The sequence below is a fragment of the Sminthopsis crassicaudata genome, chromosome 6, assembly GCF_048593235.1.
Source record: "Sminthopsis crassicaudata isolate SCR6 chromosome 6, ASM4859323v1, whole genome shotgun sequence".
Classification (NCBI taxonomy): Eukaryota; Metazoa; Chordata; class Mammalia; order Dasyuromorphia; family Dasyuridae; genus Sminthopsis; species Sminthopsis crassicaudata.
In genome coordinates, this window is record NC_133622.1 from 14,517,671 (window position 1) to 14,661,849 (window position 144,179).

The window sequence follows — 144,179 nt, forward strand, 5'->3', positions numbered from 1 at the left end:
TACTTTATGCCACATTAATTTTCCCCACCTATACTAAATTATCATTCCCTCCTTTTCCCCCAAAAATCCATAATATTTTCATGTTCATGTCTTTTCATGCTTAAAATCTCTCCTCCCCAGTGAATTCCTGCCTATTCTTTACAGTATATATGAAGCCCTTTCTGCTAAACTGTCAGCAATAATCTTCCCCCTCAACCTTATTACATACCTCTGCTATTCATGTATCTTGTCTTATTACAGTTATCTATATTTCTTCTTAACACCTTAGTAGATATAAACCCTTAGTTTCAAGCACAGTGTTCCTGTATACTGTAGGTGCCTAATAAGTGCTTGTGTAATGAATGAATGAATTAAATCAGATCCTGAGGTCCCAGAAGGAAAAAGTCAAAGGAAATGTGACTATTGTAGTAAATACAAACTTATTATCAGAAAACTCACTTTACTATATTGTTTTTGTTGTTGTTTTTTTGTTGTTTTTGTTTTTGTTTTTGTTTTTTTTACTGAAACCTACTTATAAGGGGGGTATTTTTCATTTCCATTCCACCTTAGAGAGCCCCACAATGAACATCCCATCCATTCCTCCAACTTCAAACATGAGTCCTATCCCACATCTCTTTCTGGAGTTCCAGACTCACAAGTCCAATCACCTATAAGAAATCTCTATCATTCTAAGCTCAAAGCCAGAGCTTATCCTATTTTCTCTAAGCCAGCTCCTCCCTCTGACACTTCTTTTTGTCAATAGGACCCCTATTGATTTAGTTTCTTATGCTCCAAACTTTAATGTTATTTTTGATCCCAATTTTCTTCCCAATTCAAGATGGTTACAAAGTCCTGTTGATTCTCCCTTCATAGCTTAATTCAAATATCTTCCCTATCTCTAGCCTATTTATATATCTTTAGTTACCTTCCTTCAAGACTTTAGCCTCAGACTAGTCTTCTTTCTCTCTTAGGTTTATTTTTTTTATTTTTTTATTTTTTTTGCATTGAGAAAATAACTTCTAGGAAATAGAAAAGTCCAGGTGAGAGGAAGAAGCCACAGGGCTGGAGGGTATGAGAAGTCTGGGGGTGAAGTAAATTTCCAAGATGAAAAGATTTCTGTAGCATTGTAGAGAAAGTCTAGAGGGTCAGAAGTACAGATTTCCCAACATGCTCCTCCTCCAGTATGCACCAAAATTTAGTCCATAGCTGAGTCAAGATAGACAAGTCAATGTCAGACAAGGAGGCAAAGTTTTCCACCAGTAACAGGGAGAGCAGAAAGCTGCAATCTTTCCTCTACATTTTTCCCCCACTCTCCCTTGGATCACACACAGATCACAGTGATTTTATATGGGTGTCTTCCTTCTGTACCCCCTCAACCCCCACAAAAAGAATAGATTCTTGAGAACAGGACCTATATTGTAGCTTTCTGCAATCCCCATTGCCTTAGTACAGTGCCTCATAACATTAAGGCTTAATAAATGTTTGTAGAATGAATGAATTTATGAATCAATGACTAATTAAATGAATGAATGGATCAACCTTAATGAATTGTGTGCCAACTTGAGAGCTGAGCCTTTCTTTAAAACATTCAGGAACCAGATTGTCTGGTCATTAGAGAGGGTAGAAACAAGCTGATATCTAAACATGTAGATTCCAGAATTTTCATTTTCATTCATTCATTCATTTGTTTGTTCGTTCACTCAGTAAAGACCTATTAAGGATCTAATATCTGCAATCACACGCTCTATGTGTTGAGCATATAAGGAAAAATATTTACGAGAATTCCTGTCTTCCAAGATCTTATAATTTATGTTTTTTCCCCAACATTAAAACATATACATGTGTGTATATGTGAACTCACAGCATCCCAGGGGAATATTGAGGGAGAAAAGACAGGAGCTCAGAAGCACCAGAAAGCTTATAATAGGTAAGGTGATAAACACAAAGCATTCTGAAATAAGTATGACATAATATCAGAACAGATAATTCTTTTTGACTTTTTCTCTTTTTGGAAAGTCAACAAAAGAAATGCTTTGCCCAGGTGGAAGGTTCAAGGATGGCAGAAAGAGTCTGTCCAAATCCACTGAACAAAATGCCACCTAAGCAGATCCCAGAGTCCTTGTTACCAGATAATCATAATGACTGAGACTTTCAGTCCCCAAATAGCTATAGAGTGAAAAGAGTTTTTGGTTTCTAGCCAATCTCCAGAGTACAGACACCACCTGAATGTGAAAAAATGAGTCACAAGTTATTAGAAAGGATTCTGATACCCCTTACCATGACTGGCAGTCAGAGTTTATTAGCAAGAAGTCAAGGGCAGATCTGCGCCAAAGTCATGGCAATATTGCCCATCAAGGCTGCCTACCACGGTTTCCTTGTATAGCTTTGCAGCCCCATTATCTGTAATGAAATGGCCGTGGATGGGGCCCTAGAAGGGAATGGGAACACTTACCAGGCGTGCCAGCTGCTCTGTGATGTTCTGAGCAGCCTGGGGTTCTGGGAAATGGCCTACCTGAAGCACAACAATATTTTCTGCCATGAGCTCTGTGGATTCTTGGTGGTCCACATGGTAGGGCCAGAAGTATCATTGCCGGGGTGAATTGTTCACTATATGCTGATGCTAAGCATATGCTTAGCAGCTCATTTGCATAGTGGTTTCCCCCTGCCTCTGCTTTCCCTCCACCTGTCTTTTAATAAAAGGTTAGGCCTGAGGTACAAAGTCTTTGAAAAGAACAGATTCTCAGAAAACATAGAGATCCACAAATACATAGACGTCTGAGCAAGAACCCAAAGGAGAATAAGAATAGAGAAGGAGAGTGATGCTGTGATAAAGATAAAGAAGGAAAAAGTGACAGAGAGACAGTGAGAGAGAAACAGAGAGATGGGAAATGGAGAAAAATGGGCGGACAGAGAGAAACAGACAGAGAAAGGGGGGGAGAGGGAAGGAAAGAGATCATAACAAAGTGAATAGTAAACCAGCCTCAGAGTCTGGGGGACCACTAGGTTTAATCCTCACTTCTCACATACTGGATACATTATCTTGGCCAAGTCATTTAATTTTGCAATGACTGAGACAGTTCCTTAAGATTAGAAGGGAGGGAAGGAAGGAGGGAGGAAGAAAAGAGGGAGGGACGGAAGGAGGAAGGGAAGAAGGAAGGAAGGAAGGAAGGAGGGAGGGAGAGGGGGGAGAGAGAGAGGAAGAGAGGGGATGAGGGTGGGGAGGAGGGAGGGAGAGGCAAAGAGGAGGGAAGGAAGAAGGAGGGAGGGAGGAAGGAAAGAAAAAGAAGAAGGAAAGGAGAAAAGGGAGGACAGAAAGAAAGAAGGAAGGAAATCAGCATTTTAAATGTCCACTATGTTTCCAAACTCTGTTCTGGATACAAATCTGGTCTTAGACTCTTCCTAGCCATGTAACTCTGGGCAATTCACTGAAACAACCAAGCAACAAAAGCAACAGCAACAACAACAGCATCCTCCTCCTCCTCCTCATCAACAATAACAACAATGTACCAGGCACTGTGCCATTTGATTTTCTCAACACTTCGGGAATATAAGTACTATTATTACCCCTATATTACAGTTGAGGAACCTTAGGCTGACTGAGACAAAACGACTTGCTCAGTCCCCCAGCTAATAAATATCGGATTGGATTTGAATTCCTCCCTAACTAGTCCCATGTCACAACTATCTCATAGATATCTTGAGCAGATTTCCCAAGATCATCTCAAATCCACTAAGTACAAAATGGACCTTATGGATTTCCCTGTAAACGGCCCTCCCTCTAAACCTGCATATTGCTGTTGAGAGCATCACCATCATCCCAGGTTGGAGGCATTTTCAACAAATCTCTCCCATTCACTCCACACACCTAATCTTTTACCAAATTTTGCCATCTTTACTTTCCCAGCATATCTCACATAAATCCCATTCTCTAGTCAAACAGTATGACCTTAGAGTCCTTCTCACCTTATGCCTGAACTATGATAATGGATTTCTGCTTGGTTTTTTGCTCCAGTCCATCCTCCACTCAGCTGTCCATGTAATTTTCCTATAGCTCAGGTCCGAGCTACTCCCTCCTCAATTAACTCCAATAGCTCCCTATTACTTTCAGGATCAATTATAAAATGTTCTGTTTGGCATTTAAAGCTACTTTAATTTGATCAAAATTTTAATTTAATTTTGATTGATTTTAAATTTAATTTTGATCAAAATAACAACACTTCAAGACATTGTATCTGTGACCTGGTCTCAAAGCAGAAGAAAATCTTTAAAACTATAAAGATAAAATCAGGTTTAATTACAGAATTCAAGAAAAAAAAAAGCATGTATCAGGGAGCAGGAGATGTGTATACAGTTAGCTCCTTTCTCAGAAAAAAAAAGCAGTTAGTTTATTTATGTTATTAATATGATACCCTAGAGTATATAAACTAATTAAAATTTATTTCAATTATTAATCAAGCCTAGAATTAAAGGTACTTAATAAATTAATTTGAAAGTCTCTAGTTCAAGCCACCATGAAAAACACCAAAGTCAAGGAAAGGACGGTCCAATACACAAAGCCAGTAGCAAAGACATGAAATCCCATGGTCAGGGTGTAATATTCTAGATCCATGACCAGATTCTGCTACAACACCTGGATTTTCATTCCATGTCTGTCACTGACTAGCTCTGTGGTCTTCAGAAAATCATTTAACCTCTCTAAGTCTTGGCTCACTCACTCATCTATAATATCAGAGTATGGAACTAAGCGATCAGACTAAATTAGCAGATAGGTAATGCAGTGTATAACCCTATTGTATGAACATAGAGTCAAGCGGAAAGCACAAATACTCCTTCACACCCCAAAATTGGGGAAATCATTGAAGCATTCTCAGCCTCAGTTTTCTCATCTTTAAAATGTGGATAATAATAGGAGCTACCTTAGAGGACTCTTGTGAGGATCACATGTAAAGTACTTTGTAAATCTGCAGTCACTGTATAAATACTAGTTATTATCATTATCAAATGCTCTTTTGGGTTCTTTCTAGCTCTGACTTTCTTTAATTCATCGATCAGGAAGGGCACTCTAAAACTGCCTATTCTGGGCACTGCCAAGAATATGATTCTGGATGGCAGAACCAATCTGTATAAGCGGCCCTCAAGAAGTGGAATCCAGTAAGGTCTGTGGAAAGAGTCTAAGAATTGCTAAGAAGAGAGATTCCTGAAGAGCAAGATATCTGAAAGCAAGTGATGATTGACAGTACGCTGGACTACTGGGACATGGATTTCTAAAAAATGTCCAAATGGGAAGGAAAAGCAAGAGATAATTCTGAGAGGTTCAAGCTGATCACAACTCTTTTCAATTCTTCTTCCCAGCAGAAATTCTTTGGTTCTTTGTTACTGTCATTTGTCCTTCATTTTGAAGAGGACCAATGACATCATAGGTGATGGCTTGACTTTCATGTGATTTGGATTTGAGTGAGACAGAATTGCTCTAAGTTGTCATCTTTTTTTATTTTTATTTTTATTTTATTTATTTATTTATTTTTTGAGACTGGGGTTAAGTGACTTGCCCAGGGTCACACAGCTAGGAAGTGTTAAGTGTTTGAGACCAGATTTGAACTTGGGTCTTCCTGAATTCAGGGCTGGTGCTTTATCCACTGCACCACCTAGCTGCCCCCTATTGTCATTTTCTTAAGTCACTAAACATCTGAGTCACTAAAACCCAATGGCAAAAAATGTTTGTGGCAACCCTTTGTGTAGGAGCAAGAGACTGGAAACTGAGTGGTTGCCCAACAGTCAGATAATGGCTGAATGGGTTATGGTTTATGAATGTTATGGAATATTATTGTTCTATAAGAAACAATCAGCAGGGTGATTTCAGAACGGCCTGGAGAGACTTATAGGAACTGATGCTGAGTGAAATGAGCAGAACCAGGAGATCATTATACACGGCAACAACAATATTATATGATGATTAATTCTGATGGACGTGACTCTTCTCAACAATGAGATGATTCAGGCCACTTCCAATAGACTTGTGATGGAGAGAGTCATCTACACAGAGTGAGAGGACTGGGAACTGAGTGTGGATCACAACATAGCATGTTCACTCTTTTTGTTGTTATTTTTTGCTTGCATTTTATTTTTCTTTCTCATTTTTTTCCTTTCTGATCTGATTTTTCTTGTGCAGCAAAATAATTGTATAAATACGTATGCATATATTGGATTTAACATATATTTTACTATATTTACCATAAATTGGATTATTTGCTATTTAGGGGAGGAGGTGAGGAGAAGGGGGGATTAAACACAAGATTTTGTAAGTGGTGAAAAATTATCAATGTATATCTCTTGATAAAACTTTAATTAAAAAAAAAATCCAAAGGCAAGACAAAGTCAAGAGAATGAAGGATGGCCAGGATTCAGTGGATGACCTTGGCGTTTTCAATGACTAACCAAGCTCCATAGGCTCCACATCACCTGCTTCCAAAAACGTCATGGCAATTGGAACAAATCAATCTCATTTGCCCATTTTCTTGAAAGTCTTCACATAATTGAAGTGCACATGCCCCCTGATTTGCTGATGGGTTTGAGATTTGTTGGTTACCTTCAACCTGGTTTAGTCTTTCTGCCCAAACAGCTTAGGAGAGTGTGAATGCTTTGTATGCTATGGTTTCCTGGAGACACAGATGAGAGTTGGGTGCCAGGTAGAGACACCAAAGGTGGATGAGAAAACCTAGAAAGGGTGCAGCAAGCCCTCCCACCAGAGGTCCCTCTCTCAATATCCCATATGGCACTTAGCTTCCTTAAGCAGTGGCTGATGGAATGCATGGTAGACTGAATCAGACTGATAAAAACAACTTTGTTTGAGTGAAAGAGAGCGGTAAGTAAGATTTTTGCAAGAACATACACTTAGGGAAATATCTAGCTCAGTACAAACATGAAGATATATCAGAAATGACTGCTATAAAATGAGGTTTGAATTTTTAACAGTAACTCTAAAGATATAGTCACACAAGCATTCCCACAAAGAGGTGTAATTAGACTACAAATCAATAGCCATGTTTGGTAACTGTCACCAGATACCATCCGACCAGAAAGAGAAAAGACAGTTGCTACTTATTTTCTCTCTGCCAGAGAATAAAGGAGATAATGATAATAATAATAATAATAATAATAATAATAATAATAATAAACATTTATTATCTTATTATATGGTAGACATTATGCTAAGTACTCTACAATTTTTATTTCATTTCATCCCCGCAACAATCATAGGGAGTAGGGGCTATTAATATCCCCATTTTACAGATGGGAAAACTGAAGCAAAAATGACTTGCCCCAATGACTAACCCTAAATCACAAGATCCAAACCTTCGAGGCCCAACACTCAATTGTATCATCCAGTTGCCTCTGAAGCAGGAAGGAGAATGACTTAACATGGCTTCCAGGAAAGAAATAAGGGAGAGAGAAAAGAAGAACAGATAATTGGTGCACTCTTGCCTCCTTTCATTCACTCTTCCATGATCTCCAACTCATTGGGTCAAACGTCATTACCTCCTTCCTTGCTGTAGTTCCCATAGTACCTTGTGTCTTACAGGTCCTATGTCACATGTGACTATCAGTGAAAGCTCTCCCTTTATTTAAGGGGCAGTTTTGAATTAGGAAATCCCTTCCCTATTATCAGCAGAATGTTGATTCTTCAGTCTAGTCACACAACTTACTGTGGCTCCACGTTCTGAAACCTATTATTCTGGTTAAGATTCAAGTGTGAAGAGGAATGTGTTATTATCTTGGTCTTTTCCCTTGATTCTGAATAACTAGATAGCAGAGAATTATCAACTGAAAATTGCAATTTTGCCAAGAATCACTCTCTAGGCTATATGACCCTTTATATATCAAGACACAGTTGTGTCAGTATACATCACAAAATAATCCAAGACCCTGAGAATAAAGATGACTTGACTAAATTTCATTAATTAGCTCATGTCTATCAGTGATCAGCAAATTAATGAATTATACTTATTTGAGTTTTTTCTCCACTTAATGGTTTCTTTGACTAATAGCATTAGTGCCTTAAAGCATATCAAAGAGCTCATATTTTTTAATTAACAGAGGAGTTAATATCAGCACAATCTATCACTTTTACAATCAATAAGCCAACCAACAAGCATTTATTAATCACCTACTATGAGTCAAGCTGTCTGTCAGGGCCCTGAGATATAAATACTAGTGAGACAATCCTTACCTTCAATGAGCACGGATTCCCTAAGCTTCGCTTTAATTTATTAGCATTTCATGAAGACATCAGAAATCAGTTAGATACTATTAATTTAGAAACTTAATTATAATTGTAGCCACAATTCCTTAATATGCTGATAATTAACAAATTAGCCAGTTTGTGGACTTTATTCAGGATGGTAAATGTCCATAACAAAATTAGATAGCAAAAAAGCCAGAAAGGTAGTGTCTTTATTTCCTTAACTTTGCAGTTATTCTCTCATCCTCTGGTCATTCTACATTATTGTAGCTACAAACTGGAGGTCTCTGAAGAGTACAGGAGCAATATACAGATTGAGCCATACAAAGATATGTTCTATTCCAATAGATTTTATTCAAGTCCATTCTCTAGCCCACAGGATCGAGGGTCAGCGCCCAAAGATTTAGCTTATTCTACTGCAAATAAGTCAAGTATGCATCATTAACATTTATAATACCCTTTCATTTCTGGGTGGCATAACCTTAGCTCACAATATGTTTTATCATTCTGAAGTTTAACTTATAGGTTTACACCAATTTACCTCCTCAGCAAAACCGTATTCCTCTACTCCAACACACACCAATCTCTACCTTCCTTATATCCCAATAAATCTTGGTCTTCATTCACCTTTTAAATTATACACTCTTGAGTTTAGCCCTTAAATAAATGATTCCATTCCTTCAGGTACTTTTCCTGCAATTATGTAACACTTTTACTAGAGGGCACTAGTATGAGAGTTGGATAGTCTAAACTGAGAATTGCAGGCTTTCTTTGAGGTTGAAGTTTTCTTTGGCAAGTCTCCCATTGTACTTTTGATTTTTTTTTAATCACCATACAGTTTTAGCAAAATGATTACAATATTCAAAACTAAATGCAAACTTTCATTATTAGCAGAGTTTACATTTAGTTTTGAATATTGTAGTTTTACTACTAGTTGAATAGTTTTACTCCTAGTAGAACTAAAAATGTACAACTTCTATTCATCTTTAAAAAATATTTTTTAAACCCCCAAGTACAAATTGGTATATTTCTTTCAAAATGTTAACTGTTATTATCAAAACTCAATTTAACGGATCTTATTGTATCCTCAGATTTTGATTAGAATGCTTCTTTCAGACAAATCCTGAAATCATTTTGCAGTTAAGTTCCTCCTGGGATTTCAGATGCTGTAACTTCTGACAATTGCCAACTATAAATATTTCAGAATAAGGAATTACTCCTCTAATTATTACTCTTAACAGAATAAAACTGAAAAAAAATTCCCACAGGTATTTGCCTTCTTAAAACTTTTTTTTTCTGTTTCATATATGAAAAAATGAGAGAAAGACAGAAAGACAGACAGATGGAGAGAGAGAGACAGAGACACAGAGAAAGAAAGAGACAGAAAGAAACATAGAGACAGAGAAAGAAACAGAGACAGAGAGACACACAGAGAGACAGAAGACAGAGACAAAGACAGCGAAATAGAGAGACAGAGAAATACTCTCCTGAGATTCAAGTTTTTCCATCAAGTGATTTTCAACTTTGTTCTTCAAAAGTAAATAACTAAAACAACCATGCTTCCATTTATTCAAGAAACATTGATTAAGCACTTCTTATGCACAAGCTTCTGGGGATACAAAAACAAAATAAAGCAATCTCTATCATGAACTGTATTAGAATGAAAAGCACTAGAATTATTAGGATGATGATCATATCAAACTCTTTATTTTCAGAGGCAGCTGAAGGTCATAAAAGATGGATAGACAGACAGACAGATAGTTAGGCAGGCAGATAGATAGGTAGATAGATAGATAGATAGATAGATAGATAGATAGATAGATAGATAGACAGACAGATAGAAGGATAGATAGATAGACAGATGAATAAATAAGTAGATAGATTCAAATATACATACTAGCATGCATGCATACATAAAGTAGATCAACATTTCCATAATGATAATGACAAATTAGATACATACACACATACCTACACATTTGCCTGGATTTTGTTTTTGTTACTGTTGAGTCATTTCAGTCATCAGAATGATGCAGGTGAAAAAATTAAAACTAAAAATAATTCTACTGCCTTCAAATAATTCATTTGTTCATCTAATGATGCAATTCAACTATATTCTGACTCTCGTGCTAACTGGATGTAATCTAAATATACTACCATTAATAATATCATCCCTATGACTATTAAATCAATGTAACTTTTGTAGACTGTCTCTTACCCAAATCCAAATGCAGATCTAATACTTAACAAAACTTCACGACAATCTTTAGTTGCTTGAAACAATCATTTCATATATATATATATATATATATATATATATATATATATATATATATATATATATATATATATATATATATATATATATATATACACACACTTTTTCATGTATTGTTCCATGTTCACGGCAGGGGTTTATACAATGGGTGATATTTTGTTGCTTCTGTTCAATCAATTCAATTATTTCTGACTCTATTGCTCCATTTGGGATTTTCTTACCAAAGATATTGGAGTGATTTGTCATTTTCTTCTTCAACTCATTTTACAGATGAGTAAACTGAGACAAATAGGATTAAGTGATTTGCTCAGGGCTGCATAGATGTTAAGTATCTGAGGCTAAATTTGAACTTAGTTCTTTCTGACTCACTGCACCACTTAACTGCTTTGCTGACATAACTTTGATGAAATAACTTTTCTTATATCACTGATATTATCTATGACTTCTATATATATATATATATATATATTATATAAAATTTGTATATAATTATATGTAATACATCTATATATACATGTATATATTACATATATTTATATACCTATATTATATATTACATATAATTAATAATATATAATTACATGTGATTATATATATATTTATATAATATATATGTATATAATTACATATAATTATATATATATTATATATGTAATATAATTACATATAATTATATGTAATATATGTATATATACATGTATATATTGCATGTATTTATATACATATATTATATATTACATATAATTATATCTGTAATATCTATACACGTGTATATCACATATATACATGTATGTCTGTTTGTGTATATATATATATATATATATAGCCATATACACATATGTGTGTGATCTCCCCAATTAGATTTCAGGCTTCTTCAAGATAGGATCCAGATACTTTTGTTGACAACGATATATTATGGAGGAATATAGCAGTGCTTATATATTAAATTTTTATTTGCAATCTGGGAATCCTATTTTGCCTATGAAATCCTTCCTCTATGATAAAACATATTAGTAGTTCAAACTGCTGCAGGATTCCGAGTTCAGAATCAGAAAGGAAGTGTTTAGAAAGTCATAGTAGGTCCATGTCCAATAACCTTCCAGGTGAAAGAAGACAAATAAGTTTGTGAGCCTGAGAAGATAGGATGGTTCATAGGTAGTTTTTCATAAGATTGAAATTCATTGGGTATAAAAGGATGTTGGAGATAATTTAATTTCAACGCTTTCAGGGCACAAATGTGGAAGGAAGCACAGAAAAATAACTAGCTAAAGTGACATAGTAAATAGCAGAATTAAGATTCAAACTCACTTTCTCTGATACCAAGTCAAATGCTCCTTCCAGTGTAGTACACTTCATTATTTTTCACTTTTCCCCAAAACTTGGGAGGTGATAGAGTGGAGTGGGAAGGTAGAGAAAAAGCAAAGATACCAAGGAAATAGAAGAAAAAATAACTGCTGGAGGCAGCTAGGTGGCACAGTGGATACAGCACCAGCCTTGAATTCAGGAGGACCCGAGTTCAAATCTGGTCTCAGACACTTAACACTTCCTAGCTGTGTGACCCTGGGCAAGTCACTTAACCCCAGCCTCAAAAGAAAAAAAAAAAAACTGCTTATAGAAGGGAGGTATCTTCCTTGCACATTACCAGGTTTGGATCACAAATGTAGAGTTCAATTAGATGCTGGTTAGTGGGGAGCAGAGGAGAGGAATGACTGGGGATGTATCAGAAAGGTGTGACTTGAACAGAGTTTTGAAGGAAAACAAGCGATCCTAAGAGGCAAAGGATGAGATTGCTCTGAGTTGGTATTGATGCTAGTTAGTGGAATTAGAGCCATAGTCCTGAAATGGATAGCAATAAAAACAAAGGATTACAAGCGTAGGTCCAAGTGGCCCGGGTCCCAGAGCAATGGAATGACACATCGGATAATAGAACTAGAGCCGAATGAGACCTTTACCACAGGACTAAGCCAAATAATACTTTTCTTCTTTCAGTAACTCCCTGATAGAATGATCTAGTCATAATTAAGCTTCTGTAATAGTATACACATTCACACACATTTGGGAAATACCTTCTTATATCTTCATATTAGATTGACTATTATTACCGACTCTAGAGATTTCCAGTTTGCCAATTTATTCTTATCTGCAAAATAACTAGCAGATTCCCCCTTACTCTCTTGGGGACACAGTTAGAGCTTTTCTTGTCCTAGAGAAAACTACCTGCTGGCTTGTTCCATAGGAAGTAAACTTTTTTTTTTCTTGGAATGAATATTTTTGGTTTTTAATTTTTTTTGAAATTCACTTTAAAAGATGAATTAGCTGGAGGCCAGAAAATTTCCCCACAGCTGCCAAATAGTTATACGACAAGGAAAAAAAATAATTGTCTGGCCTATTTTTATTGTCAGTAAATTCTGATGTTGTCATTGAGGAAATATTGACATTCTTGTGTTATTCATCTATTCCCGGAGTACTTTTTTAGGGAGCTCGTGGTTTCCCCTTAATATCTCTTCCAAGGTTAGTTATGTTCCTGGCTGCTGTGATGTAGAAGAGGACCCAAGGCTGTGAAGTGATGTTCCTGTTGGTTTTGAAACCTATTCCCTGGGGCATTTATGCCCGTTTGAAGTGGCCAGTTTTGCTGCTGCTGTGGAAGCTCAGCTCTGACTCCTCTTCACCAATGCATTTCGTTTTCAGAACTGCCCATCATGGTGGCTGAAAGCTAGGAGGGCACATGAAGGCAAGCAGACTTCAAGAAGCAATGTCAGGACACAGGGAGAAGACAAACTGACTTTCTCTAGTCTTGATCGAAGAGGACATGAAAGGGAAAAGGTCTGGAGGCAACAAAAAACACTTGTCATCCAATGTTCGACCTACACAGGTCTAGAAACTGGTCCAGGTCAGCTTCTACCCTGCTATTTTCTGGGCCAGAACTAAAGGCCTGGAATTGAATCCTGACTTTAATCAAGTCAACTAATTTCTCTTAGTCTTAATTTCTTCTCTGTAAAATGGATAAGATCATTGATTTTTAGAGATCAGAAGCTTGCTTCATTATACACGGTACAGCCAAGCTGCCTTCTTGCTTTAATTGTAAAAAAAAAACAAAACCAAAAAACAAAAAACAAACAAACAAAAAACCTCCATTTCTAAACTTTTGCATTCATTGTCCCCCTCACTTTTTCAACACACTTCTCCTAACTTTGTCTTTTAAAATCTCTCATTTCCTTCTAAACTCAGCTCCTCTTGCTTTTTACATGAAGCCTTTCCCGATCCCTTCCCAATTGCTACTGCTAAACCCTCATTACATTGAATAGTGTGTGTATGTGTGTGTGTGTGTATTTTCCCTCTCCTTATATAATATAAGCTTCTAGAAACCAAAAATCATTTTCCTTCCTTCCTCCCCCCCTCTCTCCCTTCCTTCCTCCCCTCTTCCTTCCTTCCTTCTCTCCCTCTATCTTTCCTTCCTTCTCTCCCTCTATCTTTCCTTCCTTCCTTCCTTCCTTCCTTCCTTTTTCTTTCTTTCTTTTCTTTCTTCTTCTTTCTTTCTTTCTTTCTTTCTTTCTTTCTTTCTTTCTTTCTTTCTTTCTTTCTTTCTTTCTTTCTTTCTTTCTTTCTTTCTTTCTTCCTTCCTTCCTTCCTTCCTTCCTTCCTTCCTTCCTTCCTTCCTTCCTTCCTTCCTTCCTTCCTTCCTTCCTTCCTTCCTTCCTTCTTTCTTTCTTTCTTTCTTTCTTTCTTTCTTTCTTTCTTTCTTTCTTTCTTTCTTTCTTTCTTTCTTTCTTTCTTTCTTTCTTTCTTTCTTTCTTTCTTTCTTTCTTTCTTTCTTTCTACCTTCCTTCCTTCCTTTCCTTTTTTCTTTCTTTCCTTTTTTCTCTTTCTTTCTTTCTTTCTTTCTTTCTTTCTTTCTTTCTTTCTTTCTTTCTTCCTACCTTTCCTTTTTTCTTTCCTTTTTTCTTTCTTTCCTTTTTTCTTTCTTTCCTTTCTTTCTTTCTTTCTTTCTTTCTTTCTTTCTTTCTTTCTTTCTTTCTTTCTTTCTTTCTTTCTTTCTTTCTTTCTTTCTTCCTTCCTTCCTTCCTTCCTTCCTTCCTTTCTTTTTTCTTTCTTCCTTCCTTTCTTTCTTTTTTCTTTCTTTCTTTTTTCTTTCTTTGTTTCTTTGTTTCTTTCTTTCTTCCTTCCTTCCTTCCTTCCTTCCTTCCTTCCTTCCTTCCTTCCTTCTTCCTTCCTTCCTCCCTCCCTTCCTTCTTTTCCTCCTTCACTTCCTTTCTTCATTCCTTCCTCCCTTCCTTCTCTCCTTCCTTACCTCCTCCTTTCCTTCCTTCCTTCCTTCCTTCCTTCCTTCCTTCCTTCCTTCCTTCCTTCCTTCCTTCCTTCCTTCCTTCCTTCCTTCCTTCCTTCCTTTATTAGACTTAGAGGGAAGGAAAGTCAGGAAAGATTTCATATAAGAAATAGTATGTGAATTAGACTGGATAGGAATTTTATAAAAGGGAGTTGAGGACATACTTGATAATCTCTTTTTAAAAATGAACGGGACATGGTCTCTAAAATACTTTCTAGCTTTAATCCTATCATAATCTATCCCCATGAGTTATATATTTCCTAATAATTAGGACTATTCCAAGAGGGAATGGACAAGCATTGGCAGGAGACATATATCTCCTTAGAAGTTTTCAGTTGGAGGCCAGGGCATCATGGGCAGAGGACGGAGGAAAGAGATTTTCTTCTCAGACTTGCATTGCACACATTCCAACTCCGAGTCTGTTTGCCAGCACAGCAAGTAAAGCTGATAGGGCAAAGTATCCAAAATCCACCCTCACATAATAAGTGGCAGGAGGTGTTGTATCTATTTACTGAGGGAGGTGAGGATTTGATCATTCAGTCTGAGGTCCGAATGACATGAGAAGAAGATGAAATCAGTCATAGTCACCATTTTCATTTCCCATTATTTGTCACCTGCTCTGCTGCATCACTGTGAGCATTCACTCAGGAAGGAAGGGGAGGAGGATGACGGCAATGATGACAACAATGATGAAATGGCAATAGTAACAACCAACATTAGTTTAAAAATTGCTTTAATGTCCTGAACTGGGGATTCCAAGAGCCCTTAGACATGGGGGTTGGACTTTTGTTCAATTCAGCACCCCCATGGTAACAGGACTCTTAATCGTGACCTGCTATAGACAAGGGAACTTTTTTGTTATCATAAGCTTTTTTGCAGTCTGGGAAAGTTAATGGATTCTTTCTCAGAATAGTTTTTTAAAATCAGAATTGAAGAAAGGCTAAATTTCAGATAGAATTTAGTAGGGAAGAAAAGTACCAATTAGCCTTTCCACATTTCAGAGCTTAAGGGTGCACTTCCCCCATGATCTGTAAAATCCATGTATATTTCTGGTGCTCCCCTCATGCCAGAAAAAAAGTCAGATTTTTTTCTTTCTTTTTCTGTCATGGAGTGTTTACAGTACTCACTCGTAAAATTTAGGTTAAGTATTTGGTCATAGACTCTGTGTTACATGCTGGCCTTCTTATATAGTTTGCTTTTTCTGCAAAATCCCCAAAAATTTCCATTTAATTTTTTTTATCTACCTGGGATAAATCAAAACCAGAGAAAGTAGCAGTGAGGAAAGTCATGATGGAGAAAGTCGCAATATGGAAGCAAGAACTGTGCTTTTCCCCCCATCCATATTCACAGAAATAATGTCCCTCAGGTTAAAAATCTAGAATACATACTGATATTCTCTTATCATTTCATTTTTCAAGTATTTCCTTAACACCTATTAGGTAGTGTATATGAGATATTTCTAGTCATTGAGTAACTTGCATAATTGGTGAGGAGATGATTATGATGCAAACAAAATTATGGATATCCACAATAATATAAACTATGATGGTTCAAAAATCTCAGCTTACCACCTGGTGCCACAGTTGTATAAGATGCTGGACGATTCAGAAAAGTGAAGAATAATCGAGGGGATGTGGGAAAAGTAGGATGCTAATGCATTGCTGGTGAAGTAAACCGATCCAACCATTCTGGAGAGCAATTGCCCAAAGCCCTATAAAATTATGCATACCTTTTGATCCAGACGGGGCCACTACTGAGTCTATATTCCAAATAAATAATGGAAAAAATGGGGGGAAGAGATCCACATATGCAAAAAATGTTTGCAGCAACTCTTTGTGGTGGCAAGGAATTGGAAATTGAGACAATGGCTGCATTAGTATATGAATGTAATGGAATAGTATTATGTTGTAAGAAATGATGAGCTGGTGGATTTCAGAAAAACCCTGATGTGACTATGAACTGATGCTAAGTGAAATGAGCATAACCAGGAAAACATTGTACACAGTAATAGCAACTTTGAGTCATGAGTAACTATGATGCTGATAGACTAGCGCTTTTCATCAATACAGTGATCCAAGGCAATTCCAGTAAACTTGTGATGGAAAATGCCATCCACATCCAGAGAAAGAACTATGGGGACTGAATACAGATCAAAACATTTCATTTTTTGTTCATTTTTTTTTCTTTTTCATGATTTTTTCCTTTTGTTCTGATTTTTTTTCAGGACATGATTAATGTGGAATATATTTAAAATGACTTTACATATATAACCTATATCACATTAGTTGCTATTTTAGGGAGAGGGGAAGGAGTAGAAGGGAAAAAAATTGGGGCCTCAAAATCTTTCAAAAATGAATATTGAAAGCTCTTTTACATATAATTGGAAAAATAAAATATGTTAAGTTTTGGGGGGTAGAATTATTATCCCCTAAATTATCTTTATATATAATTGGAAAAATAAAACATAAAAATAAAACTATCTTTACATATAATTAGAAAAATGTGTCTACCGCGTTAGGACCCTGGATGCCTTAGAATCAGCCGGAGTCTGGATCAGCAAAAGTCTTTATTCTAGGACTTTAGCAATAAAAGTGAAGAGAGCAGACTCATAGGATCTTTGCCACCTCATGGCCTCCTCTCTCTTGCAGAAGTGACCCTGGCTAGTCGCCCAGCACCTCTTAGTCCCTCCCACATTTCTCTGTATACACCAAACAATTGGGCCAGCACAGGATAGTGGGAAGGGCCATTTTCCAAGCATATTCTTATATTGTCCAATCAGTAATTAGCCTCAAGTGCTTGATTATCTTACCCCAGTGCATTGATTCAAGAGTTTCAGCCCTTTACAGAAAAATAAAATAGATTAAGTTGGGGAGTAGAATTATTATCCCCTAAACTATCTTTATATATAATTGGAAAAATAAAATATATTAAATTGGGGGGGGATAGAATTATCTCCTAAGTTATAAAATAAAAGGTTCACATTTAGGTTGAAGGGTAATAGGATCAAAGGTTAAATAGATGACAGATAAAGGTCTTTGAATTTTACAAATGATCATTTAGATTTAAAGTTGTAGGTATTAGAGAGCCGTTGTAGCATGTGAGCAAGGATATGAAATAAGAAAATAAACCTTTCTGAAAAAAGCAAATCCTGTTTGTCATTATTATTTACATTGGTGGTATAAATAATTACCATTTGAAATGTTAATAAAATAGCATGAATAAATTAATAATTAATAATGATAACAATAATAGTCAGAATTTATATAGTACCTACTCTGTGCCAGGAGGCATTGTGCTCAATGCTTTATAAATACTCTATAATTTAATTTTTATAATAACTGTGCAAAGCAGGTGTTCATTCTTATTCTCATTTTACATTTGAGGAAATTGAGGCAAATAGAAGTTAAGCGATCTGACCGAGGTCACACGACTAATAATTGCCTGAAGAAGGATTTGAAGGCTTTGCGTTTGATATTTATCTTGTACTTTCTCAAAATAAAATCCAGCCAACAAAATAAGGAAATGACTAAATGCAAACAACAGTCCTCACATTGTACAGACCTTCAGAGTTTGTCCCTCCCCAGCTCCAGATCTGTGATCTGATAATCCTAATAAGATAGCCCTGCTCTTTCCCGTTACCAAAATCAATGTGCCCTTCATTGGTGACCGTTTGCATCCATAGAGTGTGATTTAAAGGCAGAGACATTAAGATTGTCTCTGGACATAATGCGACAGAATTCATTCCATTCCCTGGTGAGTGAAATTCCCTCATGCCACAGGGAAGACATTACTCTCAGGGCTCACACAGCGGGCTGGCTTTTTGGCAGGTTTCAGATTTCCCCTACAATCACCTAACAACAATCTTAATCTCCGAAATTAGACTATCCCTGGGACACAGGCGAGAAGCATTTGCTCTGAAAAAGGGAAGCATCATTTGAGCAAATGATCTGATTTATCCTTTAGTTGCCCAGAGTTAAGGCATTGCAGTACAGAAGCTGATTTAAGAAGCGCTGCCCACCCCGCCCAAAGCACCAACTTCTGATATGGAGCCACACAGAATTCAGCATCCTTCACATCATTCCAGGACCGTCTCTCCCACATCCCAGCATTGTCACAAAGGGCCTGTCGGGTTCAAATCATGATGGAAGGTATCCTTAGGGAATAGGATTTAGAGTCCAAACTTCAGGAGCAAAGTCAGAGGTCATCTCGGTGATGGAGCCCAAGTATAGGAGGGAGAAGGTGTCCTAGAGAAGCAGCTTAGAGATGTTATAAGGGGGAATTGGTTGCTGATTTATTGCATTTTCTCTTCATGCTGCTTGTCCCTCTCATCCCCAATCCCAGGGTTATTTGGGAGCCCTAGAAAGCTGTAGAGATGGGGTATATTTTTGTCTCTCCTCAAAAATAGCTTTGCTGTCAAAATGCATTTCCCCTGATACTTTGGGCTACTATCTAGCTTTCAACCAATCAATCATAAGCATTTAAGTATTTGCTAAATAGCAGACACTGTGCTAGGTACTGGGAGTACAAAGGCAGAACTGCTCAAGGAGCCTACATTCTATGAGGGGAAAAAACATGGGGGGAGGGAGAGACACAGAGAGAGGAGGATAGATAAATAGATAGATAGGTAAACAGATGAGAGAGAAAGAGAGAGAGAATAAAAAAGAGAGAGAGAAAAAGAAAGAATAAAAGAGAGAGAGAGATAGATAGATAGAGAGAGAGAGAGAGAGAGAGAGAGAGAGAGAGAGAGAGAGAGAAAGAGAGAGAGAGAGAGTGTGTGTGTATAGAGAAGACAGAAGAGAGAGATGGGGCATATAAATGATGAGGCACTAATTGGTCTAGAAGAGAGAAAGCACAAATAAAGTTGTTCTAGTAGATGTACATAGGATGTATTTTTAAATTTAACGTGCATTTACATTTTGTCCATCATTTTCTTAAGTTCGAACTACCAACAAAGCCAAAATCAAGCCCTGATTTGTAGCATTTTTCAATAAATTCTCCTACTGAAAATGAAAGAGATGCCTCAGGTTTGAGCTGGCTCTAACTTATCCCTGAGTGGAGAAGGAGGCACCTGAGGTTTGAAGGAAACTAGACATTTGAATAGATGGAAACCAGGAAGAAAACAATCCCAGGTTTGGGGGAATTCAGACTATGGGATGGTAGAGGGGGAAGAGAAATAGAATCCCTCAAAATATCCCAGCATCCTTTCCTCACTTTCTTTTCTCCTTTCAACAGGAAAGACCTAGCCTATAGGAGTCAATGCTCTCTATTGGTGTCAAAGATTCAGGAATGACGCAATATAAATCCATTGAAGAGTCTCCTACGATAGGGCAAGAAGGCATCCTCTTATTTCCATTAAATGTCTTAGGCTGCCTTTTGGTTTGCACTATCCCATGATGGATGCCTGTGTAAAGTTAAACTGCAGACCATTTATGAGATGCATGCTGTTTTCCTACTTTTTTATACAGCAGCATCCTGCTTGCAATGAAACAAGCTTATTGGCTTTTATATGGTTATAAAACCCCATGTAGGACTAATGTACAAAAGTCTCTTGTATTTCTGTATTCCTTCCACAAAACCTTGTTTTCTCACCCCTGCCCACTTCCCTTTCCTCTTTGAGGTGAAGACTTTGAATTCATTCGCTGCATTCCATGTTGCTCTAGAATTTCTCTTCACTTAATCAAATGAGACGATGCGTGTAAAGTGTTTTGGAAAACTTAAAACTCTCTGTGTCATTACTGTTCTTGTTACTCTTATTCTCTACATCATCATTAGCCGAGGACCTTGGGATCCTCTTGTATCCCCATAGGGAACCACACTGCTAAAGAGAGAAGGCTGTAGCATTTATATTTCCAAAGACCTAGAAACTAAGGGAGTATCCAACTACTGGATAATGGCTGGATAAATTAAGGTATACAACTGCAATGGAATCGTTTTGAGCTATAAGAAATAGTAAAAGGGATGGTTTCAGAGAAACTGGTGACTATTTATGACAACTGATGCAGTCAGGTCAGCAGAACTAGGAAATAATTTTTATTAAAGTTTTTTTTTATTTCTGAAACCTATTCATAGATAAGTTTCAACATCCACCTTTGCAAAATCTTGTGTCCTGAATTTTCCCCTACCTTCCCCACATCTCACCCCCAGATGGCAAGCAATCCAATATATGTTAAACATGGTGAATTCTTCTACACAAATTTCCACAAATTTATGCTAAACACACACAAAAAAATCACAAAGGAAAATAATGAGAAAGAAAACCAAATGCAAGCAAACAACAAGAAAAAGAGTGCAAATACTACCTTGTGATCTCCACTCAGTCTCTCTCTGGATGCAGATGTCTCTCTAGGAGAACAACTTATGTAACAACAAACAACTTTGGAAGACTCACACACTCTAAGCGTTGCGGTGACAACCTCAACTCCAAAGAAGCAATCAGGAAGTCTGCTGACTGTTGTTTATTAAGTATCTTGTACATCTCCAGTCCTGCCCTTAAGTGCTAAGGTTACAAAAAAAAAAAAAAAAAGACAAGGGACAATTCTTCCTTTCAAGGAGTGTTCCAATGGTGAAGCTGATATACCAACAACTCTGGAAAAACAAGCTGGGCTTTCCAACCTGAGAGACATCCATAATGCTAAGAAGATTCAGCCTGGCAGTTCTCTAACATCCCATTCTGTCACAACACCTTAGCACTTTCAAAAGTACAAAAGAAGTTCAAAAACAAAATCAGTTTAGCACTTTCAAAAATACAAAAGTACCAATCTTCTACTGGTCAGGCTGCTTGCCATATCTGCCTCCCCAATTCTGATTACTGGAGTTCCTGGCTCTACTGGAGGCTCAGAGCAAAGATCCAATGCATAACCTTCCTGATCCCCTTTCACTTATTGTTAGTTCTCCCCCTGCCCAAAATTATATTTATATTGACATATGGGTTTACATGTTGAATCCCTACCCATACCACCTTTAGCAGAATGTAAGCATTTTGAAGTTAGAGACAAAGAGATGGCCCAGTGGTTTGTACTTGCTAGCTGTGTGACCTAAGAAATGCATTTTAACTTCTACCTGACTCATTTTCCTCAACTGTAAAATGAGGATCATAATAGGACCTATCTCACAGAGTGATTATGAGGATCATCTGACATAATAATTTTTTACACAGTGTCAGGCACATCATAACTCCTTAATAAATAGTTGCCCCCGTACCTGTAGAGTCTACCCCTGTACCTGACACATAATAGATGCTTAATGCATGTTGAATACAATTGAGTTCAATCTCTCATAGACTTCATCCCCAAGTTAGAGACTCATCTCTTTCTCTGTGCCATAGCCTATTACCCTGCTGCCACATTAGGGAATTTACTTTCTTAATAATGTGCATGGCTGTCACATTTCCCTGATGTCTATTTGTTTATGGAATAAGCCCAAATAAACATTCTGATGTATTACATACCATGATTATTAACATTAGTCAAACATTCTAGAAGACTTCTCAGAGTCTAAGTTAATCCATAGTTAATCATGACCTTGAAATGAAATTCATGGCACTGGTGCTATTTTTCCAACTAAACCCCCATACTAGTCCTTGCTCCTTGATGTCAGAATGCTATAGTAAGCTCAAAAATCTATACGGCTTGCCTTACTGATAACTAAAAGAGTTGTAATTTAAAGATCCAGTCAGCCCCATGTTATTATACTACATGAGACTCATGATGGCAAGCCAGGTGGTTAATATTCTGCAGACTAACGAAACACATCGTACATCAAATACAAGGCTCAAGTCATGGGGATGTGTACATGCAGGATAAACTCTATGGAGTGCCCCTGGGTCCTAGTAAATGAACACTGCTCTGGGTGTTTTCAGCAATGTCGCCCATTGTAATCTTGGGGAACAGCAGGATGCTCTTTCTTCCAGGTCACCAAATATCTCAGCCATAAGAATACATACCAGTGTCCCCAAAGCACTTGAATTTCATTCCCTGTTAAAGGGAATCATTAAGAAGATACCATGGAAGAGAAGAAGACATGGATTTAGGAAGAAAGTGAATTCTGATTCTACTTTAGAAACTTATTAGCTTTAGATACACCGGACAAGTCATAATCTTTGTCCACCAAGGTTTCCTCAATTATAAAATTGTGATGATAATACTACTCACCCCTCATCCCAGGGTTATTATTGGGAGGAACTGAGATACTTATAAATACTTATAAAGCACTTCGCAAACCTTCATGTGCCATATACACGGGTTAAATTGGAATAATTATCATCCCAGAGTGGGATGAATATCATCAGCTTAGGAATCATAAAACACAACCTCTCATTACAATTTTGTCAATAGCCAGCTATGGCTGTTTTGGGGAAGTCACTTCACTTATTCTCCACTTTTTTCATTTGTAAAATGGAGAGGATTGGACTGAGTGGCCTCAAAGATTTCATCTAGCTCTGAAACTCCATAACTCTTTCATTTCCATTGACCTGCATCTTGGGGAAAGCATTTGTTTGGACTCCACTATCAACAATCTGCTCAAACTGGTTCAGAATATACTACCCCAAGTCCCCATAGACCAACTCATTTTATTTAAGAGAAGGATATTGAAAACCAACAATTTCATTCTCCCCTTTGGGACTATGAGTCCCCATGGATGACCAAGAACTGATAGAGAAAACCGGCTTTCATGCACCCCCAGAATCTTCATTTGTGTCAGACCACGGGATAATAATCTCCCAGCTGTTGGCAGCTTAATATTGCTGTCAGCAGAAGAGTTTTGTTATATACCCATTCAGAATCTATAAAATGAGAGGGCTGGACAAAATGATCTCTAGGGTCCTTTCCATCTTTAGCATCCTCTGATTTATCATATATGATAAGTTCAAGTAACAAAATTCTTATGAAGGAACAAATTCAGAGACCTTGAAGTTGCATTATTATAGCTACACAGCTGCTGACTTTACCTCCATCAAACAAAAGCCATATTCCTTTTCTCACCTAGAGAATATCTGCTATATCCAGGAACAAAAGAAATACTTCTTTCTTTATCCTGAATATATTTGATGTTGTCTCTTTGCCAATATATAATAATAATAGCTGAAATTGATACAGCCTTTTAAGGTTTGCAAAGAGCTTTATGATACTAATTAGCTTTATCCTCACAACAGCCTCAGAAGATAGAAACTATTATCATCCTATTTGCCAGTTGAGGAAACTGAGGCAGAAATTTAAGATTGGATTTGAAGCTAGACCTTCTTGACTCCAGGTCTAGCACTCTATCCAATATATTTTAATATTCCAGTGGATTTTTAAAAATCTCAACAGAGACCCAGCATTGCTGTTATTGGGATTATATCCCAAAGAAATACTAAAGAGTGGAAAGGGACCTGTATGTGCCAAAATGTTTGTGGCAGCTCTTTTTGTTGTAGCTAGAAACTGGAAGATGAATGGATGTCCATCAATTGGAGAATGGTTGGGTAAATTGTGGTATATGAAGGTTATGGAATATTATTGCTCTGTAAGAAATGACCAGCAGGAGGAATACAGAGAGGCCTGGAGAGACTTAAATCAACTGTTGCTGAGTGAAATGAGCAGAACCAGAAGATCACTGTACACTTCAACAACAATGCTGTATGAGGATGTATTCTGATGGAAGTGGAAATCTTCAACATGAAGAAGATCCAACTCACTTCCAGCTGATCAATGATGGACAGAAACAACTACACCCAGAGAAGGAACACTGGGAAGCGAATGTAAATTGTTAGCACTACTGTCTATCTACCCAGGTTACTTATACCTTCGGAAGCTAATAATTAATGTACAACAAGAAAAAGGTATTTACACACATATATTGTATCTGGGGTTTATTGTAACACATGTAAAATATATGGGATTACCTGCAATTGGGGGGAGGGAGTGGAGGGAGGGAGGGGATAATATGGAAAAATGAATTAAAAAAAAATCTCAACAGAGAGGATGCTTTGGATCACCAACTTACAAATTTTAGTCCCAACCTCGCCGCACCTTCTCATTCTGTTAAATTCAGTCATGTCTTTCTGAAAAGACACTATTTTGGCCTTACTGGTTATGAAGAATATCTTCCTCTGCTTCTTTTGGTTCTTCATGGACATTTTGTAATATGGGAGTCATCTCTTTATTATCCTCCATTCTCCCTGGTGATGATTTTTTCTTCAGCAGAGGACCATCATTAACATATATATATATATATATATACATATATATGTATATATATATATGTATATATATATATGTATATATACACATATATATATACATACACACACACACATATATATATATATATATATGTATAGAAATAGATGCAGATATATTGACTATGTCTTTCCCTTTTCTGCTGGATCACTAGAATCTTCAGAGATGAAATCCCATCCTTATCCCTTACTACCTGTCTGACCAAAAGCAAATCATTTAACCAATCTGTGGTTCCGTTTCTTCATCTGTAAAATGAGAGGGCTGGAGAATATAGTTTCTATCACCACTTGTAGCAATCTGACATCCCTAGGAAAATATTAGCATTTAAATGATGGACTTTTTTATTGCAGTGAGATACTAAGATAATTGGAATCATTGTACGATTTTTCAAATGAAACACTGCCTAATCTCCTCCTCCTATTCAGTTCTGACCTGGGTGATTTTTTTTAATCTGTTAAATGTATTCAAGATATATCAATACTAGCTACTTATGGGTGGGTGGATAGATGGAGAAAAGATAGATAGATAGGTAGATAGATAGATAGAAGCAGACAGGCAGATTAATTCAGTGGGCTCATACTACTAGTAGTCTAATATTACCAAATGACATTTATTTATTATTTTAAGAGTAGGAAAGTGCTTTACATAGATGATCTCATTAATCAGTACTGTGAAGCTTGTACTTTTAGTCTAGTTACAACCTGCTTAAAAATTTGAAAAACAACAACAACAACTAAGATTTGGAGATGTTAATTTGCTCACCCAAGGTCACACGGTAAATTTGAAGGCAGAACCAAACCTAGGATGACTCTATATACAGTTATTGATGCCTGATTGTAGATGAAATGTGTTAACTCTAAATTGATGTGACTTTAAAATGGAAGGATCCAATGAGATCATGTCCCACCCCCTCATTCAACAAATGAGGAGACTGAAGCTCATGGAGATTGAGTGGTTTGCCCATGAACACAGAGGCATTTGGTGAGGTGTGACATTAGGCCTTTCCACTCCAAATTCAGTGCTTTCCCCACACCCTCCCCATCCTGCCTTCTCCACGGCAAATTTTAATCTTGGCCATATACGTGTTCTTCATTTACTTTATTTTTTTTTTTCAATATGGATGGCAAAATCAATCTCAAGTCAAATAAAAATACAAAGCAATATATGATTAAGTTCCAAATGAATGGTACAGGGGAAAAATCCAATTGACATACCAAAAAGTCAGAGAATCAAAAAATCTCAGAGTTGGGAAGTTCCTCAGAGGGCTAAGCAAGGTGTGCACAAGAAGTCTCTATTCTCTATAAAACATACCTGACACATTACAATCCAGTTTTCCCTGAAATTGTCTCTACTCAGGGGTTTCTAGTCATTGCTTTCTGCGATGGCCAAGTCTACTTTGAAGTTGCTCTAGCTGTCAGGAAAATTTTCCTCCATTAAATTCATCTGCCCTTTTGCATTTTCCACCCATTGCTTAGAGCTCTTCCTTAGGATTTTAATTATTAGTATTTTTTTAAGGAAATGGGATTGTCCAGGGTCACACAGCTTGGAAATGTTAAGCATCAGAGGCCAGCTTTGAATTCACGTTCTCCTGACTATAGAGCCAGAGCTCATTCCATTGTACCATCTAGCTGCCCCCTTCTCTCAGGTTTTAAGCATCACAAATTCTCCTTCCCCAAGGACTCTTTAAATACTTGAAAACAAGGACCTGTTCTTCTTAGGTCTTCTTTTTTCCTAGGTAATATCATGTGATAAAATTCTGGGATTCTTCATCAAGTTGGTCACCTTTTTCTCGATAGTCTCCCACTTCTCAATATCCTTCCTAAAGATGGAACCCAGAATCAAAGAGAAGGAAAGGAAAGAAGAAGCATTTAAGAAAAAGAAGCCTCCTGTGTACCAGGCACTATGCTAAGCATTTTGCAAATGTTCTTTTATTCAGTATTCACAGCACCCTATGATGTAGGTGCCTTTATGATTCACTATTTTGCCATTGGGTAAACTGGGGCAAACAGCAGTTAAGTTACTTTTTCAGGGCACACAGATATTAAGTATCCGAGGCTAGATTTAAACTCAATTTTTTCCTGACTCCAGACTCGGTTCTCTATCCATTTGCCACCTAGCTGTCCTTTCTCCTCTCCATTGAAAACAAAAATAAAATAACAGCACAAGAGTTCTCCTTTCATATCATCCCATCTACCCCAAACTATGGTCCTATCTTTTATTATATATTTCCCCTTTTCCATGAATAAATCAAAAAGAGGGGAAAATCACTATCCCCTAGACAGTCAGGTACAGCTTTATGGGAGAAGTAGGGTTTGAGTCAGACTGAAAATGACAGATAGATTTTGGATTGGTGGAAAAGACTCAAAGATGACTGAAATTTTGAGCCCAAGTGACAGAGAGTATGATGGTACTGCTGATAAAGAGATGGAAGCCGGAAAGTGGAAATCGTTTCAGTGCAGGGATGATGAATTCATTTTGAAACATGTCAGTTTGATGGAACATTTAAGTGGAAGTATTTGGTGGGTAGTTGTAGATACGCAATTGGAACTCTGAAGAGAGGTTAGATGGGGACCTAGGAGAAGTTAAATGTTTAACAACTGGCTCTCTGGGGAAGGGGAGAGTGAATGTATTTATAAAGCTCTTTTCAGTTTAATCTCTATTATTAATATTTTCTCCAGCACTTTCTGGAGTCTAGACAATGAATAAAAACAAGTCCTAGTATATAGCATTTTCCAAAAGATGAAGACTAAATACAGTGAAATTTTAATGGTAGATACAAGCTGGTTGGAGCTGACTCCAGCACACATTTTAGGATCATTTCTATAAATATTAGATTTAATGAATTTTTCAAGACATACAGGATAGAACGAGAAGGGCTAATGCTAAGGATTAAACCCTAGGGGACACCCATAGTTATGGAAAGAAAGAATAGAAAATGAATGGGCAGTGAAGTCAAAAGAGAATAAGAAGGGCATAGTTTCCCAAGGGTTCAAGGAGGGAGAGTTTCAAGAAGCAGCTGTTGTCCTGTAAGTTATGTGCTGCATTAAGGGTTAGATGAGGAGAGAGGGGAGAAGGATGAGGATGAGGATGATAGCATTAAGGTTTGCATTTGCTTTTTATATTGTTTGCAAAATGTCATCTTATTTGATTCTCACAACCCTGGGAGATAGAGGCTATTACTATCCTTGTTTTATAGATAAAGAAATTGAGGCACAAAGAAGTGAAGTGGCTAGCCAAACATCACACAACTAGAAAGTGTTTGAGGGGTGGATTTTAACTCACATCTTTCTGACTCTAACACTCTGTCCCCCGTAGCATCCAACTGCTAGTTATAAAGAATAAACATAAGGAATAAGAAAGGCCTTTGTAGTCTCAATAAAGCGATGAGAACTGAAACTAATATTCCAGAACCTAGGAATGAATATGAGCTTCAGAAATCTGAAAAAGGATGAAAAGAACCAGTCTGAGAGACAGAGATAAGCAAATGGTTTACTTTTCAAGATGGGGAGGGCTGGGCATGTTTGTAGACAAAGAGGAAGGAGTCAGTGGGTAGAAAGAGATTGAAGATGCTAAATGGAGGGGATGGATTTGAAGGAGTAAGGTTGGGAGAGGGAGATGGTCAAGAGTATGGGTGACTGACTCAGTCTTGGAAAAGAGGGTCAACATGTTCTCCTCTCTAGAATCATACAAGATTCAAACCAAAATGGATTCCCTTTGTGATTATGGAGAGGGTTATTTTAGGACATATTAGTTCTATTTCCACATATACCTGGAAAGGATATCTTCTAAAACCTTGTTACTTTAAATCCAGCTTATTTCAAAGCCTTAAGCTGAAAAGGCTGCTTGATATTCAGGTGTGGGATTTTAGTGTGTGTGTGTGTGTGTGTGTGTGTGTGTGTGTGTGTGTGTGTGTGCAATAGCAATGTCATCTGATATGATTCCATCTTCTGATTGGGCTCAACAATCTCCAAAACGCATTAGCGCCAGTGACGCCATATGTATTCTCTCAGTCAAGTGATCTTGTCTTTTAATGAATGTAAGAAGTGCCATACTAAAGATGATCAGCAGTCTGGCCTGGCCTCCTTATCCCAGACTATTTCATTGCAAACACTTATGAAGTCTAAAGAGTTGATGATTTTACAAAGAACTTTCCCCCAAATTTCTTCCCTCACATTAGGCACCTGGAGGATAAAGCACCAGCCTTGGAGGAAGGAATAATAATAGCTAAACTTCATCTATTTTGCCTTAGCATTTGCAAAGTGCTTTACATGTGTTATTTAATTTTATCCTCACAACAGCCCTCAGAGGTAGGCTGATATTATTATCCCCTTTTTATTAATAAGGAAAGTGAGACAGAGAGAATAGGAAACTTACTGGGGTGTGACACAGCATTTAAACATGGATTTTCTAGACTCTGGGTCATTTCATGGCATCAGGGGAATTTAATCTGAGGGTCTATGAATTTGGACCAGGGGAAAATTAAACCTTCATTTTCCCTAACTTGATTTACTTAATAATCTAATGTATTTTATTTTATGCACTCAGCATATTATTTTGTGGAATCATTAGCCTTTAAGAGGGGGTCCACAATGCCAAAAATAAAATAAAATAAAATAAGTGGTTGAGAAACTCTACTGTCTCTGAATTTGAAGTTCGTACCTGACACTTGACAGATAAGTACCAGAGACAAGTCTTTGAACAAAGTCTGATTTTCAATTATGGAAAGGGGATAATAATTCTGTTTGAGTTTTTTACCCTTTCTGTGACATGGATAATATTGGCAATCTAGTGAAGATCATGGTCCGTTTTTCAGATTATTGTTTTTAAATGCATAAAATTAAATACACTGAATTATAAGAGCAATCACTATTGAAATATAGTCATCAAAATTTTTTTTTAAGTTCACTGACCATAAGTTAAGATCTTCTGCTATGGTGCTAACCCTAGAGGGTTTTATGAGGCTCAAATGGTGTAATTTAGGTCCATACCTCCCCTACTTTGAGGTACTGCATAAGTGCCTATTGTTATTTTGACTAATAAATTGGAAATAGCTTAACTGATAATACAATGATAAAAGATACAGTTAGATAATTAAACTGCCCATCTTCATTAGTGACATTCATTCTACTGGTCTCTCTTTCTGAAGGGAAAGGCTTTTTTCATAGCATCCCAGGAGCCTTTGAACTTCTTTAAAACAAATCCCCGAAACAAGTCGTGAAGTCTCATTGACTCAGCTCAGATTCCTTCCTTTAGCCTTCATCGTCTATAAATTCTTAATCTTTCACCAATGCCCTGCTCCCTGAACCAATGGTGTCTAGTTGCTTTTGACCATCGGGGACTCCTCGTATAATAGCATCTAAAAACCTATTGATTTGCATTGGCTTTCCATTGATTATCAAAAAACATATTTTTATCTTGTATTCAATTCTTTCTACAATCTGACATCAACTTGCCTTTTCAGCCTTATCTCGCACTAGTTCCCTTCATATACTCTATAATTCAATCAAATGTTCTTCTCCACTCTCACCTTTTCCTCTTCAAGGTCATTCTCGTGCCATTTCCCATATCAAAAAATGGAGTACTCTTATATTGACCAATTGACCCTCCCTGCCTTTAAGGTCCAACTCAGGTGACGCATAGGATTATGGAATTTAGAAATGGAAACAATTTTCTAAACTTTTTTATTCTACGGAGGTGGAAACTGAGGTATAGAGGAGTAATGTGGTTTCCTCAAGGAAAGGTTCAGAAATGGGATTGTGGACTGATATCAACTGATTTAGATAGATAAAAGACAGAGAGAGAGAGAGAGAGAGAGAGAGAGAGAGAGAGAGAGAGAGAGAGAGAGAGAGAGAGAGAGAGAAATAGATACATAGATAGATACATAGATATAAACACTTCTTTACCTTCAGCAGGAGGCAGCTTCCCTCTAATTTACACTCACTATCACTCTTTCTGCATAGGGAAGAGTAAGTCTAATCCCTTTTTCCAGATGACAATCCTACAAATACTAAAAGATAACTTTCTTGACTTCCTTAAGTCTTGTCACATTCTACCCCTTCACAGCCCCTCAATGGGTGACCCTTGTGAGTTGTAGCTGAAAAAAAAAAATCCATCATCCAGAGGCCAATGTTCTCATAATGAAAATAATCAGACTCAGTTACCTTAATGGTCTTCAGGCAGCAGATATATTGTCTATCTAAGCTATTAAATAGGATGATTTTTTCCTGGGACAAAAATAGTTGGGGGAGGGAGAAAAGACTATCAGAAGTTCTGGCGGTACAGGGGATAGTGTAATTAGGGGTACAGTGGACATTTTGACCACTGATTCAATCACACCAGGGACAGTGTGGTTGAAGGGAAACAGATACGGCAAAAGAGAATCATGGTAAGGAGACCCCACGGTGAGATGGGGTCAGCTGCATGGTCCATTGTCCTGCATCAAGAATGTCAGAATAGTTGGCCCTTGGAGCAATACCTCACTAAGCCCTTGCAAGATGTCCCTTTGCACTTCAGGCCCAATACTCTCCAAAGGCTTTCTAAGTTAATAAGTCCCACAACACCTTGCACTTTATCAGCATAGCCTTCAAGAACCCAGGATGACCTCAGTACTCTGGTCAGGTCCCATAATAGGCCTTGAGCAGACATGAATCTACCTTATAGAAGTAATAATAATAATTCACAATAATATAGTGCCTCTCAGTTTACAAAGCACTTTTCTTGAAATAAGCTTGTGAGGTTAGTAATGCAAGAATTATTATCCCCATTTTACAGTACTCTCTTTAGCCAAGGTCACCTGCTAGCGAGTGGCTGAGCCAGGGTCTGAAGCCTATCCTTGCCTACAGTCCAAACCTCTTGCTTTTATATCACACCTCCTCCAGTTCAATCTTCTAAGCGACGGAACACTAAACACTGGTATCGGGAAGTATGACTACCTTCCACAATTGGGCAGGCCCTCCTTGGCCCAAAGCAGAAAATTGTGTATCATGCGCTCACTACAATGGCCTTCAGTTCACAGGATAAACATTTGACAGTAAGAAACTCGTTTTCTTTTTATGTTTTCAAATAATTTACTTTAACAAAGAGTGCTGTGTTCACTCCAATCCCAACCCTGGATCCAGTGGGGAACCATTCAGTTTTCTCATCTATCATATGAACTCACCAGATATTAAAAGGGACCTGAAAAGTTAGAAGCTGACTCTGTGCCATGGGCCACATGCCCAAATATGACTTCAGTCTCTAATCAGCTGAAGCATCCAAAAGTCTGAGATGGGAGAAAAGGCACTTTATAATATAAAGTGGAATAATATTATAATTAAAACTACAGGGAGATCTGAACAAGGAATAGAGCAGCAACAGATTTGTTTGTGGAGCCTGGTCTTCATCAGTCACCGGGCGTCCACAGAAACAAGCCCCATTCCCATTATAATTCAGCTGTTTAGTCTTATTGCAAGATGAGTTATATCAAGAAGTTGGAGGAGGAAATAGTTCACATCCAGAGGAACTGGTTCAGAATACGAATGAAAAATTTCAAAGCTATCAATATATAATCTCTGAAAGTGAGATTTCAGGGCTAAAAATTAGAAAGTGATGAGATGAAAAAGCAAATTATAAACGCATTCCGACAATGTAAGAATAATGAATCCGTGAGAGAATTGGAGGGACAGCTAACTGCTGGGAGAATTAACCCCTCCTTTGCTTGGCTGAACAAATGGGCCAAAGACAAAGAAATAAAGTATTCAGCCGACACAGAGGGAGGCCAGGTCCCCTGGCCTGGGAACACAAACGTTGGTAAATAGACACACTGGGGTAGCGTTAAATATACATTGTAAATGTAAAGTGAAAGAAGAAAATAAATAACTAAAACCACAATTTCCAAACTAAGAGAAATGGAAAATGGAACATCATAAAAGCTATACAAGCAAAGTGGAAAATCAATCAAATTCAATGCTGCACATTTCCCTGTTCACTTCTGAGCACCTAGCACTCTCTCATCTGGAAAGCACCAGGTGTATGGTGCGTGGGTTATAAATCTTTCACGTCCACAGAAATATGATCCATCATTAGAGGCTTTGAAAAATATCACTTGGCTTCACTAATTTTGGTTTTTATTTCCTTGAGAGCCTAGGTATTGACCAACATTCCAGTTTATTCCTATTAATGCTCAGAATCTGGGAGGGGGAGGCATCTGGGTAGGCAGGCACCCTTGGCAAAGCTATTACCTTTGTGCCCGTGCCATGGAGGACATTTGGGCAAGCCTTCAAGGTTGTCACACCTCCGCTGACCTGATGGAACTTTCTTCCTAGATAAAGAAGCATAGAATAAAGGAAAGACCACCCAGTATCTGAAGTCGAAACATCTGGCCTTGGTTCCCAATCCCAGTTCCTATTTGCTGTATTTCTATGAGCTAATCTGAAGTCTATTCCCTCTTATCTAGAATAAGGGGATTTATAACCAGGGCATCTACCATAGGATACTGTGAGACTCAGTTGATATAATATACATAAAGCATTTTGTAAACATTAAAAGAACATAAATGGCCACCAGCGGAATCATGGGAGTAAAAGAGAGTCCTTTTACCCCAATTATACATAATAATTTTATCATTTCATTCATTGGAATGCTAAAGATGTTGTGAAAGAATGCAGATTAAAAACTAAGGGCATAGCAAAAATCCAATGGAATTTTCTAAATGTCATTCAGATGAGAGAGTAGGATCAGGGGATTCAAATCTGAGAAAAAGAAAAGCAATTCAAAAGACAGAATTTAAAATTTCCAAGGTCAATATTCAACAAAATAGCTGGCTAGACATTTTCTTTCAGTCCTCACTACTAATAATAATAATGAGGAGGAAGAGGAGAAGAAGGAATAGGAAGAGAAGAAGAGGGGCAGACAATGAAAATGATATGTACATCGCAGATAAAATAATTACAGCTGAATTCACAAAACAAAAAAACCCAACGATGTAACATGCTAATGAATTAATATTGTGGTGTATTAATGTTTAAGGTACTCATTTAGCTCCTCTATCCCCCCTCCCCATATTCCATATTCTTTCAAGGTGCATACACTGATCCCTAGGTTTGTACCTAGGACCTGTGCAGGTATTCCCTTTTTGCTTCAGAGATTCTACTGTGGCATGGCACTCGCTGCCCATCCCTTATCGCATGGCAACAAGCAATTTACCTTGACTGACCAAGCACATAAGGGGTCACTAGAAGCATCTGAGATGACAAAGTTGGTCTTCCTTCTTTCTGAAATGGCTCCTAGATTAGGGGATTCCAAGCCTAAAACTTGCCCTAGAACACCCAAAACACTTTCCTACAATTTTTCAAAAAGTGGTAAAGTGGATCCAGCCCAGTCAGAGGACATAAAAAGGCAAGAAGAAAAAATTACTAAATGGAACCAATATGAGGGACTCCACCAGGCCTGAAAGGAAAAAAAAAAACTGAAATGCAAGTGGTACCAGTTCTGGATTCCCCATAAATTACTTAAGAGACTGGTATAAAGAAGATATCTAGGTGGGACATTAGATAAAGGATTGGTCTGGAGTCAAAAATACCTAAATTGAAAATAAACCTCAGGCAATTATTAGCTATGTATCCCTCATTTAAGTATTGTCTGCCTCTGTTTCCTCAACTATAAAATGGAGTCAGAATAGCACCTCCATCAGATAATTGTTGTGAGGACTAACTGAGAAAATATTTGTAAAGCATTTAATGTGGTGCCTTGAATACAATAAAAATTAAATAAAAGCTCATTACCTTCTTTTTTTCCCTTTCACCTAATGTGGGAAGAAAGTGAGGAAGCTTTGCAGTCTAGTCCCAAGATATACCTCCCATCAAAAGAAGAAAGAGTCAGAAAATAAGTAACAAGGAGGTAAAAAAAAATCTAAAGTGACCAAAGATCTCAAGAAGGAGAAAAGCCAATTGAAACTTGGCAGAATAATTAATAGAATACTAAAATTGGGAGCATCTAGACAGTACAGTAGATAGATTGCTGCATTTGGAGTCAAAAAATGAATCCTTCTGAATTCAAATCTGCCCTCAGACGTTTACTAGCTATTACTAGACTCTAGGTAAGTTGTTTAGCTCTTTTTGCCTCAGTTTTCTGATATGTAAAAATGATCTAGAGAAGATAATGGCAAATCACTCAAATATATTTGCTAAGAAAGCCCTAAATAAGGTCACAGAGTCAGACACTACTGAACCAACAGAACAACAAAAGTTAGAAAGAAGAAAGAATACTAAAATATTGGGGAGATTATATACTTCTCTAAAAAATATGACAAAGCAAAGGAAATTGAGCCAATTCCTGATGAAACAGAAAATCCTGTGAAATCCCAAGAGAACAAGAAATAATTAGATGTTCCAGACTGGTTCAGAAGATCAATGAAAAAGTTAGAAGACAACAGATGTAAGAATTGATGACTTATAACAGCAGAAATAATATATAGAGTAGAATAAAATGAATCCCTGGAGATGTCTCTCCAAAAAAATAAAAGGGAGAACAACATATTTGGAACAAAAATATAATGAAGTGAATAAAAATCTGAAAGAACAGAAGCAAAAGGCAAAAACCCTAAAAGAATACATGATCTCTATTCAAGCAAAAACCATTAATCTTGAAGACAGAATGTGCAGAGACAATTTAAAGATCACAAGTCTCCCAAAATAACATGACAAATTGAAAAATCTGAACACTGTGATGCAGGAAATAATGTAAGAAAACTCCCTAGAAATTCTGAATACAGAAAACAAGTGGCAATTGAAAGAATCCACAGTCAACTTTAAGAAAAGCCAAAAACAAAACAAAAACTCATGCTTCAAAGTCCAAGGCATATAATGATTAAACTTAACAATTCCAGCAAGAAACTTCAAATTCTACAAACATTTAAATTAAAAAACAAACTTCCCATAACAAATGAAAGGAAATCTAACTAAAACAAGACTATTCTGTACCCACAAGAAATCATAGAAAAGAATGGCATTGCATAATCAGAAAAGCAAAAGAACTTAAGGGAAAACTTGTATGTTTAAGAAAGAGCATGAAAAATACTTGAAACATTCTTGTGGGGGAATAAACAGACTTGAGAAGAATACCTGACCTATAAATATTTCAAACAAAAATAATACAGAGCAGATGATACAATTCTAAGGAAAATAAGTTATGAAATAAATTGCCCAATCTCTGGAGATTTTTTGAAAGAAAGAGACAGATTGATCTTTTGACTAAAAATAAAAAGGAACTATTTAGATTTTTTAAGTATATTAGAAGATAAAAATGAAAATAAGATTTGTTTAAAAATCTAAGAAGTTATGGCAGTAAAGAAGGCATAAAATGTCATAGACTAAAAGCCCACTAGTGAATCAGTGTATTTTGCATAATGACAATGAAATATAGCAGATATAAAGGGAAGGGTAGGTGGATAAAACGTTTTTAAATACATTAGTGAACAACAAAGGAAAGAAAACTCCTTTAGTTTTCTGCAAGAAAAAAGGCAATGGGAAATGGTAAATATGGAATGAGGGATATAAACAGGGGAAGCAAAAGGGTAAGAACTTAATCAATGGAGTAAAGAGTCCCAATAAAAAGAACACTCAAGAGGTATATGTCTGTACTGAGAAACTTTCCAATGGATCTAATATAGAAAGAGTAGGTATGCAGACTGGCACCTAGATGGTGCAGTGAATAGAATACTGAGCCTAAAGTCAAAAAGGCTCATCTTCTTCCTGAGTTCAAATCTATCTTTAGGCTCTTACTAGTTATATAACCCTGGGCAAGTCACTTAACCCTATTTGCCTCAGTTCCTCATCTGTACAATGAACTGGAAGACAAAATGGCAAACCACTTCAGTATCTGGTATCATTAATATCTAGTAATGGGGTTACAGAGTCAAAAATGACTAAACAACAAAAAAGTATATAACTAGACCACTTTCTTTAAGACAAATTTATTCGTCCATTGATAATAGTGGAAATAGGCAACAACACTCAGAAGGTAAGAGAACAAGTAGGCAGAAATGAGATCTCATGATAAATGGAAAAGAAAATGATCAATGGAGAAAGAGCAGAGAGTGGAAATGTGCTCAGAATTAAAATGCAAAGTAACTTTATTATTGGTTATGATTATATCTTCATTATTTCCTTCATGAATTTATACTTCAAAGATTGAGGCAAAACAGAAAATTAAAAAAAGTGATGGATAAGATATAAAAGGCAATATTTTAGAAATAGGTTAGAAGATAGAGTTTAGCCTCAGTATTTTGGAAGCTTCAATTCCAAACATATTAAAGAAGGAAATAAAGATAAAAATTATCAAAGAATAAAAAAAATTAGGAGAGAGGAAAAATACAGAAATAATAGGGCAATGTATGGAAAAAGAAAAAAAAGTAACTACAAATACAAATTGAAGGGAATGTGAGGAAAAGGGATTTTTAAACCAAAACTGAGAGGAGAAAAACAGGGAAATAATTCAATAAACAACAACAATAGCAACAAAAAAAAAAAAAGAAAGAAAGAAAGAAAAGAAAAGAAGAGAAGAGAAAAGAAAAAGAAGTCATGGTACTAATTTAAACTACAAACAAGTTAGGCAAACAGTTGAAAAAGTAGTCAGTGGAAGAAGGAAGTATGTGCATGAAAGTGCCCCCACACACTCATGTGTGAATAGTAGGTATAGATATACATACATTAATACATCACACACACACACACACACACACACACACACACACACACACAGACATACACATTTTAGAACATAATTATAATGACAAGTCCTAACTTAGAGCAAGAAGGAGATCAAAACAAAAATTTCCAATAAAAAATAAATACCAGAAACACAGATAGATACAGTCCAAAATGTATCTCTCGTAATTTTAAATGTGAATGAATTCAACAATCCAATAAAATGGAAGAGAGTGACAGATTGGATAAGATATCAAAACACCACAATATATTCCTTGAAGTTTTATATTTTGAGTGGCAGTGGAGCAGATAGGATGCTAGACCTACCATTAGGACAACCTGGTTTTAAACCTAGCTTCAGGTATTTCTAGCTATGTAACACTGGGTGAGATACTTAGCTTTTGTCTACCTCAATATCCTCATCTGTAGAATAAGGATAATAATAGAACCCTTTTCCCAGGAATTTTATCAGGATGGAATGAGATATTTGTATAATACTTCACTGAATTTATAGTGCTGTGTAAATCCAAGAGTAATGTCAATATAAAACTTATGTGCTCCAAAGACATAGTAATCCAAAATCATAAAAGAAAAATTAGCAAAATTACAAAAACATCCTAGATAATAACAAAATAATATTGAGATACTGTTTCCCCTATAAGTAGATAAAGAAAAGAAAAGGATAAACCATAGGAAATTATAGAATTGAAGAAATTATCCAAGAATTTAAAGCTTTTAAAAAAATACTTAGGGTGACTTCTTAATAGGACCTCTGAACAATACACATATTTCTTATCATCGAGTATCATCTTTTATAAAAAGTGATTTGTGTTAGGGGGGATAATTTGCAAATATATGTTGAAGCATAGAAAATCCAAGTACATTCTTCATAGACTATAAAACATTAAAAATCATAATCAATTTAGGTTGCTAATGGAGACTTAATAATAAGATCTTAAATCGCAAGTAAGTCAAAGAACAAATTATAAAAACAATTAATAATTGTATGAGATAAATTATAATGAAAAGACAACATGCCAAGATTTTTAGTATGCAGTAAAATTGTCTTCATGCAGAAATACACATACAAATACATATGTGTATTTATGTATACATGTATAAGTATACACATATATTTTTAAATGCTTTAAGAAAATAGAAAAGAGAAAGTAAATGAATTTTATATATACATTTTTAAAACATAGCTCACAAATAAAGTAGCCCAAAACAATTTAGCACAAAAGTTTCAATTTGAAAAATTAGAAAAATCAATTAATTGAAAACCAAAGACTTGTTAACTACTAAAACTTTTAAAAGCCAATATTTTTCATAGACCAACAAAATTGTAAACCTTAAGCCCACATGATTAAAAATAAAGTATTTGAAAATCAAATTTAAAAATATATGAACAAAGTGAAATCACATCAAAACCAGAAGAAATAGAATTATCAGAATCTATCTACTGTGTTCAGCAAAATGCCAACAAGATGAAAACCCACAAAAAAAAAAGATTACTTTCAAATGAATAAAATGTCCAGACTAACTAACTGACAAACCAAGATCCCTAGACTCAGCAAATTGTCAGAAGTAGAGGCAGCTAGGTGGTGCAGTGGATAGAGCACCAGCCTTGAAGTCAGGAAGACCTGTGTTCAAATCTAGTATCAGATACTTAACCCTTCCTAGCTGTGTGACCCTGGGCAAGTCACCTCAATTGCATCAGCAAAGAAAAAAAAAAAATTGTCAAAGGTATCTGTAGTCCATGTTGGAGGAGATCTAATAAGACAGATGTTGGGGAAGCTGTGTATGGTATAACCATTCTGGCAAGTACTTTAGAATTATGCAAATAAAATGATTAACATATGCAAGCCCTTTAAGAAGACATTGATAAAAATAAATAAAATCTCCATATTCAACAAAATATTTGTAGCCATATTCTTTTGGTGGCAAAAAGGACTAGAACAAAAGAAAATGTCCATAGGTTAAAGAGTAATTAAACCAATTGTAGTGCATAGATATTATTGGATATTGTTATTGTGGCCCATACAAAGAACAATGTTGCTCAGTTGTTTCAGAGTTGTGCAACTCTTCATGATTCGTTTTGGGAGGTTTTCTTGCCAAAGATATTAGTGATTTGACATTTTCTTGTGCAGCTCATTTTATAGATGATGAGCGGAGTTTAACATGGAATTAAATGATTTGACTAGGGTCACACAACTAGGAAGAATCTGAGGCTGGTTTTGAAAATGAATCTTCCTGGCACCCAGAAATTCTGGAAGTTCAGAACTCCTTCCATTGTACTACTTAGTTTTCCTTACAAAGAAATATGGAAAGCGTTAAATGATTGCTACAAAGTAAACAGAGCCAAGAAAACAATATACATATTTATAATAATGTATTTATGGTATTTATTTATCTATGAATTTATGTAATACATTTAGGTTTATAAAATGCTTTGTAATTATTATCTCCTTTAATCTTCACATCAACCTGGAAAGATACCATTATTATGATTCCTATTTTACAGATGGAAAAACTGAGGCAAAGAGCAATTAAATAACTTGCCTAGGACTGACTACACACCTAGTAAATATTTGAGGTTGGATTTGAATTCCTGTCCTGGCAGTCCATCCTTAGCAACAGCAACAATCATTACTAAAAAAAAGCCTCAATAATTCAAAATTTTATGTGGTAAAATACAGAGAAAAGACATTTGAGCCAAAACTTCCCATATATTCTTTTTGCAGAGGTGAGAGTTCCCAACTGTGGCACATTTATATGATGCTTTATGATTATTTTGTTGAACTTTATGTTGCTGAATATCTTTTCCTTTTTTAAAAGAAAATTTTTCTAATAATAGATAGATGACTCTGGAAGAACAAAGGAAAGGAGAGATATAGGGGAAAATGTGAAAAACAAAAAAAAATTATGAATAAATAAAATTTACCTCTAAATTGCCCAAGGCTTCTTTATCCAGGTGGTTGGGATGGGTGGCTCAAATTTGTCACAAAATATAGCTAAAGGTGCATCCCGAGGCACTCAATTTATAGGTCTGGAATGGCTTCTTTGGGTCTACAGAGAGAAAGATGAAAAAAAAAATCCTGAATCTGTCACAGTATGAAATAATAGGTAGAAAGCATTGGATTGGAAGTCAATTTCCTGGCTTCAAACCCTAGTTCTATGACCTAGCTAATTTAGGGTAAATCACATTCCCTATTTTCTTTATCTGTAAAATGAATGAATACGGCAAGATGGCTTCTGAGATACTCTTCTTCTCTGGACCATGGATGGTTCTTTCACTTTTAGATCCTATGATCCTCTCCTGAAAGTACTGAGCATCCTCAGACTGGGCGTCTTTCTGGTACCCATAGAATTAGGTTGGATACCTTTTCCAAGGCATCCCACAGAGCCCCAGTTGGAGGTCAGCTGGTTGACTAGTTCAATAATTCCCCAGTCTCCTCTCCTTTGGACCATCATAACTTTGGGAGAGCAGGGTCAAAAATCGGGCTAGTTAGACACGGTTTGGATGAAGAAGGACACAAAAGTATGCCACAGTTGTGGTGGCCAGGGAGCACTTGAGCATGTGCAAAGGAATGTATGCCTTCAGGGTGACTGTTTTTCTGCATCTCCTAAATAGGCTTACCCAAATGAGGGCTCTCAAAGAGCCCTGTTCATTTTTATGATTGAAGGTACTCAGATAAATAGCTCCCATTCCACAAGGTCAGTGATTGATGGAGTTCATTTTATAAAATGATAATGCTTAAATGAAAAGATCTCCATGCCAGAAACTAACACACTTCCTTCCCAACTCCATCCTGCATCGCTGCCCTCCCCGCCACCACCATCACCACCAATATAAAAACAGTAATAGATTATATTCAAAACATCTATATGATTTCAACATGAAGCCTCCAAAAATGATTCCTTCTACTGTAAGCACTGACCTTAGAGCCATGAATAACAAAGAGCTAACATTTAGCTAAGTTTTGGGGTTTGCAATAATTCAACATTCCTTCATTTTTGCCTTATATCTACATCTTGATAGACTTATTATCTCAATTCTACAGATAAGTAAACTGAGCTTGGAGAGATGAATTACACTTAATCTTATATGGCATCCAGGTGGGGTCAAAAGGAGATTTAATCCAATTCCTCCAGATTTCAGATTCAGCTCTTTTTTTTCTATGATAACAGGCTTCCAATGGCCTCACAGTGCTCATTATGGGCCTTCCCTTCCATTCATCATTTCCAAATTCCACAATAAGAGTTCTCCAGTTTGTTTTGGAAACTGGAACTTTGGCTTTAACATATGTCACGGGGAAATAGAAGGTGGAGGAGGGGAGAAAATTTTTTGTCCACATTGATGGAACTAACTATCTCTGCTTTGCTCCATGCTGTATGAATATCACCTGAGGAGTGGCTCTGGCTTGCTGGATCCAGGCCTGGGAAATTATGGAGTTCAGCCCAAAAAGAAATCAACATCTTTACAAAATCTAGACGACTGCCAGATCAAACCAGCTTGTTTTTGCCCCGCTTCTCACTTCTAACTTTTCTCAATCAATCAATTAATCAATCAACAAAGATGTATTGGTCTCTCCTTATGTGCAAGGCAGGAGGCTAGGTGCTGGGAGGAATGCAAAGCAGATTGTAAACTTCTCCCTGCCAAGAAGGAACTCTTGATTTTGCTAGAGCATAAGACCCAAATATATGCAAAGATAAGCCTTCATTTCCTGAATGGTTTATTCATCATCTGACAAACATTTATTAAACGCTTACTTTGTACCAGGTCCAATGCTTGGTAAATACTAAATTGCAAGGGCATATTATAGATGCTGTAGGAAAAATAAGAAGGGGATATTGAACCTCTTCAAGGATCCTGAAGTTACTTGGATAAACAGCTCCTATTACCCACAGTCTGTTTTTAATGGACTTTATGTTATAAATTGATAATGTTTAAATGAAAAGATTCCTGTTCCAAAAAATAGCAAACTTTTTTTTCTCCTCCATCATTGCATCACCCCTCATACTCTTCCTACCCCTTTATCTATATGCTTTATGATTCTCAGCTACATAGTATACTTTTATTTTCCTAAAATATCATCATCATCATCATCATTGTTATCATCATCTTTTAAAGCACTAAAACAACAGTAATAATTTATATATATATATATGTATATATATATATATACATATATATATAAACTTCCAAAGTACTTTACATCAATTTTCAGATTATTTACTCAATTGAATTTTAACTTTATTTTCCTATAATATCATCATCATCATCATCATCTTTTAAACACTAAAACAACAGTAATAATTATATACATTTATATAGTACTTCCTAAGTACAAAGTACTCTATATCAATTTTCAGATTATTCATCCAATTGAATTTTAACATGTACATATATATGTACACACATATATATATATATATATATATATATATATATATATATATATATATATATCCTATGAACTCTGAATATGGCTATTTAGAAGGTGATCCCCTTTTCCAATCCAAATAAGTTCATTATGCCATTTTTGTAATATCAGGGAGCACTTGAATAAAACTACTCCTTGGTGTAAGTTAGGACAGCCAGCTCACTTTCAAGACATGATACAGATTTGCCTCTTCCACTAGGGTACAAGCTTCTAGAAGAGATCCCAGAATTATGTATGGATTGTGTTTTATGTACTTCTGCTTCCAAATACCTCAAGCCTCTTTTCCTTCTCTAAGTAGTTGCAGAGAGTCTAGCATACTAAGAGTTAGAAGAATGGCTTTAGAGAGTAGCAACAAGTTAAAATAAAGCAGTTGGATATCATCAAATTTAAGCTTCTCATAAACAGTTGGTCATAGCAGTTAAGCCACAAGCAAACTCTCAAAAAACAAGAAAAAGATTGTTGATTTTTCCTTAAACAAATATGGACAATAAGGTTCTTTAGTGACTTCAAGCAATGTGTTATGTTGGTGATTTTATCAGTATTCTGTTATATGTAAAACAATATGCAACTAGCAGTATATGTGATATGTTACACATATAGACCAATGCTTGGCACATAGTAGGTATTTAATAAATGGTTATTGATTGACCAGAGGTTCTGAACCTTTTTTGGTGTTGGATGCCTTTGACAGTTTGGTGAAACCTATAGTCCTTCTCTCAGGATAATATTTTTAAAATAAATCAAATAAAAGATGTAATTACAGAGGTAACCAATTATATTAAAATAATTACCTTTTTTTTAAAAAAGTGCAGCCACCTTAGGTGATAAATTAAAATTATAGCTTGGTTTCTATTTTATAAAAATAAATATCAAGTCATCCAATGATGATCAGCATATGAAATCAAATAATGATAGGTAGCATTTATACAAAGTCTTTAATAACTGTTATATCACGTGATCCAGTGACTAGATGTTATATCTCCATTTTGCATATGAAGAAACTGAGATAGAACAAGATTAAGTGATTTGTCCATTCATATAATTAATAGGTGCCTTAGACTGGATCTGAATTCTGATCTCTCTGAGTCCCTATTCTGGTACAAGTCAATATGGTACCCGTGATATCTTTGCTCTTCTTTGAAAATGAAAAGGCAACAACAACAGTGATCTACTATGCCATCTAAGGAAGCCAGGGACATAGACCACACAGGAGCATACTGTTTTCCTTGGGTATATTCCTGCAGCATGATGGCACTCTTCCTTAAAATTGCTAAACCCGATTATCCACTTCTGATGATTCATGGGAGTTCTGAAGGGAAGGAGGAGATGTGTTGGGAAATTATATTACTAGAAGGTAAGGAAAAGTATTTCTAAGGATTATGAAACCCTGGGGCAAAAGAGACTTTGGGTACATAGATGATGGTTTTATGTCTATTACCAATTGAAGGTAAGAACTTCAAAAAAAGAAAAGCAGATTTTGAAAGCTGATCAGACTGGTAAGAATATGTCTGAGATGGGGATTGTGATTTCTGGACCATGGCTTAATATACAAGAATGATGGGCTCCTGGCCAGGGATGATGTGCACCTAATGAGGGCCAGTAAAAATATATTTGCCTGAAGTCTTGCAAATTCAATCAAGAAGATGGGGGAGGTAGAAAAATGCCCACATAAATATGACAAGCCTTGTAGCATTAGAGAATAGCAAGTTCTAAATAGGAAAAAGGATAGCTGAAGATAGGGCCTGAAATTCATAGCAGATAAATTCCCCCGAGAAGGGACAACAATAAACCTAAATGACTGCAGATGTCTATAAACAAATTCACAAAGCAGAGCTAATAAGTAAGTAAAACTAGAGGGGCTAACATGAGGAGGCAAATTTGACCTACTGCGTAGGACTCACAGCTGGAATATGACTCTGGAGTTTATCTTTGGGAACTTGGGGATGAGGGAAGGAATAGAACAGTTAGAAGGAAAGTACAGTAGCATCGTATATTAAACATGGAAAAGTTTTACATGATTGCACATATATAAAGTATATTGGATTGCTTACATATTTCAGAGTGGGAAGGAAGGGAGGAAGGAAGAGAAAAATAAAATTTGTATCTCAATTTAAAAAAATTTAAAAAGTGTTTTAACATGTAATTAGGGAAAATAAAATATTAAAATTATATATTTAGAGCATATATTCATGTGAGGCAATCAAACAAGCATTCTGTAGAACATTTTGCTCTCAGGGAAGGAGAGGAAAAATTTTTTATCATTATTGGAGTATATAACATACCAGCTAGACAGAAAGCAAGGACAGATAAAGAGCCTAGGAAAAGATCATAAATTTATGATAGAAGTATAATAGCAGAAACCACAACAGATCATATGATAAATTTATAATTTGCCTTAATAGTAGCTTAGTCCTTTAAAAATGGAAAGCAACAGAGAGAACTGCTCATTGGAATGTCATTCTGAAGAAATAGTGAAAACTAATGAAGTAGACATGCTAAGAACCCTAGGACCAGCAAACACTACTTCAGGGCAGGAGGTAGCACAGTGGATAGAGTGCTGGTCTGGTAATGGGAAGGTCTAAATCTATCTCAGACACTTACTAGCTGTGTGACCAGGGGCAAATCACTTAACTCTGTTTACCTCAGTTTCCTGATCTGCAAAATGAGCTAGAGAAGGAAAAGACAAACTGAATATCTTTGCCAAAACAAAAAACAAAAAACAAAAAACAAACAAACAAACAAACAAACAAACAAAAAAATAAAACAGGGTCACAAAAAATCAGACATGACTGAGCAGCGACATAAAATATTACTCCATGGAGCTCATGATTGAAAGTTAGGGAATAATCTTATGATTCCTATTTGTATGGGCAGTGCCCTCCTTCTACCACACAGGTCAGAATTTTTCCGTTACTTAGTGTTTGGAGGAGTTGCCTTGAGCATTAAGAGATTAATAGACTCACTTAGGTTACACAGCCAGTAGGTGTCAGTGGGGAGACTTGAACCTGAGATTCTTTGACTAACAGGTCAATTCATCCATCTGTCATCTCATGCTGCATGTCCTCATGATAAAGAAAGAAAGGAAATCCAGGGTATTCTGACCTAGAGTTTACATTGTATGAGGACAGATTTCAAATCATTTATAGGAATATTATTTTATGTTGTTCAAGGGATTCAGTCCAAGATGGATGATGGAAGCTCTTAAGAATGGAATTCAAAAGAGACAGATGAGGAGGGAAAAGGCAAAATGAATACAAACCAATATGGATAAACCATTTCATATCATAAATGTGTATAATAATTGATAGATACAAAGACAAGTAACTAAGGCTAAATATGAATGCCACCTTCCCATTTCTCTGCCAATGTTCTAAGATTACTAAATGACTTCACAGGATAGTAAAAAGAAAGAAGATTTTTTAGTGTTTTCTTTCTAATTGAGGGACAAAAGGAGAATCAAATAAATTCTGCTTGGGGGTTCACATGATAAATAAATAAATAAATATATATACACACATATACATATATATGTATATATATATGTATTTGTATATATATACATATATATGTGTATATATATATGTATGTATGTATGTAAAATAGAACAATTTGGATAGTGCTTCTCCCCTTTCTAAGAAAAACTATATTTAGACTGGGAAAGGCAGAATAATAACATTGAGCATTGGTTGGATAGCCAAGATAAATAGGCAGCATCTAGCTACCTTCAATATATTTACATTACCATTTCTAGTTGAAATAAATCCCTAGTTACTAAAAGAAATGGCAAGTCATTTCTCCATTCTGATATTCAGTAAATGATAGATAGTGGAGAAAGTGTCACAGCACTGGAGAAGAAAAAAATATTATCCCAGTCTTTATGAGATAGAAAACAGTATAGTTTGTACACCATAGGGTAGTTAGCTTAATTTCTTCTCCTGGCAAAATTCAAAAACATTTTTAAATGGCTGATTTCTTGAGCACTTAGGAAACAGTAAGGATTAAAATCCAACATGATTTTACTAAGAATTATGCCATTTTAACCTTATTTTCCTTTTGGCAGGGTTATTCTGGAAATATAAGAACCTTATATTTTAACAAAGCATTTTTACTGTCTCTCACATTATTCTTATGTGCAAGGTAGAAAGATAAGAAACAAATGTGATTAGTTCCAGTTAGCATTGGCTGAGTAAAACCAAATTGGTGGGGAGGTTTGATATTAAGTTGGAAGAGGATTTTTAATGGGATGACCCATAGATTTATCCTCAATCTTATGCTATGCAACATTTTTACCAATGCTATGGATAAAGGCATAAAATGCATCATTACTGAATAATAAATATGTATATGACATGAAGATTGGAGATAGCATGAAATTTAAGGGTGCGAATATAAAGTTGGAGGTCAAATTTGAGTTCCAAAAAACAACTTGGCAAGTATAAAGTAGGGGATATGTGGTTAGAAAATAGTTTCTGTGAAAAATATCTGAGAGTTTTAAAGGCTAAAGTTCCACTGTGAATGAATGGGGTAACTGGGCATCCTAAAATTCAGTGCTAACCCAGTAACATTCCATCCTAAAAAATTAATTCTAACGCAGACAGTATTGAGGAGCAGAGTGTTCAGAATGAGGAAGGGAATAATTCCACTCGACTTTGCCTTAATTGGACTACATCTAGAGTATTATTCCCTAGGGTTCCAAATAACATTACCTATGCTTTGAAAGAGATATCTATGTTTCATTTTGGTCTCAGAAATCCACAGAGAAATCTCATGTAGCTGATTTAAATCTATCATTACTATTAATTCAGCAGCACCGTGTCATAATGTTCCCTGCATTTTCTTCCCAAGGCTTGTTGGTGGCCAAGCAGCATTGTTTGTAATGTATGGCTGAGAGGTATTAACATTATCTCTGCATCCACACTATTTCACCCTAGCCCAGTCAAAGAATAAATATTGCCAAAATCTGATAGAATATCAGCATCCATGGGCAACAGAAGTGAGATTCACATAGGATTTAGCAGAACCTGATGGTAATTATCAGAATTGGACATCATAATCTAGGAGCTTTTGACTTTAAACCTTAAAGGAGAAAATGAAAATTAGAAGGAAAAATAACTGTGCTGTTTCTGGCAAGATTCAAGATGTAAAGGACAAAAAAAGATTTTCTCAACTTTTTTATAAATCTGGGATTTGAAAGTAGAAGATATCTACTGAACTTTGCTTTTCCCAATGTGAGGAAATGTGGGTAATTGGGAAAGAACCCTTTCATCTGGTTGGATGAGGGAAAGCATCATGAAGAAGTTGATCTGAGCCCTGAAGAAGGAGGGTTTTGAAAGTCCCAAGTAATGCTCATTCAATGGAATTCCTCCTTGCATAGGGGTGAGAAGTTGTACTTTGACTTAAGGAAACTGGTAGCTGTCCAGCTTGGCTGAAACATAGTGTGCAAGATCAGAAGTGACGAACAAAGTATTTTGAATATTGACTTTAGAGGATCTTAAAGACCAAACTAGGGAAATGTTAGCTAAGCACGCAGGGAAAAAACATAAGTGGATAGAGGATGAAGAATATGATCTGTATTTCAATAGTCCACTGAGTTAGTTCATTAGTACCAACTGTTGGACAGCCTTTATGATGAACCGCAAAGAGGTATAGAACTAAAGAGGAGATGGGGCTGAATCACATATGAGAAGTTAAACAGTGCTTTCAGTATTTCTGATCTGCTCATCGCCACAAAACTACAGCTTTAGAACATCATTATTCTCTTAGTGATGCTATATGATTGCGAATTATGGAACATCAGGATCTCAGGAGAATCAAAGATACGTTATCCAAAGGGGAAAAGACACATGACAAGCATAAGTAGGCAACAGCATATTGCCAATGATTATTTTGAGCACAAATGATAACATAAAAGACATCATCAAGGATTCATATAACTGGAAAAGGTTATAGGCTGGTAATGATATGAAAATAGAGGATAACAGATGGACAACTTAAGTTTTAATTACATTGGTATCCATGTAATATTAAAAGAGAAAGAGGAAGACCTCAGTGCATTTGGTGGATTCTTTATGTGGGAATTATAGGAGAAGGCAAACAAGAATGACCCAGAAAGACGAGAAAGCATTCCTGGCCTGGGATATTCACTGTTTAAACCTGTGATCACAGTGATAAAATCATGGACCTAGCAAAATATCTATTTATCAAACTACATGTAAATGTCCTTGAGGCTGTCTTCCATTTGACTTCTTATACTCGTCATCATTAATATGCTACCGTTGCCTTACACCCACCATGCAAGTTTCCATTGCCCTTTGGGTACCTTGTAGTTTTGATTCTTCTGAGATCATAATGTAGCATGACTCATGTTTTTATAGCACCACAGTGGGAATATTGATATTTAAAATTATAAACTTTTGTGGCAACACTAGCTTAGGATGATTAAAGTTTTGTGCAATTCCCCAAATGTGAATTGCCCCAATCTGTTCCTACCATTTAATTCTGAATCTAGATTATTATCATTATGTTGCATATATCCAGGAAAAAAGCACCAGAATCAGTCACACTTACTACTTATTGATGGCTACTTACCGGCTCTGTCATCCTGGATAGGTTCTGCAAACTCTTTGAGCTTCCACTTCAATAGTAAAATGAGGTCGATACCTACAATATATATATGACACAGGCCTGTGGTAAAGATATCTAAGATGAATTGCACACCTTTAAGCATATATAAATGTCAGTTCTTGGTGACTTGACTAATCAATTGCTTATTGAAATCTGAATGTTATATTTTTTAAATTAAATTTGTTTTTATTTTATTTTCCCCAGTAACATGTAAAAAAATGTGTTTTTTAAACTCTGAGTTCCAACTTTTTTCCCTTTCTCTCTTCCCACCATCTCACTCCTCACTGAGAGATCAAACAATTGGATACAGGTTGCAGTCACGCAAAATACTTCCATGATATTTATGTTCTGAAAGAAAATGTATATTAAAAAAAACAAGAAAAATCAAGAAAGTTAAAAAAGTATATTCCCATCTGTATTCAGACATCATTGGTTCTTTTTCTTTGTATGGTTAGCATTTTTCACCATAAGTCATTCAGAGTTGTTTAAACCATTATATTGCTGAAAATAGCCAAGTCATTGAACGTTAAAGAGGAATTCTTAACTTCTTTGTGTCATGGATTCTTTTGACAATCCATGTAATGTTTTTCCAGAGTAATATTTTTAAACTTACAAAGTACAAAGGAAATAAATTACATGGAAATGTAGTTACCAGGAAGAAATTAATTTGTCATTACTTTGACATTGATAAGGAAACCAAGTCAAACAATTTTCCTAAAAATCTCACATCTAAGTAGGAATTCTGGAGCCTAAGGCCAGATCTTCTAATTTCAAGTGCAGTGTTCTTTGGGTCCTTGCTAAAGAAGTTACTTCTGAAGTACAAAAGCAATCCTTCCTCCCATGTCACTTCTGAATCACCCTGTTCCCCAGCACAAAAGGGATGGGAATGAGTCATCATTCTCTCATCAGCTACTGTGACAAAGGGACACACAGGTGCTGAAACATTTGAAAGAATTATAAAGTAAAGAAACAAAGCAAAGAGGTATCAACTTCATTCTCAAGAACTGGGGGCTGGCACTGCCAAGAGCAAAGGAGAGCTCTTCTAAAACCAATTCCAAAACCAATTTTATGTTCTTTAAAAATCTCAATATATTACAGTAATTAAACTGCTTCATGACCTCATCAAAGTTCTGTAAGGCTTAATTAATGTTTGTAAAGCTTTTCACTATCTTCCATCAAGAGGGATTGGGAAAATATAAAGAATCATTATTATTATCGCTGATACCATCTTAAGCAGTTTCCTTTGCTTAAATCTGCTGATTAAATCCCAAATATGACCAAGCAGAAACTGAGTCTAGCTTTGTTCCTGCAATGCAGTTCAGGAAATTCAGCTTTTCTTTCTTTCTGGAAACCTGTGTGAACTATGCTGCAATGTTATTAGGGCTGACTAAGAATCTGCTTGTCCAGGGGGAAAGTCCTTTAGAAGGAAGAAGTCAAAGGCACCCCAATTAGTCTCATTATTCTGTCACAGTGCTACTTCTAGATCAAGTGACATGATTAAAGAGGATGATGGGAAAATCCCACCTCTGATCAAAATCTTGTCCTTATTGCCCCTTCTGGTGCTTGAAATTCTATTCTCAGAGATGGAGTTCACAATTGATTTGTTCCTTCTTGAAGCTTTCTCTGAATACTTCATTCCACAATGAGCCCTCCCTCCTTTCATCTCATTACATTATGGACTGTATCACTCATTTGGCATTCAGCATATATCTTCTAATGTCTCATTTTTTCTTTTGTATTTTTACTTCATTCTTTTATTGTTCTCTCTCTCTTAACTTTTCTCCCAACTAATTAGAGTTCCTCAAGAAATATTATTACTTTGTATTTCCTTGGAACAGAACGCAACACTAGGCTCATTAACTGAAAAATATACAACTTTTGATGGATTGAGTGAAACACACTATGCCTTCATTTTTTCTCTAGTTTTCTAGTTTTATAAAGCCCCTTTATAAATATATAATATATAAATATATAAATTATAAAATATATAAATAATATATAAATTATAAAATGCCCCTTTGAAAACAATACCACTTAGCTCACAACTGAATCTCTGGGAATTATTCTAGGTTCTCATTGAAAATGGACAAAAAATAGATACCTCACTAGAGAAAATTTACCCCCCAAAATGCAAAAGTCTATAGAAAGTAGATAAAGGATTGATTGGGTCATATTTTAGAGATTTTTCCAAGGCTGACCTGGGCTGTACTTTTTAGGTTAACTATTTATAAGAAGAGGTGTCAGCATGGACCCAGGAAACAGATGGCTTAGTCAATACTGAGGCCAGGGGAAAGTAGCAACACCAGAACATTTAAACTACATTAGGTTCCCATTGTGATATTATCTGGGGTAGTTATTATTAAGATATTCAAATAGGGAGAAAAGCTCGTACTAGTTGTGAGTAAACTTAGGAAGTCTGGCTGAGTATTGGACTATTAGAGGGGGTCTGGGTAGTTTATGAGTAAGACAGAGGTGAGTGGCTTGGGTACATTGTTTGAGTTTCCAGAGTAGGAATTTCTGTGATATTTGTGTACATGTGCAGCTATGTGGCTATGTCTACATCTGTGTCTATGTCTATGACTATGTCTAAGTCTGTAACTATTTACTAAATAGTAGGGAAACCATTAAAGCAAAAGTTGTGAGTTTCTATGTCCTTTTCCTCGATATCTAATGTTTTGGGACAGTGCTTGGTACTTCCCCAAGAGACTAATTTTCCACTAATATCTAAATTTATAAAAAGAAGGCCTTTCAGAGATAACCTCAGGCTCATTTCTGATAAGTATGTGTTCTAATATTTTATCACATCACTTTAAGTGAATGCTTGAATAATCATTCTGGTGTAATCCCTCCCATTAAACAGTGAACTCTTTGTGAGGGAGAGAACTGGTTTTGTTTTGTTGTTTTGTGTGTTTGATTTTTATTGCTTTTTTTTTTAATCCCTAGCACTTACCATTGGGCTTAGCACATAGTAGGTGCAAAAAAAAAAGATACTTGTTGACTTAACTTGACCTTGAGATTAATAAGAGAAAGGAATGTTCTCATTTATCAACTTTTAGAGAATTTCTCTCTGCTTTATCAAAGTTGAATGTCCCCATGTGTTCTCTTTCTGTGTTCTTCCCAGGAGAACTTCAGGGAAGCTTGAGGAGATTCAGAGCGAGGATTCAGTGGATTCCCAAATCCAGCAGATTCACAAGTCTAAAGGAAAAGCCTTCTCATGGACTTCCGGGAGATTCACATCTAGGATTGAATTCTGGGAAACCCACAATCCCACACTCTCAGAAGCTGAGTCTGATTCCCACAATCTAGGAGATTCAGAGTCAAGATTTCATTCCCACATCTACCTTTGTGCTGGATGAAGGCTTTGGATTCAGAGGGAGCTAGAGACTGAAGCTGACTGGACACATTCTGACAGGAAAAGATTCAAGACTTTGAAGGACACAATATGGGATCTAGACTTTAAGTCCTGGCTGCATTTTGGGGGTTACTGGTACTGGAACTAAAACTAAGGCTGGATCCAGAAGCTCCCCAAGAGATCTGCCCCCAGAGAATGATTCACAATCTAGAAAAAAGAGAATATCACATTTTTTTGATGATCTGAGAGCTGAAAGAGGTCACCTTTTGAACAGAAACCCATTCCCAATAAATGATCATCCATCCTCTCCTTGAAAATTTCTAGCAAACTCATTGCCTCCCAAGTCAACCTTTTGTCCTTAAAATCAATGAAAAATCTCTTAGCAACATCTATTCATTGTTTCAAGATCTCCTTTCTGGAGCCAGACAGAGCAAGGCAAATGTTCCTTCCATATGACAACTCTGCAAATATTTGGAGACAACTCTCATGATGACCCCTTCAAAACTGTAAGTCTGTTTCTTTAGACCACTTTACCCCAATTGCTTTAACTAATCATTGTATAAAATGATTTCTGGTTTTCTAGTGTTGAACAGCTTATTCAGGACACGCCTTACCTTTCTTCAATTCTGTGTAAATTTTCATTTTTAGCATCTGCAATTTGAGGTTCTGAATTCTGCATAGTTGGCAAAACATTGGTCACTATCCCAACAGCAATGGGATGATTTTGGATGATTCTCCATGATTTTGAGGGAGCTGTAATGATCTTTTTGTGTTTGCTTATGTAAAAAGAGTGAACTCACAAAAAAAAAAAAAAAAAAAAAAAAAAAAAAAAACTTGACTTCTCTGGCATATTTTATTGTCAATTTGATTCTCTCAGCTATTAATTCAATTTAACAGAAGCCATCTTGGTTTCTTTGCTCTGGAAACAACATTTAAGAAAAAGAATTTGTTTTCTTGGGTCAAAGTGAGTCACAGATATGCTAAATTTCACAGACTCTCATGGAAGGTTATATGCTACAAAGGTAAACTCATAAATATTCTTCCAAAGATATAGTTGTCCAAATCAACCCAATATTATTGATGGATTCTCACTAAGGCAAAATTAAAAAAAAGACTTTTGTCTGATTATAATAAAATTTGTGCTTCTATTAGTGCATTCTAAATTCGTTAGCTTTTTTTTGTCTGTTCATAAGCAATGAGCTTTCCTCTTAAAAATGGTTTTGTTGATTTTTTTCACCATCTCTGTCCCTTTTCAGCTCAACTTTCCAATATTCCTATATGGCCTTATCCTCTATCTGACTACCATAAAGAAGGATATTGGAATTTATCTCCAATAAATAAAGACATGATCTATTCCACATAAAAGTTGACTGACCATCCTCCTTACCCTCAGTCACCCTTCTTATACTTATGCAGTTAATTTTTTTAAAAGGCTAAGTTTAGGACTTTACATTTATCTTTATTAAATTTCATCTTGCTAGATTTAGCCCATCATTCTATCATAGTGAATTCTTTGGGGATCCTAATTCTGTCAGCCAACATATTAGCTATCCTTCTCAGCTTTATGTCAAAGGCATATTTAATAACCATGTTCTCCATGCCTCCATCCAAGTTATAGATGAAACTGCTGACAGATAAAAATGTGGACAGGTGTCCTATGTTGACACATTGCATTATGGGAACCTACAGAATGCCTTTCAGAGTTTAACACTACTGTAAAACTTAGTTTCCTTATCTGTAAAACATAGAAAGTAATACTTGCACTATCTGTCTCAGTGTTTGGGAGAGTGATACACTTTAAGAAGTTTAGAGTTATATGTACATTTGAGTTATTGTATTTTTATTACTGTCAACATGATTATTGGGCAGGTCTGGTTTTGAAAGTTAATATTCTCTTTTTGAATTAGCTTCAGGAGAACATCTACTTAATGGTAAAGGTTTTCTAACTAGTAAAATTTTGTTGGAAGAAAGCATGGGTGAAAGACGCATTAACATTTATTCCCAAATGTTCTCCTTGCCTGAGAAATTAGCGGGACCCAAGAATAAAGGATTCAGCCTGAGGAAAGGATCTTGTTTAGTCATTGTATAAAATGATTTCTCATTTTCTAGAGTTAAACAGCTTATTCAGGACACGCCTTACCTTTCTTCAATTCTATGTAAATTTTCATTTTTAGCATCTGCAATTTGAGGTTCTGAATTCTGCATAGTTGACAACACATTGGTCACTATCCCAACAGCAATGGGATGATTTTGGATGATTCTCCATGATTTTGAGGGAACTATAGTGATCCTTTTGTGATCAATAAAGAAGGAAAGGCTGAGAAGTGGCAGATGAGAGTGCTAGGATTGACACTGGTCCTAAAAAGCTATGTGGTTTGGTATAATCCATCTCACCAACTTCTCAAAGCCTTTGGGTTTTTTTGTTTGTTTGTTTGTTTGATTGCTTCTCATCAAATAAGGACAATATTACCAATCCAACTATTTCTCCCCTCCATGTTTTCCACTTTTCACTTTAGGAATAGTAAAAAAATAGATAATAACATTGTTTTAGGAAAGGGAACGTCAATTGACTGCTATTGGACTTTATTTACCATCCCTGAGACTCTCTTGGACAAACTCCCTTTCCTGGCATCCTTCCCTCTAAGTGTTACTTTTCTCTAGTAAAGAGAACCTTTTTGAGGGTAAAGACTCTTCCCCTTTGGGGTGTGCATATCTGGTGCGCATCACAGGGTCTGGCACCAGGTAGCCACTTACTATATTTCATATCTCTTAGAATTCTTTACCCTAATATTTGAAAATGATGTGGGGGAGTTTTGAATGCTTTACAAAGATTGTATCCTTCCTTGTTGCTATAAGTATGCAGTAAATGGAAATCATAGAACCTAGACCTTCAAAGTCCATTTGGGGAAGAGTTACTTCACAAACTAGTCCTGGGATCCCAGGCTTCATTAATATAGAGGGCACAGGAGTCTACTGAAAGTCTCTCAGAGTGCCAGAGGTGGTTCATTGTAGAGGTCATTCCCAAGATTTGGGGTCAGGACCCTTATAGACTCATTCTAACTTATCTGTTCTCCTCCTGGACAGTTCCTGGGTACCTCTCTGCCTAGTTTATATATATCCTAGCTAGAAAGGGTCTGGCAGGCTGTCTCTCGTGTGAGATAGCGGCTACAAGGTAACTCCTTTTTATATTTGTAGCAATTTAAAGTGACTCTGATTATGAAGGCTGGCTCTTAGCAGTTTCTTCATTGCTGGGAGAGGAGACCCAAAGGCCCAATCCATTTTACATCAGGCAGGGCAGGAAAAACCCATCTGGGCAAACCATTTAGTGAAATCTGGTTTATAGCAGCTGTTGTACATACTAGAGTCTCCATATTTTTTCTGGCCTTGTTGTATTTTTATGTGTATTTGTAAAAACTTCTCATCTGCTGTTTCTTGTGTGCCCATGAATATATTTATTCCCCCTTTCACAAATCTCACTTTCATCTGGGATTGTTCATAGAAAGATGCAGGCCTTTTTTTAAGCATCAGTATAACCCAAATCTCCATCCCCTTTTGGAAAACAGGTGCATTGCTGGGGTTGAACTCTTCTTCCTGGGTAAATTCTGTGTATTTAAGGTCGTGTATTTCCCCTAAATATAGCTTATTAATATTGTTTCAAGGGAAGCTGACTTTCTAAAGAGATTCATAGTCATAGTTCTCTCTAAAGTCTCTAAGACCCTCAGAAAATAGGAAAAATCTAAATTCAACCATGGGCCTAATTGGTGAGTCCCCACCTTCTCTTCCTAAAATACCTCTAAACTCAAAATGAAGATCAAGACAAAAACTGGCCATTCCAAGCCTTATATGAAGTTGCCTTCTAGGATTTAATTCTGGTCTCTATAGAGTAACCAGAACTATCAGCCATAATCACATTTTTCTTTGCATAAGCCTTACTTGAGTCCCAAGGGTGCTGCTCAAGAAAGTATGTCCCATTTCTGATATATTCAATCAATCAACTTGCATTTACTATTATATGCTAGTTGTTATACTCAGAACCAGAGACACAAAAATAAACACAAGGGGCTTCCATTCTGAGAGAGATGGAGGTTTATCATCATAGAAAAGGGACTGCTTGCGTACCATCACTCTTTGAATTCCAGAGTAGAGTTCAGTGTTATTTCATGCTCATGTTAGCATCTCTTGGTTCGATTTCCTTCTTTTTGCCAACTTCTACATTGATCTTTATTTTTCAATGGTACTTCATAAATTAACCCAACATCCCCCAACTTCATTGTAAGGGAGTTAATAATATAAAAACAATTCTGATGGAAGTGGATATCTTCAACATAAAGAAGATCCAACTCACTTCCAGTTGATCAATGATGGACAGAAACAACTACACCCAGAGAAGGAACACTGGGAAGTGAATGTAAATTGCTAGCACTACTGTCTATCTACCCAGGTTACTTATACCTTTGGAATCTAATACTTAACATGCAACAAGAAAATTGGATTTACACACATATATTGTATCTAGGTTATACTGTAACACATGTAAAATGTATGGGATTGCCTGTCATCAAGGGGAGGGAGTAGAGGGAGGGAGGGGATAATTTGGAAAAAATTAATATAAGAGATAATGTTATAAAAATTACTCATGAATATATACTGTCAAAAATTATAAATAAAATTTTAAAAAAATAATATAAAAACAAACATAAGTGCACAAATAAATGTCCAACAGCTTATTTGAAGCATCAGAATAGAGAGAGAAAGAGATGTATCCAAACTGCATGAAAAGGTAAGATTGACAAGACTAGGAATAGATTAGATATAGGGAGTAAAAGAGAGTGGGAAGGGGTAGTTGGATGGTGATGCCCTCAAAAGTAACAAAGAATTCCGGAAACAGGGATGATGGGGGAAGGAATAATGACTTCATTTTTGGAATATAGGATTTGAGGTTTCTATAGGACATGGACATCTAATTTAAGATGAAATAGACAGCTGGAGATAAGTCTGGAAGTTAGGAAAGAGCTGGATAAGTAAATCTGAAAATCACCAGCATCCAGATGATCATTGAATCAATAGGAGCTGATGAGATCACTAAGTAAAATAGTATAGAAGGAGAAGAAATGAGAGCTCAGGACATATTCTTAGAGGACATCCCTATTTTTCAGCAGTGACCTGGCTGAAAAACCAGGAAAGGACATTGAGGAATACAGTCAGAGAGGTAGATGGAGAGCCAGGAGAGAGTCAATGTCATAGAAACCTAGAGATAAGAGGCTCTCAAGGAGAAGAGGGAATCAACTGTGTCAGAGGTTACAGTTGACAATAAAGAGATCTATCAGTCTATCATTGTCAAGTGAGAAGACAAGGAAAAATTCAGAGACTGTTGTCTAGGGTGAAATGTTTCCTGACCTCTTGACATGGAGTTTATTACTATGTTTTATGTGTCTTGTGCCTGAAGATCTGCACCAATCTCCACAATCAGAGATCTTCCCAAGGAAACTTATATCATGGAGGATCCCAAATGTAAACAAACAAAAAGTCCGCCAGGTAACCAGTTTCTCTGCCTCCTTCTCTCCCTCCAGCTGTTTTACCTCCTAGAAGCACAAAAAATTCTGTGGCATGGTGAATTCCAGTTTTAGAACGTCAGCCCAACAGCTGTGGCCAGTTCAGTTATTTTAGACAAGCTCAAAAGGGGAAAGGGGCTGGTGCTACCATCAAACATCAGAGATGCTTATGTAGCACAGTGTTGGATACAGAGTCAAGAAGGATTGAGTGTGAATCTGCTGCCTGAAGTTACTAGCTATATCACCCTGAGCAAGTCACTTCCTGACTTTCAGCTTCACATGTATCATGGAGATAATAATAACACCTACCTCCCAGGGTTGTGGGGATCAAATGAAATAACTTATATACAGAATTTTGCAAACCTTAAAAGTGTCATACAAATGCTACATGATGATGATGGCGATGATGATTCTTGTTGTTATTATTATTTATCATTAATTTTTTTCCAATTCTGTAATTTGATTTTTTCACCCCTCTGATTTTGCATTACCATTTTTTTCAGAATTGGAATGAAAGATAAAAACAAATTAGCAACTTTTCCAGAATTCAGATAAAAATCGGTTTAACTCACATTTCTTAGATACCATTAAGTAGCCTGGCAATCAGAACTGGTTGCACACATATACACATGTGCGTGCACACATACAACACACACACACACACACACACACACACAGAGCACTAAAAGATACCAGACATTATATACCCTTCCTTATTTGAAAGGCCCTTTAGGATTTTGTGAATGTTGGTCATAGAGTGATTATGAACAAATTCTGACTTTCAAAGTTTCAAGTTTTAGGGGAATTGAATAAACAAAAGCATACAATATCAGGATTACTGAAAGTACAGCACATCTGTCTGCAGGATCTCCCTTCTCAAGGTCACACAGAAGCAGGAAACCTGATATTTTAGTGCTGGGCTTGGATTCAAAAAAAAGGTCTAATGCTCAACTTCCATTTCTGAGATTTCCCAACTGTGGGGCCATGAACAAAGCACTCAAACTGCTCCAAGCTCCACTTTCCTCACCACTTTCATGATGGATATATAGGGGAAGCACTGAATTTGGAGTTAAAGAAATTTGAATTTTAATCTGGCTTCTGGCTGTCTGACCAGCACAAGTCACTTAATCTGTTTGACTCAGTTTACTCCTCTGTAAAACCAAAATACTAATGGCACCTTTTTTTTGTTTGTTTTTTGTTTTTTGTTTTTGTTTTTGTTTTTACAAAGCACTTAGTACAATGCCTGGCACATAATAGATGTTATATAAATGCTTTTTCCTTTCCTTTTCCCCCTTCATCTCTGAAATGGGAATGACAATGTCTAGTACTTTCTGGGATTCCTTTGAGCTCTCAGAAGAGATCATGTATAGAAAGTGTTTTGCAAACCGTAAGCACTATGTGCTATGTAAATGTCAGCTCTTATTTTGTACACATCAATATTTCATAATATGTTGCTGAACCACTCAACAAACCACTTGTGTGCCTGTGCCCTTTAGGATGATATCATGGGCATCCAGAACCTGTTAGTAGCCTGTCTCCAGGGCTCATAAAGCAGACTAGGAGGCTGGGTTTCTCAGAAGGCTAGAATGGAGTGACAGGAGTACCAGTACTGAGGTCCTGGAGTCCAGCCAGCCTGCCTTCATTAAAGCAGTCCTTGCAGCAATGTCACTGGGTAGGTGTGGAGGATGGATGGTGGCAGGCTATACGAGCAGCTACTCTGCGGTGAATTGATGTAGGGTGAACAAAAACAGGACAGGGACAAAATCACCTGAAGAACATGTGAAGTATCATCTCGGGGCAATGGGATAAAGCTAGGGAATGCTGGAACAGGCAGCATGGAGGCACTCCACAAGCCATGGGCCATCTGGGAAGAGGATCGATTAATCTATCTCCAGAGCTTCAAATGAAGACCACTTTTACAAATGGTGACCTCAAGAAAGTTCAAACCCAAGAACACTTTACACACACATGCAGAACAGGAGATAATGCTTTTTAGGTCAGGCTTTTCAGCTCAAATCATACGAGAAAATGAGAGCATCTCTAAAGACAGAGACAACACATTTGCAAATGGTGCAAAAATAGAATGAAACATTACAAAGAACATTGTATTCATAGCATCCAAATGAGGATGTGGATCCCTTTCAACTCCTTCACTTAGTAACTTGGATAAGTCACTTAATGTCTATGAATCTTAACTTCCTCTCAGCAAAGCGAAGATTTACAAAGTTGTTGTCCAGATCAAAGGAAATTAAGAAAGTGAAAGCTTGTGAGTTTGGAATACTGCTCAAAGACATAGAGAGTTATAATTATTATTAATGGAACCCCACGAGCTTGTTATTACATGGAAATGTCATTGTAATGTGGTTCTATGGCTATATCTCAGCATAGAGTTCCTTTTCCTATCTTATCTCCACTACCGTCACCACCATCACCTCTGTTTGCCCCTCTTCCTAATTTTTCTTCTTCTAGTGAAGGTTGTTCTCAGCCGCACAGGTTCAAAATCTCACCGTTTTTAGATGGTTTCTCCTCAATACTTGACATCCAATCAAAAAGTCCTGATGATTTTGCACTTTGTACAACTCCACCTCACTAAAATCCCATCTACACAATACTGCCCCATAATTACCCATAATCTCATTGGTCCTTTGTGAAAACAAAGAATGGACAACAATTGTTAGAAAGTCCAAAATGTGTCTCTTTGTAATTCCTACTCATTGCTCTGGTTCTGCCCTCTCTGGCCAGTTCTCCAGTCTGTATCACGTCTTCTCCTTCTTTCCACTCATACTACCACCATTTTAATTGAGTTCTTGACTGAACAATTGTAATAACCTCCTAATGAGTATCTCCCCCTAATATATTTTTCATATAATCTTCCTGAGGCAGTAATTTAACCATATCCTGCCCCTTCCTTATTTCCCATCAATATTTTCAGTCACTCCATCCCTGAATCACAATCTGATTGTAAATATTAATAGAAATCTCTGTAATGATCTTGTCAAACTCATGTACAAAAGGCGTCCCTTATATAACATAGCCAACAGTCTATTTGAAGGTCTCCAAGCAAAGTAATCCACCATCTCTCTGGGAGCCCATTTCATTTATAAACAGCTATCTTGGAACTAATGGCTCTAGAGGAGAAAATGAGTTTGAGGACTTGTATACTCACTAAAAATCCACTAAAAATGCCTCACTAAAATCCAATTCACCCACTAGTCAAGATACTGCCCTAAGTTTCATCGATCCTCTGAAAACAAAGGCTGAGCAACAATTGTTAGAAAGTTGTTCCTGAAATCAGTCTAAATGTATCTCTCTGTGATTCCTCCTTATTTCTCTGGTTCTGCCCTATCCGACCAATTCCTACAAATACTTGAAAACAGCTATCTGGTCCCCAGTAGGTATTATCTTCTACAAGCTAAACACTCCAGTTCCTTCAGCTAATCCTCAGGTGACATGGACTCAAGGTCCTTCACTCCCTGGTTATGATCTCCTGCACACTTTTCAATTCAGTGATGTGCTTTTCTGACCCAGAAGTGAATATAATATTTCAGATAAGGCCTAACAAGGGCAAAATGCAACACAGTTCTTACCCCTTTATTCTTAGCAACTATTCCTCTCTTCAATTTATCCCAGGCTCCAAGCAGCTTTGTTGGCCAACTTATCACACTGCTGATTTATGTTGAGCTTGCAGTCCATTGGAACCCTCAGATTGTTTTTAGAACAACTGCTGTGTCACCACGTCTCCTCCATCTTGAATATGTGAGGTTGATTATTTTGAATAAAACCTTCAGTTTTCATCTCTATTGAATTTTATCTTATTATATTCAGCCCAAGGCTCTAGGATGTCAGGAACCTTTTGGATCCCGACTTTGTCATCCTGTATGCCGGCTACCTCTTCTCATGTTGTATCATCTGTAAATGTGATGAGCAAGCACCTTGTCTTTGTCCAAGTAGCTGATAAAAATGTGAAACCACATAAGGTCAAACACAGATCCCTGGGGGACTCCACTAGGGACTGTAAAGAAAGAAAGTGTTAGAAATAAGATAAATCTATCTAGTGGGGCATGAGTCGGATCTTGGAAAATGAGTCTTTGGAATCCCCTATATAAATTGTATCTGACGTAGTGATATAAATATACGGGTTTTTTGATGCTGCTAAATTATGAACCGTAGCTAATGTCCACACTGACTCATTGCATGTTATATAAAATATGAACTCATCTTCCTGGTGTTTGAAGCCTATCATAAATTGTGGCTTTATTTCACGTGCTGTCCTTTTTGCCTTGTAGGCTACAAAATACCTGGGGTTCTCAATTTTAAACTTCTATTTTCCCATCTCCAAGCCTTTGTCCAAATCTTCTCAACTCTGAAGATTGAATGCCTGTTCTTTAAAGACCTTTCTTAGGTGTCACTTCCTCCAAGAAGCCTTCCCCAGAGTTCCCCAATGAGAAGGATTTTTGATTCCTCAGGTGCCTTTTTTAAAAAATTTAATAGTTTTTATTTATCAGACATATGAATGGGTAATTTTACACTATTGATAATTACCAAACCTTTTGTTCTAATTTTTCCCCTCATCCCTCCCTCTCCCAGATGGCAGATTGATCAATACGTATTCAATATGTCAAAGTATAACTTAAATACAATATATGTCTACATGTCCAAACAGTTGTTTTGCTGTACAGAAAGAATCGAACTTTGAAATAGTGTACAATTAGCCTGTGAAGGAAATCCAAAATGCAGGTGGACAAAAATAGAAGGATTGGGAATTCTATGTAGTGGTTCATAGGCATCTCCCAGAGTTCTTTCGCTGGGTGTAGCTGGTTCAGTTCATTACTGCTCTATTGAAACTGATTTGGTTCATCTCATTGTTGGAGAGGGCCACGTCCATCAGAATTGATCCTCATACAGTATTGTTGTTGAAGTATACAACGATCTCCTGGTCCTGCTCATTTCACTCAGCATCAGTTCATGTCAGTCTCTCCAGTCCTCTCTAAAATCATCTTGCTGGTCATTTCTTACAGACCTATAATATTCAATAATATTCATATATCACAATTTATTCAGCCATTCTCCAACTGATGGCATCCACTCAGTTTCCAGTTTCTGGCCACTACAAAGAGGGCTGCCACACACATTCTTGCACATACAGGTCCTGTTCTCTCCTTTAAGATCTCTTTGGGATAGAAGCCCAGTAGTAGTTCTGCTGGATCAAAGGATATGCACAGTTTGATAACTTTTTGAGCATAAATCCAAATTGCTCTCCAGAATGGCTGGATGTATTCACAGTTCCATCAGGTGCGTTTTATACTATTTTATTTTAGCCTTTCCTTTGTCTTTGCCAAACTTTGCTTTATAACATGCTTATTTCTGTTCAAGAGATATATTCCAGGCCAGAAGCTAGGCCAGTCCATATAGATTCTGGGATTTAAATATAACGAGTCACATGTAGACTATAACATTTAACAAGAACAACTTTACTAATGACAAGAAAGTAAAAAAAAAAAAAATACAGCTTCTCATGAAAAAGTATATAAAATGCAATCCCCTCAGCCTCCATGATCAGCAAAGCAACAAACCACAATACCAGGTCAGAAAATTATTCTCCATGAAGCAGGAGGTCATTAATACATTTTGATACCAAGCTCCTCCTAGATCCAAAGGACCAATATAGTCTACAGAATTCATTATCGTTAGTCATTTATTTTAGTCACGTCCAGCTCTTTGTAACCCTGTGTTGGGATTTTCTTGGCAGAGATACTGGAGTGGTTTGCCATTTTCTTCTCCAATTCATTTTACAGATGAGAAAATTGAGGCAAATAGAGTGATGTGATTTTTCTAGGCTCATAAATCTAGTAAGTTTCTGGGGTCTGATTTGAATTTAAAAAGATGAATCTTCCTGACTCTAAGCCTGGTGCTCTATCCACCCCATCACCTAGCTGCTCACAGAATTAATTCTATAATCTTAATCAAAGAGAAACAAGACAACCGAATTCAAAATAAAATCCATAACTGATACTGAATTCAAGCATTAGATGATCGAGAATGAGAATGTCAAATGTGGCCAAAGAAGAGAGACGCAATGGCTTTATTTGTTAGTTTTTCTAGCCTATGTTTCTTTGTTAAAAGGGAGAGTGGGAGGAGATATGGGAAAACAACTGCAACATAAATAACAAAGACATTAATTTTTTAAAAATTGGAAACATTATGTGGATTTGTAAATAACGTGAATTAAATCAAGTCCCCTAAGATATCACAGCTCCATATGGTAAAACACAACACAATAATAACCAATAATTAAGTAGTGTTTTACATATATGACCTTCATAATAACTCTGGAAGTCAAGGACTGCAGATATTATTATCCCATTTAACAAATGAGAAACTAAACCTCAGGAACAATGAGTAAGTCAAATGTGTCCACAGATGCATAAAGCAAAATCGAGTGTCTAAGAGAGAACTCAGATCTACAACTTCTTGATTCACAGTCTTCTGTCTACTAAACCATGTCGCTTCTCAAGACAATTATCCCATATAATAGGTGTTGATCTATATTATAATATCATTTTATAAGATATAATATCATATATTTTATAATAAGAGACTTGTGTATGAAGTAGGGAACATACATACATTGGGAAAATATTTCAAGCAGTATGAAAACCATAAAGCATTATTTAAGAGCCAGGTATCTTTTAAAAACTGGACCTGTAAACAGATGATTTCAATAAAGACAGTGATTAAGATATTCACCAAAGCTTATATTCTATGAATGAGCAAAAGTGATATTAATCAAAATATTAATATTTATTTAAAATTATGTCTTTTCCAAAAGCAGTACAGTTGACATTCTTCTCAATTACTTATCACAGCAAGATTCTCTGGGATATTTGTTTAATTGGGTTAAGATATTATATTGAATTGGCTCTTCAGAATTTTCCAAGTCCAGTTGGGTACTTCCTCATTTCCCCTGCTAATTATTTATGATCGGTTTAAATGTGTTGCTCTAAGATAATATTAGAATCCTTCTCCAAATGTATCTAGAAATCTAGAAATCCTCTCAATCTTGGATTTGCCTCTGTGTGTTTTTCCATAAAATAATAATCTGTGACTGATACAGTTAATGAATAAAATGTATTCATGAAAAAGGTCATCTGCTTTTTATGTAAATGTTTGAGTTATGGAATATAAGAAACAGATATGTTCCTGTTGATTGTAGAAAATCCACTGGAAATCATAGCCCAGCTCCCTATTTATACAGGTGGAGAGTCTCCAAACCTCTTTCAGCAAATCTCAGATTCATAATGAAGATAATGCTCCCTATCAACAGAAGAATAAACCTATTTGCTCAGATACACAAGTCGGAATCCTGAAAATGAGTCTTTCATATTAACTATATACGTCGTATCCGATCGGACGATAAAAAATGTATAATGTTAGTTTGACGCAGTTGAAATGTGAATCGTTAAGTAACGTCCACCATTGCCTACATTGATTAACAGCTAATGGATTTAGGAAGTCCATAGCTCCTCAATTAAATAAACAGCAAGTGTTTAGCTCATGCTAACAGTGGCCGCATCGAATATTGTGAACATTCTTTCCCCCTATGGCAGTACAGTTTATAAGCAGATATTGTGGTTAATGTTGACATTAGCCATTTCTAGACTGCCTACCTATGCACTGGACTTTAACCTATATATATCCATGTCCTTGGAAGCAATCTTAAGATGAAGTAATCTTGTTTAGTGACTAAACATAGCAGAACACAGATGCTTGCTTCCTTTATGCAGCTGTTCCTGACATTTGTGTTTTCTGGAGCCCCTCTTAGAGAAAGGGGGTTGAGTCCCTTTCCCCCACTTCCCCCGAGCTTGACGCTAACTTGGGGAAAGGAATCGGCAGATGAGGGGATCTGCCCGGTTTTGCAACGTGCTGGAGGAAAACCAACCTTGCATTCTAATTAGGTCAAATTTCCAAGCTAAGCAAGGTCACGCTCCATGGTTGGGAGACCTCCAAGGAGAATCAAAGTGATGACAGAAACATATAAGAGGTGGTAATTCAGTAGATGGCACTCTTTCCTCTAAACAAATCTTAATGTCAATACCTAGGCTCGTGCTGTCTTTCAGGCAAGATATATGGCATGTTCTGACCTCTTTTGACCATTAGGGATTCCACAGCAGAGGTGTTTTCTCAAAAACAAGAGTGTTGGTATCACTCCCAGTGTCCCAGATAAATCTGAACTCTGGATTTCTGTCTTGGCCTCCCTCAAATTTTAGCTCAATAAGTTGCTCTTGCTATCCAGAGTGGGACCTTTTTTTGGGGGGTGGGGGAGGTAGCACCATTGAAAAACTCTGTTCTGCCTAGAAAACATTGTCCTGACCTCAGTTGATCTTTCTTCTTCTTTAGAAAGAATTAAAACATATTTTTAACATGTTTAACATGTATTGGATTACTTGCCATCTAGGGGACAGGTGGGGGAAAGGGGGAAATTTGGAACACAAGGTGTTGCAAGGATCAATGTTGAAAAATTATCCATGCATATGTTTTGAAAAATTTTTAAAAAGCTTTAATAAAAAAAAAGTTAAGGAAAAGGCTAAACATGGAGGCAGGGAAGACATGGGTCACAATTCTTTTAAATCACTTTTCTGAGCCCCATCTTCATAACCTATCAAATGAGGAACATAATATCAGTAACACTTGCTTACCAGGCAGGGTTGTAATGATTAAAGGCATGAACATATGAAAATGTTTGCAAACCTTGAAGTCCTATGGACACACCAACTCGGGCATTAATTGGAATCTTCCAGTGGACATAGGGGTGCTCTAAACCTCAGAGCTGGGAGAATGCCTGCCCTGAAGGAACTTCAAATCTTTTAAGAATAATTATCAAATATATACCTATTAGAATGTATGCATATGGAGGATGTATTATAATGTAGCTCCTTCCAACTAGAGCTAAAAGAAGCTCCAGTATTCTTTTCTTTTTTTGTATTTAAAATGTCAACCAGGATCCAGGGAATAGATATGTTAACAAATTCATAGTTTCTTCTGTCTTTTCCATTCTAAAAAGAAAAGAAAATGAATCTGCTATTTTCTGTCTCTCTCTCTCTATCTTTCTGTTTCTCTGTCTCTGCCTCTGTCTCTTTCCTCTCTCTCTCTCTCTCTGTTTCTCTTTTCTCTCTGTCTCTCTTTTTCTCTCTCTTTCTTTCCCTCTCTGTCTCTTTTTATCTCTCTGTCTCTCTCCCCCCTCTCTTTCCTTCCTCACTCTCTGTTTCTCTTTTCCTCTTTCTTTCTTTCTTTCTTTCTTTCTTTCTTTCTTTCTTTCTTTCTTTTTTTCTTCTTTCCTTCCTTCCTTCCTTCCTTCCTTCCTTCCTTCCTTCCTTCCTTCCTTCCTTCCTTCCTTCCTTCCTTCCTTCCTTTTTCTCTCTTTCTCTCGTTTAAACCATAAATATGTTGTTATCACATTATACAATAGAGGCTTGAACTCTTTGGAAAAAGCTGGGATGATGCTTCCCTGAGAATATGAGGAGATAAAGACTTCTCCCCTTCTACCACCGTAGAAAAAGCTAGACCAAGATGACAATGACATTTAGGAGCAAGCTCAGAGCTTATGGTCTTCAGTATCCCTTCTGCTCTGTTGCCCCTCTCCCTCCACAGACACACCCCTATTAGCCCTTCATGTATGAGGGGTCACTTGGATTCATTAAAGAAAAAAAAATGTACACAAAATGGCACATGACTGAATTTGGAAATGAGATGAATAAAGAAGGGGAGGAAATATTTCTGAAGTTTCATTTGTTTGCCCCGGGAAAGGTTGTATGAGGTGATGACTTGGCATTTGTTCAGCACCCGTGGAAGGAATGCTATGTAGAAGAAAAACATGAAAAGCCAGTGCTGGTCCTGAGCCTGGTGCCTTTTTGTAGGCTGGTCCTGAGCCCAGGTGCCTTTTTTTTGTAGGCTTGTCCTGAACCCCGGGGCCTTTTTGCAGGCTGATCTCAATCAGCTTCAAATAATTTTAGCATCTGAAAATTCAGATTTATCAGAGCTAATATGGTGATACATGAATCTTCTTATTTATCTCATGGAATCCCTTGTATCTGCTCTAAGGCCTTCTCACAACCTATTCATGGAAGTTAGAAACCAGTGCCAACAGTGAACTCTAGTTAATGTATTACACACACTGCAAATTAAATTGAACACATGTTTATTAAGTGCGAATAACTGCCGTTCTTGAGTAGCTTATGGTAGAAGAGTAGGGATGCAGCACATACAAAAGAAACAATTTAACATAACATGGAAACTCTGACTCCCTCTTATAGAGCCAGGACTGGGACTAGACCCTGAAAGGAAAGTTAGAAGAGTTATCTCTACGTCTAATGCCATTGACTTGAGTCCCCACTGTGTTCCCTACATCTTAAGGAACGGTGATTGACAGTCCTGTTCCATCTGATGACTTCAAATTGATCAGGTTTTTCCAGTGGATATTCCTTATATAAAAATAGCAAAAACAAACATAAAGACATTTTCCCCAATACTTCCAGGATACATTCTCTCTTACATTGCCTTGGTGTTTGAGAGAGTAGCTTGGTTCTGACTTATTTTTGTCTTGTCCTATCTACATCTAAATGTGTCTAGCTCACAAATGGATCCTTCCACTGCTTGAAGTCCCAAAGGTCACTCCTCAAAATTTATTCTTGTTCTTTGTTCCCTGGGACAGAAAAAAATATGAAGAAGCCTCCCAAACCCACCCTGTTTCCATTTCTCAGATTCCTGTGTTTCCCTCCCAACAAAGCTAGAAGTTCCACTTTCTTCACAAGGAAAATAAAGTCATAAAGCATTCTGTTTTCTGGGGTTTGGGAAGGGATACACATGTGGCATTAATGATGGTGAAGAAAAAAGACTTTTTTTATAACACCTTTTTTTTTTTTTTAATTTTTGTTTATTTATTTATTTTATTTATTTATTTTTTTAACCAAATGCCATCACAAAACCAGAACGCAGGTAGAGACAATGAGACCAAGAAAGGCCAGAAGAAAATGGTTGATTTGGCTAAGCATTTAGAATACCTCCAAGCCAAGCAGAGAGCCTCCCACTTCATCACAGGTAGCCAACTAGAACTTGCGATGAAATATCTTCTATATACTCAGTCTACATGTCATTATAATTCTCCCAGAAGCCATTGCTCTGCCTAAGCAGCCAAGATACCTGGCAATACCTATGTCAGACCCCTATAGCAAAACACAAAAATCGGTTCTTGGGGGAAACTGGGAAAAGCAGGCAAGACCCATTTTAGGAGGACAGAAGCTCATTAACTTGGAGGTGAAAAGTAAAAGTGGATACTGCTTATGAACAGGTAGAGTGTGGAAAGTCATGTAATGAGAAATAGCGCGCAGGTCCATTCTTCCTAAATATTAAAAATCTTATTCATGTGTCAATGCTATGATATACATTAATTGTTTCTGACAACAGAGATAATTTTTCGAAAGGCATTGGCTGACAACTGAGGTCCCTGATTATTTGCACTCCTTTGCTACAGTAATGTACCAAGAGACCATCTTTAGAATCATTTTGAATAATTTCCCTATCATGCTGTTTTCCACTTGAGTGGTTATTCTCTCCTCAGTGCAGGTCCCAGAAGCTATATATCCTTCTTTGCTTTAATATAGGTAGAAATAAAGAAAGCAAACCAGGTCCTGCATTGTGTGCATGTGTGTGTGTGTGTGTGTGTGTGTGTGTGTGTGTGTGTGTGTGTGTTTTCATGCATCAAGGATTTGTCTGGTCAAAGACAGTAACTTGCTACAATTCACAACACTATCAGTGGGAACTAGGAACAGTCCCTGGTTGACAAGGACAAGGGATAAACCATTTAATGATAGAAGGGGTCATGGTTTAGGATTCTATCCATTTGATAAAAATTATGAGTTTATGAAAATGGAAAATGCCAAAATGCATATATGAAAGACTATTGTTCAAGTAGAAAATTGAAGCATTCATAGAATTCTTACTGGATGAAACTTCCCTCTGGAGAGAATGAAGATTCTTTCTACTGTACCCAATGATTGGGGTTGTTACTATATCAAGTTCTCTCTTTATGCATTTTTGGCTCTCAGGTAAAAGAGCACTTTGCACTCTCTCATTATAAGATCAGAGTTCTCTGCAGGTAATAATTAGATCTCCTGACACTCCCTTGAGGAAACAATCTTATTATTATGACTAAAATGGTACTACATGTATTTAGTATGTTTAACCATAAAGAAAGAGGAAGAAAAGTAAGGCAGAGGAATTAAATAACCATATCCTTGACTTTCCATATCCAGTCCATTAGAGTTATATGCAAATTAATGTTTTTGCCCGTTGCAAACTCTTTGGGCATGGACCAATATGGCAAACTAGTTGAAGAAATATCTCTCTCAAGAAAGCATTTCATTTGTGCTTTTATACAATTTACTATAAATGCACAAATTTTTAGAGATCATCTTGTCTTGTCACTTATTTATTTTTTGAGAGGATGACTAAGTTGTTAGCTCAAGGAGATTCTGTACCTTTAGTATGTTTAATTTTTAGCAAAGCTTATGATAAATAATCTCAAATTGTTCTGGTGGAAAAGATGGGGAAATGTGAACTCGACAGTAAAACAGTAAGATGGATGTAAAGCTCATTCAGGTCAGGCTCAAAGATTAGTGGGTAATGGTTCAATATCACCTTGTCAAGAGGTCTCCAGTGAAGTATCCTAAGGATCTTGTTCTTGGCGCTGCGGCATTGAACATGTTTATTAGTGATTTAGATAAAAACACGGATGACATGCTCATCAGAGTTGCAGATGTCACAGATCTGAGAGGGATGGCTAATACACCAGGGGAAGAGAGTTAGCTCACAAAAATTTCTTGACAAGAATCAGAAATGATTATGATTTATCATCAGGCTGGATTTATTAAGATGAAATTCAATTAAAAGAAACCAGAATTCAAAGATTAACATTGCCAATACAGGAATGGAAGAGGTAGAGGGCAATTTGTCCCCAAATGATGAGAGGGTTTCAGTGGACTACTATCTTATTTTTAAGTCAATAATGGCATCTACAAAGCTATATTACTGAGTTATATTAAGAGAGGGACAGATCCCAGATATAAAGAGATAACCTTGGTCAAAGTATATCTGGGATACTGTATTCAGTTCTAGGTGTTCCATCTTAAGAAAAACTGAAAAGACCAGAAAAATGTAAACTAAGATGGCAAAGTGGTCTAATTCTCAGACATAAGTGGATAGGTTAAAGGAACTAGACGGGTTTAGCTCAGAGAAGAAAGGCCACAGAACCCTTATGAGATTTGAAGATCTATTACATGGAAAAGAGATTAAACTTGTTCCCTTTGACCTCAGAAGGCAATAACCAGGAAAAATGAATTAAAATGGGAAAAAGGCCAATATTTCAGAGAAGTTCAGCCTAAGATGGACAAGAAGATCATATAAAGTTCTAAAACATAAAGAAAAACAAATCTGATGATAAAGAAAAGAAGTTGTTAGAAAGAGACTAACATGTTTGTACAGGGAACTCATCAACCAACTTAAGCTAATCTTAAAACTTAAAGCCGTTCTTACATCTTAATGTTTGTTTTGGCATTCGTTTTGATTTTTCCCCTTCAAACATGGAGATAATAGAAGCAAGGACAGATAATAGATAAGAGTTTTTGGAGACCGGCAAAACTGACAGAAAAGAGAATGTGAGCAGAGCATATTCCAGGCTTGGGAAAATTTTACTCCATAATAGTGATATTATAATAAAAACTATGACAGAGAAATGATGAACTCATAGGCAACATGTTCTCTGCAACTAAGAGTCTGGAAGAGTTGCCTATAGCATCAAGAAGTTGGATTCCTTCTCTCTGTGCCTCTCAGGCTGTGTCACAGCCAGTATTTGTACCCTGGTCTTCCTAGCTTCCTTACCACATCTCAGTCCACAATAGCATGCTGCCTCTATGTCATAAGTAAGTGGAAAAAAATAAAAGGTATAGTAGCCAGTATTTCTACAATAGGCAGATTTTTGGGGAAAAATAGTAGGTGGGAGAAACTTTTGAAACTGATGAGTTAAAATAATATTTCAGTTATTATATTTGAAGATCATAGTACAAACGTTCCCATCCCAAATTTTGGAAAGGTGAGGTGAGGAGGAAAGAAGAAGAAATAATGGCTAGAGATAAAGAGTTTAATGTTTGGGAGGAAAAATAAGAACTATTTAGCTTTCTTATTTTGTTTCTTTTTTTTCTCTATCATAATTACCTTTGGACTATAAGGAATGGGACATAAAATCAAAAAGTAACAGCAATAAGAGAGGGGGTTAAAAAATACCACCGATCTCCTTTGGTCCAAATTACCAAGACAAGATGAACTAATCTACATTGTTGGGTCTTGGAAAGAATTGACATAAATGACTTTAAGGCCCTATCCATGAATGGAAAAAAAAATGGAATATGAAAACTATAAATTAGTGAGGTTGACTTTTATTCCTGAAAAAAATTTAATATGAATTCCTAAAGAGAGATAGTTGATAAACATTTTAAAAAAGGAAGTAATACTCATGAAGAGTGTGACTTCCTCAAACAGATGCTAGTTGTACCTTTTCTTCCTTTTCTGACAGAGTGAGTAGTTCATTGGTTCAGGGAAATGTAGATGTCTATTTCAATCTTAGCAAAACATTTAGCACTTTCATCCTGTTCTCTCGGATAATAGAATAAAAATGGCTGAGCATTCATTATGCACTCAGATGCCAAGGGAGAGATGATGATAAAATTAGATGAGTTCAGAACTCAGGACTTTTGCAGGTTATGCAAGTAGTACATGGCAGAGGCAGGGTCTGGACTATAATAAGACTTATATCATGAGTCCAGTTTGTTTGGTTTTTGGCTTTATCTTTGGCTAAGTGGTTTCTGAAGTCCCTTCTTATTCTAAAATTGTACTTTTAGTTCTGTGAAGTAAGACATGGCTCCCTGCCCTTACAGAGCTTAAGGAGACTGTGGTTTTGGAAATGTGTCAAGGAGGAGAACAGGGACAGAGAGCTCAAGTTACCAGTCAGGTACAAGTGCCAGGTTTCTCTGAAACTATCCCATCAAAAGGAGACTGAATATACCAAACTTAGTATTTCCTGGAATAGCCTACTTGGGATCACAGCAGGTTAAAAAGGTGGGGGCACTTGGGAGCTGAGGATTCTTTGAAGAATTTTCAAGTTCTACCAGGCAACACTCTATTTTCTGTCAGAACAGTACGGGTACAAATGTGGCATGGGAAACTGGTTTTTCTTTCTGTGTAAGCATGTAAGTCACTGAGACTCTCGAAGCCTCAGTTTCCTCATCTGTCAGATGAGAAGTTTGGGTAGATGATCTTCAGGCTCCAGTTCTGAAAGTGTATAATTCTATGTTTGAGGGGCAGGGTGGGGTGATCCTGATTAATTCAAGGCACATAGAGAATGGTTTCATAGTCATTTTCAGAGTTGCTTGGGGATTTGCTTTTTTAAGACAAAGAGTTGGAAGATTAGAGTCCAAAATTTGACTCTGTTAATATAATTTAACTAAACGTGGCCAAATTGAACTCAATTATCTTTTCCCCTAACTCTTCAACACCCACACCTTCCCTGTTACTGTGAAAGGCAATGTGATCCTTCTAATCCCTCAGGCTCACCACTTAGAAGGCCTCCAGATCTAAGCCGTTGCCAAGGTCTGTCAATCTCACCCATATGACCCCCCCTTTAAATATACCCCCTTTTCCCCTCTTCCACCACTTTAGGGAAGACCCCCATCCTCTCCTGCTTTGACTATTGCAGCAGTCTATTGGTGGATTTGTTTCTTTCAGGTTTCTCCCACTCCAATATATCTAACATTGAACCATTAAGGTGATTTTCCTACAGCCCAAGTCCAATCATGTCATCCCTCTACTCTATAAGCTCTCTATTGCCTCCAAGTTCAAATACAAAGTGCTGTTTGTCATTTGATCCTTTAAAACCCAGCCTCTCTTTACATTGACATTCTTGTCACACCTTATTCTTTGACATGGAGCTTTGATCCAGTGACTGACCACTAGGCTGTCGAAAGAAGATGTTTCATCTTTCTGCTCTAGTTATTTTCTCTAGCTATACCCAAAACAAGCCTATGGGTACAGTTCAAGTCAGACTGAAACTTGTTGAAGACCTCAGTTTAAAAAAACCAAGGTCTTTCACTGCATCTGGGGCCATCTCTAACCACCCTGATGTATATCTTGCCAGAGGACCCAGATGGCTCTGGAGGGGGAAAGTAAGGCAGGTGACCCAGGGCAGCCATTTCTCATTCAAATTACATGTTATGGCGTCACCTCCCAGATGTCAGTGTCCTCTTTGAGACTGAAGAGCAAACGACCTCCTCAGTTCTTCCCGTTGACCTCCTTGCTTTTCTTTACATCTCAACTACAGGAAGTCTTCCCAACCCACCTTTGTTCTGTTAAATATTTCCTGTATAGAACATGTTTTGTCTATGTTTCCAAAAATTCTTTAAGGGCAGGGGGTGTCTTCTATTTCTTTTTGTATTTCAAGGACTTAATAGAAAGGTTGGAACATAGTAATTGTCTAATAAATGTTTATTAATTGATTGATTGTTCCCCATGAGACCATAGATAAATCATTTCTCTTTTGGGCTTTGTTACTTTATTTACAAATGGAGGTGGGGAAGGGGTTTTGGTGACTGACTCAATGACTTCTAATTCATTTCCAATTCTAAATTATTTTTTAAATTATTATCTTTTTTTTTTCTTTTGTGAGGCAATTGGGGTTAAGTGACTCACCCAGGATCACACAGCTAGGAAGTATTAAGTGTCAGGTCCTCCTGACTCCAGGATCCGTGCTCTATCCACTGTACCATCAAGCTGTCCCCCAGTTCTAAATTCAAAGGAAACTACCTCCACCTCTTTCAGAGGCGACTTATTTCACTTTTGGATAGCTTCCATTATTTTTCCCCTGAAGGTGGAGGTTTAAGACGCCACTCTGCAAATTATACTCATTTTTCCTACCTCTGCTTTCTAAGTCTGGGTAGGATAAATCTCATCCCTTTTCCATCTAACAGCTTTTCATATACTTGAAGACAGTGATCATGTTTCTCCTAAATCTCCTCTTCTCCAGACTAAACAGACTCCTCCCAGTTAGTTAAAGCAAGTATCATTATGGCATTAGTCTCCAGTTCCCTTTCCCTTACCATTCTGGGTGCTCACTTCTGAAAATCAGTCAAGTTCCTTCTTCAAAAGTGATGGCCAGAAAAAAAAATATTTTATCCCTTGTATCAGAAGTCTTTCCTGAGCCCATTCACAACTGTTAGTGTCTTCCCTCCCTATCTTGTATTTATTCTGCATATACATACATCTGTATATAAATATATACACATATATACATACATATATATTCATAGATGTATTTTCCTTAATGAATTATAAAATGTAAGAGAATAGGAATTCTATCTTTTTCTTCTTTTTATATATTTGTATTCCCAGAGCCTTGAACAGTGACTGACACACGGTAGGCTCATAATAAATGCTTGTTGATTGACTGATGGATAAAGGAAATGACTATAGAAAAGCCTTTTGAAATTTCATTTTTGATTTATGAAATAAAACAAGCATTTCCATAAAACAGCACAAAATAAAAAAAAAAGATGATTATATAAAAAACTGCAAATCTACCATGAGAAACTTACTCTTCCTTTTATAAATACAACAAAATTGCCATGTAAATTTCATTTTTTTTCTCCCCCTCCATGCTACTATCAGACACAAAAATGGCGTACCAACAAACTTATTATAAAGTCTAAAATATACTGGAAGCATCGATTTGACCCCATCACTTGATATATTTTAGAACATCCATGAAGTACCAAGAGAACAAAGATTCTTGGCAAGTCTGAAGCTCTGGAAGTATCCAGTCCTCCTCCACTCCAAGCTATTTATATGTCCCATCCCGGAGGAGCTCCAAGATTCAGATATTGACTCTCACTGGTTACACATGTCATTTTGGACAAGTCACTCAATCTCTCTTTACCTCCTCTGTTTAATCCAGATGATCTCAAAGCTCCCTCCCAGCTCAAAGTCTATGATTTCATTATTTTTTAAGTATATAATCTCTAATTAGGACCCTGCTTTTTACTAAAAACTAGGGAAAGCCATTTGGGACATAAAACTACAGTAACACTGATAACAAAATGATGCTCTTCTCTTGAACTCTGAGGAGATCAATAATTACACCAGCTAAATAAAAGAAGTATTATTTTTATTTCATTAAAAAATCTTTTAGTATCATTTCATGTTGTTTTGAAGTCACAGAAATTAGGTGGTGGTGGGGAATCCAAGGGGCCCCACACACTTGACGAACACATTTCCCAGAGTTCTTAGCTTTCATGGGATTCTGAGGATGGAGAGAAACATTAGCTCTGCATCATCTACTATGTAATTAGTGAAGGGGTTCAAATCTAGGGCCCGGCAGAAGTCAGAGGATTTGACGTCTCCTGGAAGCATTATTAAAAATATCACTTAGTTAAGAAAAAGAGACCCTTAAATGCAGCTTCATTCTTCCACTAGACCAGCAGCTACAATAAGTACAAATTGTTCTTTGATACCATAGAAAAAGAATGAGAGAATCTGAAAAGTTTAAACATATATTGAAGATATTTTTACCCAGAGCATGTTTGGGCCAGGTCTTAGGGCCAGCAGTCTCTCTCTTCCTTATCATATCAAGAGTACTCTTGCTCTGCCAGCTTGCCCATCACTCCACGGGCCAGTCAGGGGATGATAAGCCATCTTTAAGGAGCTATAAAAAAAATGTGACCTCCCAACAAAGTTACTCATAGTCCAATATAAGCTCCTCTTGGAGGAACACATTTTCTTTTGCTTTCTTTGCCATTCTTCCTCGAGGTGGCCTTTTACATGATAACAAGCCTCTTGTATACTTGACACATGAAAAATAGACTTTTCAATATGCAAATTTAATGGTTCCATTTGATGGAAATCCCAATGATCTACAGGGTCCTTTAAATCGTTTGGACATCTTCTGTCATTCTTGGCTGAATCACTTCCTGTTAGTAATTCCTTAACAGGAACTAGAGAGACAATGGCTTGAGTAAATCAGAGCAAAGGAGTGATTAAATAAAGCTTGAATGCTCCCAATGCATTTCCATGCCGGGTTTGGTTCTGTTGTGTCGCAGGGGTTGGGGAGGCTATGGAATTTGCATGCTACCGCAAGGTGCATTATAAAAATCACCTTAAATTATCGGCGTCTGCAAGGGAACTGGTTGCTGGGATATAACATCCATATATCAAAGGCAGGCCTGTGGTGAGGACGCACCCTGATTTCTCATTTAAGAGAGTGCACTTTGTTGCCTTTGCAATGCTTGCCTTTCCCCAAATCCAATCATACCAGCTTCCCTTCAGGTTTTTAGAGGCTTAGCCATCACGGCAAACTGGCAGTAACCTCTTACTTAGCAACTTTTAAATTTTCTGCATCTATCTCAACACTACAGGCACTCTGTATCGCACATTTCCAAAGGATTCTGGGCTTGAAAAGTGGCTTTAATTCTAAATTACAGCTTTAAATCACTATAGATCTACTCTTTTTCTCTGCGGGTGCCTGCTATCTCAGTTTGAGTGATTATTTCCCATCTTCTTAGTTTTGATCTGGCCTACTTGTTGTTCCAGGGAAGGCTCTGAATTCAGAAACGGCTTCTTGGGGCCATGGTTTATGAGACACTTTTCCATTAGGGACATATCTGTGTATTAAGTATCTGTCTCTTAACTGTCAGGAGCGTCAATTGAAGGATCAGAGATATTCCAAGTTCCCTCTGAGTTCCATTGCTTAAAAAGCCTTGATTAAACCCTTCTGTGGCCTACCTTCCCGAGGACTGCCCAGAGTAGGAACATTGGATAATGGAGAAGGGATGTCCTTCTGTTCATCAGCAGGGCTTTCTAGGACCATTGTCAATGGAGAAGAGATGTCCGACTGCTCAGTGGTGAGGCTTTCTAGGACCATCAACAATGGAGAAGGGATGTCCGACTGCTCACTGGCCAGGCTTTTGGGGACCCTTTCAGCAATTAGGAGCACAGCGCCAGAAGCTCTTTCCAAAGCGAGGTTCAAAAAATCCCATGGCCACTTTCCACGTAGTCTTTTCTGTTGACAATCAGTAAGGTCTTTGACCCTTAGCCCAAACTGAACAGATGCATGTTTCAGCAAAATGGGATTGATCTTCTCTCTGGATGCTGTAAGTTGTTATTTAAACTCCCGTTACGTGTTTTGAAAGGGAGAGGAGCAAATTACTCCATGTGGGAATTCCAGGAACTTTTCTTCCATCTTTCTTAGCCAATAGAAGGGTCAATAGGGCTGGCCTTAACATGCTGGTTAAGGAGGTAGTTGCCTGTCAGGTATCATTTTAGGGACACACAGGAAGGACACTAACATGCCCCTCTCACTCAGTGGATATGAGAGCATCAGATTCTGTCTTTTGTATTGTGACACAGTCTGTAAAATGCGATTGATAAAAGCAACATGGGGGAGGCAGTGGGATAAAATGGAAAATTAAAGGTGAGGTGCAAAAAGCACAGCTTTCCGAAGGAGAGAATCTGAATTTGAATCTCAGCTTACTCTACCAATTATGTTGGGCCAACAAGTATGTGTGTGTGCGTGTGTGTGTGTGTGTGTATACATATATATACATATATATATATATGTATATACACATATATATGTATATACACATATAGATACATATATATACCCCCATATATGTATATGTACATATATATATAAACATATACATATATATTGCTTATATGAATAAGGAATATATTCTACTGTTGCTTTTCTGAATACACACTTTCTCCAGAGTAGATTATAAGCTCCTTCCAAGTGGAGACCATCTTGTTTGCTCTTTTATCTTCTGCACCTATCAGTGCCTGGAAAAACAAATGCTTGCTGAATTGGATTGAATGCAGGACTGCAATCCTGGAAAGTTCTCAAGACAGAATATATAAACTTGTTGAGCAAGTTACTTCATTTCCCTGGGCCTCAGTTTACTCATCTGCAAAATGGGATTTAATTAAATGACTTTAAAATCTCTTTACTTCCCAAAATTGATAATTCTATCATTAAAATCTTGGTCCTTCCACTTTCTAAATATCCACCATTTGATGTCTCTATGTCTCACATATTACAAGTAAAATAGGGGACATTTCAGTCAGTCAACAAGTCTTTATTATCTACCTTGATATGAATCCCTGTGCCGATAAGAATGAGAAATGGCTACTGACTGCAAAGAGTTTATCATTTACTAGGGGAGACAAGACACTTAGGCAAATAAATTTCATATACATTCTGCAATGTGATCAGATGCCTTAAGAAGCGTAAGAAGAAAGAGCTTTATATTACAGAGAGACCGTTTCTAGCATGGGGGAGGATGTGAGAGATCATCTAGGGTTCCATTAAGGAAATCTCATTCGAGGTGAGTCTTAAAGAACAGGTAGGATTTCAGCAGTCACTAAAATGGAGGGGGAGAGTACTCCATGTGGCAGCAGCTGCTTGCACAAAGGCGAGGAAGCTTGCCCTGATTTTGAAGCTGATGCTAATTAGCCTTGAGAAATAGTTAGAAAAGGTTAAAGAAACCAATTAAGCAGTTCATCCCAGTAAGAAGCCAAAAACAATAAAGCAGAAGATGTCTGGGCGTCGGACAGGTCCGGGTCAAGATTAGCCATCCTGACAGAGTAGCCTTCCTGACCGTCCAACATCTGGGGCAATTGGCCCTCTGTAGGGTGGAAGAAAAATATTTGTTTACCCGCTTGCTCTGCTGGCACAAAGCTAGCAGTGTGGCACTGGCAAGAGACAAGTTTCAATGATGAGGGGCCGGCCTGCTCAGCCCACAGCCCGTCCTGTTCTCGGAGGCAGCACAGGACTCACTTCTGGTAGAAAACCTTTATCGATTTGAGCCATCCCAAAGCACGGAGTCTTGTCAGGGCTGAGAATTGATCAAAGGGTGTTCTCTGGCTCTATCTTAATTAAGGAGTGAGAACCAGAATTAAGAGCTAAGCAATGGTAGGTCTAAAAGTTGCTACTTTTAACAGTGGGGCACTAATGTCTTACACAACTTTCGTGGGTAATTGAGCGCATACTTACACAAACGAGGGGGTCCATGGCAATAACCCAAGCCGGCAGCCTTCACTGGGAAGCAGCATTGCAGTGTGCCCTGGAATCCACTTGGTATAGCTCCATCCTGATTTGTAAGTGATGGTTGCTAGCAGAGCGCCAGCCCTCTCTGATTCAGCTCCTAACACAGCACCATAATGAACAATGAACATGGACAAGCAAATTTAATGTGTGTTTCTGAAGTGCCTACAATGTGCTAAACATCAGCCACTAGAATGAAAGACAAGAAAAAAATAAAATAATCTCTGTCCTCGAGAAGCTTACATTCTATTGCAGGGTCAACAACACGCATGCAGATAAGTGAATTTAAGAGAAATACAAAGTACTTTCAGGAGTGAGGGTGATATGGAGAGAACCAACCAACAACTGGGAAGAGGAGGAAAAGATCCCATGTTGAAGGGAGCATTTGAATTAAGCCTTGAAGAGAATCAGGGATCCCAAAGGAAGGAAGGAAGAATATTCCAGGCCTGGGAAACAATTGGATGGGACCAGTTAGGGGAATCAGTCTAGACTTTTTTTTCTTACCCACATTCTAGAGACATTAAAATTTCTTGAGCAAGAGAGTGATACCATCATTCCTGTGCTTCCTTAGGATTTGCAATTTGTCCATTATGAAAATGAATGGAAAGGAGAAAGACTGAAGGCTGGGATACCAATCAGGAAGTTATTTCAATAATTGAGTCAAAGATGAGGAAGATGGCAGTTAAGGTTGTTGAAATATCAAAAGAGGGACAATCTCTATCGAGAATAATGGTATCCCTAGCATTTAACAACTGTTTAGATATAAAGGATGAGTAGAAAATGAGCAATTTCAGATTTAAGGAGTACGCAGATAGACCACTCGTAGATGATAAGGGAGGTGTCTTTGTGTGGCTAAGATGGAGTAAAAGCACAGGCCAGAAATTTGAGGAGGTTGAAGAAATGAGAAACTAGGGTGTTTATGGGAATGCCGACTTGTATATTCAAAATCCCTAATATCAAAGTGGAGTTAGGCTGGAGAGGCATGTAAAGCAGGTAGTGAAAGGAAGGCGTGATGTAGGGACCAGTACAGAACCTAATTAAGACCTCAGTGGGATTATTTATCTGAATAGAGCAAACCTCAAAGGAGGAGAAGTTGCTGAGTGATGGTAGAAGGAAGAACAAGAAAAAAAGGAGGTGTTTATGCTTCCTCCTGGCCCAGAGTTTTAATGAGCATGAGAGAAAGTGACAGGAGTACTAGGATGCATCCTTTGGGGTGGGTGGGGGTGAGGGATCAGGTTTTCTAGGATATAAATAAGGAAGGAAAGAATCTGAGATGAAGAGGGCTCTAAATTGTGCCATATTAATAATAGATGAGGGCACAATGGAAAGGGAGGTCACAGCATGATAGGGTCTCTGAAGTGGATAGGGATTGGGGAGAAGGAAGTGAAATTAGACGAAGTTTTCTCAATCACACAGATGCAGAGAGAAAGGGAACAGTTTATAAACCATGGGACGGTAAGCTGTCACATCTTTCCCAACAGTCCCTTTAGCTATGCCCTAGCCTCTGCCTCAACTAAGATATGGATTTGATTTTCCCCCTCCTGCTAGGAGACGGAGGAAAGACTCTGGCCTCCAGCCAATCTTGGTAGCAAGGTGACTAGAGCACCAATCATGGAGGGATAAAGCAACTGATTTCCTTACTTACCTTCCCTTGTGAGAATGGGCAGCTCTGCTGATGACCAGAATCTGTTATCTGGTTCTAGGCTAACTCCTTGTAAATAATTACTTTATTCAAGAGATTTTAATACATTTTTAATCTTGCTAAGTTCATGATAAAGGAAGGTAGTAGATTCTAGTTTATGGTGCGATATGAAGCATTAGCTACGTGATTATGACACCTTATGTACATCATCTCATTTGAGGTGAGGTAAGTCAGGTGGACATTACGAGAGGATGCCATCTAATGGCTTCTGGAAGCCACCAATAGGAGAGTCAGAAGATTTGCCTTTGCCGGAGCTCTATTTCATGGGGCAAGGCCATTCCTACCCCTCAGTTTCCTGTGTGTAAAATGAAAAAGTTGGACTAGAGTCCTCTGAGTCCCTTCCACCTTGAAACCTGTGATTCTAAATAACACCAGGTGTTAACCCTACTAAAGTACCATGAGTTCTTGGTTTTACCAACCTATTCTAGCCCTTTGGTGGAAGACAGCTTCTAGAAGGTCCTTAAAAAGTAAGTACCCCTCAGTCTTTCAGGTGGCCCACTCTACTCTTGTTTACACTCACGATGCACCATATATAAAGAAAGGGTTTGCTAAGCAAACCCCTGTCTGAATTATCATAAATTTCAAATTAGCGGAGTCTGGATTAATGAGGTTTTACTGTACTGTGTTCTGTTTCAGCGCCTCTAGCTAAAATGTGCTATTGAGAATTTGGAGGCAGTCCAGAGGACAGCAACTAAAATGATTAAAGGTTTGGCTAATATTCCCAATGAGAGAAGGCTAAAGGAGCCGAGTTTATTTAGCTGAGAGAAGAGAAGGCTGAACAAGAAATTAATAACACTCTTAGAGTACATGAAGGAGCATGTGAGTGACAGGAAGCAGATTTCCCTTATGAGAACAGATGGGGGTGGGGGTGGGAAAAGACTAAAATTATATCGGAAGAGTCTTCGGTTAACCTCCTGAAGAACTTTCTGACAGTATGCAGTACGGGAGACTGGGCATTTGGACAAAAGGAGTCATAAAAGTGTCCACCTCTAAAGATTTTTAAGAAAAAAAGGTAGCCAGTTGTTTTTTTTTTTTTTGTTTTTTTTTTTTCTCAGATATTTTGAAGCCAGTCCTACTTGGATGCAGGTGGATAGATTGGATGACCTCTTAAGGTCCCTTCTAGCCTTGTGATTCCATGGTTCCGTGAAAGGTCATTTAGTAGAATTGATTAGAAAGTTAAAATTATACTCCTGGCTCAGTGAATTTGTAATGGAAGAGAGAACCTTTCCCTTCTGAGTGACCAGTTTGAATTTCACTCTGTTGGCAGTGACCCAGAGTTATAGCACATGGCTTGTGCAGCCAGGCCAGTGAAACACAACTATTAAAGTAATAAGCCTTTCTGGCATCTTACGGTGTCATTGAAAAAAAGGTCCAGGACAAGAAGAGATGGTCATGAGATTGGTAAAATTCTTAACTTCCCTTAGAGGCTCAACAGAAGTGCCGGGGGGACTGGCTGGGTCCCGGAGCTTCTGGGTATGGTTGTTCCTGCTTCAAGAACTGGATATCTGAAGCATCCCAGAAAAAAAAAAAAAACAGTGAAGACAGAATGAGAATTTGTATGGGAAAGTATCATGTCCTAGGCAAGATGCTTAGAGGTCTTGGAGGTATTCCATCCACTATCCTTTTATAGGGCTTTTAATTGCCTCTGTCGTTTTCTGTGACAAGTAGACAGGTTACATTGGTGCAATATCCAAAATCCAAAAATTATGCAGGAAAAGGCAAATCATGATTTAAAATGATAAAAGAGAATGATGAACAATGGGTATAATCATTCTATGGCTTGCTGGTCCAACTATATTTAGACAATTTTGTTCAAATCTGAGTGCCGTACTTTGTAAGGAACGTCAACAAATTGGGAAATGTACAGAAGAGAGCAGAGATGCTGCAGAGGCTGAAAAGTCACATTAGGTTGGACAGAAAGAACTGGGAATATTCAATCTGGGAAAGGAATGGCTTGGTGGGACATGATCCCTGTTTTCCAATATTTGAAAACTCCTTAAGTAGATGAGAGAGCAGATTCATTCTGTCTAATTCCAGAAAGAAGTATGAGCACCACTGGGGAAATGTTAAAGGGAGGAATATTTGAGTTCTCTGTAAGGAATAACTTTTTAATAATTAGAATTGTCAAAAAGTAGGATGAGTCACCTCAGGAAGAAGTGTGTGACCTGCTCCTGGAAGCAAAGGAACACAGTGACCACTTTCCAAAACCATCCAAGGGAAGAGTCTAAAATTGTGTGGGAAGTTGGGCTAATCATCTGATTCACCTTTCAACTCCAAGATTTATTTAGATGTGTCTATAAGCCTATTCTGCTTTAGGCTTCCTTTCACAAGTGCCTTTCACAGCCCTCACTCTCTTTTCCTTGATAATCCTATCATCTGTGATTATTGTCTACATCTTTCCAAAAATGTCAAAAAGAACATGCTAGAGGCCTTCTTCTCATCCTTTTGATATAATACTCCCATATTATAATAATGCTAATATATCAAGTTTTCCAGTGTTATATTTTTTTTTCCTTTATGATCATCTTTTTTTCCAAACATATTTATTTGTACTCAATGTCTTTAATACCATTCCTTGATCATAGGTCTTTATTGGCCTTATGCTAGAGCTTATTTACACCTCCCACCTTTCCGTTGCCTTTTTGGTCACTTGCAATTCTTATTTTTGTTCAAAGAATAAAACCGTTTCCTAGCAATGCCATTTTCTCCAAACTTGCCATTGTTTTCAAGGCAATTCTATATTTTGGCATCTGATACTTAGTGTAATTAATGACAACAACTTACAGGGGGTGTGCCAAAAATATTACTATGGTTTCCAATTTTAATGACATAATAGTCTAAAATTTCACTAAGACTTTTGGAATACCCTGTATTTGAGTTTATGTACTTCATAGCGCTGTACTGATAGTTTTATATTTTATAATATAATAAAATATATGTAATATATAATATAATATAAATATAAAATATTTTATATTTTGATTACTGACAAAAACTTGGTACAAGCAATCCAACAACTATGGATTGCTTGGCTTGGATGGTCATGTTGAATTGGCTTTTCTTGAAACTGAAAGTCCTAGAAAATCTGGGAAGTTCAGTTACTATGAAAAGGGGCCTCTAGTTAAATGGAAATATTTTCTGTCCCAGCCTCTCTTAAAGTCCCAGTCTTTCACCTTTATAATCACTTGTCTGCTAACCTGTTCCATTTCCTGATTTTGGACATTGGGAATGGGGCCTGCAGCCTGAGGAAGATGGAAAGGGATACCAGATCCCAGGCTGGAGCTCATGGCTTCAGCCATCCAGGCCAAACAATCCATAGTTACTTATTGTACCTCTTACACAACGTTGGGTGGAGTAGATATAATGCATGCTATGTATAAGACACTGTACTAGGCACAAGGGAAAGAATGACAAAGATGAATAATTGTCACTATTCTCAAAGGCCTTGTGTTTTATTTATATTAAAGTGTTCTTTTAACCATACCCAGAAAATAATAATAATAATAATAATAATAATAAACCAGGTTAAATCAAGTGTCTTGATTTTGGACACAGAAAATGAATCCATCTTCCTCATTTTGGCTCTCATCTGCTGTAAAGCAAAGTTGGGAGGGAAGTTTCCCTAAGTCACCCCCTTAACTTTCTCTTCCTCCATACTTCCAATGCTTCCACACCAAGCTGTAGTATCCAATATTCTTACACAGCTCAAGGCTGCTCTTATCACAGAGCAAACCGATCTGACAAACTAAGACAAGCTAGCTCACACTAAGTTGCTAATAGCTGGAGGTTTTACCCTTCCAGGGATGTCAGTACTTTGAAAAAGAATAATGGGAACAGGACAATATTTAGCACAAGGAAAGGGATCTCTAAATAGTGTTGTTTTAATCAGGGAGATTAGCTTTTGAGTGAGAATCATACCTTTTTGGTTGATGAGAAAAGGAGGACAGAGCTTTCTTGGTGACTCTTAAATGAATTTTATAGATCCTGGGTGGCGGGCCATTTAACTGTTCTAGACCTCGGCCATGTCATGGGTAGAATGGAATGGTTGTTCTAGCTAAATCTACCTAAATCTGTCAGGGTCTAAACCTATGACTCTACTATTTGCAGAACCACTTCCATCATATGTAGGGCTTGTCATGTTGATATTGCTCCAACTGAATCTGGCAGCAGAGACCCAGCTCTCCTCCCATGCCTGGGAGAACCGGTCCGGTAAATTGTAAATCTCCCTTCCTCCAAATGAACTGATGAGCTCATCTCAGCTCTCCCCAGTCTTGCCTAGGCTTCCAAACTGCAGCAGGAGGTTTTATAACTGGCATCATGTCAGGAAATAAGTCCCAACAATACTAAAGGTACGTTAGCTCTAAATGATCAGGGCAGAAATGAAGAAATCTCTCCAGTTCAATGTGTGGATGTTTATTTTAGCAGATACCGTCAGTGGTTATCTGCATCTACCTATTGAGCTAGCTAATGTTTAATTTGAGTCACCTTGTGCAAAGGCCTGTGAAAGTGGCCCAGTCAAACAATAGAGGCAAGGTAAAAGATAAGGGGAAAGTGGGAAAGGGTTAGCAAGAGAGAGACAGAGAGTGCTGGGGATGGAATTTATCTATCTAAACAAATCATGGTCTGCTGAGCTGAATGAGCTGCCCAGAAAAGGGACAGGGCAGAAAGGAAACTCAGACAGTCTGCAGACCATAGCTGTCATCTCTATGATGTGGGGTTCTGCTTTTAATTAGGTGCCCAACTCCTACTAATCCCGAGGACAAATAACAGCTTCCTTTGAAAACGTTCCATGAGGTACTAGTCATGAGGGAGTCACATTCCTTCTGCTTCACAGCTTAAGATTGTCCAAGATGCACTTTGGAAATGGAGGAAATGATTTTCCAACTTTTTCCAATTTCTGAATTCAGCAAGAAAAGCACAAAAAAAATAGATTTTACCCAAGCCAGAGCATAATTACACGGAATCAACAATTCAACAAATAATTATGAAGGGTCTTCTATAGGTACAGAATCCTGCATAGACTCCATAAGAGAAACTCATTTTAGGTGAGACTCAGGTCCTGCCCTCATAAAGCCTCAAGTCTAATTTCTTTCATTTTATTGCCTCACATCTTTATCTAAGGAAATTGGGGCTCAGGTTTAGCTCACACAGCTAGTAAATTTCAGAACCAGGCTCCTTATTTCAAGTCCAACAAGCTATAGGACATCGTCTCTCCAGATTCACAAAGAGAGAGGGTCAGTTGATGTTGTCCAATTTCTAGTTAACAGGTACTTTCCCCATTCCACTCCACTCCACATGATCCGCAGTCCACTGGTTTTCTTACATTTGTGTGTGCCTCCTATTGATTTGTGCCACACATTAATACAAAATTCCCATACAAGACCTTGCTTACAAAGCTCTGAAACAGAAAAAAAAAAGTGCTAATTTGTATTCATCCAGACGCAATTTTTATTACTCTAAGAGAATGTGATGATTGAGGTCAAGTATCCTAAACCCCATCCAACATGTCAACAAGTCTTTATGAGTGCCAGTTATCTACTCAGCACTGCTTTGGGCACAGTGGGGATTTCAAGAGAAGTCAATGTTTTTGCCTTTGCCATGCTTACCATACAATTGGAGTCCTGAAGCATACATAAGAGGTATAATCAGAGCACAATCTACATAGCTCTGAAATTGCAGAGCGCTTAAATTATGTCATTTGAAGATGAGATATATCTGAAAACTATCTACACCTGAAAGTGAATTGTTACACACTAAAGTGGTGGTAGAGACGTTGAGTCCAATAAATTTAGAGTTGTAAGGGGTCTCGGAGATCTCCCAGTTAAACATCCTCATTTTCTACACAATGCCCTCCTCCCTCTGCCAATGTTGCCCAGATCTGAAGGGCATTGGCTATGCTGGGGATTGAGTAAAGGAAGTGTGCACCAGAACTGGTGATTTACAAGGAGCTATGGCCTAGGGCAGAAGAGATCCTAGAGCTGTACAATGGCACTAGGCTTCTCCTTACCAGGATTTGCAAACTGTTCCTCTAGAGTCACAGGTAATAAGTTAGCTGCAGTGAGAAATGGTCAGACATCCCTGACAATGACCCAATAAGAAGTGGGAAAATCCGGGCTCCATGCTGCTGAAGAAGCTTGAGACCCAAACCATTTCTGAATGTTCATATAAGTATCTCTGGATGTGGGAGTTGAACATCTGTTAGGGATTATGTTATGTAGTTCATTCTCTTTGCTTGTTGTGGGAAGGGGTGGCTGTAGGAGCAAAGCAAGCCAAACTTCATCTTCCAGGACTCCTGAGATTTGAGCTGTCTCTGTATTGCCTGGAAATGCCCAAGTTCTTAAAGAAAATGTAGGGGGGGGTGTGCAACCAAGCAGCTGATGTTTTATTATGTATTGTTTATTGCTTGTATTGATCCTTTGCCAAGAATAATGTATTGTATATAGCCAAGCAAGTTTTTTGGTCTGTTTGGGGGAGTCGGGGGAGGAATTCCATTACACAAATGTCACATGATTAGAACTCAGTGAAATATAGCAAGTTCATAAAGTGAAATGAAGTGATGATTCTGATTGGCGCAAATATACACTAATCAAGTCTCTTCAGTTACCTCATTAGTGTATGAGACATATGAGAGAAGCAGGACTGGGAGATAGGAGATGATGTCTAAGGGCACTGAAGAGTCAGGCTCTACTCCAGCACTTTTTTGGAAGGGGGAGATGAAGCACTAGGGTCAACATGAGACCTCCTGCATGTGATGCTTCCTATTGATCAGGACTAGGATAATGAATGAGTACCAACATTATCAGGGGCTTCAGTACATATAGGGAAATAAAGGCCAAGAGACATAAAAGTGATTTGACCAAGATCACACAAGGGGCAAAGAGTAAGAATGAAATATTCTTGGACTGGAAATTTAGTGCTTTTTCTACTGTATCCTATGGGACTTCAGAGAAGGGAAAGATTTGTAAGGATTAAAATAGCCAGATAAGGTGTCATGGAGGAAATAGTAGTTGATATGGGTCAGTTCCAAGTATCGTCAGAAGAAATCCATTTATATGCACTCATATACCCAATTACAATCCAGGTCATCATCGCCATCACTCTCACTATCATCATCAATCACTATCACCATCATCATCAAACACCATCGCCATCACCACCACCATCATCATCATACAACAACAACAAACCTATCTGGTAGGATTGCTTATCCCTTCCTTAATCATGTAAGATGTTGTGTGAAGATCCATCAAAAAAGAAGGAGATGGGCATAGTCTCCTTCCTAAGGCACGTAAACAAGAATCTCATAAGGCAGATTTAGATTTGCAAACTGAGGAATTTCAGGCAGAACATTGATTAAACATTGACTGAGAAAGTACCTTGGGCATGTCATTTTAGAATTTGGTTCCTTCCATGAAAAATCAGGGCATTCAACTTGACTTCTAAAGCCCCTTCCAGCCCTACATCTATGAGCCTTTTAGCCCATGCCATGATGGGGCAGTAAGTGATAGCTACCTTCTAAATGCCCAGAGTAATTTTATTTTAGGGACTGGAGCTTGATGTGTATAAAAGTGTTCATAATTCTGAAATAAACACCCACTGGGTACAGGGTGACTTACTGGATTTCCTGAGAATTTATATGAAATAAAGGAGCTGAATAGTATTGGTCCTGCTGGACCAATAGGACAAGACTTGACAACAAAGGCAAATATTTTTAAAATATATCCAATGCTTTGGATGTAAAATATGATGAATAAATAAAAGCTAGTCATATACTGGAACAAGCTCCACTTAGCCAAAGAGAAAAAACAGAAATGAGTTTTGAGTAGTGCTTTTAAAAGAAAGAAGAGGTGTGGTTTGGTATGACAGAGGAAGTGAGCTAGTCCCATAAGGTATGATGGTTTGTGCAAAAGTTCACATGTATCCCCATTATCTTACAAAAATTACACAGATCTCTTGCTGTGGCTAGGGATTAACGGTGCTCTTAAATACTGAAGTCATGAGTCAGTGGCACTTAAAAAGTAAAATCAACTGAATGTGGAAGATTATTTTTAAAAAATATTGATTTTTGTCTTCAGTTAATGTTCATATGGGCATCTATGCAGTACCATGGATAGAGTGCTGGGCCTGGAGTCAGGAAGACTCATCTTCCTGAATTCAAATCTGGCCTCAGATGTTTACTAGCTATGTGACTATAAGCAAATTGCTTAACTTTGTTTGCCTCAGTTTCCTAATCTCTAAATTAATTTGGAAAAGAAAATGTCAAGCCACTCTAGAATCTTGTGAAAAAAAATCCTAAACGGGGTCATATGGGCTGAGGAATATTGACTGGAGAAGTCATTTAATCTTTCTAGAATTTGGTTTCCTCAATGAAAAAGGAAGGAATTGAACCTTACTTCTAAAGCTCCTTCCAGTTCTGACATGACTGAAACAACAAATATTCATATAAATGTATTTTTAAATCTGTATCAGCTCTAGAAATTCAGAATAAACCATGAATATTTTCTCTGACTCTATGACTCTGAAAAGGCCTTGGCTCCACCCATTTTAATTCTCCTGAACAATCTATTGCAAGTTGTAGGCAGACAGCACTGTAGGTCTCAGACTGATGCAAGATCCACTAAAAAACCCTTATCTTAACCTTGCTGTGTAGCTAGATCACAGGTTTCCTCTTTTCTTTTGTAGGTTAGTATATAATTTAAAATGCTTCTCTAGACTGATGAGGGTGAGTAAAGGAAGCAAATATAGAAATGTCAACAGAGGGCTGACTTGAGCAGAGCAACTGATTATGTTTGTAAAACTATTACCAATATTAGCAGATCAAAAAAAAAAAAAAAAAGATATTGCTAGAGTTAAATGTAGCCAGGACTACTAAATAAGGTGCCATAAAAATCCAGTCAAAATTATTGGAAGAATATGGTAAAATCATTGCATTAAATAGCTAGAAACTCCCAATGCTATTTCTTATAGGCTTGAGTTTATATTTGAGTCTTAGAACCTCAGAGTTGGAAGAAACCTGAGAGTTTATCCAATTCAATTGTTCCCTAAGGTCTGTCAAAATTTTTTGAAATGTACATATTGACTTCCAATGTGCTACATAGTGCTTAGAGCATCATAATACAGGCAAATTTGGTAGAGATGTCATCAGTCTAAACTTTCATCCAAATAATGCATAAAAATGTTTAAAAACAGATCAGGACCAAGGACAGAGTTCTAGGATCTCCATTCAGGATGATATCACTCCACTAACCATCACTCTTTAAGCCTCATCATTGCAAGTTTTCTACATTTACCTGATTGCACTTTCATTCACCTTATGTTTCTCATACCATGGGATCACACCATATGTATTCCATAGTTCTACAACTGAAAGGGACCTCAGAGGCCATCTAGTTCAATACCCTTATTTTACAGAAGAGGAAACTGAGGCTCATCATGAATGAAGTTACTCGTCCAAATTCATGAAGGTAGTCACAAAGTCACAAAGATGGAATTCCCGATCATCTCCTATGACTACAAAGTCAGCAGTCTTTCCTCAGTACTTTTAACCAATAGGATTTAAAGTGAATCTCTGGGAAATGATTCGCTGAAATGCTAATATGCTAAATCTATCATTCCTCATGTTTCTCAGCCTAATAGTAAACCTTTTAAGAAGGAAAATGAGATTAATATGATGTGATTGGTAAACCAATGTTAGCTTTAGTTTTAGAGATCATTACTACTCTTTCCAAGCAGTTACAAACACTTTTTAATAATATATTCTAGAATTTTGTAAAATAAATAAATAAATAGAAAGAAGTCTAATAATGTATAGGTTGAAGAATCAATTTTATATTTTGTTTTTAAATATATATATATGTATATATATGTATATGTATATATATATATATACATATACATATACATATATATATATATATATATACATATATATATATATATATTCCCATCTCAGATCCTAACGCACCTTTTTATTAGCCATGGATAAAATTTAAACTTTTTTTTTTAATTCTTTGAGCAGAGTGACTGGGAATTCTGACAACTTTAGAGTGGGAAAGAGAAGGGACTTGGACAGTGTCTACAATGCCATGCTGAAGGGGGACTTCTGTACTGAGAAAGAAGTCAGGATACAAAAATGATAAAAATCCATATCCAAAGAATGAACCATCTTCCCTTTGATTGCTGAGTGTCTTTTCTTTGAGTCATTCATGGCTAGGGAGGGTTGATCTGGCTGTGTCTCCATAAATCATGGGGGACCTTTCTAGGGTGTGCTAGAAATGTTTAACAATCAGCTTGAGGTGGAGGTGTGCATATCAACATATCCTTTTAAGAGTAATCAGCATTATTAAAAAAAAAAAAAACTCCATTTCTTTCTTAAATCTAAACAATCAATAAAACAGTGAATGTCACTGATTTATAGGATTTGCTGGATGTAAATGATCATACCCCAAATTTCCTGCTTTTAACTCTCCTTCTCCCCTCACTAAACACTAAAATGGGAGGAAGAGAGGAAGTATAGCGGTCACCTTCCTTGACCCTGTTATGCAGGGAGAAGATGCAGTAGACATGGCAGGTGGTAGCAGCCCTGGCTCTGGAAGAGGGTCAGAAACAGGGCAAAAATGGGGGCTGGGGAGTAGGGGTTAAGTCTTGGCAAAGGAGGAGGCCATTACTGCAGATGCATGGGCAGTTGGACAGGGCTGGGGTTGGGTTGGTGGCAGCTGGGAGGATAATAATAGCTGATATATATTTAGCTCTTTAAGGTTTCTAAAAAGCTTTATATATGTATCTCATTTGGTCCCCACAACAATCCTGTGAGGTCGGTGCTATTTTTATAAGTGATTATTTTGCAGAGGAATAAACTGAGTCTGAGAGACATTGGATGACTTGTCAGGATGATCAAACTAGTAACTTGGGTCTTCTTGACTCCAAATTTGCCACTCTTTCCCCAACTCCACCTGGTTGTCTATAATTCCTCGATGTGTAACCCAAGCCCTCAGTTGTCTCAGCTTACCCTTAGCTTTCTAGATTTCTTTGACCCCTTCTCCTTTGGGCTGCAATGGTCAGGGCTTTTGGCTGATATCTTGGCCAGATCTAGGCTTTTGAAATTTTGGAAGCCATTCTGGAAATTTCTCTTCCTGCAGACCTTGGATATTAGGAGTTGAGTATCTGGAAGCAATATTTTTCAAGAGTAGAAACCTAAAGCTTACCTCCAGCTTGTTAGCAACTATGGTCAGTAACCCTTTGGGTATGTATATATATACATCTATACATATGTACACATACACAAACACTTATCTCTGTATATAATATATTCTGGGAGACAGAGACAGAGAATATTGATACTGTAATGATTTTAAGACCTTTATTGTTCTTCGCTAAAAAGGTCTGGCCATTAAGGTAAATATTAAGATAATTATAAACTGTATGAGTAATTTCCTGAGATGCAGACATGGCGAGATGGATTGCAATTTCAGCATATTTGTTGAGTCTCTATAAGGGATATATTATATATTTGGTTTGTAAGAAATAGGGAAGGAAGGAAGAAAGGAAGGAAGGAAGGAAGGAAGGAAGGAAGGAAGGAAGGAAGGAAGGAAGGAAGGAAGGAAGGAAGGAAGGAAGGAAGGAAGGAAGGAAGGAAAGAAAGAAAAGAAGGGAAGGAAAGGAAAGGAAAGGAAAGGAAAGGAAAGGAAAGGAAAGGAAAGGAAAGGAAGGAAGGAAGGAAGGAAGGAAGGAAGGAAGGAAGGAAGGAAGGAGGGAAGGAAGGAAGGAAGGAAGGAAGGAAGGAAGGAAGGAAGGAAGGAAGGAAGGAAGGAAGGAAGGAAGGAAGGAAGGAAGGAAGGAAGGAAGGAAAGAAAAGAAGGAAAGGAAGGAAGGAAGGAAAGGAAGCAAAGATAAGATTTTTTAAATGTGCCAATGGAACAAAGAGTGGAGAAAAGAGGTTGAAAGTCTGGACCAAGCAGCAGAAAGTCCCTCACACATTGAACTAATGTTCAAGGAAAAGGACAATAGTTCCCTTGGCTTGAATCCTTTTTATAACTGATGTTAATAGCAAAATTGTCTGTGACCTCTTAGTGGGGATGAAGGAGTACCTTTCTCTGCTCTTGTTGCATTTCACTCTGGTGATGACTTGAACTCATTGAGTGACTTTGAACATCCCCATAAAATGTAAGATCCTTAAGAAGAAGGATCTTTTTTTTTCTATCTCCAATTCTTAGTATAATACTTGGTACACAGCAAACACTTAATAAATGTTTGTTGATTAATTGACAACAGCTTAGTGCTATCTTACTATTCCTTCATTTCCTTTAGGTTCTATTATTAGTTTACGATTTTTATTCTATACTTCCTAGTCTGAAGTGATTCTCCTTGGAAAAGAAAATGGAAAGGCTGCCTCAGTATCCTTTCAGAAATAGAATGTATATATCTATTAACCTTTATTGATAATACAAAATGATACTCTCTCTCTCTCCCTCTCCCTCTCCCCTCTCCCTCTCCTCTCTCTCTCCCTCTCCTCTCCTCTCCCTCTCCCTCTCCCTCTCCCTCTCCCTCTCCCTCCCTCTCCCTCTCCCTCTCCCTCTCCCTCTCCCTCTCCCTTTCCCTCTCCTCCCTCTCCCTCTCCCTCTCTGTATGTGTGTGTGTGATATGTGTGTGTTCCATCAAGATCAAGAAAAATAATTCCTTCCAGTGGAATTTTTTTTCCTTTGACATTTAAACACCAACCAACTTCATGTAAGTGGGAGAGGGATAAAGATTTGAAACCAAACCCAGAGTTTAGCCATATTTTTAAAGGACACTTTCTCTAAAACTGAACTTTTAAGGGTTTAATTATCAAAATGTGTCTTTCCATCCTTGGTCCCTTGCCTATTAAATCATCTGACCTGCTAATAATAGCCTGTTTAACAATTAGGGGAAGATGGATGTGTTTTAGTTCCCATTTTCAAATTCTAGGAATCTGTCCTGTTTCTGAATTATCTGCAGATGAAGATTAGTCACTGAGGCATCTGTAGGTTGTATAAAGGACATGGCTGTACACTGTGCTGGCTGGCACATTTATTCTCCCAGGAAAGACTGGCCTAGATGGGCAGGGCTCCTACAGGTATACAAATTCTTGAGAAGACCAAAATAGCCAGGTTTCAGGTGGGGAGAAAAGAAGCCACACAAATTAAATGTACTTTGGGGGGGATTTGTCTACTTTAATGGTTTTCTGTGTCTTAACTAACTATGAATAGTTAGCTCACTTATTTATCTTTGCAAAGGACTTAATGTGTGCCAGGTAGAGCTTTTTTATCTTTATCTTTTTTTCTCTTTTACTCAGGAGAATCTGAATGATGTTAGCTTGATAAACTGGAAGTGCTGCCCAAAATGCATGATTTCTCTCCAAAGGTTTATTTAATTCATTCATAAGGTCTCTATTCAGGCTATCTACTGAATTTTTCTTTGGTGCCTTAAAACAATAGCTTCTATCCCAACAAAACACACACACACACACACACACAAATAAAGGCTATTTATTGCCTGAAGTACATTCCATTTTACTCCTGCATTGATAATTGTATACCAGATACTGTCCTTGATTGGGAACAAATAGGAGCATCAGTAAGGGCTGAAAGAAAGATTCAAGACTGCCTATAAACACAGGGAGAGCTAGAAAGAGAAAAACAGAGGGAGATAAAGAAAGAAAAAGATGGACAATTTAAACCAGAAGAAAAAGCTGCTTCCAAGTTGAAGAGAAGGGTATTAACAATGGAAGAGCTTGTAGGAAAGTTAGATCACTTTGATTCCACCCTTTGTGTCCCAAGGGAGAAAAAAAAAATTTGAGCAATTTTGCAGATCTTATCAGCAGACCCTGAAGTAGAAATTAACTAGTGGTGATATTCTCTTACATCCAATCCCCTATGCATTTGCATTCATTTGCATATGAATGCCCAACTAATTGTTTTGAAGTAACAATTAAGAGAACAATAGAGGAAAGAAAAGGGACTTGAGGCAGCCACCGACACCTGGGAGTCTGTATTAAAAAGGCTTTTTACATATCTGAATTTTTTTAAAGGAGACAAAAGAAATGAAACCTGCACAAAATGTTCTACACACACACACACACACACACACACACACACACACACACACACACACACACAAAGAGTGGGAAGACATGTGATCCATCTTTCCCCCATAAGACAACACTCAGTCTTTTTCCAAATGAGACCTTCAAAACCAAAATGCCATGTGTTCTGCCCAGCAGTGCAATATAATGGAAAGGTTCCTTCATGTAGGAACAAACAACAGCATTTAAATCTTTTTTCCCTGCCTGTTGTAGGAAAAGTCACCTAACTTTTCTGGGCCCCAATTTCCATATCTACATCTATATTTATAAAGTCAGGAGATTGGCTTGGTGTTTTCTGGTTCCTTCTAGATTTAAGTTACTGATTTCTACAGATTTTTATAGAGCTAAAGAAGGGGAGGGAGTCTAATTTGTGGAGCTTTGAATGTCAATCCCATGTATTAGTCCAAATGAGAAAAGTCAATAGAATTATCAGTTATGAAAACTGATTAGTTAGAGGAGTAGGCTGGCTATTTGGTGGACATAGCTACTGATATAAAACAAAAAATAAATTAAAGGTCCTCAAACTACCCTTTAGAATAATGTTTTCAACTTGTTACCACCAGGAATATTAGGAAGCTTGATGGATGGGAAATAATTCTGAAGTAGAAGCTGGCAGATTTGCCTTACTTAAAGGCCTGCTTTGTCAATTATTTATAACTCACATTTATACAGTGTTCTAATATTTGTAAAGTAGTTTATATTCTTTAATATTCATTTGAGCTTCATAACAGCCTTATTAGAAAGGTACCTTAAATATTATTATCATAATTTAACAAAAAAGGAAACTGAGGCAGAGAGGTTAAGTTGGCTTGACCTTGAGTATACAGCTAAGAAACTTAAGAGATAGACATTTCAATCAAGTGTTCTTCACTCCAAGACTAGAATTCTTTGTAGTATTTATTGCTTCTTTTATATGGTTTTGAGTAAATTAATAATCTTTTGTTATTTTCTAAAATCTGTTCAATGAGGATCATGGTAACACCCCTGTTTTCCTCACTGAATCATAAGGATCAAATTTGAGAAAATATATTAAAATACTAAACAATACTGAAGTATTGTTTATCTCTTCCCTTTTTCTAACCCAAACCAAGATTGATTGAATTGTCGAAATATATAAAATACCATTAAAAAATTTAAATAACCCAGAATAAAAGATGAGAAAGGACTTTGAATTTTTATGTTTAAAATTTTATTTTTGATAACTCCCTTTCAAACACAGTTGTTCTTTATCATTGTTTATGATAGCCTTCAGAATTGTTAGTCTTATGGATTCTAAAGGCAACAAACCCAAAGTCCAAAGAAATGAAGTGATTAGCTCAGAGGGGGTCAGAATAAAAATGAATGTATTTGCTGTCAGTCCATTAAAATGAATGGGCCAAGAAAGCCAGCACATTTTTCAATTGGCAAGCAGTGCTGAAGACAGCACCCACAAAGCCTCAAATTTCAAATGAGTCTGAAGGCTTTTAGAGAAGTGGTGAGCTCTCAGCTAGGACATTAGAGAACTATAATCCCTCAACTTGACATTGACCCCATTGGCTTTTTGAGTACTTTCATCAGAGGCACAGAAGGGATTTACTAAGGAGCAAAAGGAAAGATTAAAATTCCACAGCAATGAGATCCTGGATTAGTTACAAGGATTTAGTATGTGATTTCTATGTGTTTACGTGCTAGCTGGTACAAGAGAATTATGAAACATTGCCTTTCCCCACAGGAAACTTACAATCTGTTAAGAAGAGACATATCTGTATCCCAAAGAGATCATAAAAAGGAGAAAGGACCCATATGTGCAAAAATGTTTGGAGCAGCTCTTTTTGGAGAGGAAATTGAGTAGATGCCCATCAGTTTGGGAATGGCTAAATAAGCCATGAATATAGTGGGGTATTATTGTTCTATAGAAATGATCAGCAGGATGATTTTAGAGAGGCTGGAGAGACTTACATGAACTGATGCTGAGTGAAGTGAATAGAACCAAGAGAACATGGTGCATGGCAACCACAAGATTATGAGTTGATCAATTCTGATGGACGTGGCTCTTTTCAACAGTGAGGTGATTCAAGCTGATTTGTGATGGAGAAAACCATCTGGATTCAGGGAAAAGACTATGGAGACTGAATATGAATCACAACATAGTACTTTTGCCTTTTTGTTATTGTTTACTTGCTTCCTTTTTTTTCTTTCTCTTTTTTTTCCTTTTGATCTGATTTTTCTTGTACAGCATGAAAAATTTCTAAATATGTTTGGAAGAATTGCTCTTGTTTAGCCTATATTGGATTATTTGCTGTTTAGGGGAAGTGTGGGGAGTAGAATGGGAGAAAAAAAGTGGAACACAAGGCATATATTTTGAAAATAATAAGTTATTATTTAAAAAAAGAAGAGACCTATGAAACAAAATGTTATTCTAGGTAACAGTATTATGTGCAGACATAATAAGTGCTAAATTGTACAGTGAGAATGGCATGATTTCTAATAAAACTACAGTTTGAGAAAGAAAGAGAATGAAATAAGGAAGAGAGAGTCATGGAACACGAGTTGGAGAACCCAGAGCCTACTCTCTGCATTTCACTAAGTGGCTGACTTTGGGTATGACATTCAACCTTTCTAGGTCCAATTAAAAAGGAAGATAATAATGTTTATCCTATTTTTTTAGTGACTGTTATGAGAATCAAATGAAATATAATCAATGCCAAAGCATTATATGAGCTGTAGGGTGCTAAATGGAAGTATAGTATAATTAAAGACATTATGTGAATATATATACATATATTTGTACATATATATCATATTTACATATATATTTGTGATATATATACAAATATATATTTATACATATAAATATATGTATATTTATATATATTTACATATATATTTAATGTACACACACACACACACACACACACATATATATATAATCTCCCCCTTTGGAATATAATTCCTTTCAGGTAGAGATTGTTTTATTCTTTGTATTTGTATTTTCAGTACCATAGAAAATGATATTTTTAAAATGATTATTAAGCACTTACTTTGCACCAAGTATAAAGAAATGTTGTTTTGTTTTTGTTTTTGTTTTTGTTTTTTTAAGTTTCTGTGCTCAAGGAAGTCACATTTTAATAAAGAAGAAAACTTACGAATAGCTAGGTACATATAAAATGTTTAAAGTATAGATGGGAAGTGATTTCAGAGAGGAAGACCGTAGTACCTGGGGGAGAGAGGACTAAGAAAGGCCTTATTAATAAGCTAATATTTTAATCGACAGGTGAAGGAATCTAGGGAAATCAAAGGGTGAGGAGGTGGGGAAACATAGGTATGAGGAGAGCCAATGAAAAGTCAGGGAACTTGAAAATGGAAGCTCCTGTGTGAAGAATAGCAATTTGTTGATTCCTTAATTGATTGATTGATAGCCTAAAGGGGTTGTTATAATGCTTTCCCCTGTTACTATAGGCCCAAGGTCAAAAACAGCCAAGCAGTTGTGTGAGAAAAATTCTGTTCCAAATACCTACTATTACTTCTTTTAAATAGGTTTGAGGAAGAATTGCTGAGTGAAAATGTAGTAGTGAGAGCAGATGGAGCTTTGGAATGAAGGGAACTACTAGGAAGACAGAAAAGGTTGGACAATGTCAGGATTGTTCTAGTAGAATAGAAAGCAATTCCTAAACCAAATCAAGAACTAAGGAGCCACAAGGGTGGGGCAGACTGAGTGCCACAGAGTACTAAGAGGTCTGAAAGTGAAAGGCAGGAGACAGACCCAATGTGGATTGCTAGTAAAAACCCATGAAAGGAAGGCAAATAGAGAGGTGTGAATTCTTGTTTTGTGAAATGTTATTTCCCCTATACCCTCAGGAATTGTATAGGAACCTAGGGTAAGTGGGAAGGAGAAGAAAAATAAGGTTTACCAGAAGTTATGATAGAATTAATTTCTTTTCTAAAAAGAACCAAAATCCTAGTTTCTTCTCTATTTTTTTATATTGATTCATGTAACTTACTCTACATCCCATGTCTTGGCCAATTGATGCTTGCTTGGAAAATGAATATCCTCACACCTAGGGAAAAAGGTAAAGTTTCAGGGAACACTTTTGGCAAAAAGCAGGAGCCCAGGATGAATAGATGAAAAGTCTTCAAGGCTGAGCCCAGTCTCTATGAATCTGGAGTTTCAATAATGGTCTCTAAATTACCTTTGGCCTTATTTGAATAAATGTACAACTGCAGTGAATAAAGTCTTCATGGAGGAAGATGGACTTTCATGGAACAGTAGGATCTGTCTAAGAGGAAAGGAGAAGGCCAGTCATTTAGTCTTAGAACCTGTTCTCTGTGCTCCAAACTCAGGATCCCTGGGTTGAACAAGTAAAGATGATGAGATGGGACCAACCCTTTCTGTAAAGTGAATAGTCTGCACAGCACATGTGGAAGGATGCAAAGCTTTTCAACTGACTTCTCTGCACAAAAATAGCTCCCCACCAGCCTTTCATTGTACCTAAAAATCTCACCATTAGACTCATTCCTTTCTATTAAGGTATTGTTTCTGAAAGGTCACTGTTAAAATGAAAATGCTAGAGTGAGGAGGAGTAGGGAGAGGTAGGAAGGAGGGAGGGAGAAGAGGGAGAAATGGAAGAGTAGGGAGGGGGTGGTTGTAAAATATTAAGCTGTTAGAAGCATTAACCTTTTAGCACAGATTAATGTATCAGATTAGCTAGCAGAAAATAATAACTGACATTTATATAGAATTTTATGGTTTATAAAGTACTTCCCTCACAATAACCTAATCAGATAGGACCTCCCCAATGCATTTATTAAGAACCTACTATGTGCTGGAGACCGAGCTAATCACTTTACAAATATTTCACTTTATCCTTACAACAACCAGGGGATATAGGTGCTATTATTATCTTCCTTATTTGACAGTTGAGGAAATTGAGGCAGATACAGGTTAATTGACTTGGCCAGTTATGTAACTCTCAGTGAATGAGGTCAGCTTTGAACTCAGGTCTTTTTTGACTCAGGATGCCATCCATTTACAACTACATACATTATCTTCTCCATTTGGCAAATGATAACACTGTGGTTCAGAGATGTTAGCACCTGGTTTGTGGTTACATGGCAAGACAGCATCAAAACTAAGACTCAAATCCAGGTTTTTAAAGTTTCCTTTATATCAATATTTTCCTCTATACCAAGCTCAGGGAAATAGGACCACAAGATGGGATGAGTTTGATGAGAGAAGAATAAATATTGACCAGAATCCGTAGCTCTGTAAAGCCTAAAAGCCAGTGGACAGCACAAGGACTTGGGATTTCTATAGAAATATTATCTGCAGCTGGCTATTCTTTCCAGGCTGACTGTTGTCACATGACCAGGAATGCAAATTGTTTGCATCCTAAAGGTAAGTAGGGAACCATAATTAAGAGGGCAGACAAGGCCTAATGTCTGTCCATTGGCATTATCTTATATAGAGTATAACACCTAAGTAGTATTCTATAAATAACAGAGGCTCAGTTCATTTTTTATTTTGTAGGAACCATAGAATCATGAAATCTCAGAGTTTTAAGGCATCTTCAAAAAACTTCTTGCTTAACTGATACCTAAACATAAATTTCCTCTTCAGTACCCAATTCAGTTAAACAAACATTTATTAAGTTTCTGCCCAGTTTAATATATTATGTTAGACAAAAAGATTTTGCCTTCAACAATCTTATATTCTGCTGGGAAAGGACACAAGAGGTATAAAGTATGCATAGATTATATATAATTATATATATATATATATATATACACTCACACACACAAATATCACAAATATATATATATATATTTATATTTATATATATATATATATACACACACATATATATCCAAGTCACAAAGAATATAGTGTACACATAAATACATATACATGTGGATACACACACACACACACACACACACACACATATATCTCCAAGTGAATACAAAATAATTTGAGCAAGGGAACATTAAAAATTTGGAAAGGCTTGTTGTAGGAAGTGACTGGTACTTGAGATATTCTCCAACAAGTGGCCTTGTAAGCTCCACTTAAAGACCATTCTTAGGGATGAAGAATTCAGTGTCCTCCAGAGTTTGTTCCTTCCACTTACTGAGTTAAAATAGACCTCTAAGCAATTTCCATGCATTGCTTTTAGTCTTCTTGTTTGGAGCCAAGCAGAACCCATCCAGTTTTTCATCAACATGGCAGCCCTCAAGAATTCAGGTTAAATATTCATAGTTCCTTTAATAGCTTCTTACATGCTATCATCTCAAGTCTCAAGATGTTCAGAGATGGAATTTAGAGGTTTATATAAAGAAACAGAGAGCTGGGAAGGTTTCATAATACTTGTTGACTTCCTCCAGACAGACTTCAGGATGTTGATATCTTTCTCAAAATTTGGTGATGGAACTGGACTCAACCTTCCAGTTATGGTTTGAATTAATAGAGAACTGGCTGCCTGGTAAAAATCTGAGTGGGCTGGCAAATGTTCAGGGATAGTTTAGAAGATCTTTAAGAAGGTACTGATGAAAGACATCAGCAAATATGTGCTCACCCTTGATTATAGGAAAACAGAAGTAGCATGTAGCACTGGAAATGCCATGGGAAGTGGGAGTGATAAATAGATGAAGAGTAGAGAAGCAGAAGGGTGAGTGACTCAGGCCTTTTAAACAGAAAATTAGGGCAAGGCAAGAATTTTGCCCTAGGATGACAATAAGAGTGGGTGCACATCTTCCCGGGATATGTTTTTCTTCTCAGTGGGGATGCTTTTACCACTTGTCAGTCTCATTCTCTGCCAGTTTATAACATATGTGACTTCTTTCAGATTTAGTATGCTACCCCAAAGGGTCTTATTATTATAAAACCTTTTTTTCTCAATACCTGCCTTCTCTCCCAAACCTTATAAGTATTGGGGAAGACTTTACCATTCACCCTTTGTACTTGTGAATTGATTATAATCCATTTTCTTGGACTTTATGGACACTTTCCCTCAAATCCTGGATTGTTTTTTTTATTCCCAAGGTAAAAACAAATAAAAACTTTGTTTAAAACCAATAAACACTCCAACTAGCCATTAGGTATGATGGTAGGAATATTCACAAAAAAACTCATTATCATGCCTCCAAACAGTCCCTTCTTCCAAAAGTTTCCATGTTATTATCAAGGGTACCATTCCCCCACTTCTCAAATCTCCCACTTACCCAAAATTATTATCTAGAAGTCATGATCATTCCTCATTCTTTCTCACCCCCAATATCCAATCAGTTATCAAATCATATCATTTCTGCCTTTATAACATCTCTCCTATACGTCCCCTTCTCACAATGTCACTAACTTGATACAGACCCTCATCCCTTCACATCTGAAATGTTGCAATAGACTTCTAGTTGGACTCTTCGCCTCAAAAGTATCTACTCCAATCTGCTCTTCACTCAGCTGTGAAACTATTCCTTTTAAAGGTAGAACTCACAACTCCTGCCTCCTCTATTCCATAAACTCTAGTGTTCCCTTTCACCTCCAGAATCAAACAGAATATCCATGTTTGGCTTTTAAAATCTTTAGAACCTGGATCCTTCCTACCTTTCCAGTCTTCTTTTACATTTTCTCTTTCATATATTCTGTAATCCAGTAACACTGTACTCTTTGCTAGTCTTTGAACAAGATATTCCTCCTCCTGACCTTGGACATTTTCACCGGAGTATTCTTTGCCAAGATTTCTTGACTTCTTTCAAGTCTCAGCTTAAGTTTCACTTTGTGCAAGAAACCTTTCCCAATTCTCCTCCTTAATTCTAATTCCTTCTCATGAATTCCTTTCTTCTATCTACTTACCTATCTATTTATCTACATATGCATATATAAATTTATGACTTTTATATAATTGTTCATGTTCTTCCCCCACCCCATTAGAATGTGGATTTCTTAAGAGCAGGGGCTATTTTACCCTTCTTTGCATCCCTAGCACTTAGCACAATGCTTGACATATAATGGACACTTAATAAATGCTCACTGAGTTGATTTTACTTCATCATATATCATTTATCAATATTTTCTGCCATGTTCAACCACAGGAATCCCAACATTGTCTACAGTAGGATGTGTTTTTAAAATTAAATGCGAAATCCTTGTGTCTAAACTATATTTACCTTAGTTTATTGGTAATAATTGGAAAAGAATGGCAGAAATGTTCTGAGACTTATTAGCATGCTTATGCACAGAAAATAACTATGACTGTTTTATCTTTGTACTCAGAAGATAATTAATTAATGTTCTAATTTAATAGAAATAAATTTCTTGATTTAATATACACTGTCCTTTGTGACAGTTAAGGAATTGAAATGACATTTACTTGCAGAGATTCAGTAAGTAGTTCATGAATCTCCATTTTAATATAGGAAGTAGATCTATCATTTTGATTGTTTAATAGACACTTTAGAAATCAAAGTCAGAAAGAGTGGCTAGACTCTAGCTACCAAGACTAACCACATTCAGGAAATTCATGTTGAAGACAAAGAAATCTTGAAATCATGGATGAACTATTTTATAAGACATATGAGAGAGGGGAGATAACAAAAGAATGGGAACAGCCCAAAAGTATTATTACACCCAAAACTCAAGCAAAAATAATTAACAACTAATTTCCCATGTCTCCTTATTTTCATGGGCATAGTCTATATATTAACTAAAGGTATCCTAATGAATATATGAAAAGGAAAGATTGTCCCAAATAAATCTATCTTTAGAAAGGACTACACCTTGGCCGTCATTAAAATGATTGAAAGCCATAGAAATGTTGATTTTAAAAAAATTATATAGTTGTATAAAACATAGGCTTAAAAAATCACCTGTGTAAGCAGGTGATCATTGAAAGTATCCTTCACAATTCAGAACTATCCTCCTAAAGTCTCCAAACTGTCTTCTGAGTATCTATATTATCATTTCTTATATGTCATATTCTTTTAATGAATGATATTTCATTATATTTATATACCATATGTACAATAATATTCAATTACATTCACATACAGTGATTTTTTTCTCATTCCCTAGGAGGTAAGTGCCCCCTTGATTTTAGGGCTGCCATGAAAAGAGCTGCCATGGATATTTTTTGCATGTGGAATAGCTGAGTCAAAAGGTCTGAACAGTTTAGTGACTTTAGGAGGATACAAGAAAGTGTATAGGAAATGTCATTTAGAAAATATGAAAGTGGCAATAAAAGTGGGTTAGTCATATACCAGTGACAAGGATAATAGGTAGACAGCCCAAATGTGACTCTGAGATCCAGGTCATATGTCAGCATTTCCAGGTGGAGAAATTTAGGACAATGGAACAACAAAGGCAAAAAATAATAGAATATGAGGTAGCCTAAAGGGTTTTCTACATCAATAGAGGGACTTCCACATCAGCAAAATTCCAAATTCATTGAAATTTTGAAAGAAAATAATTATAGGATGATATTAAGTAGGAGTATTGTGGTATAATAGATTAGGTTCTAGACCTAGAGTCAGGTGGATCTGTAGTCAAGAAAGCATAGGAGCAGACTCCACCAGGCTGATTGTTAATGTTCGTATTTCCAGCATGAATTTTATATCTTGGAAATGGGCAAACACTACAAATCTGAGATTAAGTGATCCTGTTTTAGCTGTCTGGATATAAAAAAGTGAGGGAGACCAAGTTAAAGATGTAGATTAAACTTAAAAGTATAGCAACCTACTTTCTTTTTTTTTTTTAACTGCTTATTAAGCATTTTAAGGATGTGTGCTCATCCTTACCTTTATTCAAATCCCAGCTCTAACACTTTGTGTCATAAACAAAGACACTTCCCTTAACCTCTCAGTCCCTTTAGACAACTTTATAAGGCCTTTAGTTTCAGACAAGATGTTGATTAGCATCAATGGAGAGGTCATTTACATTGGGAATTCCTTATACTGACAAAATCACAAGACCAGACCCAAAAAATTGAGAGCAAGAATAATGTATGATATCCTCTCTCTGTCTTATCTCCCCCCATCTTATCTCTCTTTGTCTCTGTCTCTTTTTCCCTTTCTCTCTCCTTCCCTCCTCTCTCTATCCCACTCCCTCCTTTCTTCACTCTTTCTCTTTGTTTCTGTCTCTATCTCTGTTGCTCTCTTCCATATATAATATATGGATATAGAATAATATGGAATATGTAGAATAATAATATGAGAATCATGATGTATATTACATTGTATATTACATTGTATAATACATGTATATTACATTGTACATATATGCATCATGCACACATACAGGTGTTTATACATATATATTTAATAGCATATTGTTCTTAGTCCTCTCTGATGACCCCCAAACTAAATTTTTAAATATTTTTTTTCCAAATTGACAACAAAGGCTTTGGCATCACATCCCCTCCCCCTCCCCTACACCACCCTAGGTTAGTTTGCATACACAGATTAAATCTGAGGCCCTTAACTTGAATTTCATGAGCTTTTGGAAAAAAAAAAAAAAAAAAAAAAAGCTTTAAGCTCACTGTAAATATTTTGAGTTTCCCTCATAAACCTATATATTTTATTTTATATATTTATACATTATTATATATAATTTATATATAAATAATAATATATTAATATAATATAAATATTATGTATTATTTTATACATTTAATATCATTTTACACATTCATATATTATTTTATACATGTGTGGGGAAGAGCACAGTTCTCAGCAGACTGCCAAAGACATACATGGAAAAAACCCAGAAAGGTTAAGAAGGACTGGTCTAAGCCATGGCAGGCTCCCCGGGCCCACACCGGCCTTCCCTGGGTGTCTGTAGGACAGCTGGACCTGGAGGGGGAGGAGCGGAGACTACTGAAGCAGAGCTTTGGGAAGAAGGCCAGACGAGCTGACTTTCAAAGGGATGGCAGTTTCTGGCCACCTAGATGCTTCACTTGTGAATAATAATCAGCAATTGATTATAGAGAAATAAACAGCCACGGTAGGAAGAAAAACCAGATCTCCTAGCCCAGCCTGGAAACCCTTGAGGCTGAGGTCAGGTAGACAGGCCCCTTATTTCTGGCAGACTTCATCTTCTCCCCAGCAGGAGATCTCCAAAGGCACTAGGGTTGGTATTTTGGAAACAGGACCCATTGTGCCCTTGTGGGGAATTACCCATGTGCTTAGCAATGAAAGTTATTTCTGTGTCAGCTCATCAGATCAGAGCCAGTTGGGAAGTCAGGACCCACGTGAGCAAGGCCTATGTCTTTAGCTGATGAAAAGGCCTTGGAATTCTGCCTGATACAAGCTCTTAGGCCCAAAAAGCTAAAGTGTGCCTTATAAGTAACTGCAAGATCTGTGAATTTTTTTTCTGCATCGGAGCTCATTATGGAGCTGAGTTCACCATTAGTAATCCCACTGAAGTCTAATACCAAATAGCATTAAAAAGATCTTATTTTCTAGTCAGTTCAAGCACCCAGTTTTAATTAAACCCAGCTTATTATAAAACTAGAGAATACAGTCTATCATGTCAGGTCAGCATCCTCCCATTCATTCCTGGAATTATTTCTGTAAGAGTTTTTTTCTTTATCAAAATGATTGAGGGCACAAATTCGGTAGATCAGCTTAACTGTATCCCTTATGTATATAACCTGAAATATTTAAGTTACCCCACAAAAGCAATAAAAAACATTCTAAATAATTAAAGGCCTATGGCAAGCCATAAGGTGAATGTTAAGCAGCAGAAGGGAAGGAAATAAACATTTATATAGCACCTACTATGTGCCACGTGCTATGCTAACTATTTTATCATTATTTCATATAATCTTTACAGCAACACTAAGAGACAAGGGTTATTATTCTGCCCAACCTCTTTGTTGGGCAACACAGCCAGTAAGGATCTGAGGATGAATTTGAACTCAAGTCTTCCTGACCTAAGTGTTCTATGAAACATTATTAATTGTGACTTACAAGGAAAGAATTCTTGAAGTCACCTGGGATTGGGAAAAGGTCTGAGTCTGATAATTTAGCAAAAGGTAGAGTGTCCTGGTGGCACATTGCTATTTCTAATATATGAAAACAAAAAGAAAACCAAGATGGGGGGAAGACCTCTAATATATTAGAGAACTTTTCCATGGAGAATTAGATGGATAATATGGACAAGAGAAAGTATAGAATAATTATTCTCTATGTAATTGGAGGGCTCACCAGAATTGATGGGTAATCATAGATCTATTATATATCAAAGTAATCCTCAGATGCTGCTATGTTGAAGTTGTATTGATTATTTAAATGGGAAGTGTGATATTATAGTAGAATTTATCATTGGAAAACCCCTCCAATCATTCTCACCTCTGTGCCTGACACTATTCTCCCTTGATCTGAAATGCCTTCCACTTTTCTATCTGCCTATCAACATTTTGCCCATCCTACATGAACCAACTCAAATCCCACTAACTCCATGAATCTTTGCTTGACTACTCTAACCTTTACTATTCTCCTAGGTCCAAATTTAATCATTCACAGTCTTCAATTATTCATTCTCCAGAAAAAAGATCCCAAAGGGATTGTTCATTGCACTTAAAGTCTAGTCTATGCAGAAGAATGCAAGTTCAAGGAAATCTTGGAAGAGTTTAAAGTCTCATTGACAGATTGTGACCTGCAGAACAAGACCATTCTAAGTATGAAAAGCTCTTTCATTAAATGAACTCATGAAACAGAATAGAAGATGACATGAAGTCATGATTCTTCTGATTCCTTAGCAAAAGTGGGCAAAGGTCATTAGAATCCTAGAGTTTGGAGCTGTAGACATTCACCTCATTTTGAGATCTTTTTCTAGTGACTAATGAGGTGAAATACTACTGGAATGCATTAACATTAAAAGTTTCATTATAAATAAAACATAAGGAAGTTGCAACTAAATGCAAGGATGGCTCTTGGGTTCTCCCCGAAAGTCCTACATAAAAGATACAGCAGACCCAATTTACAGTGTGCATAAAGACAACAAGAAATGTGATTTTTTGAGACATTTAGTCATCCTAACTTGCAGTGATTATGATAAACACTAGTAAAAGGACCACCTTGGAGAAAAGGATAGAGCTCCATCATCACTGGAGAAGAGGAAGTAGAGAAGTTACAAAAATTTCAATAAGATCCAATTCAAATCAATATCTACTTTAATTCTTAGTAATTTCAATCTGAAGATGGATACAGGGAAGGGCACTGAAAATAAATTGTTAAATATGTTCAAGACTGTGAAAAAATCAATGCCATAGATTACTAAATAGCCTCATGTTTACATGTCATGAATCATTTTTTTCAGAAGACCATATGAGCATGCTAGATTTGGGGATCATTGAAAAACAGATAGTAACTTAATAGAAATGACTAATTATTTGTTTATGTGTAATTACACCACTTATGATCTGTCGATAAGAATCATTTAAACACTGACAATGTTTCAAGCACTGTACTAAGCATTGATAGTTTAAAAAGATAAAAATATTATCTGCCCTCAAGGAGCTGACATTCTAATGGAGAAGATAAATGGGAAAACTGCACACATAAGACATAAACATATATATTTAGTATTTAGCTAGAATATCTTAGGAAATAACAAAAGAAATGCCCCAAATGAGAAGACTTTCAATTACAATAGCTATAACTTGAAAATATTCAACTAAGGCTAAAAATGGGAAATGGAAAACTATAAAGTATAAAAATGTTGTTACTATCTTAAAACTGTTTTTCCTAATCATATGTAAAATCAATTTAACATATTTTTAATTATCTATTTCAAATTCTCTCTCTTCTTCCCTTTCCTCTTCATTGAGAAAACCACCAATTTTTAAATTAATTTTTATAATAACATTTTTTGACAGTACATAAGCATAGGTAATTTTTTTTACAACATTATCCCTTGTACTCCCTTCTGTTCCAATTTTTTTCCCTCCTTCCCTCCACCCCCTCCCCTAGATGGCAGGCATTCCCATACATATCAAATATCTTATAGTATATCCTAGGTACAATATATATGTGCAGAACCAAATTTTGTTGTTGTTGTTGTTGCAAAGGAAGAATTGGATTCGGAAGGTAAAAATAATCTGGGAAGAAAAACAAAAACAAACAAACAACTCATTTCCCAGTGTTCCTTTTCTGGATGTAGCTGATTCTGTCCATCATTGATCAATTGGAATTGGATTAGCTCTTGTCTATGTTGAAGATATCCACTTCCATCAGCATACATCCTCATACAGTATCATTGTTGAAGTGTATAATGATCCCCTAGTTCTGCTCTTTTCACTCAGCATCAGTTGATGTAAGTCTCTCCAGGCCTCTCTGTATTCCTCCTGTTGGTCATTTCTTACAGAACAATAATATTCCATAATATTCATATACCATAATTTACCCAACCATTCTCCAATTGATGGACATGCATTCATTTTCCAGTTTCTGGCCACTACAAAAAGGGCTGCCACAAACATTTTGGCACATACAGGTTCCTTTCCCTTTTTTAGTATTTCTTTGGGATATAAGCCCAGTAGTAGCACGGCTGGATCAAAGGGTATGCGCATTTTGATAACTTTTTGGGCATAGTTCCAAATTGCTCTCCAGAATGGTTGGATTCTTTCACAATTCCACCAACAATGTATCAGTGTCCCAGTTTTCCCACAGCCCTTCCAACATTCATCATTATTTGTTCCTGCCATCTTAGCCAATCTGACAGGTGTGTAATGATATCTCAGAGTTGTCTAAATTTGCATTTCTCTGATCAATAGTGATTTGGAACACTCTTTCATATGAGTGGAAATAGTTTTAATTTCATCATCTGAAAATTGTCTGTTCATATCCTTTGGCCATTTATCAATTGGAGAATGGCTTGATTTCTTACAAATTAGGATCTATTCTCTGTATATTTTGGAGATGAGGCCTTTATCAGAACCTTTCACTGTAAAAATGTTTTCCCAATTTGTTACTTCCCTTCTAATCTTGTTTGCATTCGTTTTGTTTGTGCAGAAACTTTTTAATTTGGTGTAATCAAAGTTTTCTATTTTGTGATCAATAATGGTCTCTAGTTCTCCTTTGGACACACAAATTCCTTCCTCCTCCACAAGTCTGAGAGGTAAACTATTCTATGTTCCTCTAATTTATTTATGATTTCATTCTTTATGCCTAAATCTTGGACCCATTTTGATCTTATCTTAGCATGTGGTGTTAAATGTGGGTCCATGCCTAGTTTCTACCATGAGAAAACCACCAATTTGATATAGGTTATACAAGTGCTATCATGCAAAACACTTTTTCCATATCAGTCATGATATAAAAAAAACACCCTCCTCCCCCCAAAAAATAAAAAAAAAACAAGAAAAATGGAACTAAAACATTGCTTCAATCTGTATTCAGATTCCATCAGTTGTTTTCTGATAGATTGCATTTTTATCATAAGTTCTTTGAAATTGTATTAGATTATTATATTGATAAGAATACCAAAGTCCTTCACAATTGATCATCATAAAATATTGGTCTTACCGTGTATAAGTACAATGATCTCCTGCTTCTGCTCATTTAACTTTTTATCAGTTCATGTAAATCTTTCCAAGTTTTTTTCTGAAAGCATCTTGCTCATTACTGCTTATACCACAATAATATTCTACCACAGTCATATACATAATATGTTCAGCCATTCCCCAATTGATGGGGAATTCCCAGTTCTTTGCTACCACATTAAAGTTGCTATCAATATTTTTATACACATAGGTCCTTTTTCTTTTTTAAAATCTCTTTGGGATATAGAATTAGTAGGACAATCGTTAGTTCAGAGAGCATATACACAGTTTTACAATCTTTCGGTCATACTTCCTAATTGCTCTTCAGAATGGTTAGATCAGTAAACAATTACACTAAGAGTGTATTAGTGTTTCAATTTTTCCACATCTGCTCAATATTTGTCATTTCCTTTTCGGTCATATTAGCCAATCTGATAGGCACAATGTAATTCCTAAGAGTTCTTTGAATTTGGATTTCTCTAATCCAGAATGATTTAAATATTTTTTTCATATGATTATAAATAGTTTTGATTTCTTTCTCTAAAAACTGCTTGTATTCATTGACCATTTACTAATTGGGAAATTATTTGTATTTTTATAACTTTGACTCAGTTTTTTCTATAATTGAGAAATAAGGCCTTTGTCAGAGAAACTTACCATAAAATATTTTTTCAGTTTTGATTACTATTTCTTACTATTTTATTTCCCCCTTTTTTATCCTTTTTCTCTCTTTTTCTCTTTCTCTCTCTTTTTCTTTTCTTCCCCTTCCCTCAGTCTCTCTGTCACTCCTCAAAATATATTTTGTTTCAGAATTTTGTCACCATTTCCAAATGAAATTATGTCAATATAAAATGGTCACCACAATAAAGTCCAAATAACTTAGAAACTAACTAAGGGAGAAAATACTTGCCAAATGGTGCAAAACAGATGAAGAACAATAAGAAAAGCAAATGCTGTGTAATTATAATAGGTTTTTTTGGCTCTGGAGAAGAGATAGATAAATGTTCATCCCTCATTTGTTGGGGAGGTCAATGACTATGGCTGTCACTGTTATATATATTGTAAATTTGGTATATTTTATCATTTAAATTTGTCTCACTCTTCTTTTTTATCACCAGGGAAGGAATATAGCCAGAAATTATTGGGATTAAAAAAAGCAAAAGATACCCTTAACAATAATACTAAAATGAAGAAAGAAAAAAATATGGTCAGAGTTTTAAGAAAGTTTGGCATGAAACTAACCCAGATAATTCCAAGAATATTAATGGATGAAGCTAGAAGAACAATAAAAAGATAGAAAAATTTCCAGAATTTCTAGAACAATCCATTCTTACCATCATTGATTATAGAATCACCATATTTTTTTACTCTAACCAACTAAGTCAGTATCCTCTGTGCCACAGGAGGATGATAGCACTCAAAAAAATTAAGGTGCTAAGAGGCGCTGTACCAGACCAAATATATACAGTAGAAATTCATGCTGTAGGCAAAATAAATTAGTCCACTGGAACATGCTGGTATAAATTGAGATCTGTTAGCCAGAAAGAAAAGAGAATCATGTTTAGCAAATCATATAACACTTTCTTCAATCCACAACTTCCACCTGGAACAAAATCCATTTTTGCAAAAATGATGATTTTCTCACTGATATGGTATGTATGCATGTATGTATGCATACGGGTGTGTGTGTGTGTGTGTGTGTGTGCGTGTGTGTGTATTAATCAGGAATTCTATAATCTCTGAAGATTCAAAATTGTAGGGGACCAAAACGGTAATTAGTAGATCACAAATTTGGGGTAAGCAGAAAGCAGCATTTGACCCATGAGAACTCAAACCTAGAAAGTGATCGAAGGGATATCATCCATGAAATACGTGATCAGAAAATGAGATGGATTGGTCACTTATCGAGAGTAAGGGTTAATAGATAACCTGACTATTTCACTGCTACCCTATGAGCTATTAAAGGACTTTGAAAGACTGCCTTAGAATATTGGGAGAATTCATGCAAGACAAGCACCTCACCAGATGAGAAATCCTGAATAAGATGGAATCCGTATCTTTGGAGGGATTACTTTATCCATGAACTACCAATATTTTTAAATATAATGATTATAACTTCTATTGAAGCATTATTGTTCATTAATTATTTAAAATATGATCATTTAATCTCACTAATTAAGCTTTCTAGTATGTAAGGACAGAAACCACACTTTATATTTGTTCCACATTTGCTACAGTGCCTAGAACTGGGTTGAACACCTGGCAGATGGTTTATATATCTTTAGTTTTATCAATTGATTTTTAAATTTTTCTCATATGGCTAGATAAGATCATTCTGCTCTCAATGCACATTCAGCAGAAGAAGTGACCCTGAAATTTGTGGTCAGTCTAAACAGTCGTAAGCATTCTCTTAGCTAAATAAAAGCAAGTCTTTCTGATTTTGTTTTTTCTCCTTACTTTTCTATCCTTTTCATGTAGTTCTCACATTTAATGAAATGCTGTAGATGGAAAAATAAGGTCTCTGTTATGGATGAATTATTTTTTTCTCTAAAGTTGTCTGAAGGTTAGATAGTCAACACCAACAAATTACATGGATGTGTCATAGTACTGAATTGTATTATATTAGATCATTTGTGAGTACTTGCAGGTGATCCAAAGGGCAATGGAAAGACACAGGGGGCTATAAGTAGTTAAAGAAAATTATAAAAACTGGTTTATGTTAAAAATGTTATAAAGTACAGCATCCACAGTGTATTAACTAGAAGGAAAGACAATGTGCAAAAGTGGGCACAGGATTAGTCTTAGACCCAAGATTATCTTAGACCAGATTCTGCCCCTGATTCATACTAGCTGTGTAAACCTGACCAGGGCAGGAAACCTTTCAGTGCCCAAGATAGTTCTCTAAAATTGCAAATTGCAAGAGTTGCCGATTTGCATCCTAATAATTGTTAATAACAATAGCTTTACAAGGGAATTTCAGATTCCTTTCCTTCCTCCCAAAAAAAGACCAGAAAAGAGGGGAAGGAATCCCTTAGTGAGGATAAAGGAGAACATGTGAACATCTTGAGAGCTATATCAGTGTACACAATATATGGATGTTTATGTGTGCATGTCTGTGTATACAGAGATATATATATATGTATGTATATATATACACATATCATATATATTAATTATTATTTTAAAGTATTGAGTATACACTATTTTTCTCTTCCAAACCTCTCATGAAAAGAGGGAGGCAGTGAGGGAAGGAGGGAGGGAGGGAAGGAGGGAGGAAGGAAGGAAGGAAGTTAGGAAGGAAGGAAGGAAGGAAGGAAGGAAGGAAGGAAGGAAGGAAGGAAGGAAGGAAGGAAGGAAGGAAGGAAGGAAGGAAGGAAGGAAGGGGAAAAAGGTGAGGGAGGAATAAAGGTAGAGGAAGGAATTCTATATCACATAAGTACAATTAAGCAAAATATACTCTCACAATGGTCACATCAAAAATGTATTATTTTTCTATATCGTCTCTCTGTCATGATGTGGTATATTCTTCTTTATCAGTTTTCTAGAATCATGAATCATTTGGATATAAGATTATTTTTTTTATTTTTCTCAAAATTGTTTGAGTTTTATAATACCAATCTCCACTACTAACTTACTTTTTTCACTCTGTAGGATCTTTTCATGTCTCTTTGAAACCTTTTATTTTCTAATTTGTTAAAACACAATAATATTCCATCACATTGTACAATTTGTTCAATCATTTCCTAATTGATGGCTATTTCTTTAATTGCCAGTTGCCACCACAAAAAGAGCTACTATACATATTTTGTACATAAAGGACCTCTTCTTCTCTTTCTCTTTGGTATGTCTATAAAAATCTTAAAAATCCCAGAGGAAAGCCTGGACATATTAACCCATGTGGAAACACATGGACAAGGATCCGATAAAATGAAGAGATATTAATGGTTTATAATTTGTAGGATATTGTACACTGATGAGATTATTATTAGCATCTAAAATGTACATACCATTTTAGGGTTTATAAAGCACTTTAAAGATATCTCATTTGGTCCTTACAACAATTCTTAGAGGTAGGTACTATTATTAGCCATATTTTACAGAGTAGAAAACTGGTACAGAAAGGTTATGTGACCTCTCCAGTGTCACATAGCCAGGGTGTCTTAGATAGCCTTGTTCTAAATCCAGATCTTCCTAATTTTAGGCCCAGTGCTTTATCCACTATATCTATTTACTATACTACCTACCTATACTACGATCATATAATAGGTGTTTAATATATGTTTTGTTGATGTTGATGTAGTCCTGAGGTCTTGTAAGAAAGTGTGCAGCTCTACTGTCTAGCTACCCAGGTTACTTATACCTTCGGAATCTAATACTTAACGTGCAACAAGAAAATGGGATTTACACACATATATTGTATCTAGATTATATTGTAACACATGTAAAATGTATGGGATTGCCTGTTATTGGGGGGAGGGAGTGGAGGGAGGGGGGATAATTTGGAAAAATGAATACAAGGGATAATATTATAAAAAAATTACTCATGCATATATACTGTGGGAAAAAAATTCTAAATAAAAAAAAAGAAAGTGTGCAGCTATTCTCCTTTTTTGATAGCATATAGAATCAATTTCCAGATGATTAATGAAGTTACCCCATCACCAAACATCTTAAATTTTATTTACAATGAGCACTAGTCCATAGTAGAAGATTGGCGCGTTAATTAGAAACTATTAATTCACATCAAAAGGACCTTAAAGATCTTTGAGACAAGGGATTTTGACTTTTTGTGTATCTTGAACACCTAATTCCCCTTCCCCTGACTCTTTGAATTCTGGTGTGATGACTATGAAATCCTTCTCAGAATAATTATTTTAAAGGAAGAAAATAACGAATATGGCACGACAGAGGAAGCCAATTATATCAAAATGCAGTTACAAAAAATGTAAAGACAAATTCATGAGATCTATCCATGAAGACTTATATCCTTAGTCTGTAGTTGAAAAAACATCATTTATTATGTTAAGTGACCACAGGAATAAAAGAGAGGAAGCAATTCCTCCATTCCACTGAAAGTCTCAGTGAGGTTCTGTGACAAAAAATAAGGGAAAAAAAAATCACCTTGTGGTGATGACCCTTTCCAAGCTTGGTTAATCCCTAAATGACAAAGTCTTGCTGAACCTACTAGCCATGTTGTGTGTGATGGAAAGAATACTGAAATGTAGGTCTGAGGATGCTGGTTTGAGTCTTGATTAACTGTGTGACCTTGAGTTAGTGGAATCACTCTTTGGGGCAATACTTTCCCCTTCATAAAATTTTGTCAAATGCTAAATTCTATGATTCCCTGATTTTCCAATTTGGTAGGAAGTAAATGGAATTTGTGTTCCACTTTGAGAATGCAGAGACCTTCACTGATACTTGGCAATAAGAGTCAAAATTAAGCAGAGGATGGCAAATAACTGCAATTAATTTCATTTTTAAACCCAATATATATTGTTTTTTTTTTTTTATTTATGAGCAAGGCATTATGCAAGAAACTGGAAGAGGTACAAAGATAAATAAAGCATGTCCCTACTCTAGGAACTTATAGTGTAGGAATGGGGGAACAAAATCATACAAAAGCAAATAATACAAAATAGATTATAAAGTGTATGAGTATATGTATGAGATTTGACAGGAGGGGAAAGTTATCCTTGGATGCAACTGACAGGGATTTTATTTTTAATGGGATATGGAAGTTGCTGTTTTATGAAATAAAAGTTAGGAGAGCATTAAGTATCAATCTTTGGAATCTGCAGATCAAAGTCAGTAAAACCTAATCTTCTTTCCTCTTCTATTGCCCACCCCCTTTTATTCTTTCACTTTTTTATTGTTGGAGATTGCTATTTTATTTTTTATTTGCTTTTTAAAAATGTATTGCTGGTAAAAAAAAAAAGGAGAGGCAATCTTGTGGCTTTTAAGATATGGAATTAATTCTTTTCACAGATATGTCATTTTTAATCAGTTAAGCAAAGCACAATATTGCAATTTTCTTGATATATTTTGTAAATATAAAGGAAGCCTGGAATGGTGAGAAAAGCATTAGAATTGCAGCCGGAACACTTGTGTTCAAAATGATTTTCCTACATTTGTCAGTTGTACCATATTGGACAAATCATTTATGACTGTTTGAATCTTAGTTTACTTCACTGGGAAACAGTAGTAACTACAGTACTTTATGAGACAATTGTGAAGAATATACTTTTTAAACCTAGAATACCCTATAAATGTGAATTGTTATTACAAGTAAAATCCGAACGATTAGTTCAGTGGAGGGGGTGAGCAGTTCCTTTAAACAATGATGGACAAAACTCATCAAGACCCAATAGGTGTGTGCTGCTAAAGATGGCCCATAGAGAAAGTTCAGAAGTTAGTATGCTTCCCCAAATTAAGTGAATTTTACATAATACACATACATCATAGATCTTGAGCTCCCACTAATGTGTTTAATCTTACTAGTTGTTCAGAAGACAATTTGATGAAACAGGAAGTTAGAAAGATAGTTTTAGTGCATTTTCCCCATAAACTTTGGACACATTCTACTATTAATATCCTAATTAATTACCTAATAATAAACTTAATACATAATAATAATCACCAATAGAAAGTGCATACAGAAGATGGATGAAGTGGTATACATCAAGGAAACATATAGAAGAACAAAAATATTACATATGTACTAAGAGCGCTCACCTATGGAAGAACCATTCCTGCCTCCAACACCTTTACTAATATCTTTTGGTGACTCTGTTGTGCTGCTTCTACTGGCCCTTCTTCAGATAATTTGAATGCATCCTCTACTGAGCAGAGTTGTTCTGGGTACATGGCTGCCGAGCTTCTCTCTGGTTGCAACTTTTGTATTCAGCTGGAAGCTTCCACAGAGCCACTATGCTTTGCTTAAGCTTTGTTTCTTTTAACTAGACAAGCCCTCGCCACATGTCCAGTATCAGACGAGAAAGGAAACAAACAAACTCTCAGGTACTTTTCTCTCAAAAAAGAGAAATTCACAGAAGTTTGGCTATGATCAGCTTTGTTTTTTGTTTTCTTTTATAGAAGTTGATCCTTTACTTTCAGGATGCAGGCTCCTATGGGACATGTGTCACACTGGCATTTCTTTTTTTAGAGCTTTTTTTTGTTTTCTTTTTTAATATTTTCCTTTATGAGAGCCAGGTCCTTTTTCTAAGACTGTTTGATTAAGAAGTAGAAAGTCCTTGTACCTCCTGCTTGATGTTTGACTGTTAATCTGCACTAAGTCAGAATTGTTTCAGAGTTTGCCCTTCCAGGAAAACACAAGAATTGCGTATTTTTGCCTTCTCCCTTCCAGTTTTCTAATCCCCTTCCCAAGATCCTCTTTGGCTTGGCATGCAAATAACTTAGAGATAGATCATGAGTTAAACAATGTTGTCCTTCATTCACTGAAGTTTATTTCTGCCTTTATCACATATGAGTAGGTAGCAACCCATTTTTAAGCTTTGAGTCACTTCATATTACAAAATAATTATGAGAAGGATAAAGCACATAATGGGGGAGATCAGAAAAGGCTTTGGCTAGGAGATGTGCTTTCCATGCCATTCTATGAGGCAGAAGAAAAGAGTGTATTCAAAATAAGGACCACCAGAGCAAAAGAACAAAGATGGGAAAGTAAATATATTTTTATGAAGAACACTAGGAGACAAATTTCACTGCAACTGATACAGTATGAAAGAAAATCATGTGGAATTAGACTAGAAGGCTAAGTGGGAGCCATGTTGTGGAGAACTTTAAGAACCAGGAGGAGGATTTTGTATTTTTTTTCCCTAGAGGCAATAGGGGGCCACGGAAATTTTTTTGAGTAGGAAAGTGACAGGTCCGATTTCTGTCTTCGAACTCTAAACATGGCAACAGTGTGGAATAAGGAGAGACCAGAAGCAGATTTTCTACCCATTGAAAGTGAGGGGATCCTCAATTTTGATGGAATAAAAAAAAAAGGAAAGCTACCAATAAGATTCATCTAAAGCATAATCTTCTGTAACATAGATGATCAGAGCAGAAAGGGCCGTAAGCACATGGACCGGAATACTGTATGGAGACTCACTGTTGAGTGTGAAGGGCACCATCCCATATGTATAATATTAGGAAAACAGGTGATTTTTCAGATAATCACAGCTTTCAATAGATTAACATTATCAAAATAATTCTCCTCTACATTTACAGAGCACTTTCCCACTAATCCCCCTGCTGCTGTAAGAGTTTACATGTGGGTTAAATGCATGTTTTATTAATTTATTAAAAGTCACTGGAGTGAAAGGAACCTTGAGAGGGCATCTGCTCCATCTCTTCTCCTCAGCCGCCCTCTTCTCCCTTCCCTTCCCAATCCCTCAGCCAGGACCACACTTAAATGACCCTATCCAGATAAGAACGTTGCTTATATTTAAAGGAGCTCCAAGGAAATTCCACAGTCCTATTGGTATTCCACTCTGATATTAAATGGCTTATCAAAAATGCTCCTTTTAGCTCCCCTCATTCTCTAAAAGTATAAGTTTATTCAAAGCAGCATGCATTCTAATATATGCTTCTTTTCCAACAATGTATGCCTTGCCAATATGATGCTAATTGGTCGAATTAATATGCAAGCTTCTCTAATGTGTCTTATTCTGCGATAGGAGTAGATATTAATGGAGTTTAACATGGAGCGTTACCACATGTGCTATTCTAGGTCATCTATTTTAAACATTATGCTCACAGGCCAGCCTGGGAACAAAATAGCATGGAAAACTAACAGGATCCCCCAAATAAAAGTTTTATCCTTCGGGTCAGCACAAATGAATAAAGTAACTTTGCAGAAATCAAGATTTTAAGGCACAGGGATTTTAATAAAATCCTTGATCCGTCAAGAAGGCACACTGAACATAAATGCTTTTAACTCAGAAGGGAAATTTGCACCTCGACAGAGGTCAGTTCATGGCATGTGGAGGAAAAACAGAATGTGGTCAAGTTACCGAATATATTCTGAAGAGCTTTGATGGAAGCACCTGTTAATTCTCCCCAGCACCCCCGGCCTTTAATTTTGCATAGGGAAAGCAGCTTCTGTGCCAAGCCAACTCAAAGCTGTATTTTCAGATGAAGAAATCAATATCAGTGATTGAGGGGAACAAGTTCATCTGTCTACCTGAGCTGGAAATATGACTGATGTGGTGAGACTGCATCGAGATGGAGGGGAATGGAGATAGGCCATATCCAAATGAGCGGAAGTTCACCCAAGATGTATATGTTTACAGGCAGTAAGATTTGCAACGCCACTGGTGAGTTGCAAGGTCACCCTTTTGGGAGCCTCTCCTGATTGTTTTGTTCATTAGAACCACATGGCCCTTCCTTTTTTTTTATTTTTTATTATTTTTTTTGGCCCTTCCTTTTCTTATTGGCTCCTACTAATTTTGTTTTTAATTTCAAAATGGCAGAACTGATGGGGATTCAAGGGGAGAGCAGCTGATGGTTCCTAAGACATCTTTCCAAATACCTGGAATACCTGCAAATTGTTTTTTTTTTTTTTTTTCCTCATTTCAGATGCATGCTTCATATAGCCAAGGGCTAGTCCGCAGGCAAAAATGCACATTTCTGGGGTGAAGTATGCCCTGCACCATGCAGATTTGCATCTGGGTTTTTAGAAAGTGCCATAGGAGCACTTTTAAAAGTAGAGCTGAATCAAAGGCCATGGAGGGGCTGTTAGAATAATCAGGGGCAAATCCCATTAATCTGAGCAGAAGCACAAACCTCTGTTAAATATATCTCACCTCAGCTGACTCATCCTCAGGTATTGAGGTTTTCAGTGATTTGTTAAAAGCTCTGTATCTTCTAAAGACTGTGTACAAGCAATTCATGTGAAATAATATAACAGGCGAAAGCTAGGTTTTGAATAGCAATAAGGAGAGTCCACAATCAAGTAGTATTTTATATTTTGCCAAGCTTTCCTCAAGACACTAAGAAGACTTTCTTCCTATGTGATCTTAGCCTCTCAGACTCAGTTTTCTCATCTGTAAATAAGGGCATTGGATTAAGATCAATTCTTGATTTAGCTTTCAGCTCTAAGACTCCAGATTCATAGTTTACAATCATTCTTAACCTTCAAATCTGCAAAGGATTTTCTCCATAGTTAGACCACAAGCTGTGTTATTATTCCTATTTTGTTTTGTTTTGTTACTTTTTTGTTCCTGGGTTTTTTGGACCGATCCCAGTGAGGAAGCTTCTATGGCAGCAGCCCCTCATAATTCTTAGTTTCAGAGGACTGCAAGATGGCAGGGAAGGGACAAGTGGGACTAAATCACCTGCCCATTGTCACACAGCTGGGATGTGTTAGAGACAGGTCTTCTCCCTGATGGGTCACACCCACTTCCTACTGGGAAAACTGAGGTCTAGAGACTTGCCTCTCAGTTGGGGCTCATATAGGTCTCTCCTGATTCCATGTCCTCTGTTTTTCTACTCGACCACACTGAAAAAACACAAGTGAACTTCACAAATGCCATTTGCTTGGGATTTGTGTGATATTTGGACACATTGCTTCTATTTTTCCCCTTTGAGGTTTAGGAAATCTCTTCCCTTGGTTTTCTACCTCCTCTGTCCTCTAAGTGAATAATAACTCGGGCCTTTCTTGGTAATCTTATAAATGCTATGCACACAGCAGGATTAACAAAGCTCTTCTTGCTACTAAAGAGCACTGAGTCAGCAAAGTTGGAACACTTCTGCATTCTCGAGATTGGTGGACAGGGATCCGGTCCATGGGATTGCTGCCGTTCACTCTGTGCAAATCAGCAAGGTCATCTGCTCATCTCATGGCCCAGGAAAGAATCCTGTCTAAAACACAGCACCGACTGCAGACCTTTGTGACTCAGAGACAAGACCGGACCAATGATTTGTCAGTCACTAATAGACATGATTGAATTCCTCGGCCTCTTTTTGCTAGTGTGGATTCTTCCTTGGCTCAAGCTTCAACTTTGTTTTGTTTTTTGTTTTTTATTTGTTTTTGGTTTTGTTTTTGTTTTTTTATCAGAAGGGCTTCTAAGCAATATGAGGAAGTCTGTGGACCCTTACCCAGTATAATGTTTCTTAAGGCATGAAATGAAATGGTTAGGATTAGAAAGAAATTATTAAATATTAAATATATTAAAATAAGCTTATTTTTTAAAAGTTCAAAAATTAACCCCACTTTAAGAATGTCCCTAGTGTAACCATAATCCTTTTAAGAGAAGGAGTTTTTGGATAGGATGATAGAAGCAGTGATGTAATGGATAGTTGGTTTAAATTATAATGTTTTTAGTAAATGAAAACAAGTTAGACTTGAGGGAATGTGGAAAAAACAAAAATAACATAAATGGGATTGCATATCCAAGACAATCTAGTTTTAACTTTTCATACTTTTTTTTCTGTTATGCACACAGAAAGAACTTATACAATGAGGAAGGAAGGAAGGAAAGAAGGAGAGAGAAAGGGAGAGAGGGGTAAATGGAGGAAGAGAGGGAGAAAGGAAGGAATGAAAGAAAAAAGGAAGAGAAAAATGGAGAAAGAAAGGGACATAGAGGGATGAAAGAAAGGACAGGAAGAATGGAAAGAGAAAAGGGACAAAGGAAGGAAAGGAAGGAGGGAGAAAGAAAAGGAGGGAGGAAGGAAGGAAGGAGAAAGAAAAGGAGGGAGGAAGAGAGGAAGGAAGAAAGGAAGGAACGAAGGAGGGAGGGAGGAAGGAAGGAAGGAAGGAAGGAAGGAAGGAAGGAAGGAAGGAAGGAAGGAAGGAAGGAAGGAAGGAAGGAAGGAAAAAATACCTTTTTTCCTAGAAGGATAAAGAATCTTCTCCCTTTGAAGAGCATTTCTCTGAGAATCACTTTGGGTTTGAGTCTTCTTTTGACTATTTTGGTCTCTCCCCTGATCACAGAAATTAACCCTTAAAACATTAAAAATCAAGTGCTTAGTGTAGGGGTGGGATGGGGAATGAAAATGATATGACATCTGAAAGGCACCACTGAACACACAGCTACCTGACACCTAGTATTCTGTCACAGTTCATTACATTGGCTTGTCACAAGGTACAAGTATTAGCTATCACCTCAAACCAATCAATTTAACCTGAAATGGGTTTTGATAGAGTATTAATGTAAATCATTGTCCTGAAAATACTTATTATGCCCCTTAAATCTGCCACAAAATGAGGACATGAAGAGAGTAGGGATTTGACCCAGAGTAAGTAAAACTTAAAGTTTATAATTTTAATTTTTTTAATTTCCCCAAATTTATTTTAATTAAAGAAATAGAATAAGGAAAAAAACAGAAAAAGAATACAAAACAAAATGAAACAAAACAAAACAAAAACGTTGTCATGTGCCCAGCAGAAAATCAGAGAGGATTCAAAATATATAACCTTCAAATACCAGTTCATGAAAGTATATATGTTAGTAGAAGAAATTATATCCATGATTATCCATCTTTCCTTTGCTTCCTTGTAAATTGTTCTTTTGTTCTCTGCTGCACACTTTTTTAACTTTTTTTTTCTTTTTCTCTCTTTCATCCTCCCCCACCAACTTTAAGCAGGCTATAGATAAGAAAAGATATATGTATGAACATATATGTAGATATACACACACACATACACACATATACACAATACAGAGAGACACACCTTACACACACACACACACACACACACACACACACATATACACACATATCTTTCCTATCCCTGCTGACCCTTTGTTTTAATTCTGCTCCTAACTTGCTTTGTTATTGTTTAACTTCCTCCAATCCATGGAGGATTATATTCTTTCTTATATTCTTTCCTTACTCTTTCTTTCCTTATCTGCCATCTCTCCTCTCTTATTTTTTTATAGATTTTTCAGAGTTTCATATCCTTCATAATATATATGTAGTGTTGTCTATTTAACCCATTCTGGATGTAAGTAGGTTTTCAGAACTTGGAGCTCTCCTTCCCCTGTAATGCCTCTGTGTCTATTCTTCTTCTGCATTTCATTTTTATGACATAATTACTATTTTTACCTTAACTCTGCCCCAATCTTTCTTTTGAGCTGCCCTATTTTTGATGTTAATCTTTAACATATGCTACACATTTACCATTGGGGGAAAAGAAATGATTTATCTACATTTAGTTTCTTGAAATTGATCTTTCATATTGGCTCTTATATGTTAATTTTTCTATGAAGTTCTGATTTGGTTGATAGAAAGTCCTGAAAATCTGCAAGTTCATTGAATGTCCATTTTTTCTCATTCGATATTATAGATAATTTTGCTGGATATGATATTTTTGGCCACAATCCCAGTTCTTTTGATTACAGGCAGATATGATTCCAGGACCTGTGGTGTTTTGTTGTAGCTGCTGATAAATCCTGTATAATTCTAACTGTAGATCCAGCATATTTGAATTGTTTTTTTTTTTTACTTGTTTCTTGAAAATTTTTCTCTTTGATCTAGATGTTTCAGTATTTTGCAATAATGTCCCTGTGTGTTTTCCACAAAGGATCTCAGTGAGGTGGTAATTGGTAGAGTTTTTTTCTATTTTTACTTTCCCCTTACATTCTATCACTTCAGGACAATTTTCTTGAATTATTTCTGGTATTATTGTGTCTAGGTTCTTTTTGCAGTCACAACTTTCTGGCAGTCCAATTATTCTTATATTTTCTCTTCTTGATCTGTTCTCCAGAGCTTTTATTTTTCTTGTGTTTCCCATTCTGTTCTATTTTTCATTCCTTATAATCTGTTTTATTATTTCTTGGTCTTTCATAGCTTCACTGGCTTCCCCTTACCCAACTTTAATTTTCAAAGAATTATTTTCATCTTTGAGATTCTGTATCTCCTTTTCTAGTTGGTTAACTTTTTTTTTCATAATCTTATTTTTCTTGGATTTTTTTACATTTTTACAAAATGTATTTCATTTGATTTTCAAATTCTTTTTTGAGTTCTTTTCTAAATTCTCTCTGGGCAGGGAGCCATTTCACATTACTTTTAGGGTAGAAGCTTTTTTTTTTTTTTTTTTTTTTTTTTTTTAACTAAAGTGTCCTCCTCTGAAGATGAGCACTGATCTTCCCTGCTCCTATTACCCACCTACTCTGTCATTTTCCCAGAATCCTCCTCAAAGCTTAAAATTTTAAAGTCTAAAAAATACAGTCATTTTATTTATTAAATTTAACCACATCTGCCTTTGTCTACATTGTACTAAAACAAGAAGGTAAAACTATCCTTATACAGATCCCACAAGAAGATTTGCTCAACTATGTTAGGAAGGTTTTTGACTTAGGTATTTGCCCAAGATCCCAACTAAACTTGACTGGCTCACCTTCTTCCCCACATAATTTGAAAGTATAATATGTATGGGAACATTACATTATACATATTTAGTTCTGATGAGTTCAGGTGATTGGCAATCCATCAACTGTCAGAAAAAATTATTAGTAAGAGATGCTAGGGTAGATCCCATTTTTCCCCATAGTATGTTAGCCATGGATATGTTACTCCATGGATATCTTACCGGGGCTCAAGAAACATTAACTTTAAGAACAATGGGAAATCTAATGATCATACTTGATGCTTTCATGACCTTGAATCATAGATTGAGAGATGAAAGTTCTAATCTTATAGCTAAGCAAACTGAGGCTCAGGGAGGTTGAATGATTTGCCCACAATATATCAAATGTATTTATGGCAGAGGCAGGGTCTAAACCCAGGTCTCCCAATTCCAAATCTAGTGCTCTGATCACCCATATGGCAGTTTGAAAGTCAGCCAACTGGGGTCCAATCAGGTCATAAGGGAAGGGATCCACTTGCCCTCCTAAACTTCAATAAAATAGGACATTAGCTAGCCAGCTGCTCCAGTTCACCTCAGGCATTGAGCATGCACATTTGGAGATGAATTATACAGAAAAACAAAAATAAAAACAGTGAGTGGATATACACCACATTGAATTCTTAGAACTGAATGAGAAAGGCAGTGATATTCCTAAGAAATCCTCACTGCATTCCCTCTGCTAAACATATAGATTACAATAAAACTGAATTCAAATTGAATCTGCTCAAATCTAGCTCCTATTTTGAACTGTGAATGAAGCAAGGTGTAGACATAGTTTAGTCTTTTAAAAAAGTCCCCTGCGCTCTCAGTGACATATTCTGGATAATGATGACACAGAACGGTAATCCAAATGAGCATTTGTTGGATGGGCCATTGTTCTATCTTAGGAATTCCAGGCAATTGGCAAAAAGGAATCGGACGCTTGTGATCTTATAAGCTGCAAAGAGCCTTTAAAACAGGACTAATGCTCTCATTAATTTTTTTCCCCTGCCCCTCATTAACATGTGTCACCAAAAGAACAGTCAAGAAACAGGTGTCTGCCTGTCACTGGATGGCAAAAAATTGCCCAGCATGGGAAATTGTTGGCCCATGCAGGAAGAGAAATATTCAAAAGGAAACCACATTTTTTTTCTCTTCCTTGGGATCAGATTATTTGTCTGACCTTGTGCTGAAAGCATTATCCAGTGTTCTTCCTGCTCCCTTCCTACAGAAATTAGAGTGGGTGAGAAGAAAGCAAAATTCCCTGAAGATTAACTGGACTAGCCGGCAAAACCCAGAAATGATCCATTTATTATATGTAGATGACTTGGCATTGGTGGCTGCTTGATCTTTATTTATTTTGCAATTCTTTTTCACTTTAATGAAAGGAAGGGTATCCAAAATTTCAGGCAAAGTCCACATTGAGTTAACTCAATCTTATCACCCAAGAACAATATCTAGTTTGGGGCAGATGGTCCAGGGATGCCAATTTACCATTCCGTAGTCCTTTTCTGACTCTCCCTCTTTTTGGTGGCCCCAAATATTGGGTTTGGGATACACTGGTAATGACTAATTATATTTTATTTTTGCATAATTGGCATTAAGACTTTTCGAACACCACATGCAAATTCATGTAAATTGGCCTGCACATTTATGCAAAGTAATATGAAAATGGGTCCCCAGATTTACCGAGGAAAATAAGGTTGTTTTAATGGAGAGGCTAAGAGATTTATACTTAGTTATATGATTACATCGAGTGAGTTCAATTTTAAAGCTAGTTCATTTGCTTTTCTCAAACCATTCCATATCTTGCTCAGCTTTGTTGGTGTAATTATCACTAATAAAAGACCAATTCTGTTTTCTATTGGGTTTTGCATCAGGTATCAGTTTTGTAAACAGAAATAGAATATATTATTCTTTTGAAGGGGACCTTGTGCATCACAAATTAGGCAGCATTAGGCCAAAGGGTTGCAAGTCAACTGTAATTGCCTGAAGGGGACATGATTCAGAATACTGTTTATGTACAATATGGAACATACAGCATCAACAAAATATTTTACCATAGTGGTTGGAAGTTAAATGAATATGCAATTAATAGAAAATGGCTGGTGAGAGTGCCAAGAAGTGTGTAATGTAGATGGATATACAGCTAACGGTTGTAATAAAACCATCGCTAAGATGCTTGTGACATAGCTGTACACGTAGAGAGAGGACACTTAATAAAAATGTGTCAAGGACTATGTAATGTGGATGGGCAAACTTAATTAATGGTGCAGAGATAAAATATTGCCAGGTTAAGTAACACAGATATATACAAAGTCAATGGGCTGTTAATTTGTGATGGACAACCCTCAAAAGTTCAAGAGAATCCATCTTAATAAACATTCAGCCAATCTAGCAATCATCCAATCCTCTGAAAACAGAGTGGAAAATATAGTTTCAAAGGACAGAACTCTTTTGAAAACTTTTTTAACTTTCCTGATCAGGATAATATTTGAGATGGTTTGGGGGCTGACTCACTCTTCAAGTGCTATCAGTATTTCCAGTCTGGCAATTATGATCTTTTAAAATGTCTTCCACCATTACCACTGAATACATACACTCTTCTCTTTCACTGCCTACCATAAAATGTTCCGGCATGTTGCCCAGTACTATTTAAAGACTGTCATCTCCTATTCAAGAAGTGGGTGGATGAATTGATCTTTATAAATAGAGGGCTGAATTCTCACACCTTGTTCTTCCAAAGCGATAAGTAGCTAAAGGCCAAATCTTTTCTCACAATGTGAAGTGGGACACATAAGCCCACAACCATTCAATGAAGATGTTCAGTAGTGCTGAGAATATTTTGCCTATGTTATCTGAATAATGATCTGATAATTACCTCAGTTCACTTTTTTTTTGCTAGGATGCAGGCACTGGATATTTTTTTCAGAAATAAAGCATTTGTATATAATGCACTTTATATAACTCTCCCATTTTGAAGAAAGAACAATTAATTTAGAAGGTGGCTGTTCTTCCTTTTGGCAACACAAATGTTTTTCCTTTAATCAATTAATTGATCAACAAATATTTCACCTAGGATCAACCAGTCCTGAGCCAGATAAGAAAAAAACTAATCTAAAGTTCTGCAGTCTTTATTAACATTAACCAGCAGGAATCATAGCATTATACAGCTGGAAGGATACTTAGAAGTCAACTAATTCAACTACCTCATTTTACAGACAAGACTTCTGAGGCCTTGAAAAAGTAAATGATTTGCTCAAAGTTACAAAGCTAGTTAGCAACAACATTGGTCCTGAAATCCAAGTATCCAGGTCCAGATCCTCATTTTACTCCCTTGTTAGGAAAACTTATAAGGAACAAGGACTTTCTTGCCAAGACACTTCATATCACAATTGCCTCAGAGTCATCAAGCATTGTGCTCTTTAAGAATAAAAACAATTATATTTAGAATGTTCCAATAGACTTCTTCCTCCTCACGCCTTTATACTTAACTTTCTCTCTGTGTATCTCTCTCTCTCTCTCTCTGTCTCTGTCTATCTTTTTGCGTCTCTGTGAGTGTTATTTCTGAAAAAGGAAGCATATCAAGTTAAACATTTCTAAAATCATGGCTATAGACATAGACAGACAGGTGAATAGAGTCCTAAAACTGATGTCAAGAACTTCCTAGTTCAAATATGCAGAAGACACATATTTATCAATGTGATTCTGGGGCCTCGATTAGCTTCTCTCAACTTATTTTTTCATGTATAAAATGAAGATAGTAATAGCACTTACCTCACAGAGCTGTTAGAATTATCGAATGAAATGACCTTTAAATGGTAGCTATTGTTACTATTATATGGAGCTTACCAATATTTCATGTAACACACACACACACACATACACACACACACACATACACACAGACACACCGACACACACACATATATATATGTGTGTGTGTGTGTGTATATATATATATATATATATATATATATATATATATATATATATATATATATATATATGTGTGTGTGTGTGTGTGTGTGTGTATAAGTGTGTGTGTGTGTGTGTGTGTATTGTAAACACATTCAAAGTAAATTCAAGGAATATTTCACTGGAAACATATTGATATACCAGAAATTTTTAATTAGGTCAGTATGGGAACTTCCTCCAGGAATGCTCATTGGAATTCACCCATAAATTATGGTCTTGTGACTTTCCCATGGTCACATAGCTAGTATCAGAAGCAATATTTGAATGGAGATTTTCCTAACTCCAAATCTAACACTCTCTAGGAGCTTTGGATATGCAGAAATAGAAAATTACATAAGGGACTTAGTTCTTTGAATCCTAGTTAGTTCATCCATAAAATGGGGATGATAATGTTTGCATTCCCTATCTCACATGGTTGTTTTGAGAAAATTTTTCATAAGCTTTAAGTTGCCATTTGAATCTGAGCCATTATTTATCAAGGAAAAAAGAGAATAAATTCTTTGTGCCCATGGGAATACATTGCATGTAGTCTTCCAGGCAGGAGGAGGAAAATGAGGACCAATGGAGATATAATTAGGAAGAACCAGAAGGAAATTTGGTCTGTTTTCTAGTTTTCCTATCTGAGCTCCCTTTTTTCCTAAAACCATGGCTCCATTCTTCCTTCCATCTTCCAACTGCTTTTAGACTTCTCTCCTTCTTAGAGGAAACAAAAATCTGATAAACTTATTGCCTCTGAAATGTTCCCTTTTCCCCAACTCCTAGGAGTATTTGCCCTTGAAAAGAAGAACAAAAGCTGAGGGTAATGATTGACTATATAATTTCTTGAAATGGTAGCAGTATAATTTCAGGCACCTGTGGAAGACTGATAAAATATGACATAGAGGCTAAAAAAAGAAAATTGCTTCAATTTATTTTTAATACTTATTTTATATTTTTTCTGTTATCTTTCTTCAATTACCTTAATTCTTCTCCTTCTTACCCAACCTAAAGAACCTTCCCATGTAATAAAAAGAATGAAAAAGAGACAAAACTAAACAGTTCAGAAAAAACAAGTTATCAATTCCCAAATCTACTGGCAGCTATTTTCTTTCCAGTTCTTTGTTTTTCCAATCAAAGAATCAGTATATTCAATGTAATGCTCATAATCTTCCACCTCATAAAAGACATCTTCCCATTTTTAAAATTTGTCATATTTGTTATTTTTTCTTAAAATTAATTTTATTGATATATTTTGATTTTACATTACTTAAATGTCTCATCTACTTCCCCCATTCCACCTCAGAAAAATTCCCCGTATTAAAAATAAAAGTATTTTAAAAGTAAAGAGAACAAAAAGAAAAATAATCAGCAGTACAAAGGAAAAAAAATCTAAAAATATATGCCATATTCACACTATTGATCTCTCAGTTCTGTAAAGGAAATGGAAATGGAGCTGCCTTCTTATATTTCTTCTCTGATACTATAGTTTTCCTTTGTAATTTTTTAATTTTAATTTTAATTTGTTATATAATTGCTGCTCTTTCCATTTGTACCATGTAATTATTATATGTGTGTATGCATACACATGTGCATAGGCAAAAATATTTATGTACATATTTTTCTTGGATCTGAATTTTTCATTCTGTATCATTGCATCTAAATCTTTCCATACTTCTTTGTATTCATATATTTATCATTTCTTATAGGACTATACTTTACCATGATTTGATTAGCCATTTTCCACTTGATGGTCATGTACTTTGGTTCCAATTGTCTACTACTACAAAAAGAGTTGCTATGAGCTTATTTGTGTGTATAGGATGTTTCTTTGTAAACTTAACTTCCTGAAATTTCTTTGTCAAAGGATCCATGTTACATTTTAGTCACTTCCTAAATATAATTTTATATCATATTCTGGAATGATTGGATTAATTTACAACTTTACCAATAGCATATTAGTGTACCTGCCATTCCTTAATATTTTGAGTATTGCTTAGTCCCATCTTTTGTCATTTTAATCAGTTTGTGGATATAAAAAGATTTGGGGGGTTTTGATTTGTATTTGATTAATGTTTTGGAATAACCTTTCCTATAGTTATTTGTTTGAAATTCTTTTGAAAACTGTTGACATGCTATTTTCTTGATTCTATGCAGTGTGTTATATATGTCCTATATAACTTGGTTATATGACATTATCATAACTACTTCATCCAAACAAATTTTTAAAAAATTGAATGCTTTTCTTCTTATATAAATTGCATTGATGTTTGGGTCTTTTCCCAAAGCTTTTCAGTGAATATTATTGAAAATATCTGTTTTATAACTTTTGTGATCACTTCCATCTCATTTGGTTAAGGACTCTTCCCTAATCATATGTGAAAAAAGTATCTTGTCCAATTTTCTTCTAATTGTTTTCTTTATGATATCACCCTTAATATTCAGGCTACATATGCATTTAGAGTTCATTGTGGCATATAATATAAGATATTGGTCTAAACTTAGTTTCTGTCATTATTTTTCAATTTTCCCAGAAGTTCTTGTCAAATAAGGAGTTCTTCCCTCTGGGAATTTTATTCTTTTATAAACACAAAATAATTATTCAATTCACTTTGATTTGATAGACATTTATTAATTTTTACCCTATATAAGTCAATCTGCTAGGCAATGGGATACAAAGGAAAAATAGTTCTGCTCTCAAAAAGCTTTTTTTTTTTTTTTAGTCAATCAAGTTACTTGTATTTCACTTTCATTTAATGGTGTCCCAATAAGCCAAGACAAAACACTCCAAGAAGGAAGAAAGTACTAACTAAGATAATTAACAAAGACTTGGAAAGGGCATTACATTTTTGCTGAGAATTCTAATTTCAGAATCTTATAGAAGAATGCTAAGCTTAGGATCAAAGGTACAAAAGTGGGAAACAGACTTCCAAGTTTTGAGGTAGGCCAGGATGAGTAGAATGGAGAGTGTATGAAGGGAAGAAATGGGAAATGGATATGGAAAAACAGGCTAGAATCAAATTTTTACAGGGCTTTACATTCCAGAATGAGGAGTTTAAACTTTATTCTGATTCTGAATATGTAGCCATTGAGGATTTTGGAACTGGAGAAGTGAGATGAAGAGACTTGAATTTTAGAGCCTCCATTTACTGATTTTGTGTAGAATGTGCTCTAGAGAAGAGATATTAGTAGCTAGGAGATCAAGAAAGAAAGGAGAGAAATTAATGTGAGAGATGCTAGCTGACTACCAGAAGGATATGAATTTAGACAGATGGAATGAAGAGCAGACAAGAAGGCTCCTGAGTTATGGGAAAAGGAAAAGAAGAAATATCTTATTTACATATTTTTTATTTAAAAAAAAAATTGCCACACAAGTTGATTGTAGAAAGGCCTGGAAAGATTTACATGAACTGATGCTGGGTGAAACAAGCAGAACCAGGAATATATTGTACTCAATAATAGAAAGATTCTGTGAGGATCAACTATGAAAGACTTGGTTATGCTCAGTGGGTCAGTGATTCAAAGCTATCTCAATAGATTTGGGACAGAAAATACCTTCTGCATTCAGAAAAATAACTAAGAGGACTGAATGTAAATCAACACGTGATATGTTTGCTTCTTTTTCCCTTTTTTTGTCTCTTCCATGGTTTTTCCCTTTTGTTCTTATTTTTCTCTCCCAACATGATTAGTAAAGCAATGTGCGTTAAAAAAATTAATTTATGAATTAATTTAAAATGTGAAAGGATGGATTCATAGATGAAGGGCCATCTGTTAATAATAGAATAGGGATTCTATAGCGTATAATGGAAGGGAAGGGTAAAACAGAGTAAATTCTAAAAAGGTAAAGTTGAGGAGGAAGATAATGAAAGAATGAAGTCAGAAGCAGGATTCTAACTTATCACAATTAGAAGGCTGAGAATAATAGGAGGGAGACAGTTCAGAAAAAAACTCCAGATCATTGAACCATCTAAAGGGCTGACTCATTTATTCCTCCCCATCACAATATCAGGTTCCTATAGTGTTAACTCCAATGTCCTATTTTCTTTCTCCTCTCACTATCTTTACTCACTATTCTTAGCAACTTTATTTTATATGGGCCCCTCATCATCATCTTACTCCTTTTCCTTATTTTCCTTCTTACCTTTATCTATAGATGGGAAGTCTCCAGTATGAGGAGGATACCAATCCAACCAATGATCTCTGTCTAGGTTGTACGGTAGGGGACAAGGGGGAAGGGCGGAAGAATGGATGGCTGCTACGCTTTTAGGGTGACTACAGAAGATGGCAATGGGGTAATGAGAGTAGCTTATACTTACATAGTAATGCACCTTTACAAAGTTTTTTCACAAACAATAGCTCTTATGTCTTTCCTGACAACTCTGGGAGGACAAAAGACAAGAATAATATCATTTTTTACTCATTTTTTAAAAAGAATAACCAGAGGTTCAGGTAAATGGATTATCCAAAAACTCATAGCTAGTATGAGGTAAACCCACGGTTCAGTCCCAAGATTTTGGCCTCTAAGTACAGTGACTCTATTTTAATATCTTGTCTCTTGTCAAAGTTTCCTCTACTATAAACAATTTAAAATCAGAGGAAGTCTTGGCTAAACAAAAGTTTGATGGGTTGTTAAGAAAAATAATGAAAAGAAAAAAAACTTCTCTTATTACTAAATCATCCTCAGAAAATTCCCTCATTACCTATTTCTATCACCAGGAAGAATCATCATTGGACTGAAAGAAGTATCTTTCAGTGTTTATAATCTTGCTCTTGAAATATCCTATTTTTGTTTTTATTTTCCCAGATTCTCTGTTTACCTAAATGGTGAACACCTTGGACATAACTCATTGGAAGTCTCTGAAAAGTCTTAGACAGCTTCTATGTTTTTTCTCAGAATTTTCACCTGCAGTTGCTTAGAGTTAATAGAAAACCAATATAGTGCTTCTTTCTCTCTTGTCCCCAGCACCATCATCACTACCAACTCATCTTGTGAAGATTTATTTTCTAAAGAGGAATGAGGCTATAGAAGGGCTCCCCAATGCTCAGAATTTCCTTTAGGGTCAGGAAGATACTGTTGTCTATTGGAGGAGGAGCCGAGGTGAGAGTCTGAGGCTGGAGAAGATGAGTTGAGGGGGTGAGCCTGGTGAAATCTAAGCATCTGGCTTATGAAAATTTTGCTCTCGTTGCTGGCGCCAGTCAGCATTATATAGTTCCTTGATCACCAGGGACTTTACGAGCTGTCTTCGCCTATTTGTGCTTGAACAATAACTCTAACTGTTCATTCCATGATTTCTACTATTTGGAGAAAACAGTAAACTGTGCCTGAAAAATCAGTGCATAAAAGAGATGTTAAAGCAAGGAGATGGAATGTAGAGGAACTAAAAGAGAAATGCAAAGCAGCCTGGGGAAATGCAGTAAATCCAAATGGTTTTCAAAAAGGGGAGTGGGGGGTAGGGAAAAAATAGTTAACATATAACTGAACTGAAAGATGCAAATAAATAAGGAAATTTCTCATTCAGAATCCATTTGGAGGTTGTATTTCTTGCTAGATCCACAGCTTATTATTTTCGTGTTTCTCATTCCCCATCTCTTTTTGTCAGTCTGATGAAAGCTTGTTAAAATCTTATTTGCTTTTTCTTGTTCTTTTTAAATTTTTTGCCTCTACCTTTAATGCTAAATTACATGGAAGTAAGGTAAATGGGGGGAAAAACGTCCTCCAAAAAACAGATACTGCAGTGGCCCAGTTTTACAGATACTGTAGGTATTGATTAGCTTGTGGTTTATTCAGACTTGATGGGAGAACAATTGGGAAATAAGAAGGAATCTCACCCCTAAATGGCAAACTACAGTGCTCATGCATAAATTCTAAGGATTTCTAGGGGAAAATGTTATAGCCTGGAAAGGGGAACTGCATGGTAAGATAAAAAAATTAGCTTGTCCTCCCAAAAACACTGGAAGAGAAAGATGCAGGTCCCTCGCCACCTTTGCTGCTGGCAAAGGAAGGAAAATCTGGGCAGACCTAGCTGTTGTCACTTGTGAAGTGACTGACACTCAACAGACAATTTTTCAACCAAAACTGTCTCTCTCTTTTTTTCAACGCTGATGCAAAATGGACAGTTTCACAAATGGACAAAAAATTCATCACTTTGTGATGAAATTTACATCAAGATGCTTGAGAGCCTTTCACAATCATGGTCTTTTTCCAGGTTGATTATATATCTCTTGCCTCCACCCCTCTTCTCTAGCCCAGGCAAAGCTGGTCTGCTTGGTATTCCACCTACCAGACAATCCATCTCCTGTCTCGGTGCCTTTGCACAGGTTCTCCCCCCTCCCCAGGCTTGTGCTACATTCCCTGCTTCCCTTCACCTCTTGGAGATTAAAGGATTATTTTAAGAATCACATTCTACAAGAAACTTTATCAGATTTCTCCAGTTATTATTATTCTCTCCAACCTCCTTAAATGAGGCAATTAATGATGGTCAGATCAAATACAGAAAGGAAAGAAAGAGCTAAGAGTCCAGAATGGCTAAAAAGAAAGTATAATTCATGAAGAGAAACGGTATGAAATTAAGTCAAAAAGGTAGGTTGAAGGATGCTTATTGAGGACCTTGAATGTCAGGCTAGAGAAATGATAACATGAGAACTTACCATCAAACTTTTTTGAACAGGGGAACAATAGGATCAGAACTGTATACTATAAAGATGATTTTAACAACTATGAAGGCTTGATTAGGGATCAGCAGGCAGACCATTTAGACGGCTTTTGCAATAATCCAGGGAAAAGAATTATGAGGATCTGAAATACAGTGTCAGAAGGGAGAATGCAGTGAAGGGGCAGATGAAATGGTGGTAGAATTGGAAGGAATTGTCAACTATCTGGATGGAAGTGATCAGGGAGGGATCAGGAAGAAGTCAGAATCATAGATGGTGCACCTTGAGCCATATGGAATTGTTTTCTTGTTATTAATATTATATATTATATATATAAACACGTGTGTTATATATATATGCATATATATGTGTGTGTATTTATATATATATATATATATATATATATATATATGCAATAGTTAAGTAGTTTAAAAATTAGTTTGACTATAGAGTTCTAACAGCTGAGACTCAAAGCTGAAAGTCTCCCAAACTGTGTCTAGGTATTTATATTTCAGCTAGTCCTGCCCTCCCACTGAACATCAAGGGAATTGTTCAAAAGCACCTACCAATGAGATTCATGATTGCCCTCTTCAGGAACATGCCATACCACCCAGATCTGAAAGATACTGTGCTAAAAATTCACAGTGTTAGACTAAAATGGTAAGTATAATTTAGGTTGTTACCCAGTTGGGAATGAGATGATTCTCTCCTCTTCAAATAAACAAATTCATATCTCTTCCCTACCCCCACTGGAACTAAATATAACCTCAATGATAAAAGCTTCAGAAATTTTAAAAATCTTGTAGTGGTAAGATATGCCAGTCCTCATCCATCCATCCATCCATCCATCTATCTATCCATCTATCCATCTATCTTTTAATGAAAGTTTTATTTGTACCCTCTGTGATTCCCAGAAGCACAACACCAAACTAGATGGGAAACCATGATTTATCTTTCATTTGAAAAAAAAAAAAAACATCTGCAGAATAAAATGAGCCTCTTGATGCCGGAATTGTCATCAATGATGACTTTGACAAAATGAGCAATACATAATTTGCTAGCTCCCTTGTGAAGCTAAAACAGATTGTCAAATAAAACAGTGGAGGAGATGCATATGGGCTAAGTAGACCAGCTTTGAATATGAACCCACGCAGGTGGTGGCTTACTAGTGGCTCTAAGAAGGAGGGCTGCCCTAATTTGGAGGGTCATTTACATCTGAAAATGTTCATTTCTAAATAGTGAATATTCCCTATAGGAACGGAGGACTGATACTGCCAAAGCCACAGCTATTTCTGTTCTTCAGTAACTCGAACAAACCATACAGCCCAAGGCAAAGCAGAGTGGTTTATACTTCAACAGAAGCTGCCATTAATGGTGGGTTTGCAGAATACAAATCAGTAATGTATGAAAAAAGACCCTGAAAAAAAAATCAATCCCTTTATGGTAAAAGATGGATTTTCCATCAAGAGAAAGCATGGGGAGTGTACTGATAGGTATATACTGTATGCGTCTTAACAAATGGCTTTCAAATGCTTTTATTAATCTTCATATCTGAAATCTACTACATAAGCTACACAATTATTTCAAATCTGCCTTTTACAAGTCAGTACAAGTTTGCTCAGAAACATAATCAAAACTCTTGCATTTCCTAAAGATTCTGGTCTTTTACCCACATCAAGAGACTGCTTTTTCCAAAAATTCCCATGTTAAATTAGTTTTTTTTTTTTTCTGCAAAAAAATAAATTTATCTTCAAAGTTGGAAACTACAGACAACTTCTATAGTATCTTTCTTATCTACTTAAAATAATATTAGTGTTCCAGGGACAAAGTTTTGAAAATCCATTCTAATTATGATGATACATCCTTTATACAAGTCTCTCAGAAGGAAAACATTTGAAGGTTTGTGTCATGGCAATTTCCCAACATTCTTTCTTAAAGTCTTTGTTTTTCAGATAAACATCTCCTTATGCAAGTATCCAGGAAGAAGAAATGTTTGTCCTTCATCTCCTCCCACCTTTCTTAACTTTCTTGGGTCCATTTATTAATTTCCTTCTTTTTACAGTCTCATTTACTAGTATATGGATTATGGAGACTAAAAGTAATTATTTAGTCTAAAAGTATTTATCTCTGCATTGTGTCCCTCCATCACTGCCCCCCTCAGGAATTATTTTACTTTCCGGTCAGTATCCCCAGCATTCAGCACAGTGCTTGGTGTTTGACACTTTAGGGTATGTGGGTAGATGTGTGGGAGTGTATAGAACTGTGATATCATTGATTTGGAAAATTTTGTCGACTTAGATTGTTTCTTGATGAGAAGTAAAAGCACTTGTTCAGGTTCACCCAGCCTTTGTATATCAGAGGTAAACTTTGAATGGAGATCTTCCTGATAACTTAGGCCATTTTTTTGGGGGGGTTCGCTATGACAGAATACCTGGCAAAGAATAGGTATTTCACAAATCTTTGCTGAATTGAATTACATTTTCTAAAATCACCCAGACAATGAAAAGTAACTATAACAATAATAATAACTAGGATTTCTATAATTCCTACTCTGTGCCAGTATTATGCTAAATACATTATAAATAACTTATTTGATCTTGACAATAATTCTGGAGAGCAGGTGCTATTGTTATTCTCATTTTACAGTTGATTAAACTGAGGCATGAGATGATTTTCCCATGGATCCTATAACTTGTTTTGGATTTGATTTCAAGTCTTCTTGATTGTAAGACCAGTGTTTTATTCAGACACTATCCAGGGAGGGAATATTTAAATGTCTACAAGATCAAGAAGGAAATGATGGACTTGACTAATTTATGACTAGGACAATCAGAATATATCATTAACGACATACAATCTCCAGAACGAACCCCTTGAAAATGCAATGGATGTTGTCTGAATGATTTTTCCCTCTGCCCTCTTCCCCATTCTTATAACTGTCTTCCATAGTGGCCCACAGATACAATAATTGAAAATTCTGAGAGTCTGGATAACGAATGTGTGACAATGTGATATGAAGTGCAACACAGGTGCTAGGTGACAATAAGCATTTAATGCCCTCACTTGAAAGAGACATCTGAAAACTTCAGTAATTGAGGAGGGAGTACAACTTTTTATGAACACTGTATGGTTCATGGCCCACTAGGGATCTTTTAAAAGCAGAGTATTGGTGTTCAGTAAGTTTACCTTTTTGACAAATGATTGTTTTATGGCGTACAATATTCCCTACAACATTTTTACAACTGCACACAAGAATGATGAAATTATATGCTCCTTTTGCTCATTTTTGGCACCTTTCCCTTCACTCTTTCTTGACCTAAGAAGCTTAGTTTTCACCTGGGAGAGGAACATTGAATTAAAAAAAAAAGATCCAAAACCTTTAGCTGGTTGGGTAAGAACAGAATAGCCAAAGGAACGGTTACCAGCATTCCCCTTGAATGATGGTACCATTTCTGACAGTGAGTTCATCCTCAGCCAGTCTATGACCTGGGAGCCAATGACTTCATTATGAAGTATAATCCAAACTCATTAGGGAAAATGTTCTATAAAAATGAAGAGTTGTTTCTGCCTTTCTCTCTAGACTTTTTTTTTCTATTGTCCTGCTGGGAAACTTAATAATAAGCACAGAACATTTCATCTGCTGCCCGTGATGCACTAAAACACACACGCACGCACACACACACACACACACACACACACGCCTCTAAAGATTATTATTTCATATGGAAATTGTTGTACACCCCATTAATTACCTTCTCTCGAGGAAGAGAAGGGTGAAATGTGTTGCGGAATCAGTTCAGGAGACAGAAAATCCCATGTATCCATTATGCAATTTCTCCTGACACAGCGCATTAAAATCTGAGGAAGACCATCTTATTGTAAAGTCAGCAAAACACCACAGAATGCAGCAAACCCCTGCCTATGCACCTCTGGCCATTTCCACAGTGAACACATCTTTCTCCTTTGTACTGGAAGTTTGTGCTACTGATATTCCTATCAAGGTGGTCTAATGTGGCTGCCAAAAGGTGAATGGCTGGCCGGGAGACTTGCTCCCAAGTATCCACATGGCAGTCAGACTGACAAAAGAGCCGCTCTCTCTGTAATGGCAGACATTCTTTGTACTTCTATCCCTTCATCTCACAACCTGCACAAAATGCTTCATTCAGAAGGAGCCAACTCAGATCCAAGGGGATATTAAACGTTTCTCCTGGGACCTGTCATTTCCTAGAGTGTTCGAGGCGTGCCCCATTTGAACAAAACCTAATCGTGTTGGTCTAATTTACTCAAAATCATTATGCTAGGATAAATAAATATTTTCATTTGGTTGCATTTTTATTTTTACCATGTAGAAGAAGAAGAAGAATTTGAAGGTTGCAACCATTTAGCATCTACTGGATACCTAGACAGATACAACCAAGCAGACAGAATTTTGCACTAGAAGATTGCTCTCTCTCACAATTTAACAGATGCCAAATTTCCACTCTACATATGTGTTTTTTTAATTCTACAAATAAACCAAACTAGGGTCTGAGCATCATCCCATAACCACCCAGACATAACATTGATCCATAAAAATATAAGCGCTCTTTTGTTAACAGATGTGGCCATTCCCAATATTCATAACCACCAATCTATGCAGAATGAAAAGCTCTTGAAATAGAGAGATTCAGCAGGAAAAAATAATTAAAACCACACAGAAAAAGGATGAGGCCCTTCCTGTGTGCTACCGGAGTTGTTCTATGTCAAATTTACAGGTGAATTTCTGTTCCATTATTTTTATTTAATTATGGAAAGTCACCATTTAATCCACATATTGTCGTATCTGACAAGCACTAAACAGCAAGACAATGATGGGTTATCAACTTGTCACAGGACTGTTTCTGTCATGGAAGGAGAACGAGTATAATAAAAACCAATGTATCTATGTAGTACCTATGATAGGGGCAGCTAGATAGTGGAGGGGATATAGCTCCTGACCTGGAATCAGAAAGATCTGGATTCAAATCTACTCAGAGTTACCCAATAGCTATGTGATCCTGGGCAAGTCCCTTATCCCTGTTTTTCCTCAATTTCCTCAATTTCCTCATCTAGAAGATGAGCCAGAGAAGGAAATGGCAAATCACTCCAGGATCTTCGCCAAGGAAATCCCAACGGGGGTCATAAAGAGTTGGACCCAGTGGAAATGACTAAATAACAATAACAAAAAAAGATCTGTGCTAACATGAAGAAGTGAATCTCTGGCTAGCCTCGGAATTGAGGAGGGCTGGGTTTAAGCCCCTTCTCTGACAGCTGCTGGCTGTGTCTATATGGGCAAATCACACTTAACTTGTGAATGCCTCTAGAGATCTGTGATGCAGAGGAGTTGCCTATCTCTCCGCATTGACGGAGAGAGTTTCAACACCAGATTTCCCTTTATTAATCAAATCACAAGTACAGAATTTATTTTAAAAGCCTAACCTTTACATGGTGTGAAGTTTGTAAAATAAGCTTTTATTCAAGCCCCATGGAAACCCCTCAGAGGCTGCAAGTGTTTCATGTATCATGATATTAATTTCCCAGATAAGGCAGCTGGGGTTTGGAGAGGTTCAGGGCCCCGGGGGAGTCCCCACAATCTGCCCACAAGAATGATTGGCCTTCCTAGATATTGACCATGGGAACTGAAGGAACTCACCCATAAATTGGCATTTTCATTTTGCCATAGATCAGACCTAACTCTTGGTTGCATGTTTACCCAGTGTAAAAAGGGACTCTGGCTTGTTGATATTAAAGAGACGGAGGGCTCTTTAGCCCACAAACAACATTAAATGCCAAGCGTCAACTACCAGACTTTGAGCAAAGCAAACATCTGAGTTTGCAGTCTTTCCACGCTCGCTAACTCTTCCCTCCCAGCTTTCCAGTCCAGGGGGAATCATCAGCTCAAACTCCAAAGAGCAGAATGCCCCCAAACAAGCACATGTCTTAAAACTAAATGGAGTCATTTTTTAAGAGGCACAGGAAAAAATAAAACAAAAAATTTATACACAGACAGAGAAAGACACACACAGACACAGACACACACTTGCAGGTAACATGTGCTCTGGTTGGGAGTTCTAAGCAAAACTTGCATTCCCAGGGCGCTTTGGAAAACTCTTGCTCTTTCCTCCCAGCTCTGCACTCTGTAGTCCAGTCTGCTTCCTTATTTCCCTCCACTTCCTAAGCCTGCTTTTGCAGCCACTGCCCCCATGCTTGTGATGCTCTCCCTTTCCTCCTGGCTCCTTTTCAGTTCTGGCTAAAACCCCTTTTCTAGAAGAAGCATCTCTTCATCTGCTCGTACTGCTAATAACACCTTCTCTGGGCCATTATTTCCAGCTTTTCTTGGCTCTATCTTGTATGTACAAAGTTGTTCTCATGTGGTCTCCCCCACTGGGTCATAAATTAGAGCTGGGAAGAACCTTGGACAAATCCTGCACTTTACAGATGGGAAAACTGAGGGCTAGAGAAGTTACATGACTTCCCTAGTGCCTGACAAACAATAAGCACTTAGCAAATGCTTGTTAATTGATGGGAACCTATGGATCTGGTCCTCCTCCTACCAGATACTTCCTTTCAGTGTTCTTTCCTGAATCAGCATTCAGAATATCTCCACTAACTGTGGCTGTTTCCCAAAGCTCTACAATCGCCCCTCTTTTTATTCTTCACTCTGTATTATCTCTTGATGAGATCATGGCTTCTCATGGTTTCAATGAGCATCTCTCTGCAGCTAATTCTTAGGTAGTTAGATAGATAGACAGATAGATAGACAGACACATGCAAACACATTAATTTTTCATATACTTATAGATTATAAATACATATTAATAAAACATGGAGCTATTATTTATAAAATATGTATAATAAGTATGGATATATACACACATAATTTATATCTTATATACATATATATCATTAGATATAGTAATAGAATCTTTTATATGTTTTGATCTCTCTATATATTATTTATAAAACATAAATATAATATGTGTATATGAATACGTGTATACTTTATATATTATATA